Raw genomic sequence first — 112,419 nt, forward strand, 5'->3', positions numbered from 1 at the left:
AACTCCCCGGTTCCTTCCTGCAGAACATTGATTTGTAAGTCAATGGTGGCAGCATTCATCCACTGGGTAATCCCATGAAAAGTTGAAAATAGCTTTATATAGTCCTTGTGTGCCTCTCCCTAAGAGGGAGCATTTCATCCTTGACCTATTTCTGCTTGCTGCACAATAGACCTAATGAGTAATGATGACTTTAGAAAGGGCAGTACAAAAAAAAAGAAAAAAAGACTGAAGGCTTTAAGATGAGAATCTAGAAAAACATCAAGCCATGTCTGCCAAATTAAAAAAAAATGGTGATATTTGAAATAGGAACAGATTGTTGCTTAAAACCTATTATTTAAAGTTCTGCTGCAAATTGCATTTGAGTTGTTATCATTTTGATTAGAATCCAATTCTCTACGTTCAACAACTCCTCTTCCATTCTTGCTTCTGAGGCTTCAGCTCTTTCAAGGCTAAAATGATTTGATACCTTTTCATCTCTCCTGTATAGAATAGCTGTTTTTTTAAGGGAGGGGATCTTATGATCAGAGCAGCATGCATATCACCATACAAGGACTGTGTGTATTTGTGTGTAAGAGACTGATACAAATAATACGTTTCATTCCTCTTTGCATGGACTGGGGTGGTCTTTCTGCCCTTTATTCTTGCAGTTGTGAAATTTGCAGGTCTGAACGTAGTAGAGTGGTTCTTCAATAAGAGGTAGTCTTCAATTTACAATAGTTCATTTAATGACCATTGAAACTTACAGCAGTACTGAGAAAAGTGACTTATGACCATTTTTGCACCCTTATGACCATTGCAGCATCAACATGGCCATGTGATCAAAATTCAGACCCTTGGCAACAGATTCATATTTATGACCGTTGCAGTGTCCTGAGGTCATGTGATATTTTGTGAGCTTCTAACAAGCAAAATCAATGGGGAAGCCAGATTTGTTTAACAACCATGTTACTAACTTAACAACTGCAAGAAATATCATAAAATGGGGGGAAAAAATCATTTAACCGTCTCACTTAGCAAGAGAAATTTGGGGTTGAATTGGGGTCACAAGTCGAGGACTATCTGTATTCTGTATGACATACAACCACTGCACTGAAAAGCAAGTGAATAAATGCTAATGTCAAGAACTTGCCCCAATAATCTGAATTCAAGATAGGGATGATTCCAATTCCACAACCTAGCATTCCTTCTGGCTCAGATCCACAGTCCCATATTATCTTTCTGAAAATCCTTCCTAAATTCTCTGTGTGGGGACATATTCTATATTTTTGTTTCTTTTCTTGCTTTTTTTTAAATTGTCACTTTTAAATGCTGCATAAATGTGGTTTATCTGTATGTGTCTATTGATGGTTGATTTGCTCAAAGGCCATGCTCAAATGCCTAGGATTCCATCAATAGACACAAACAGATAAGGCACATTTATGTAGCATTTACATAAATGTAAACCCTATACTCACTAGACTGATGGTGTTACAGTGTAGTTGGATAATGAAATGTCCGCTAGCAAGGAACCAAACTCAGCACCAAGAACCCCACATTTCAACCACAAGCTACAGACATTTTCTTTTTTTGGAAGAATCTTGCAAGGAACACAACTGCTTTAATTAGTCCTACTGAGTTACTAGTTAACTAAATCTTCCTTCCACCTTTTCTTTCTCACGCATGCACATGGTTAACTAAACAGACTCTTTCTCCACTGTTTCCTTGTATGATTGATTGCTTATTGTACTCTATGACTATCATTAAGTCTTGTACCTTATGATTCTCGACTCCTGATGAATGTATCTTTTTTATGTATACTGAGAGTATTTACACCAAGACAAATTCCTTGTGCGTCCAATCACACTTGGCCAATAAAAGTATTCTATTTGTCCCTGAGTTGAATCAATTGTCCATAGGTATATATATATCTGTAGTCCTCCCTGAATCTTCTCATTTCATCCTTCTACTGGGTCATATCTACCTGTTCCAGATCATTTTTATTTCTAATGGTTTTCCCTTTAGTAGGAAGTGACAGTGAAGATCATTCAGTTTTGTTCTGGCATCAGGAAGGGCTTCAGAATGAAGTGTGGTCTTCCAGCTTCATGTCTTCTACTGCATTCACAGTGGGGTCCAAGAATATTTTTCGAAATAAAGATCATAAGTAGCTAAACACCAACATTTTGTTTTGAAATGGTTGTAGCTACTTATATTTCTACAATTAAAATTTACAATAAAATAATAAATATTGTAGGACTGGAATACATAGCTGTTTGGGGAGAGTGTGGAGAGTCTCCCTAATTTGAAATAAGATTTTTCTAGAAAATAAAAAAAAATATGTTTAAGACAGTAGTGGGATTTAAAAAATGTTTACTACCGGTTTTGTGGGCATGGCTTGGTGGGTGTGACTGAGGAAGGATAAAATCTCTAGTCAGAGGTAGAATTTGCCAGTTCTCAAAATTTCCGCTACCGGTTCTCCAGAACTGTTCAGAACCTGCTGAATATCACCTCTGATTTGGTGGATCTCTTAGCAGTTTTTGATATTGTTGACTTGGTATTATTGTCAATGGGTTGGAGATAATTATACTCCCACTTGAAAGGAATAACATTGAGTGCCTATTCTTTGGCAGTTATAATTTGATGAGCCCAATGCTTTTTTATAATTATATGAAGTTGCCAGCCAAGTAAAGAGTTTTGCAGAAATAGCATCAACATGCCAGTGACACCCAGCTCAACTACTCATAACAATTGATTCGGGATAGGTTCTAGATATTCTGATGGATGGATGAGGAATGTGATGAAAGATTGGAAAGGTGAGTAGTGATTGGATAATTGAATAATTGAGACAATCATAGCATCTCCAACAGGCCGACATTCTCCAATCTCCATATGGCCTTCCTTTTTTAAGGTGCAGATAAGATGGGCTTGGGATGGTGTCAAAAGTAGTCTTTGCCACTGCCACTGATATATTTGGTTTCAAGTACAGCATATCCAGTTGATCAAGCCCACCTCTCAGGCCTTTCCAAGACTTTCCTTTTCCTACCCTTGAGATTTAACATTTGTTAAAATCTTCTAGTAGTCTGGTGTGCACGGACATTATGCTGCTAAATCCTGAAGACATTGCTGAAGTTGAAAGCCAGAGCAACCCAAAACTCACAAACTGCAATGGTCAGACTCTTCTCTTTGAAGCCTGAAGAGGAAAGAAACAAGAATAAAATAAATGTAGCTGATAAAATTTATTAAAAGGAAGATAAAAGTTATAACACAAGAAATCTAGCAAGAGCTCTACTTTTAAAGGAGAAATCCCTGCAGGCAACTTTAGAACAAAAGAAGTCTTGTCCATTTCCTCCTAATCTTTCTGTGTGAAGGACTGACTGTGTGCCTTTTTTGGGAAGGAGTAGTTTATATCTTTTTCTGTGTATCTATCAGTCTTTAAATCAGTGTGAGAAATGATTCTCATAGCAGCCCAACCAGAACCACAGAACTTTCAAGACACAATGTTTTTCTCTGGGGTTTGAGACATTTTTCCCCCATTTCACGCAACACTACCCTTTAAATTTGTCTCTATTCAGCTTAGCAGTTGGTATTCAGCATTAGTCCCTTTCATCTATTCTGTGAATTAGCTCACGAGAACATCCTGTAATACATATGCAAACTCTCTGGGGTACTTGTTGCTCTGAGATATGTTACTTTTTATATTATTCTACTTTATATATATTTATGTGTCTTTTAATTTATTTGTTTATGTGCCTGTTATTTGCCCATAAAACTACAGGAATTATTGGTGTTTCAAAGATATATATCTCATACATACTTAAGAGCTTTTGGTCCATCTTAAATAGAATGGAAATCATCTTGCAAGTTATAAAAACAATATAACGAAAAAATAGGCTTAAAAGCTATGTATTTATGAGCTGTTCTCTTTGTCTGTCTCTTCACCCAACATGCCTACCCACACACAGATGCAATAGGAATAACAGTAACTTAAAAACAAGATTAATCTTCTTTTCAGGATCAAGCAGAGAAAACCCACATGATAGTTTCTTTGTGTGATAAATGTATTGTAGCAATAGCTCAGAAAATGCACCAAATGTGAGCAAATAAATTGCTTTCGATCTAAAGTTTCCTGGCATTAACTATAGTTCAATCAAAAATCCCTTTTGTTTTTAAAAAAGGGGGGGAAAGTCTCCATTTGACATTAATTTGTGATGAGTTGTGAAGAACTGAAGTCTTTCAAAGTACTAAAGCCAATGACTTCTTATTAGCAAGAAAGAATAAGTTGGCAAATACTGTGTTATCTTACTGTTGAAATTCTGATGCCAATTAGAGTAAGTAATTGTAGGCAAAAAAAACACACCAATTGTCTGACATTCTCAGGCAGCTCCATATGTTCATAAGTACATATATCTCATAATGGAACACATCCTCATTAACTTTAATTCATAGACAGAGAGACAATTAGCTCAATGCCATGTACTCTATGGTGTGCCTCTTGAACAGTTGATTTCCATAATCTGTGTGCTCAGCATGATTTGCATAGCATTTGTTAGGTTGCTGCAGACTGCGATAATATAGCACTCAATAAATACTACTGGCTTTTTTCTGGTTTAGTTTATATGGAAAAACATTTTGACAGATTATAGTAGAAATGCAATCACCGCATATAACAAAATATTCCATGTGTACAGTGGAACTCTAATACTGTTACAAAACCTAACAAATGTGTTTCATGAACTCTTAATCTATTTAAACTAGGGACATAGACTATAAAGTTGCATTATTGTCTTAGAATATGCAAAAAGGTTACATTTTAAAGTCACCAGGAGACAGTAAAATCGACTCCCCAATAAGGATGCTCAACTGGAAAAATGTCCCTTATATTTTTGGTGCAAATAGCAATAAGATATCATCATTTTTTAATTCAACACACTAAAAGAGCATAAGAAACCCTTTGGGCATTTTTTTCTGAATGTAGACAACCTTGTATATGACAAGTAGGTTAATTGAAATGAAAGAAAATGTGACCTTCTGTTAGAACTGTTCCTAAGGGTTTGGAGTATAATGTTATTATTATTAGAGTGCTCTGAAACATTACAGAGGAAAGCCTAGTGATTGAGTTAAACTTAGTTCTTAACCACAGAAACATAACATGATGTAAATTGGACATGACTAAAATTTGCTGCAAGAAATCATTCCTTGAAAATACTTGTAATTCTTGTAAATATTTTTGAAGTCCATATTAAATCAACATTGAGGTTCCCACTGAAGAAAATGGAAAAGATTCTGTCCTTTGCTGTGAGTGATCAAATCACACAAAATGCATCAATTTGCTTGAACTGTTACCAAATTCCCCAGACATGCTTTTATATTACAGGCTGATTTCACAGCCATTTTATGGTGTAGAAACAAGGATGGCTATGCAATACTTCCAAAATCATCAAAACTACTTTTTAAGTTCCACCCAAGGCAAATGAGGAATGCCATCAAAGATTGATGGATTTATTTAGCACAGGGCACATCATCAAAGAGACCAAGCTTAATGGAAAATAGTTCTGAAGGGTGAACCAACAGCTGTCTAGTTAATTATTATTATTTCATTGAATTGTAAAGATACAGATGATAGCAACAGTCCTATGCCCTAGAAAATTAACTCCTGCTTTTTCTCCTCATTACAATAAAATAAATGTGTCTTGCTTTAACTTCAAGAACTAGCAGTTGTTCCCAAAGGACTAATTGAGATTATGCAGCTAAAACTCTCCAAATGAAATTAACTGGAAACACCATGTACTTATTTTTTCCCCACGATAGCCCCATATTAAACTTGTGTTGGAGTGAACTTCTTTTGCTGTATGTTCTGCTGAAAAATTTCCATGGTGGCACTGAAGGTTTGTGGCACTTTATATTATATGAATATATTTGCAGATGCATCAGAACAGATTTTAGAGAGAGAGATGAAACACTTCAATAAAGTCTAGTCTAGTTTTCCAAAGTATCTTCCAAATATTTCAAACTACATCTCCTGTTCTTGCCCAGTCAGGATGTCCAGTGCTTTTAATTCATTTAGCCCAAACTTCTTCCTTTCTCTTTCTAGCTTTCTATTTCAAAACAGTGGTCTTTTGTTTTTCTTTTACATCTAAATATAGGTGGAATTAAGTATGAGCATCTTTTCCAGTCATCTTCTACAGCCTTACCTTATTTAGTTCAGCAAAATTCAGCCTTGCAGTATCAATAAAAAGAATTGTCAGCATACTGATATGCTGTATTATGTGGTTGTTTAATCTTTTGATTTGCCTGGGCTGTGAAGAGGAATTGTCTTGGGCTCCATATCAAATATACAACATAGTTAATGTATTTGAATCCCATAATGTTAAAAAGTTTACAATCTCGTCGGACCACATTATTACCTGACTAGGGATGCATGCACACCTACTGCATCGGTTTTCTTTTGCACTCTTCTGTATTTTGTAGTGGGTGAGTGTTCTGTTATTGGAAGACTGCAGGAAAAGAATGTGTAAATCATAGTCTGGGAAAGAGATAAGACTAGAGTCTTGAGGACTAGGATTATTGTTCGAGATTGCCAGGCTAGCAATCTAGCAACTCATAAGAGTTTCTCAGAACTTCATGACTTACGAAGACAGGTTGCCTGATTCTTCAGCTTCAGAGATTCAATGATTTTGTAAATTCTGGTATCTTTTCAGATAAGGTTTTTGCTGCAGCAATATCCTACATCGGGGTCGCCAACTTTTTGGACCTTAGGAACCACCACCAAACTCATAATTTAAAATCCCATGGACCACTAATATGACGGTGGCTTGCTGACGTTGGTGGGAAAGTCGGTTCCATATTCCAGAGCTGTAGTAGTCACAGGACCACCCTGGTACACCGGCCTGCCATGGACTGGAGGAGCTGCTCCAGGATGACCAAAGGGCCAGTGCTGTGACTACTGCAGCTCTGGAATAGGGACCAACGTTCCCACCTGTTAAGTTTGGGAAAAGAGAGGCTGAACCAGAGCATGAGTGCAACAATACTTTATTATAACAATAAAGGGCTGACCGTGCTTGCCACGCCTGGAACTGGCTCGCAGCAATCAGCAACTGGTTGGACCCCGCAGCCTGCTTTTATAGCTGGCTGCTGGGGAGAACCAACCAATGAGGAAAGGGGGAAGAACGCCCACACAAAGTGAATGGACCTGAGTGAGAACTCCTAGAGTTCTCAGGACATAACACCCTTCCCCCAGATGCGAACATGCATAGTCTTTGAGGTAGGCAGGAGGTTTATGCTGGCGCCCGAACAGCGTAGCTCTGGAACGTGCGTCTGTCCATCCGGGTCTGCCTGGGAAGGCAGGGTCGGCAAAGTGTCACCAGTGTGCCCCTCGGTTCGGGCCTGCCCGGGCTCGTAGGGTTGATCACTGGGGATGTGCTCCGTGACTGGATTGGGCTGGTCAACTGTCTGGGCGCCGCTGTCTGTGTTCGGGCTTTGGGACCGGCTGTAGGTGTGAACTGATCGCCGGGCGTGATGTGGATGTGAGGCTGAGGATGAAGGCTCCCCTCGTCTTGTGCCTCTGGGTCCCTGCTGGCAATGGTGCTGAGGCGTCTACGCAGTTGGTCTATGTGCCTTCTCCAGACGCGGCCATCCTCCAGTCTGACCCGATACGACCGCGGCCCGGTGATAGCTACGATCTCGCCCGGGATCCACAGGGGTCTCCAGCGAAGTTCCTCGCGAAAACTGGCTCCTGTAAGATAAAATGTCTAACCCCGATGTGGAAGCGAGCGGAGAGTCAGGGCAGTATTGTGGGTGTAGTCTGTCCAATACAGTCCTCAGACGCCTGCCCATCAGGAGCTCAGCTGGGGACTTATTGGTGACTGAACAAGGAGTTGAGTGCTGGCTCATCAGGAATCGCGCGAGTTTGTGGTGCCAGTCATCCTTGTTGAACCTTGCCAGGGCTTCTTTAGTGGTCCTGATGGCCCTTTCAGCCAATCCGTTACTGGCAGGATGAAATGGGGCTGTGAAAATGTGGCGGATACCCAGGTTGGCAGCGAAACGGCTGAACTCAGTCGATGCGAACTGTGGGCCATTGTCGGAGACAATGGAGTCGGGTAGCCCGTGCGTTACGAACAGGCGTGTTAACACGTTGGTGATTGCTAGCGTGGTGGTCGTGGATAGCTGTGCTACGTCAATCCATTTGGAATAGGCGTCCACGACCACTAGGAACATCTTCCCATGCAGAGGGCCGGCCAGGTCGATGTGAATTCTGGACCAAGGAGCGCTGGCGCTTCCCATCTAGTAGGGGTGGCAATGGGGGAGCAGGACGGGATTCCTGGCAAATGCTGCAGGAACTTACCCAATTGACAATGTCCTCGTCGAGACCCGGCCACCACACGTAGCTGCGTGCTAATGCCTTCATTCTCACGATGCCAGGATGTCCTCGTGCAACGCTTCCAGAACTCGGGTACGCAGTGAGGCCGGGATGACCACTCGAGTGCCCCATAGTAGACAGCCCTGCAAACTGGACAACTCCTGCATGCGAGTCTTAAAAGGTGTGAATTTGTTATCAACATTGCCACCGGCCACCCCCTCCTCACCCAGTCGAGCGTTTGGTCTGCCTTGGTTTTAGCAGCAATGTCCAGGGCAGTGATGGGTAGGTCCAAGTGGGTGATCTCAAAATAGCGTGGACAGGAGCAGGGTCTTCAGCCGGGCCGGCAAGGGGCAGCGACTGAGTGCGTCAGCGTGGGACAGTGTTTTACCCGGGCGGTGTATAAGTCTGTAAGAGTAGGCTGCCAGGAAGAGAGTCCACCTTGTCATCCTAGGGAGAGGACTTGAGGGGTCTGCTTGTCCCCGGCTAGTAGGCCCAGGAGGGGTTTGTGGTCCGTGACCAGCTCAAAAATGGCCAAAGAGGAATTCGTGAAATTTTTCACGGCTGCAACAGCTGCTAGGGCTTCCTTATCGATCTGGCTGTAATTGCGCTCCGTTGCAGAGAGCGTCCTGAGAAAAAGGCGATGGGAGCCTCGGCGCCATTGGGAAGCCTGTGACTTAGTACCGCCCAATTCCAAAAGGGGAGGCGTCTGCTGCCAGCACTAAAGGGAGGTTAGGTCGAATTGAATAAGTACCGCCTCTGACGTGAGTAGTGATTTGACGGCGTGAAAAGCATGGTCTTCTTTGTGCCCCCAGTGCCACGGTGACTTTTTATCCAGTAATCTGTGTAGGGGTTCAGCTACTGATGCTTTATGGGGCAAAAAGGATGCGAAAGTTCAATAGGCCCAAGAACGCCTGTAGTTCAGTTTTGGAGGTTGGAGTGGGTGCTCGTGGATTGCCTTAACCTTGGACTCCAGGGGTGAATGCCAGAGGCGTCAATTTTATAACCCAGAAAGTCCACCTGTCTAGTGGCAATGGCACATTTTTCTTTTTTTCAACTTGAGGCCATGCTGTCTGAACCTCTCTAACACAGCTCGAACTCTCTGGAAGAGTTGGGGTCTGTCCTGGCCGAGACTAAGATGTCGTCGAAGTAGGGTACTACACCAGGGAGGCCCTGCAAAATCCGTCCATGAGGGATTGAAAAATACCAGGGGCAACACTTACGCCAAATTGGAGATGCTTGCATCAGAAGGCACCCCTGTGAGTGACAATTGTCTGGAGTTCCGCTGTTTGGTTATCTACAGGGAACTGCTGATATGCTTGAGACATGTCCAATTTAGCAAAAATGCTGCCTGGTTCGAATGTGTGTAATAAGTGCTGAATGACGGGCACAGGATAAGCGCTAACTTGTAGAAATTTATTGATTGTCGCCTTGTAGTCCGAGCAAATTCTCAGGCTACCGTCTTTTTGAGGGTGTGACAATGGGCGCCTCCCATTTGGCGAAATCTGTTGGTTCAATGACCCTTGTTTTAAGAGTTTATCCAATTCCACATCTAGTTTTGGCCGAATAGCAAATGGGACCCTACGCGGTTTTAGCCTGATTGGGACTGCTTGGGGTCAACTGAGAATGAGATGGGGTACCGTTAATACATTCCCAGCTCTTCGCTGAATACATCTGAGTAATCAGCTAATAAGGAGTCAGTGTCTGAGGTTGAGACAGCATGGACTCCTGTTAGCCCTAGGCCGAGATGGGGAAACCAATCGAGCCCCAATAAGGTGGGTAGATTGCCGTTAACTACCACTAGAGGTAGGTGACCTTTAAAAGCTTTAAAACTGACAAGAAACTTGCCTCTGCCGATTACAGGAATGGTCTTCCCTGGTAGTCCTTCAGGCCAAACTGGCATCTCTGGAGCCGGCTAGTGGATAGGCTTGGTTGGAGCCTCTTGAGGGTGTTCCACGAGATAATTGAGAGTGCTGACCCTGTGTCAACCTCCATGCGGCACGGTTTACCTTCTAGGAGACGGAGAGAGAAATTTTACTAACAGTGTGGCAAGTGTGCTTGGCAAGGTGGTGCGTGCGACAGTTCAATACTTGCCACTGTGGTCCCGGAGTGCGAGGGGTGTCTTTGTGCTGCGCTTTGGGGGCTTGGCAGACTCTCGCGATGTGTTCCTTTATGGCAGTTATTGCAGGTGGCTCCTTTAAACTTGCAGGTGGCCCTCTGATGAGATCCCCACAGGCTAGGCACAGGGTGATGTGCTTGGGTGGACCGATGTTTTCTTGTCTGGCTCCTACCTGCGGCCGCCTGTCGTTGGAGAGGCGGTGGACTTCGTTTTCATCACTGATGGTTTCCTCTGCTACCACCTCCTCGGAGTGGACTGGAAGTGATGTCAGCTTGGCACTTGGACCCTGGATTTCGGTGGCTGAGTTTGTTGCCAGCTCAGCTGCCAAGGCCTCCTCGACTGCTTGTGCGAGGTTGAGGTCTTTTGGCGAGAAGGCGCTTTGCAGGTGGAGGTCCTTGACCCCGCAGACTAATTGATCGAGGAGCATGTCCTCCAGGTAGGTTCCAAACCCACAATGCAGTGCTGCTGTTCTGAGAGCGTGCCATATATTGATTGATGGTCTCCTTGCTCGATTGCTTCCTCATACGGAAGGTGAATCTCCTGGCAATCTGTGAGGGCGTGGGGAATAGTGGTTAGTGAGAATTTCAAGTAACTCAGACCACGGAACGCTTTTTCAACTCACGAGGAGCCACGAGTGCCGTGGCAGTATCGTAGACGGTGGCTCCACAGTAGATTAGGAAATACGATTTTTTCCGATGCTCTCCCGCATCCGCCAGGCCAACTGCATCGATATAATGATTAAAGCAGTTCTTATATGATTCCCACTTCTCCTCGTCTGGTTTGAACGCCAGGAAGACTGGATTGGAACTCATGGTGCTGGGACCGGTTGAACAACCTGTGGAAAAAATCTCTCTGGGGCAGCAGACAATGTTTTAGTGCCCGTGGTGGGCAAGTGATTTCAGCTCAGGAGAGGCTGTTTGCAATCCTCTCTTTCTCTCTGGGTTAACCACGTTTGGCTGTTAGCCGTTGATGGCATTTGGATTCGCGCCTGTGTGGGCGTCAGTGACTGGCTACAGCGCTGTGCTGTACCTTTTAGGTTTGAAATTCAAATGACAACCGTTTGAATTTCGCGCCTGATACTGAGCGGCTGCGGCTCGCAGCGCTTCACTTTCCCTGTAGCTGGGCTAACAAGCGGCTACAGACGCTTCTAACTTTCGATTCTGACCGCTTTCTCTGTCAGCGGATCAGCGCGTTTGCTCTTTTTGTTTGCTCTTTTTGTTTGCTGACCGCTCTCTCTGGCTGCGGATCAGCGTTTCTCTATCGCCGGCCGATCGCTCTCTCTGGGCTGCGGATCGGCAGCTAGTGACTCAGCGGTTGCATGGTGCTTCTGGTAGCCATCCCATCCTCGCCGCCAGTGTTAAGTTTGGGAAAAGAGAGGCTGAACCAGAGCATGAGTGCAACAATACTTTATTATAACAATAAAGGGCTGACCGTGCTTGCCACGCCTGGAACTGGCTCGCAGCAATCAGCAACTGGTTGGACCCCGCAGCCTGCTTTTATAGCTGGCTGCTGGGGAGAACCAACCAATGAGGAAAGGGGGAAGAACGCCCACACAAAGTGAATGGACCTGAGTGAGAACTCCTAGAGTTCTCAGGACATAACACCACCAACATCAGCAAGCCACCTGGGGCAGATTTCCCTCCCTCAACATTGGTCTTATCCAGCTCCAGCTCTACTCAAGGTAAGGTTTGTGCTCAGCTGAAGGGTGGGGGCTAGCGGATAGGTGGGCCATGTGGGTGGTGCAGCCTTGTGTTCCTGTGTAGCCTGGATTAATTGCTTGGGGGGGAATGCTTGGGGGGATGACATTTCTCTGTGGACCACCAAAATTTTCTCATGGACCACCAGTGATCCCCGGCCCACTGGTTGATGACCACTGCCTACATTATTCATGGATTTTATTGGCATTCTAAGTTTATAGGTAGTTTATTTGATTTTTCTCAAATCTTTTTCTTGAAGAAAAGAACCCATTAAAGAATATTGAATTGAATATTTGAGCATCATATTCTGACTGATAATAACTAGTTATTCTGAGCAGATAATATCACATCAATTAATTTTAAGGAAACCTACAATGTTAAAATCACTGATATAATCACTGATATAATTAATCAATATAATCAATAATGATATGGCTGATATAGGAATCAAACTAACTGTTCTTTCTTTGGAATTTGGCTACTTTTTATAGTTTTACATAAGTCCTGGTTCACATGAGGAGGAAATACGCCTGTAATAAAAAATATATATACTACTTTATACTGCTTCATTGCTGAGTGCTATACTGTCTTGGTAACAATGCCAATGTCTACAGCTACCCTTATGGTATCAGACAAGTTAAAAGAAATTGAGGGATTCTTTGTTTATTTATCTTTCCATTAAGCATTACCTACTAATGGGAAAACCAACTATTAATTGCTTTCATTATAGAGTGGAGTGGGGCTTAGTCAGGGGTGGGATTCTACCAGTTCGCACCTATTCGCTAGAACCGGTTGTTAACATTCTAAGCAGTTCGGAGTACCACTTGTTAGAAGAAATCACTGGCCTAATCCTGTAAGGAAGGCAGGAAGGAAACATTCTGGTGTTGCTTACAGAAACTGCCTCTCCGTTAACCCTTATTACATTCTTGGCAGGACTAGACTTCCTGTCTCAGGAACTTCTCTGGAGTTTTTTTCCCTCCTTTGCTGGTACTTTGCTTGTGTGGAGTGACCATTCAAAGTTACAATGGCACTGAAAAAAGTGACATGACCATTTTTCACACTTACGATTGTTGCAGCATCCTCACAGTCATGAGAGACCAGGCGAGGAGATGCGTGCTTCGATGTGAGTGATGTTGAGTTGGCCATGCCCAGCCAATAACATGCCCACCAAGCCACGTCCACTCAGTCACATGACCACCAAGCCATGCCCACCAACTAAGCCACACCCACAGAACCAGTTGTTAAAAAATTTGAATCCCACCCCTGGGCTTAGTGAGTACAAGACAAACTGTGATTCCTTAGGTCATCATTTCAGAGATATTTCCTTACCAGATTTCTCAAACTTCAACAGTGGCAGAGCTTCTAAAGTACTTGAAAAGTACATTAATTGACAAAATTCTTAAATGTTCAGGGAGATCATCAGAGATGTCCCTGCCTTGAAAGTAGGCATGTTATCAAACTTCAGATTCATTTAGTGACCATTCAAAATTACAATGGCACTGAAAAATGTGACTTATGACCATTTCTCATAGTTACAAACTTTGAAGCATCCCTGTGATCATGTAATCAAAATTCAGATGCTTGGCAACTGCTTCGTATTTATTATTATCATGTGATTATCTTTTGCAACTTTCTGACAAGCAAAGTCAATGGGGAAGCCAGATTCACTTAACAATCAGGTTACTAACTTATCAACTGCAGTGATTCAGTTAACAACTGAAACAAGAAAGGTTGTAAAATGGGGTAAAACTCAATAAATGTCTCATTTAGCAATAGAAATTTTGGGCTCAATCGTCATAAGTTGAGGACTACCTATTTATCTAAGTTAGTGTGGTATGGCAAAAAGCCAAGGGTTACACACATCCAAGTTGCAAAGAAACGAGAAGGATTGGGATTGCCTGAGTTGAAGTTGTATTTTGCAGCCTGCTATTTGGTTTGAATGAAAGGTACTTCTGACAAATAAAAAAATCTAGAACTAACAGGGCATGATCTGAAATTTGGGTGATATGGTTTTCTATGATGTGAGGTTAATGTAGTTTTTAAAAACCATCATTTTAGAAGTGCCATATTGAAAACATCAAGTTGATATCAATACAGATTGTGCCTGAAAATGGTTTTATGAATCTTAGTACAAGAAGCATTTTATAGGAAACAAACAGCCAACAAAAAGAGAGAATCTATTGGGAGATGTTAGAAAAGAAATATGGGGCATGTAAGCTTAAACTAAGAAAGCAACTGAAGAAGGATTTAGTTTTCAGGGTTTTACATGCACAACATTAAAAGAAAGATTTAATTTAACGATATTTAATCATGATAGAAAATTTGGAACCAAGTAGCAGAAGATAGAATTTAAAGTTCAATTATGTGCAGATGCTGAACCTGTAAAATATAAAATATATAAACTGTTGCTGAAATTTGAAACACTGAGATAAGTTTGCCTGCAGCTCGCGTGCCAGTACAAACCTATGGCATGTGTGCCATAGATTCGCCATCACGGGTCTAAGGACTTCGATAATAACATATTGTTGGAACAGTGGGAAAACACTGCTGAAATTTACCCACATTATAATTTAAAATAATTTTTTATAAACTTATGTACCATTAAGTATATGACTCCAGGAAAATATTCTAGACTGTTACTAAGGTAGTTCAAATTTATGCTGGAAGTGTAGACAAATTAAGAGTTATTTAACCATGCTTGGAGGACTTGTAAAAAAACATAGTTGAAATACATGCAGTAAAAAGAATTTAAAAGACTCAACTGAGATTGAATATTTTAAGTTGCATATTAGAAACTAAATCCTTTTTGACAAGATTTTGAAATATCCTAGAGGTGAAGATAATTGAACAAGCAGAGGTGGCAAAATTAGTTTGCTCAGAGAAAAATCAATGAGTGTATTTATTAGTGACTGGAAAAGCCTATGAACTTTTTGCTGAAAAAAATTGTACTGGTCATTTGTGGATTTGATGGTTAGATAAGGGGAAGAAGGAAATTATAACTCAACATTAGAGTTAGAGAAAGTAAACTGTTGGAAAAATTATCCTTCTGGGTTCAGTTCCAAGTGGGGAAAAAGACACTGGAAACATGAAGGCTGTTTGGAAAGATGTTTTAATGGTGGACAGGATCACATGCCCTGTATGAAGAAAGAAGAAAAAAGGGCTGAGATGCTGAGAGACCGGGATTCTACCAGTTCGTACCTATTCACTAGAACCGGTTGTTAACATTCTAAGCAGTTCGGAGAACCGGTTGTTAGAAGAAATTACTGGCCTAATCCGTAATCTGTAAGGAAGGCAGGAAGGAAACATTCTGGTGTTCCTTACAGAAACTGCCTCTCCGTTAACCCTTATTACATCCTTGGCAGGACTAGACTTCCTGTCTCAGAAACTTCTCGGGAGTTTTTCCCCACTCCTTTGCTGGTACTTTGCTTGTGTGGAGTGACCATTCAAAGTTACAATGGCACTGAAAAAAGTGACTTATGACCGTTTTTCACATTTACGACTGTTGCAGCATCCCCACAGTTATGAGAGGCCAGGCGAGAAGATGCGTGCCTCAATGTGAGTGTTATTGAGTTGGCCATGCCCAGGCAGTAACATGACCACCAAGCCATTTCCACCCAGTCACATGACCACCAAGCCATACCCTCCAACTAAGCCATGCCCGTAGAACTGGTTGTTAAAAAATTGAATCCCACCCGTTAGAGACCCTTAGTTTTATAACCTCTGTTAGTTCCCACCTTAGTGTTTCCTGTTCCTGTGAAAGAAATGCATTCCATTGGCTGTCAGATTCCCAGGGGCGGGGGTCTTAACTAAGTTTGTAGGCTTTGTCTGGACCACATGTCTTCACCTGAGTGCTGGCTGATGTGATCTTCCCAGGTCAGGTGGTGAGATGGGTAGAGGCCTTTATTATGTAGAATACTCTGGCCTAGGCCTTAATGGCCCATTAGCAAAGGGGGGGGGGCTGAGTTTCTGGCTCTCTGAGGTGAGTTTCTGCTTCTGAGTTTCTACTCCTTTTAGGGGAAATATTCTGCCTTTTTAATATTTCCTAGGACATTTTTCTAGGAGAGGGGTGGGTTCTAACTTCCTACAAAACTATAAATGTACTTATAATCACTGTTAAGACTGAAAGCCACTTCTTTATTACTTTTTCTTTTTCTTTTACTTTGTATCTTTTTCACTTTCTGCTTACTTTTCTCTATTCTTTTTGTCTTCAATTCAAAAGCAATTCAACTGATTTTATTTTGTTCAAAACTTCTTCAATAAAATTAATAATAGTAGTAAAGTAACAAAGTCTTTATGTCAACCTGAAAAAAATGCTGCTATTTAATGAGCATCAAAATAGTTTGCCGCTTGTACAAAGTTTGAAGCACTTCTAAATCAGTTGAAAAATCTACAGCTGTTTTAGGAACTCTTTGGAGGGGGGGGATTGTATTGGGACAATGGTTGTTGATATTTATTTACTATTCCTTTTGTACAGAATATATTTATTGTCTTCTTTTGCTGCAGGACTATTAACGTTTTGGAGGGGGGACGCCTTTGAGTCAATGTTGAGTCCTGGCAACTGCCTGGACAAATTTCTTAGTAAAATTTCACAAGTGTTGCCATTGCCTGCTTCTTCCTAGGGCTCAGAGAGACTGGTCTTTGGCCTAAGACAGGACTAGAACTCATGGTCTCCGCTTTCTGGTCTGGTTTCTAGGACTAGAACTGGTCCTCTGCTTTCTGGCCTGGTATCTTGACCACTAAATCAAACTGGGTTTCCTTCCTAATAAGATTACTCTAATAATAACTGTGATCTTCTGTCATAAATATGGATGACTGCAGCTGTTTAAGTCCTACTGAGTCCTGTTCTGAAGTATTATTTATATAGTACAGTGGTAAGAACATTTACTCAAAATAAAATCTCCCAGTAGATATCAATAGGACTTAATTTTGGATGAGTGTGTAAAGTATTGCAACCTGCCAATCACAAGCGGATAATCATCTCTTTCTGAAGCCTACAGAATCCCAAAAGTCCCATTTACTTCTCTCAGTTGGCCAGTTTTTAGTCTGCAGTTGGTTGTTAGGAGTTAACATGTTCTTTTCTTGCTGGTAATCACATTGGGGAAAACAATCTGGAACAGGACAGATAGGAAAATGTAGAGCAATTCTTATTCTCTTGCCAGCAACCATGTCCAATTCAGTATTTCACTGAATCAGTCAGAACACTAAAAATAAACCATCAGGATCAAAAGGACATGAAATGTGGAAGAAAAATAATAATAGAGGACTGATAGGAAGGAAAAAAAAATTCCAGAAGAAAAGTAACTGAAGCTACTTCCATTTAGATATACCATATCTGAGATGCAACAATCCAATGATCACTAGATGACAGCAAAGAGGCATTTTCTAAAACTGTCTGCTGCCACCAACTGGTTGTTTTCTCTTGCAATAAAGATACGGTTTGCCTATAATAAAAGACCAGTGGAAAGCAGTGTGGTTTGAGGATAAACAATTCCCACTCCATGTAGAGACAGTGCAAAGGAACTTCTGTATGACAAATTCAAGACCAGGAGGAAATCTTAGGGCATTTGTACTAGGATTTGTGTGAAGACACAAATCCTCTCTGCCAACAATCTTGTGGGAATATAAGCTTTTGTTTGTGAACATAACAAGAAAGACTGCATTGAAAAGAAGCAATTTCCACAGAGAATTAGAAAGAGAAGTAGGATAACCCTCTTTTATGTGCATATCTGTAACTAAAGAAGCCTACATAACACCACTTGAAATTCCATACATATGTTTACTTGTGGTTCATATACTTAAGGGTTTTGCCATTCCACCCAACAAAGTTATTTTAAAAATCTTTTACATTCTCAAATTGTTCATTTGAACTTCTCTGCCCACACTCCCATGTCAAGTGTGATCCCTAAGATAAAAAGAGAATATTTTGAGAATTTAGTGGCTGAAAAATGTTTAGTTTTCAAATGTACAAAGCCCTCCCCCCTGGACGTTAGGAACAGGAGTCAGATCCCATTATCTATGTGGAGGCAGTAATAGAAATATATTCTATAGGAAAGGAATTGCTTCATTGGACTGTTTATTTGTTTCAATTTGGATGCCACCAACTTTAATAAATTCTTTTTTTTTCTCCAAAAGTTTTTTATTTTTTAAATGTTCACGTGAGCAACATGTTTCCAGGTTATAACACTTGTACATAATCATATTTTCACTTCCATTAATCTTATATAATATTAACTCATATCATTATCCACTTCACTCATCTTTCAATAAATTTGCATTTCATATTTCAGTTCATTAATTCAATATCAATATCATTTCATCCATACATAAGCTTTCAAATCTTTATCCCCTATTATTTCCATTTTCAGCTTACCACCTATTCTATTTTACATTGCATATCATTATTATCCTTAGTTTTCTCTAAGCCAATATATAATAAACGATCTAAGAAAAGTAAAAATATACAACTTTAATAAATTCTGAGTGTTTCCTACAATAAAATCACACAAAAACAGCAAAGTGCAGAACATTAACAAAAAAACCCAAGAACCAAATAACTACAAAACATGTAGTTATTGTGTAGTATTATTGTGTAGTTATTACACAATATTACTAAAGATGGTTTGATGGTAAAAGGTACGTGTGAACGGCATTCATTACCAAACCTGAGACACTCTCTATCCATGTTTAAACAGTAAGAACACAACAAGCAGAATTGACCCTGAGTGGTAACAGAGGGAAGAGTCAGTCAGAGACTGTAGCCCAATAAATCAAATTGTTCATATTCATTGATAGCATTGGTGACATGCTGACCTAATAATAGGAAGGAATAAATTATAAGAAGGTCACCCAGATGGGTTTATCAAAAACATTCCAAAGTCATGATGTAATTTACATTGTTTCTGCTTCTGTCTTGTTTTTGCAATGGAGTAGGTCAAGGTATATAAGTTGTGGATCTATGTTTGCTCAGGGTTGCCCAGCAAGATGCCATTGTTTTGCTTGGACCTCAGCGTACATTGCTTTATTGTTTGCATGCTAATGAATTTATTTTGCACCTTCAAAGTGATTTAATTGCTTCAGATGAGCCAATTTTTCACCACAACAATGGTAATTCAATCACAAAGCAAACATAAGCCATCACCAACAGGGGCATACTATCCATCCTACTTGAGGGGCTTTCATTGTCATCAGACTGGGAACCATATAGATCTAATGGTGGGTGGAGGAGCTTCATTTACAAGGCAGTTGCTGCTACAGAAAAGTTACACTTCCTGATTCCTGAAATATAACTGTGCTTAATTAAGAGGAATCAAGTCTACAGTACTCACTCTGCTGGATTGTAATAGCTGGGTAGACACTGTGGGAGACAGCAGTCCCTCAAATATCATGTAAAGCTCTACAGGCCATAACTAATACCTTGAATCACACCTGGAAGCACATCACCAACAGGTGCGGCAAAAACAAGATTTAATGTATGGCCACAGCCGTGGTGGGAATAATTTTTTTTCACAATCAGTTCTGTGGGCGTGGCTTGTGGGCGTGGCAGGGGAAGGATACTGTAAAATCTCCAGTCAGAGGTGGCATTTGCCGGTTCTCCGAACTACTCAAAATTTCTGCTACCGGTTCTCCAGAACTGGTCAGAACCTGCTGAATACCACCTCCGAGCTACAGACAACGTTGGCCCAGGGATGACTTGGGTCAGATCCATAGTTGCTGTGCGGGTCACAAACTCCTGAACTACTCTAGGCTCTATGTCACCTATATTATTTGTTTGTTTGTTTGTTTAACTGCCAACGCTCTGTGTGTTTTATAATAAAATTTAATCCTCCCTTTATTTTTCCATTTAGAATTCTTTCTATTTAGAATTTCTTTGTTTCTGCTATGATGGGAAATGCAACAGTAGCAAAAGGCATCAATAGGATCAATTGATTTAAATTACTGGACTAGCTCTTACTAGTCACAAATACCTCGTTATTCTTGATTATTGTACAAGTAGTACACTAACTGTGAGAACTACTTTGGAGAGGCATAAGTGGGCTGTCAGATGTTATCTCTGCAATTGATAACCCAATTCCAATGCAAAAATAATCTGAGATTGATTTAGAATTAGGTAATTGGCATAATTACTGGGATTTGCCCTCAGTGCCCTTTGCACTCTGGAAGGATATGGCAGTCAGCAGAGATTGCTGAGAAATCTAGAAGAACAATGGTAGTCATGATCTCTCTATCCAACTCCTGAAAGAGGTCATGCAAGAGAATAAGCAGCATGTTTTTCATTTCATACTGGGTCTAGATATTAGATATAGACTACCCAGAGTCTAGATAATCATTATTTTCCAAGGTCCTCTGTAATTGTAGCCCCATCATTTTCTTAACAACTTTTTTCCAAAAAGAGGAGATTGAAATCAAACAAGGCATATCCCATTACATTGGAATCCCGGCCTGATCTATGTCTGCAATGGAACGGAAAGACCCTTAGATCTTTCAAAACTGCTAAAATCTTTCCTTCTTACGTCCTTGGACACTTTCCATAGCCAAGTATGATAGAAGTTTAATCCATATCTACAGTTACAGAAAATGATGCCCACTTTCTTGAGATCAACAGGATCAAAAACTAGATGTCACTTTTATCAACTCCGAAAATTCCAATCAGCCAAACATGGCCATCCAACATAAAATGAATTTTAGCAATTTCATCCATGAAATATATGATCACATAATAACAATTTGCATTAATCCATGAGATACAAGTGTAAGGGTTGTGTATTTATATAAATTAAATTACCACTAGATTTTATAAATTTAATTTCTTTATGTACTTTTTCAGGACACAAAAATTAAAATGATTTAAATATTCCAGTTGTTTTAGTTGCCAAGATCAGTAGTTAAGCAGGTTATCTATTAAAATATACATTACACATTTAATAAATAGATCTTCTTCTGTACTTCCTCTTTTGCTACTTCAGGAGTCAAGGGAGATACAAAGTTCTGGTTCTTGTACTTCTGACAGTACAATCATTGTTAGTTGATGCTGATGTAGTGTGTCTTTGATGTTGTCTTGCCATCTTCTACTGGGTTTGCCTGTGACCTTCTCCTCTTTTTGTACATGTCCTGTATGGTATAGAATCCCAAATAAATAGATCAAAGCCAATATTTTGTTTTAAAGTGTATTTCAATGTGAGTTTAATAAGTGCACTTATTTTAACATATGCAACTTTATTTAATAAAAAATGAAACTTTTCAGAACAAAAGCAATTCTTTATATATTTATTTTTATTTATTAAATTTATGTGGGACCCATCTCGTCCAGAGTCAATAATAGAGTCAATATTGAAGAGTTTGAATTTCATGATTTGGAATGTATGTTTATTATGAATTAAATTCAAACAAAATATTAAATTTTGGATGTCTGCATAGCTATTGCAGAACTGCTAATAACTGACTATAATTGAGCCCAGAATTATGGTCATAATCTGTGGCAATTGTTAAGCAGGTGACTATCTGATTGTTAAGTGGCTAACACACTCAATTTTACGACTTTTTTTTTTTTTTTTGCAGTGGATTCATTATACCTAATGGGCATTTTTTTTTGCCAGAAACTGAAAACAAATGCTGGAGACCAGCAAAAACTGCCAAAAATTGCAATTGCATGACTGCAAGACACTGCAAAAGGTGGTAAACATGAGCCGGTTGCCAAACACCTACAATGGAGTTACATAACCCATGTGCCATCATTGAAACTTCAAAATCAGGTTCTAAGTACTTTGGGGAGGGTCCATCACACAGGAGTAGTAGCTGTAGTTTTGAGGAAAGAAATGGATCTCCCACCCTGAACCTAAAGCACACACACTTCAAAGAAGCAACAGGACATTTAAGAGTCATAGAATTGTTGAGTATAAAGTTTGAAGAGAGAGCCTTCTTTCCCTGACAGTCATAATGCATTTGATCAATCGTGTGGGAAATTTAGAGTGTAGCTAACAATGAGATTTAATTATCCAAAGAAAGCGTGGGATCAAGAGCTGATTTCTCAGGAGAATCCATCTTCACACTATCAATGTTTGTAATACTTTAGGAAAAGCAGGTTGACTATGAATCAATGAGCTATCTTATAATTCTCAGCAGAGAAATATACATATTTCCACTCTTTTTATGTTGCCTTCATTGATTTAAAATCACCTTTTGATTCTCTCCCTAGAGAAAGACACTGGTGGAAGTTGTTTCATTTATTCATCCATATTTTGGATGTTACTTTAAGTTTTGATGCAGCACAAAACTGCTTATGAGTTACATATTTACAAAGATAAATATGCGTTACAGAGAAAATGGCTACATGACCAGCAAGACCAAATGTGTCTTGTTAAATTTATTCTACTTTAGTTAAATAGTGACCATTGAACTCACATAGATACCGACTGTAGCCCTGTTACTCATCTTTTCTGAAGTGACATACCTACCCGTGTTTTCTTGCAAATAAGACCAGGTCTTATATTAATTTTTACTCCAAAAGTCACATTGGGGCTTATTTTCAGGTAAGGTCTTATTTTGGGGGAAATACGGTTCTTCTCTAAAACTCTTTAAAGCCAAATCCATTTCTTAGCTATTGTGGCTCTCAAGTATGTGCATAGTGTATAATAATAAATATTATTATATTATTTAGTCCAGACTATTCTCCAGCGCTACATTTAAAAACTGGAATGATCCTGCTGAAATTCAAAGTCCTCAAATGCCAGCTCTATTTCTGGCTCAAACTTTACTTTTCTAGCAATTTCTGGATTACATTGATCCTCCTTATCAACTTTTTCTCTTTCTTGAAAGTCAAAATTGTGAATGATTAATGACATTTATGTCTTACTTGACAGGTTTATTTGTATGTGTGTGTGTCCACACTCATTCAGTAATTTAGTGTTTACTATGTTGGTATTTTATTTATAAAGTGGTTTTATAATCTAATCAATTTTAAGTATTTAGATTTTTAATATTCTACTATTTGTGTTCATAGAGTTTAGTAGATTGTCTTTTTATTTACCATGACAGACATTTTAGAAAATGTAAATAAATTTCAACTTAAACCTTGCAGCTTTTTACAAAAACCGTGTACGATTCTTGCCAATGATAATAAAAACAACACTGCTAATGTTTGCAGTATTGATTTCAAGTAATGATATTGTTGCAATCAGACATTCTATGCTTTGATCAAGAAAAATATAAAATCCAAGAAAAAGTCTGAAGGCTATTTTTGGATTTTATATTTTTCTTGTATATTTCAGTAGAAATATAGACTCACTCTCTATCTGCAGTTACCATGTCATGAGTCCATCTTCTTTGGTTGCATGATATTATTTTCTCATTCATGGTCCAAGAATGAAACAGCTTAAAATGATCACTAAGTACTACGTATAGTTAAGTCATATACCCTCACCTGAACCTACACAGGCTTTAAGAAATATTATATTTGCAATGCTTTGTCACTCATTCTGTTGGAGATGAGATCAGATTACCTGTTGTGAAATGTGACCAGAAGTGTGTTTTGAGATAGCTGAGTCATAGCCAGCCTATCAACAACATTAGTCCCTCAATGCTTGCCCTATTAGCACCTTATTTCCAGAGTTTCTTTTAGTTTTGCCATTTGCCTTATTTTTGAAACTATCTCAGTTAAAGCTGCCAGCAAGGTTCAGAACCGGGGAAACCTGCACTATTTTATCCAGGGAAAGTAGATAGGCATATTTGCATAATTTAAAATATGTTAAGTAAAATAACTAGATATCCACATTTATATTCAAGGAAGATTTATTCAGGGGTAGGATTCAAAAATTTTAACAACCGGTTCTGTGGGCGTGGCTTAGCTGGTGGGCATGGCTTGGTGGTCATGTGACTGGGTGGACATGGCTTGGTGGTCATGTTATTGGCTGGGCGTGGCCAACTCAATATCACTCACATTGAGGCATGCATCTTCTCGCCTGGCCTCTCGTGACTATGGGGATGCTGCAACAGTCGTAAGTGTGAAAAATGGTCATAAGCCACTTTTTTCAGTGCCATTGTAACTTTGAATGGTCACTCCACACAAGCAAAGTACCAGCAAAGGAGGGGAAAAAAAAACTCCAGAGAAGTTCCTGAGACAGAAAGTCTAGTCCTGCCAAGGATGTAATAAGGGTTAACGGAGAGGCAGTTTCTGTAAGCAACACCTGCCTTCCCTACAGGATTAGGCCAGTAATTTCTTCTAACAACCGGTTCTCTGAACTGCTTAGAATGTTAACAACTGGTTCTAGCGAATAGGTGCGAACTGGTAGAATCCCATCCCTGGATTTATTTATTTATTTATTACATTGAGGGTCCAGAAAACAATTATGAATTTTAAGGAAACTTCTATTCCTAATTTGTCTGTATTTTTCAGTTTGCCACTTTCCTTCCTGTCCTTTTGAAGTCAGAGACATACTGACCAGCAATCAGTCAATTTTGATTCTCTTCCTATATAACAGTGGTTCTTCAAAATATCACTTTACATTCTTAAAAGCAGCGGTGGGATTCATTTTTTTTTACTACTGGTTCTGTGGGTATGGCTTGGTGGGTGTGGCAGGGGAAGGATACTGTAAAAACTCCAGTCAGAGGTGGTATTTGCCAGTTCTCCGAACTACTCAAAATTTCCGCTACCGGTTCTCCAGAACTGGTCAGAACCTGCTGAATACCACCTCTGCTTAGAAGTGATTGAGGACCCCAAACAGGTTTGCCTTCTGGAACAGCTTTTCCTCAGAAGTTGTGGAAGTATCATCACTTGAGACTTTCAAGAAGAGATTGGACTGCCATTTGTCAGAAATGGTGTAGGGTCTCCCGCTTGGGTGGGGGATTGGACTAGATGACCTATAAGGTCCCTTCCAACTCTGATTATCTGTTATCTGTTATCGTTTTGATTTATCGGAGTTATATCTATCAATATGTACTGTATAAGAAACTGAAATTGAGGAATTGTAAAATATTTATTGACTTTGCAGATGATCTGAAAGACCATAATTTCAGAACTGCTACTCTAGAAGTCCTGTCTAATTAAATAATTATGGTAGCATCTGTCTCTCTCCTTTCTGGCTCTACTTCTGCTCAACTGTCTACCTGTATGTCTCTTTATTCCATATTATTCCATATTTTGACCTGGAGATTTTGAAATGGAATGCAAGCAGAGAGACAGACAAATCAGCCTAGAGAAGTGCCAGAAAAGTCCTAGTCAGATCCATGACATTTGTACTACAATATTCCATTGGTGGATATTTTCTCTGCTAACAAATGAATTGCTGAGATCAACTAATTCCTTAGATCTTAGGAAAAAGAGAACATGAAAGGTACAAAAAACAAGCCTAGGAGGAAAAGTAGGCTAAAGAAGCAACAGGACAAGAAAAGCAAAATATATTTAATAACAAACGGAAGGGGTATGAATTTGAAGACGGAAAAGGGAAATCTGACCCAGAAAATAATCCAGATAACTGCAGAAGGAAGAAGCATTTAGAATTTCAATATACTTTCAGTCTTGGATATAGTTCTCTAGCATGGGAAGGCAAACTTGGATGGATGACAAAAAGTAATTCTTTGGGGGGCAAGAAAGAAGCCAGGCGACAATATTCACACAATATTGTCTCCAGTTGAAACCTTTCCTCACTCCAGTTGAAATCTTTCCTCACTACAGATCTGCTATTACAGAGGAGAAGTCAGGCAGATGATAAGTTGTTCTGAGGTCTCTTTCCTCAACAAACCAGAGCCATGATCACTAAATGCCTATGGGAAGGACTTCTGAAGGCAGACAAAGTAAAGGAGAGCAAACCACCAAAGATTCACTTATCTGCTCAACTGGATCTTTCCATCCTCGCTTTTAGGCTCCTTCTCCTAGTTGGATGGATCCTTGTAGGGAAGGAAAGTCTGCCAAGAGCACCTTGAGTCATAATTAGTCCCATAGAGCCATTGATATCAATTCTAGAAATAGTTGTAACTCTCTTCTTTTATAAATTAAAGAAATGTTAAAGAAATAAAGTGATCATCTGCTTGATTGTTTTTAGCAGACCCCACAGACACCTTCATATAGGGATTGCTCGCGGCTCGGCGGCCAATGGCAGCGCTTTGAATCTCCCGCGATTGGCTAGGCCAATCGCGGTAGATTCCCAGCATGCCAATCACAGCCGCTGAATTAACCAATCCGGTTGCGGTCCGTTTACTTGGAAACAAGAATTGTGCTATATTAGCATACTCCAAACCCTGACACCTGATTGGTCCGCAGGGACCGCAACCGGATTGGTTGACTCAGCTGCTGTGATTGGCACGCTGAGAATCTACCACGATTGGCCTAGCCAATCGCGGGAGATTCAAAGCACTGCCATTGGCCGCCGAGCCGCGAGCAATCCCTATATGAAGGGTTGCCAGTTTCCTTGTACTGAACTGAACATAAATAAAGAGCTGAAAGTTACTATGGTCTCACGTCTCTCTGGGAACCGATCCACCCCGATCTAACAAGAATGATTATAAATATAGCTAGCAGCCCTAAACTCTCTTTTTTTCACTTGCACTGAAAGCATAATCACTGGACAGCATGACCAGCAAGTGTGCCAACACTGGGCAGCAGTATCATTCCAAATTCCACTCCCCCATTCTTTCACTCTTATGAATGGTCTTCATGCTTCTCTGCTTACACCCCACCCACCCCCAACATAATACACACTTACTGACCTCCATTTGTTGCATTTATTCTTCTATGTTTCATTTAATGAGTGTGCATTTATTGCAGGTGTAAACCTAACTAATATCAAGTGCAAAAACAAGGGCTTATAACTGGGTTCCTAGATATTACTGCTGTGTTGCTTTGAACCAGGATCACAGGAAGGGACAAACTTGCTCTAATTTTGTTTACAGGAATTAACAGCAGTGGATAATGTTAATGACATGGTATTCCTGAAATGCTTCCTGCATTTTTGTGGTGGTATAAAGGCCTCTGCAATCCATTGTGTGCTCATAACTTACCCGAGGCAGGCAGTAAACCTTCAGGAAAGCACAGCCTGTTGTATTTTGTTGCTGAATGCTGTACTGCTGGTTATAAATAAACATGTTCCTAATAATAGTTTATCTGTTTCGTCATGATCTGACTCACTCATGTTGCTCAGGATTCAAATTAAGGAATTGCAGTGTAGTAAGTAAAGAAAAAAAAGATTTAGCACAGTAGAATAAAGCAACTGCATGGAATATTGTGAACTGCATTTCTCTCCTCTGCCCCATTTTAAATGCGTTTGCTGTTTTGTATATAACCTGCTTCAGAATCTCGCAATGTTAATCTGTATCTGACAGGAAAGAACATGATTAATGTTCTCTGCCTCATTACAAATTACACTGACATCAAGCCACATTTCAGTATCAAAAACAATCATTAATGTTTTTTTGTTGGTCAGGAACAGTGCAGGGAAACAGAAAATCTCTGGAGCAGCTTAAAAATTGTGTTTTAATATGATGCATTCAGCAACAATAGCTTCTGGCAAACCTTGTTTCCTTCAGTGAATATCTGAAGTCTGTATAGTAAAGGAAAAGCACCATGCAAATATATTTGAACTGTTAACAACGTAAAGAAAGCCAGAGAAACTGCAAAATCATAGAACCTATGTTCTAAATTTGTTGTTGTTGTTAGTTGTAAAGTTATGTCCGACCCATGGCGACCTCATGGACAATGTTCCTTCAGGCCTTCCTGTCTTCTACCATCTTCTGGAGTCCATTTATGCTCACATCTACTGCTTCAGTGACTCCATCCAGCCACCTCATTCTCTATCGTCCTCTTCTTCCATTGCCCATTTTAATTAAGCTGATGAAACTGAAGTCCAAAACATTTAGAGAGCTTCAGATTGTCTTAATCTGATTTAATGAAACAACCAGAAAATTGAATTATTTCTATTCGAGAGCCAATTTGGTGTAGTGGCTCAGGCACCAAGCTAGAAACTATGAATTCTCGTATCATCATGAAGCCAAGTGGCTATCAGTCTTTCCCTCTTAGCCCTAGAAAGGAGGAAATGGCAAATCACTTCTGAAAAACCTTGAAAAGAAAACTGCAGGGATTAATCCAGGCAATCACCAGGACAGTGGTGGTATTCAGCAGGTTCTGACCAGTTCTGGAGAAATGGTAGCAGAAATTTTGAATAGTTTGGAGAACTGGCAAATACCACCTCTGACTAGAGATTTTACAGTATCCTTCCCCTGCCACGCCCACCAAGCCATGCCCACAGAAGCGGTAGTAAAAATATTTGAATCCCACCACTGCACTAGGGGTTAACATTGACTCAAAAGACATAAAAAAGAGAAAACAAGAGAAGAAAATGGAAGGGTAGGGAGGGGAAATGAAAGGAGGGGAGGGGAGGAAAGAAAAAGAAAAGGAAAAGAACGAAAGAAAATAAGGAAAGGAAAAGAAAGGAAAGGAAAGCTTCCTTTTGGCTATTAGGCTCAGATTAAATAAAAATATATCATTCACTAATGTTGTGACGTAAATATGAAACAATAGTCATGCAAGAACGGTAATTCCAATATTTGATTATTCTTAGCATACTAAATCGATGGGAAATTGCTGGTGGGCTGTCAGCCTTTTACTCACTGACCTTTTGTATATGCATAGCTCTTCATTATGAATCAAAGCAAAACAGATGGAAGTAATTATCAATAATATCAAGAAGCCTCATGATAAATCCAGCTCTGAACATTGCATGAAAAACAATGCCAAAATGAATTGTGTTCTTTTTGGAGTTTTTGGAATTTCATGAACAGATGGAAAGACAAAAGGAAATCATTGTGCACTATGTTGACTGCTTATTAAATTTAAGCTAATGGTCTAGTGATACAGAAATGCAAGCATAAACACAGACACATACACCAGCACCATCACTCAACATTATTACCGTTTTTTTCAGATGTGAAAGTAACACTCATTATGTGAAGGCTCTGAATAATTATAACAGTTAGAAAAAACAGTATTTTGTCAAAAGTGTATTTGTCTTCTTCCAACATATCTGAGGATCAACTTAGATGTTGCAATACATGTATGTATTCAAAGTGTATATGTTTAAACATCTCAGGAGTCTAAGCCTCTCTACCTCGTTGTGAAATATACTTCATTGCTTTGATTGAGAGGATGAAAGGTTTACCTTTTATTTCACAACTGCTACTGACATTTAAGAACCATCACGCCAAATCAAAGATACCTTTAAATAATGTCATATTACATCTAGTTTCCATATTGATTCTCAGTTCCTAAGACAGCATGCTGTTTGAGATTGAACAGAGTTGTAGTCTTATTGAACAGAGTTGTAGTCTTATTGAGCGAGCATCAAAGTAGCAAAAAATCCTCTCTGAGTTCATTCAGAGTGTAAGAAGTAATACCAGGGGTATCAAACTCAAGGCCCGGGAACCAGATCCCGCCTGCGGGGTGCTTTGATCTTCTTGAGGTATTCCCTGTTAGAAGAATGACTGCACTCAGGGAAACATAGTGAGAGTGGTGATGAATAACACACAACCAGCACACAGATACACTGAATAGTAAAATGTAAGTTTTACTTCCTGTAAACGGGTAAACAAAGTCCAACAAACAGTCCAAATCATGCACGATTAAAGCAGTTAGTATTCAAAATAGTTCAGGGATAATCCAAAATCGAAGTCTTTTTCTTTAGCAGTATCATAAACAAAGTTCAATAAACGGAGTTTGCGAATAGTTGCAAGACTCACAGCAATTCAAGCAGAATGACAATCAGACAAAAGGCAAAAGGAAATGCAAAAAAGAACAAACCAGGTTTCTGGCTCCATCTTATGGCCATTGGAGGAACCTCAGCCAATCACAATTACAACATTCTCTTAAAGATACAACAGTATTAAATGACTATCCTGGTTTATATATTGCCAGCCCAACTATTAGATGACTAACATTCCTAACAGATCTGGCCCACAGGTCTGTCCTGGAAACAGTGAAGGACTGGCTCATGGTGTCTCTGCCAGCAAAAATGGAGCTCGGGAGGGCCGCATGTGGCATCCCAAGCTCCGTTTTTGCTGGCAAAGGGTTGCAGGAGGCCGTTGCAGCTCGGGAGCCTGTTTTCACTGGCAGACTGCTTGGGCCACCACAGGACCCCCCCCAACACAAGTGATTGCCCATCCTGGTCATGCCCACCTGACCCCACAAGGTCAAACATAATCCTGATGCACCCCTCAATGAAATTGAGTTTGACACCTATGCAATATATGTATTCTGAAGTTATGTCTGACTTTTCTTTCTTATCCAGGATCTATTTTACAGCTAGATGAGAAGCAGATGCTTAGTTTTTTAAATTTGAAACACTTAGTTTTTAAATTTGAAACACTTGGTTTTTAAATTTGGCCTTTCCACTACAAGACTGTGTTCAGGCTCAATTCAAACAAAGTTTAAGTGTAGCAAAAGAAACCCGCTTTATACCTATAGCAGGGGTCTGCAACCTTAACCACTAAAAGAGCCATTTGGATCTGTTTCCCACAGAAAACTCTGGGAGCTGATAATTAACAACTGGTGTGACTGGGTGGGCGTGGCCAAGGTGACTCAAGGTCACTCACTCCCACCCAGTCACCTCCTGCTCTGGAATATGGAGTGAGTCTCCATCCCCTGCCATCACCCTTACCCGCTTAGGCCGGGGTAGGAGTGATGGAGGGGAGGGGAGGAGCCAGCCAGTGGTGGGATCAGCCAACAGGGAGCCACAGCAGGGGGCCAAAAGAGTCACATGTAGCTCCAGAGCTGCAGATTGGCAACCGCTGACCTATAGGGAAGAGAGGAATGGCGTGACAGGATATGTATCATGACATCATTTGCTCATAATCTCATTGTAGCTTAGACCTGATGTCTAGGAAGGTAATGTGCTGCATTTTAAATGAGCTTATAATTTGAAGCCAAACTTGTGTAGAATTCTTAAAAAAAAACAACGGATTGGAAAATTTATCAGAAAGCAATTACAAAGTATGGAATGGTGCTCTTATAAACATAGTGTTACTTGTGGGCTTGCTACAACTCATTTGAAGCTCTCAGCATCTCCCCACAGTCTTGACTGAGTACAAATAGTAGTATCCCATGTAGCAAACAGCATATGGCATGCAAATATAATTAGTATATCACAAACGATGCAGTTGGCAGCACTGTGTGTGGTTCCTTCCAACATCGCTCTCTGTCATGTTTTCCACTCTAATGGATAGGAGAAAATTGTAAGAACATTAGATAAAGAATATAACATGACTTTGTTTTCTCACTGAAGAAGCTGTGTTATTATCTGCATACCCCTAGATTAAAATGCTCCTTTTCTATTATTCCATGGAATGATTACATCACACATTTCTGTTCTTCAATTTGATTTAATCTATTTTACCACTATATACACACAATATTGTGAAAACCACAATATTTTAAAGGATGCTCAGTTTTGTGTCTGAGTATGAAAATCTTTGTCAGGAAACACAACACTCTTTTTAAAGTCTCATTTTTAGTTGACAAATTTCAGGGAGCAATTCAAGTATCCCATAGTAATGGAGCTAGAGGAAAATTATACAAATAAATCATTTTTTGAAGCTCTATTTATACATAGGAACATCTATCTTTTGGAAAACAGAACCTGTGAATTCCTAATACAGACAGGAATGTAAGAATGCAACTTCACATATTCTAGCATAAATCCAAAGAGACAGTCAGGTCATGTCTTCTGTCTCTTTTACAGTTTCAGGATGCTATTTCCTAATGGAGTGATACAATGCAGGAACAACAAATCAAAACTTTTTCACAGACAATTCCCTTACATCTTATTCTGGACCTATCTTGTTCCCAAAATTGCAGTGTTACTTCATGCACTGTACTCAGAGTTATTTTAAGTGGAAGGATTATGACAGGATTAAGAAGAGTTAAATTTCCTTTACGAAGCAGAGCTTCTCTGAAAATGCTATTTGCATAATAATTTGAATTTCCATTTGCAATACCACAATCAATCTTACTTTTAGTTCTTTCCTCCTTTTAAGTTTTTAATTTTTTGAATGGGGTTTTTCTTTCTCTAAACAGTTTCAGATAATTTGCTAGATTCAGAATGTTCAGTGGAATTCCTAGTTCTATGCTAACTTGATTTAAGAATCAATTCAGGATATAAATATGAGCTGATTCTTGCTACTTAGATATATTTTCTATTTATACAGAACATACTGAAGACATATTATTCATAATTTGAGAAAATACTTAGCTCTGAAACCCTTAATTTTCTAATATAAAATTCGTCTTGTCCTTATACTCCCCCCACCAATGTTGATTAAATAAATGTTTTATAGTGTTTATCTAAAGAAATACCTTAACAGCTTATACAGTCCAAGTTGGGGATTCAAGGATAAAACACTTAGATCACAATGTTCAAGGCTAGAAAAGATAACCATGGAAACATGTTTAGCTCTTGATCTGCTGCATATACAGATCTGTTAATTGGGAGGCTCAAATACTGGTAATACTTATTAACTATGCCAGGTATATAACTTCTATTGTTATTCTTAATCTGAGATATATATTAGTATATGTAACCTGTGGAAAGAAAGATGGACATGCAATGATTCTGCATTAGCGAGAATATTAAATTCAGTAATTTTGATGACTCAATAAACATCATAATTTATTGTCTATAATTGATTGGCACAAAATCATACTTATTATTTACTGTTCCCTATTTTTTGATAAACATACAAAGAACATATTGAAGAATATATTAAATATAATCATGAATACTATTACTCTTAAGAAAGGAAGGGCTCATGAAAGCAAAAGTGCCCAGGGGTCACAATATTCAAAATGTGGCCCTACCCAAGCATGTGCTATAAAATGGAGAGCTCCAGGCTTAATTTTTTCAGTTCATTCATTATTGTGCTGCACTTGATTAGTGACATTCTTAATACCATTAATTTGGGATATATCTCTGATTCATGATTTTAATGGAATGGAATGTAGGAATGACCTTGAGAAAGGGGAAGAGATAATAGACAAGAGAGAGAAAGGAGCCAGCAGTTGCTTAAGGAAGAAATTTTGAAGGACCCACCTTAATTGATCAAGCTGTAAAAAAAAGTTGGTGGTTTGTACTTTTGAGACCTGCAAGATTCAGTAAATGTAGATCTATCTTATAATAAAGTAGAATTACTTCATCTGATTGTGTTTCCTGTCTGGTTTATCTGGGGGGGGGGGGGGCTGACAGTTAATGAGGAAAGCAACTACCAGTAATATGATATATGAAAGGCATCGAGCAGCTGGGAAAAGAATTATAAATCTCTGGATAGCAATTGTTGCTATTCCCAGCATCTTTAGATGCAAAATAATAACCGTTTTTATTCTTCTATGGTCACTTAAGTTAGCATTGGCGTTTGTTTGGATAGAAAATAGAGAAGTACATTTTGTTCTACTTGGAAATGAAACTTCTCCTAGAATCTAAAAAAAGATTGCACAGAGTAGTCAAATTTTAATTGGCATTCCAGCCGATGCAGTCCAAAAATGGAGGTGGTGGGTGTGGAGAAGAATATTAAATTAATATTAGCAAAGAATAAATAATTGATGTTATTCATATCAACTAATAAGTAAGTATAAATACCCAGTCAATGGAATAATCAATAGCAAGTGTGAAATTTATTTAACATTCTTATACATAACCTCTTGAACACAGAAATATGCCTTCTCTCTCATTATGCATCAATGTACATTTAATAAGTGAAGTAGTTATCTCGACTCCCTGACAGAAAATTATCTGTAAATCTTTGGTTTCTCACCATGGCAAAACAGATTATTTCAGCTAGAGTACTAGGAAGGGTTGAAAAGCTAGCCTACTTTTTTCCCCTCATCTTGACTTTTCCAACTTGTTAAATTGAAGTGCTGTTCACCCATCCTTAGGCTGCCAGAAGACCATGCTGGCATGAAATTTGCTTTTATTGCCTTTATTCTATGAAACCTGCTAGGATGATAATAATGGAGGAGAAGGAGGAGAAGCAGAAAGAAAGGGAGAAGGAAAAGAAGAAGGGATTTCCATGGACAGAAATCCCAAAGAAACATTTTTCCCTCCCTCCGCCCACAAGAAATATTTTATGAACTAAATACACAAAATAAACAATAAAATTGCAAAGAAACAAAAGAAAGTTGAAACAAAACCAAAAAACATATATTGCATATAGTCAAAAACACACATACATGCATAAAAGTTGCAATAAATAGAATAATTCATTTTGATCATCCATTGTCTCCTTCTCATGCCCATCTCTCACACACTACCAAGATGCTTTCTAATTTGTAATGCACCCCTGTACATCCTCTCTGACCCACAATACGCCTCTTGACCGCTCCATTTACTTTTTCTGATTCGTGATATACCATTTGTGATTCATTACACACTGCTCAGCATCATTCTGGGCTGGTCTCTTTTACTCAGTCCTAGGAAGTAGTAGTCCATGGCAAATCACTTCTGAAATCTTTCCAAGTAAATTTCAGAGACTTGTCCAGGAAATCTAGAAGTCAAGATTAATACACAAATACTCACACAAAAGCCTCCTAAGAATGTTGGAAAGTTTTGGGGGAGAATATTAGTATTAAAAACATTTGGAGACAGTGATTTGTCAAAACCAGCATTAGTCTGACACTGTCAAAATATATTTTGGAAGTTTTTAAAGGGCGTTTACTTCTCTTTTGAAGTCTTTTGACTTTTAATAGTTTGAACATATGCATAATGAATGAGAATATTGTAATCCTATATAATAATGGAGTCCCCAATATTATAGATTGCTTGTTTGATTAGTACATAAGCACGGGTTTAATAGGAAATTGGAATCAATGCATGTTTCTGATTGTTTCACGCAGTTCTGATTTTACGTTTAAAGTGGTACACTAATGAAGTGTCAGAATTTTAAGGAATCATATTTTACCCTGCATTAGACATATAAATTAATAAACTTTCAGTTCTTGCTTTATCTCATACTTCACTTCTTTGCACATGTTTAGTTCTCTAAAGGATTATTTAATCACTACTGATATTCTCCAGTAAGGGAGAAAAAGAAAGTTTCAGCTGAAAAAAACCCCAAAACATTCCTTTTTAATATATTTAAATACTAGATTTAATCTGATTATAATTTGATTCTCAAAGCAAGGGACAAAGGATGCAAGAACAAAAGGCCTATATTTTTGTGATACAGACAGAAGTAATTAAACATGATATTCCAAATTCTTTGTAACATGAACAAAACCCAGTTCATTCATTTGAACTGCAAGTTAATTATATAGTTTTTCAGCACATAGTATATGCTGGCTAGTTTTCAAAAGGAATATTAGTAACAAATAATATAAGGGAGAAATACATATATTGACCTATTTTTTTTCTTCTTTAAAATTACTGTGAGAAAGCTTTTACTCAAACTGACAATATGACATTGCATAGCCAAATAAAGTTACTATTTATACTTCGAGAAAAGGCAACAGAAAACCCCACAGTTTTGCATTCTGCTGGGATGCACATCAACACCTCCAATCATTTCTACCCATTGAGTTCAGATGAGGAAGGTTTTTAAAGTAAACAATCCTTACTAAACTTAATAATAAATAATTCAACCACTAGTTGTATATGCATCTAACCAGAATTAAATCCCACTGAATTCAGTGTTCCCAAGAATATATAGCTAATTATACACTTGACTCAACAGAAACACACACACACACATACAAATACACATAGATAATTTAAATCTCAATAGCAAACTGTTTTATAATTCAAGAACTACTTCTTGGTGAAACATGGTTAAAGTATAATAATTAAAACTATATAAAAACTCCTGTTGGGTATTTTGTCATAGTTGAGGTTTAGTTTTTGCCACCTCCATTTTCAGATGAAGCTCATAAATTCTGAGCTATAGGAATTTTACCTGTAGGCTACAAACATCTTTGTGCAACCAAGAATCACATAAAGCCCTCTTATGAAGAATTTGTGGATGCATTTTCCCTTTGTCTCTACCCCTTGCAGTGTGGAATAACCACAGTGGAAATATTGGGCTAAAAAACTAGACAACCTCATATGACTCAAATCCTAAATAATAGAGAAGGGAGACCCCAAAAATGCCATCTTGAAATAACAAATTCAAACACTATTATCACAACAAGGAAAAATTGGAATAACTGTAAAACACCCCAATGGATAGATAAGAATAATTCACAAGCAAGCTGAGAAGCAAAAAGAAGATATACAGTATAGGAAATAAACAGTATAGGAAACAAAATAGAAATTAATAACAAAGGAGGAGTCTACTCTAAAGGATAACTAAAACCTATAGAGGTGGAATAAAAAAGGCTGAAATTCAGAAATAAGTTTGATTTGAAGCTTTCAAAATATATGTAGTAAGGAAATTTGGAGAGAATGTCAAAAGTACAATATTGCAGTAAATCACTGTTAATTTACTGTGCAGATAAGTAGTAACAGAAAGTAAGGAGAAAGCAAAATGACTTAATATATATTCTTTATGGGACCGAAAGCTATTCTTAATATTTCTGAGGAAAAGATATTAACAGACCTCAAGGATGATAAATGAAAAATAACCTTAAGTCAAAATGTCAAATCTGTAGGGACAAGTGAATCAGATGCCAGCTGTAGGAGAAGTGGTGGAACTTTTTTTTTGGAAACACTAGTGATAATAATGAAAAACTGGACAACAGCAAGAAAATCCCAACGTTCAAAAAGAAGAAGAAAGAAGATGCAGGAGAATACAGAACAGTTAATTTGACGTTTGTACTCTGCAAGGTTCTAAAACAGATTGTCAAGTAACAGATTTGTTTCTGCTTAGAAAAAGATGTTACCAGGAGGGACCAAAGATTTGTCAAAAACAAGGTATACACACACACACACACACATATTAACACACATAAATAAAAATATTTACCTCTGCCGTATAGGATATGTGTGTGTGTGTGTGTGTATGAAAACCAATCTTTATTTTCAATGTGTGATTGGATTTGATAAATTACACATATATATTAGCAATGTTTGGCAGCAATTATGGTGTATGAAGGAGGCAGGAATTTAACCCCAGAACTAATGTCTCTGTCTCTCCCACCTCTGAATACAAATTGACTTGTAAGGGGAACTGCTGTTGATGATAAGCACAGAATCCAGTAGACACGAGGAATTCAAACATTTCTCCTTTGCATAATCCTGCTCTAATTCTGTCAGCCCTTCTATGTTTTTTCAAAATGCAACTTCTATAATAAATGTGTTCATAGATCCTCACTTTTCCTTGAGAGAAACCTGAGTTGATATGTTGCAGAATGTAGTGGAGATGGTGCAGTCATAGGCATACTAAGTACTCATTGTTTACTTTCTACCTGTTATATATGAGTAATGCAGGACTATGGCATCATAACCACAGCACCAGCAGACGTGCTACCTGCTTTCTTTGCAATGGGTACTCAACAATGTCTTTAACTATCAGATAACTTAATCAGATTGGATGTTACTTCTAGTATCACACTAAATATTCTTAGTATACAGATAATCCTCAATTTACGATCACAATTGGGCCTAAAATTTATGTTGTGAAAAAATTTATTAAGTGAATTTGTTCCATTTTATGACCTTTTTGCCACATTTGTTAAGTGAATCACTTAACAAATTAGTAACATGGTTGTTAAATGAATCTGGGTTCTCCATTGACTTTGCTTGTCAGGTCACAAAATGACTCCTGAACTGCAATCGTCATCAATATGAGTCAGTTGTCAAGCATCTGAATGTAAATCACGTGATCTTTGGGATGCTGCAATGGTCATAAGTGTGAAAAATGGCCATAAGTGGTCATTAAAATGGTCACTGAGGATGACATTTAATTTCATTGTACAAAGCGGAATGACAATAAACTAAACTTTTTTGGTGCTGTTGTAACTTTGAACGGTCACTAAAGGAACTGTTGTAAGTTGAGGACTACCTGTATTTCAGGGAGATGATTGCATTTTCAAACAACTCTTGCAGCTGACTTTAGTTTATACACTTTAGACCAGTGGTTCCCAAAGTGGGCAGTACCGTCCCCTGGGGGGCAGTAGGATGCCTCAGGGGGGTGCTAAGAGGCAGGGGGGCCAGCCATGCCCACAAATTAGGCCACACCCACAGAACCAGTTATTAAGAAATTTGAATCCCACCCCTGGTGGGGGTCACTGAGGACAAGTTTGTCGCACCAAGGGAGCGGTGGACTGAAAAAGTTTGGGAACCACTGCTGTAGACTATTCACCACAGCTCTACCCTTGGTTTGTAATGTTGAGGCTGATCATATTTCCTGGAGCTTAATGTAAAATTCAACTGCTAATCTTTCTTCTAAGCAAACCATGATCCCTGTGGGAAATTATATCTTGTAAAAAAGTAAAGATTTTGTAAGCTCCCTTTCTAATATTGGAATTTAATGACCTCACCTTTTATAAAGAACATTAGAATGCATGATACTAGAATGAAATCGAAAGGCAATTAGTCCAAATGTTACAGAATTATTTTATTTTTAATTGCTTCTCTTCCGATTATGCACATCTTGTAGCTTGCTCCTTTTTCTTTTTCTGTCTTTATTTCTCACTATCTGTTTTACTTGCTGGAAATGAATTTGGAAGAAGTGTGGAGATATTGTATTTTAATAATAATAAAACATTTCAACCACGTTTAGTATGGAAATGAATATGAAAGAAGTGTGGGAATATTGTATTTCAATCATAATAAAACATTTCAACCAAGCTTAATATTAAAACTACTTGCATAATTTGAATCCAGCAATTGTAGGGGTTTGCTTAAAAACTTCTCAAATGAGTAACTGACTCATGAAAAAAAAACACCATAGCACTTTTAATCCCAAAGTTGAATTTAAACCTACTATAATTATATTTTATGAGTGTGTCGTCTAACAGCAGAGAAATGTAACTCATCTTGAAACTTGTTATCAAAATTAGGAAACTTATCCCTGGAAGTTTAATAGGAAGTCCAGAATCTGTAGTTTTTTTTACAAATGAAATTTTGAATTCAAAATAAAATTCAAAACCCCAGTTCATTTTCGCAGGGTCATAATCTGGAAGGACAAACAGGCAAATTGATTAGTTTATCTGAAAAGTTTGCAGGGTTTCTTACAGACATCTAAGCCAGCAGCCCTTACTGATATAAAAGATGCTTTTTTTTTTCTTCCAAGAGGCAACTGGACTTTCTGGTTTTTCTTTGAAGCCGTTTGGCTTCTCATCCAATAATTTTCTTCAGCTTCTTCAGAGCTGAAGGAGCTCTGCATGACTTGAGAACCTCCACAGATTTTCTGATACAAAGCTCGCAAATAGCATGTTAAATTCCAGCACGTCCTCCTGGTCAGAGCAAATCACAGTTACCTGTTTGATTTTCCTCTCTGTCCTCAGCATTAAAAAGAAAACATCCACACACACAAACAAACACACACCCCGCTCTATTTGCATTATCCAGGATTTGGTCTTCGCTCGAGCCTTCATCCCCAAAGATTTTAGATCCTCCCTTTTCTCCTCCTCCCGGGGGAGGTCACGGATGTTTGGGAAAATATGTAGGTCAGTGGAGCATTTCCTGCACTTGTGCAAAAACAAGAGAAGCGGGAAGGCACCGTCGGGAGGGAGCCCTCCTTCAGCCGCCAACCCTCGGCAACTTTCTCTCTTGGCGCTCAAGGAAGCGAAGCCTACTTTATTTATTGATTTGGTTGGTTGGTTCCCGGGCCGTGGGAGGCGATCCGACGGCGCTTTTTATGCCCGCGGTGACCCATTTCGTCGCTTGCCTCTCGCCCCGCGGCTCTCGCTTGTCTCCGGCTAGAGATTCCGGCTGATTTTTCTCCCAAGCTGCGGCAGCGAGCACCGGGGAACCCTCCCGCTCCAGCCTCCCCCGCCCTACTACATTAAGAGCCCCGCGCTTCCCATTCCCGCTGGAAGCAGGCAAGGCCACGCGAGCGAGCAGGCGCGCGAGGCCCCCCGATGATCTGAGGGGAGTCGGGAGGCGCCAAACTGCGCCCAGCCGTCCTTCCTCCCTCCCGGCTAAGGGTGGGAGCGCCTGAGACGCTGCTGGGAGAATGTCCCCTTCGGGTCGCCGGGACAGCAAGTTTCAAGGCAAAACGGCGCTGCTGGAATCGGTGCGCCTGCAACTTAATGCTCTCCGAGAAGCCTGCGTTACCGGCAGCAGCAGCAGCAGCAGCAGCAGCAGCAGCGGGCGCCACCGCCATCCCCCGGTGTCCAGCGTCCTCCTCGGGAGGCTCGCGGCCGTTTGCGCGTCTCTCCCGAGCTTCTCTTTCCGTCCCTCACGGGACTGCGCTGCCAGCGCTGGGAGGAAGCCGGAGCCCGGCATGCGGCGTCCCCTCACACCATGAGAAACAGCGGGCGCAGAAATAGCCGCGGCGACAGCTCCACCAACAAGCCCGGGTTCAAAAAAGCGCCGGAGCCCCATTTCCCCGACGCATTGGCGTGCGTCAGGGAGCATTTACCCGGCCTTTGGCAGGAGGGAAAGAGCCGCAGAAGCTCAGGGGACAGTGGTCGAATCAAACTCGAGAGAGGCGAGGGGGACAGTCCGCGCAGCCTGGTCGCCACCGCGGACAGCAGCAGCAGCAGTAGCGGCGGCGTTGGCGTTTGGCGCCTCCTGGACACACGCGCCCACCTCTCCTCCCGGCACGGGCACCCCAGGTAAGCCGCGCAGGCGGCGCTTGGCACAGTGACACAGATAAACAGCCGCCCGGGACCTTTGGTCCACCTTTTCCGATCATAAACATAAGGGGGCGCTTTTGCCACCGGAGGCGCGGGACGCCGACCCGCCTTCCCATCGCATCTCCCCTGAAGAGTGGACCAAGAATTGTTTTAGTTTGGAGATTGCCTTTGTCTGTTAGCTCAGAAATAATAGGATGCTGATAGCCACATCCTGGAGGATGCCTAAGGAAGGACAGTATTGTTGACTCATTTGACCAGGGTGGTATAAGGTCATCTGCCTTGAGCAAAGGGTTGGACTAGGAGAGCTCTTGAGGACGCTCCTAGCCCTGTGATTCTGTGTTCTATTTGTATGTGCAAAACTCCAACCAACAAGTGTGGAGATTGAAAATTAACTGAATTGCTCATTTAAGTTAGTTACTCTTTATTTCATAGCTTTTCTTTCCATGCTGTTCTTTAATGCAAGGCTAATGCTAGTTTTGGATTACACATTACAATTTAAATATAACTCTTTTAAAAGATGATATTCTGGTGGTAAAAAAAGCTAGCATCTATGGCTATAAGGCTTAATGTGCTTAATATGCTCCTGGGCTTTCATAAAGATCTCCGTATTTTTTTGGTTTGACAAATCCAGTAGTTGCCAATAGTTATCTAGTGTTTCTGATGCATTATATCCACCACAGCAGCTATGTAACACAGACCAATACTCTTGTTGTTCTTGTTGTTTTGTTGTTGTTATGAATTTGGGTCAGAGATAAAGTGGGAATGAAGAGCTTCCTTTTTCAGCCTTCATGACCACTAATGTTCTGAAGGCAAATTCAGTCAAATAGGAACAATATACTACTTGAAAGCTATGGCTGATTCAGGAGTGCCATTAAGGCCAAGTTTCCTTCCTTTTCATAGTAACCAATAAGGACAGGTGTTTTTAAAAGGCTAATAAAAGTAGATATTTTTTAATTACAGCAAGATATTCCAAGTAGTAACTGTTAAAAAGGAATAAATGTATTAGTGACATTATCAATAATGTTTATCAGAATTAAAGTAGTAGCATAGATTTGAAAAATTGATATATACTCATGGTTGAATTGTTGAATCTTTATCTTTAAGCCTGAATTTGTTTTGGATAACATTTCTGAAAGAAAAATGCCCATACATACCCGGCTAAATCCAGTATTTTGTGAATAAACTTTAGCTTGGACTGACCTACCTTTGCTCTTCTCTTTCCCTGCATATGTCAAATCCTTTCTAAAGCTCTCCCAGGGCTTTGGAGCATATTTGGCACACTTTTATAGTAGAAACTGTTTCAGTTGCAGACATGTGTTGTTGTTCCAACAGAAATTGGAACAACCAACTATTATTTGGATCTATATGTCAGTCTCTTGAACTATGACATTAGATAATAGGTAGTGCTTCTGATTCATTGCATCTCTTTCTAAGAAAAAGATTTTGTAAACTTACTGTTCAAAGATACATTTAAGCATTTCTTCTTTTGATAGTTACCATAGATTCTCTGACAATGTTGTGAATAACATGAAGGTGAGCTACCAATATTCTCTTATAATCATCAGGTTGGAAAAGAATGTGGAGATCATCTAGTCCAACCTCCTGGCCAGCTCAGGAATCCTCATACCATACTGGGCAAACGGCCTAGTCTTTTCTTGAAAATCTCCAGTGATAAGAGCACCCACCATTTCAGGAGGCAGCCTGTTCCATTACTTAAGAGTTGTCACAGTTAGGAAACTCTGGTATCTTGAACTTGATTCAAGTTTGGATTTTTCACTATAAAGCTTCCCTCTATTGGTTTTTGTCTTTACCTTCAGATGTCAGAAACTAAATCGATTGTCTCCTCCCTGAGATACCCTTTCACCTATCAGAAGTGTGCTATCGTGTCTCTCCTTGTCATTCTCTTCTTTAAACTAACATACCAAGTTCCTTTACTTGCTGTTCATAGGATTTGACATCAGACACCTTACTGTCTTTGTTTGCCTTCTCTGCGCTGTATGCTCAGCATCTTTTTGTATAGTGATGGCATCCTTTTAATTTATTTCGGAGGTTTTCCATTAATAGGTTCAAGATCTAATACTGAATAAGCAAAGGGCATGTAAAATGGTATCAGATCATTATTTGCTGTTCAGACTGGATGAGATACTTTGATGGCTAGAGAATTCTGGGAATTGAAGTCCACACAACTTAAAGTTGCCAAATTGAAAAACACTGATTTAAATAGTGTTGCTTTCTTTGAGGGAATAGCATGTTCTTCTTGCTGTGTGCTGTGTTTTTTAATTTATGTTAAGAGATATTAAAATTATATTTCCCAATGTAAAAACCTCTAGTTTTCTTTAAGTTCAAGTCTCATAACTTCTGAGTTGGCCTATGTATTTGTTTATGAAAAATTAAGTTTCACAAATGGCTCAAATAATATGTATTTACATGATATAAATAATACATTGATGGCATTTAAGGTAAATTACCTTTATAAGAAAGAAAATATTGCATATTATAATTCTGTGCAATATATCACACATATTGAAATATTTGCAATATAATATTTATTTTGAAAAGTCTTATATTATGTAGTGCATCTAAAGCAGGGGTGTCAAGCTCAAGGCCCAGGGGCCAGATCCGGCCAATGGGGTGCTTAGATCTGGCCTATGCAACCACCCTGGAAACAGTGAAGGACAGGCCTATGGTGCTTCTGCCAGCAAAAACAGAGCTGTTGCAGGAGGTCATTGCAGCCGAAAATGGAGTTCAAGAGCCCGTTTCTATTGGCAAAGCACTTGGGCCACCACCCATGCCCCTGACATGAGTGATGTCAAACTGGCCACGCCCACCCTGGCCCCCTGAGGTCAAACACAACCCTGATGTGGCCCTCAATGAAATCGAGTTTGACACCCCTGATCTAAAGTCAGTTTGCAAAGTGCAATTGCTTAATCTGTAACTCTTGATCACTTTTCCAAATTATAATCCATGAAATTTAATGAATCAATTTACTTTTGACTAGACCTGCATAGATTTGCACTGTAAAACCTCTAACCCTATTACTAGTAGCTTCACTGAATTCACTGGTACTTACTTCTCAAATGATAGAAATAGATTTTACAGGAAATATTTTATTTCAGTAGCATGCAGTATAAGTTTTTATATTTGGAATCTTTTATATTTGGAATAGGTGGTATGATAGCTCAGTGATTAAAAATGCTGAGTCTGGGTTTGAGATCTGAGTGCTGTGTAACGGCAAGATCCCATTCTTGTCTCAACTCCTGCCCACTTAGCAATTTGAAAGCATGCAAATGTGAACAGACAAATAGATACCACTTTGGTGGGAAGATAACAGTGTGTTCTGTGCACCTTGGTGTATAGTCATGTTGGCTACATGATCATGGAAATGTCTTGCTGGCTCACTTAACTAAGAAACCATCCCCTAGAGTTGGAAACAATTAGATAGAGGAAACATTTACCTTTACATATATTTGGAGTACAGGACAATAATAATAAAATCAAAGAAAACATTTCTACCAAATATTTAGAGTTTAGAAAATTTTGAAATCAAAGCTAAATGGTGGAAACATCATTAAAGCAATTAATACCTGATCAGTCTCTATTATTCAATATACATCAGGAATGGATCCAAATGAAACTTAGTAATATGGATTGGAAGAGGAGAAAACTAATGAAAATGCACCTTGCTTTGTAACCAAAAAGTGATATTGATCATCTCTATTTGCCTAGAGCTTATAGAATCAAACTGTGGAGGAAGAGAAGAATAGTTTGAATTTAAAAAGCCAAAAACTCTTATTGAGGAAGTTAATCAAGGAAGGCTCTTGAAAACTTTAAAGCTGAAGGCTGAACGTAGAAAAGAGACAACTGAAAACCAATGTGTTAATTGGAAGAACAAGCCAATGTTTAGTCAATACTTGAAATAGAAAGAAAAGCCAATAAAAACCCAACATGGAGTATTTTAAGATGACAAGTGTTAAAAGAAGCAAATTGAAGGTTTTATTATAATGGCTGAAGAAAAAGCTTTGGTAATTGATTGCAAAGGTGAAAAATCAAACTATGACACAACAGCAAATGTTGCCTTTGTAGTAAAATAGATGAAAGCAATTGATTCTTTGATTATTAGTTACAGTAAAATTTCACAAGCTGATTACAAGCATCATCATGACAGAACTGCCAGAATTATTCACTGGAAACTTTGCCAGTGATTTGGATTTGAAGGTAGGAAAAACTAATTAGACCATCAGGTTGAAAAAGGTTTTGGAAAATGAGCAGGTTAGTACCTTATGGGCCTTTAAGATTCAAACAGAACTGGCATCTTGTGCAAAACATGCCTGATATAAGAGTCATTGAAAACCAAGTCTGGTTAATTGTTGTTGCTCTATTGGGTGATACTAGGATTGAGGAAAAAAACTGGAAAAAAGTTCAAAATAATGGAACTTGCAGATTGAAGCTGAATATTTATGAAAATATAGTCCCATTGTATAGCAATTGAGATTGGAGCCCTCAAAGCAATATTTAAAAAATTTCCTCAATATCTGGAAATATTGAATTTATCACACCTGAACATCCTAATTTTACAAAAAATCTATCCTGCTTGGACCTGTCTATATTCTTAGATGCTACCTCAATAATTTTTAGGTTTGGATTTGGATTATTAAGTTTCTACCAGTTCTAATTGTGAATTTAACTGTACATTACAGTTTTTGTTGAAAAGTTGAAAAGAGGAAAGTATGGGTAGAATATGTGGCAATACCAGGAAATAGTAGAATAGAATAGAAATAATTGAACAAGATCATAAAATGTCAAGATCTGAAAATCACAATTGAAAGAGTATGGCATAAACCAGATGTGGTGGTCCCAGTGGTTATCAACACATTGGGTGCCATAACAAAAAATATTGAATAGTACTTAGAAAATATGCACATTGACAATGTGTGTGCGTGTGTGTGTGTGTGTGTGTGAATTACAAATGGGCACACTTTAATTCTGCACATATATGTTGATACATTATGATATCTGACTTTCTTGGCAAGAACTTGATGTGTATGAAGGCCAACAGCAATTAAAAAACTAGCAGCTGTGATTTCACAATTTTGTTTATGTAATAGTAAATCAACACCGATCAATTACAAAATACAGCTTTACTTAGAACATATTACATCTTGTGGTAATACCTTTAATACCATCAAACAACAATATTTGTTTATTGCAGATTTTTGAGAAGGTGTCAATAGGTGAATAAAATGCCAAACCCAAGATAAATATCTCACTGACTGTGCAATAAACCACAATCATAGTAATAACTGCACAGTCTGACTACAAGCAATACAATGACAATGAGCAACAATGGTGCTTTGGAATTGTTGGGGGCAATGTGCTGACTCTGTAACTGCTTAGAGACGGCTGTAAAGCACTATAAAGCAGTATATAAGTCTAAGTGCTATTGCTATTTGCTTGGACTTCCAGTCCATTTCCAGACTGACCAGTTCAAAAAGCTCTTCCCATATTTAAACTTTTTGAATTTACAAACTGAGTTTATATGACCCCTGGATTAGGGGGAGTCATGGAATAATCCTTCAGTATCCTCCTTACAGTGTTGATCTGCAAGGAGACTCTGGGGCAGTGCTCCAAAGTAGCTGGGTGAGTTGACCATTCATTTTGTTGTTGAAAAAGCAGCCATTTTGGAATTTACTTTTTAAATGGACAGTAGGTCATGGCTTTCACTACTCAAGTACTTTAATTATTATCTTTACTTAGATAAAAGAGATTCTTTTCAGTCATAGCCTGTTACTCCTTTTGAAGACCTGCACTATTTGGGGACATTGTTATTATTGAATGAAGAGGAAGAGGATTGCTGGAGGTGAGCTAAAATAAAGAACTGTGGAGTATTTTCAATGTTGATGGGAAAATGTAAAGATTTAAAAAGTTATGGTTTTGTTTTGCTGTTTTCATTAATTTGCCACCTCTATTTGAGATTGTAAATTATAACTTGCAGTTTAGTATTGTTTGTTGTAGCTGGCTGAAATCTTCCAATTTTAATGGATTCTGATTGGCCAAGAGATACTAGATGATCTAGAAAAAAGATTTATTCTTTGACCACAATAGAGAGCAAAAGAACAGAAGAAGATGAAGCAACATCAAAGACATCTAAGCCAAACAGATATTGCAAAAAATATTTTGGAGGAGTATTTAAAAACAACAGTTCACTTTATAAATCAATTATATTCCAAAGATGTCATGAAAGAGGATCAAGACAAGCAAATTACTCAAGTGATTGAAAGAAGATGAGTAATCCAGGGATGCAACCAAGTGCAGAATATTATCAAACCACTACTGCAGAAATACCGTGTTTCTCATATAATAAGGCCGGGTCTTATTCTTTTTTGAGCCCTGAAAAAATGGCTAGGCCGTCTTTTCGGGGGGTGACTTAATTCCCCCCCCTTGCATCTTCGGGCGGGCGGGCTGCGACGGCTTGGATGTTGACCTCAGCATTGGTGGGGCACTTTGTATCGGGGTCAACGCAGGCAGCACCATATCCGGTTGTGCAACAAAAGTACTTCCTAACGGCAAGCCCCCCCACCGTTTCCCCCCATTTTGCATGTTTTAATATAGGCCTTAATTTGGGAGGAGGGGCTTAATTTCATTTCATGCCTATAAAACATGCTGGGACTTCCTCTTGGGGGAGGCTGTATTGTTGGAGAAACACAGTAGTTAACAATATAAAGGACTTAACTGTAATTTTGGAATACAAATCTGAAACAAATAGTGCCCACTTTGAAGATGGTTTAATTACAAATCCCCCTGTGCATTTGAAAAATGCATTTGCCTGTAAACAAGAACTGTTGGAATACAAAAACAGACAAAATAACAGAAAATGAAATACTCTGGGAATTTATAATTAAAAGAAACAACTGCCACGTAACACCCAAAACAATTGTCAATAAGAAAGACAAAAATTTCTGAACAGAGGACATGGCAATACCTGGAGATGCAGAATAGAAGAGAAAGTATTGGGGAAAAAATATCACAAAATACAAAAAGCTGCATATAAAAATATAACAACTCTGGCAAAATAAAGCAAAGATAGTACCAATAGTAATAGGTGCCTTGTAGAGTGTGCTTCAAATAATTTAACAACCGGTTCTCTGCCCGGTTACTGGGTGGGTGTGGCCATGGTGGGCATGGCCTCGTTGGCCTCCTGCACCAACCTGGGAGTGAAAATGGGCCGCGGATGATGTTTTTGCTCTCCCGAGGCTCCGGAGACTCTGGGAGACCCGTTTTTCACCCTTCTTGGGCTCTGGGGATTTTCTTTGAGCCTCTGGGAGGTTGTTTTTGCCCTCCCTGGGGTTTGGAGGCTCTCTGGAGACCAGAAAGCGGGCCCGTTCCCAGTCTTCTGGAACTTCCAGGAGGCCTGTTTTTCTCTCTCGCTGGGTCCGGAGGTTTTCCTCAAGCCTCCAGGAGATTGATTTCACTCTCCCCAGGCTCCAGAGACTCTCCAGCATTCCAGAATTTCCGGGAGGCCTGTTTTTCACCATCCCCGGGCCTCCGCACCAACCCTGCACTTACTTGCGATCCAAAACAGGCCACGTGGGGATTCCTGGGAGGGGCGGGGTGGGCAGGGCCAGCCAGGGGTGGGAATTGCCAGTTCACCGAACTGGCTATAAAATGAACAACCGGTTTACTTGAACCTGTGCGAACCGGCAGCAGCCCACCCTGGTACCTTGGGTGCAATCATCTGCAACACCATTTAAACATCATTGGCATTGATAAAATTACCATCAGTCAATTGCAAGTGATAGCTTTACTTGGCACAGCCTACATACTGTAATGAAAATTTTACCAGGACTCAATAGGTGGATAAAAATGCCACATCTAGTCTAAACATCTGGCTCACTGTGTACAAAATGTACACTTACCATTTAATATTTCTGTAATGTTAAAGGCCTGGAAGGTTTTCTTATTTCAAGTTTTTCAAGTTTTCATCTGCATTTAAATCAGTCTAACAACTCAGCACTAGAATATTCATTTGTCAATTTCAAAGGAAATTACCTTTATTTCATTTTTAGGGACAAAGTAGCTTGAATGTTTTTTCTCTGTAAATCAATTCAAGTTCTGTATAGATATTTTTTATTTATTTATTTTTCTAATCAGAGAAAGCATGCCGGGTTGCAATGAATCAAAATATTGATCCTGAAGCATAGAAGAACCAATATAAAAAGTTTTTGAAGACCCACCTACACATCTACATTCTGCATGATTGCATATTATTAATGGAACACACAAGAATTATATTATTTTTTATAACTAATATATTATTTGTTATCACTCTTTAAGCTTATAGATTAATATTTTTCAAATAGACTCTTAGAGCCAACCTAAAAAGGATAACATTGAGGTGAAGCAGCTCAGATTATTTCAATCATTTTTCAGAAGCTGACTGTTTCTTTATTCCATTTGCAATATTAATGTCAGCTTCTAGATAGATTTTATTTAAAGTAGGCACTTCTGTAGATCAATCATTGTATCTCAGTTCACCCACAGGATTGCTATTATGGAAAAAAATAAGAGACGGAAACTCCAATAAGATGTTTCAAGCTCCTGAAGGAAAGTTGGGATATTAATCTAATTCTGTAAATGATGAAACATCTACCCAACATCTTCGTATTTTACTTATTAGCTCATACATACATTAATGGGAATCATGTGTTTAGGCAGAGATGGATTTAGGAAAGACCTGGAACATTAGTACAAACTCCAAAGTTGCAATTGTCTCATATATCTGATATTTCACATACATGCAGTTTTTTAAAATTTGAAAGTAACTTTTTCATTTTATTCTTATTTTACTTATTTTCTTATTTTTCTTTTTATTATAAAATAAAAAAAAATTTTAACTTTAAAAATAAGTTTTATTTTTAACTTTTTAACTAGCTCCATGATTCACCTCTGTATACAAGTAGTCCTTGAGTTACGACCACAATTGAGTCCAAAATTTATGTTGCTAAGTGGGACATTTTTTAAATGAGTTTTGCCCCATTTTATGACTTTTCTTGCCACAGTTGTTAAGTTAGTAACAAGGTTGTTAAGCGAACCTGGCTTCCCCATTGACTTTGCTTGCAAATGATAATAACATGACTCCGGGATACTGCAACTGTCATAAAATATGAGTCAGTTTCCAAACATCTGAATTATGATCATGTGACCACAGGGATGCTGGTCGTAAATGTGGAAAATGGTCATAAGTCTCTTTTTTCAGTGACTGTAACTTTGAACAGTCATTAAACAAACTGTTGTAAGTCAAGGGCTACTTATACTTGGTTTCAAAACAGAAGGGAATTTTTTCGGAAGCTGTGTGCATGTCCAGTGTGAGAGATTTAATAGCAACGATGTAAACATTATTTATTTGTTTTAACAAATAACATTTCTTGTGTACTCAAAGTGTTTGACCCATTAATAACTTAGGACAAATTAATTAGTGTCCTTTGCAGATTAATCTGCTTTAGCTGATCTCAATGGAAAAATATCTCGATGGAAATAAGGGTTTCTTTCATTGTTATTAAAGAGCTATACAAATACTGTTGTATGTTCAGAAGGCTTCTTTTCATTATCTTAAAACACAGAAAAGTAACATGATAAGGTTCAGATAGGAAATGGCAACTGCGAATCTTTATAGGTCTGAAATTCTGGAATTTCAGGAATAAAGAAGAGAAACACACCCATGTCTATACAGATGATCACTGTTAATAATTATTACTCAGGAAAAAATTGGTAATCCTAGAAGACAGGTGAAGTTTATGGGATCATTTTAATAAACATTTAACAAAAACCAATTGTGTGGACACTAATTGCACTTTCATAAGCTACTTCAGCTAACATACAACATAATGAGAAAGAATATTCATGTATGTCCAGTCTCTATTTGTGTGTTGATTTTCCTTTTTAAATGAGAAAGAAAAGCTGTTGTTCAAAACAGGAAATAGAGAGAAGTAATTTCACATGATTGTTTTCAATGATAAGGTACATTATTAAAGATGTTTACTTACTTCAGAGAACCTTCCACAATGGGTAGATTATGACTCTCTTAGTATTCATGCAATTGGTATGATTCCTAAAATCCACCCCTTTGGGATCCACATTGTAATGGTGTGCTTATACGAAGAGCTATATAATGAGCAACCAGTACAAAACAACAGCTATTATGCTAGGAACGTGGATGCTGCCTTGTACACAGTGAGATTATTGATCCATCTAACTCACTTATACTTACACTGTTGTGAAGCAACTTCCTAGTCAACATTTCTTTTCTATCCTACTTCAAGATAAACTGCCTCGAGACTATGCCCCTTTGACTCTAAAACATTTTACATTCAAATATGTGCTGTATCAGTCAACTATAATTTTTCCACCCATTTATATCTCATGTAATACAAGTTACTTAAAATCAGTAATACACATAATGGCTGTTGAATTTTATCTTGGTACTCACTTTGAGATAGAACTGAAAATGCCAGAACGTTGCCTGTGGACTAGTCCTTGATGGAAAAAGGTACACAACTTGGTGTTTTAGGCCTTTGTGATTTTAGTCTTAACTGATCACACTGCCTTATTTCTGTCTCCTACACAGGTAGTCCTCAACTTACAACTGTAATTGACCTCAGAATTGCAGTCATAAGTCATGCCAGTCATTAAGTGGGCCATCATATGACCAACCCCATTTTATGTTCCTTTTTTTGCAGCAATTGTTAAATGAACATGGCAGTTTTAAAGCAAATCCATTCTCCACAATTGGTGTTTTTTTTTTTTTTGCCAGAAATCAGAAATAAATGCTGGTTTTCCAGCAAAAAAAGATTGTAAATTGTGGTTACGTGAACACAGGATTCTTCCATTCTTCCAATGGTTGTAAATGTGGTCTGAATGCTAAAAATGCAATCATATGACTTTGGGTGCGTGTGTGGCTGTTAGTACTTTGAATCTGGGTTGAAAGTACCTTTTGGGGTCATGTCAGGGTGCCTGTGGTGGCCCACGTGCTCTGCCAGCAAAAACAGGTTCCCGAGCTCCGTTTTTGGCTGCAACGGCCTCCTGCAACCCTCTGTCAGCAAAAACAGTGGTCCTCCTGAGCTCCATTTTTGCCGGCAGAATGCAAATGCACCGCAAGCCAGTCCTTCTCTGTTTCATGGGACCTCCAGGCTGAAAAATGTACAGTAAGAAAAAAAAAAAAGTGATTTGCAGTGAAAAAAAGTTTGAAAAAGAATGAGACAAATGAGATTTCCTTGTTTGATCACCAGCTTTGTGTCAAAAGATTGTAATTCTAACGTTTCTTATCAGTCCACCTGAATGGTATTAATTAGTCATACTTTTAATATTTCAAATCAGCTTCTGATTCTAGTTTCAGAGAAATTCTATGGAAGAAATTGTTGCTACCACTGTCAACATAAAACTTATTTTATCTAACCATTTTTTTTTACAATAATATCAGCCGGGAGTTAGATGCAGTGGAAAGATCATTAATTGATTTTTTTTCTTTAGTCCCACTACTTTTTAATTTTTATATAAATTCAGTGATTTCATATCTTAATGTGGGTTCATCCATTGGCCAAGAGACATGTTCCAATCTTTCTTGATGTTGATGATACAGTCATCGTCTTTACTCAGTCATAGGGCTGAGAAGAGTCTTAAAAGAACTCGCACACTACTGTGAAAACTAGATACTGTTAGCTAATTAATTACAAAAAAACGAAAAGCTATAACCCTTTCTAGGAAAGTAAAAGATTATAATTAGTCAATCAGTGATCATAAAATATATAACCAGACTTTTAATATTTAGACCTAACCTTTCATGCATCTGGGAGATGAGAAGCACATTGTTATTTATCTCAAGTGGAGTCAAAGAGTTATTCTCTCGTATTTATTTAGGATAGATACTATGAGATCCTTTATTTGAAAAGTCTCTGCCCCTGTAACTCTCCAGCAATTGACTTAGACCAGGGCTGTCAAACTCGCAGCCCACGGGCCATATGTGTAACATGCTGGCCACAGCCACACCCGGTTTAGCAAAGAGAAAAAGTTGTGATACATCATGTGACGATGCTGTGACGACTCAAGTTTGACACCTCTGACTTAGAATAACTTTATTATTACTTTAATTGTACACTGATCAGGATATATTAAAATATGCAGTTGCATACAGCTCTCAAAGGGTCACCACCTCCAATATACACTACATAAATATGACAAAATAAATAAATACAAAATTATGCATATACCTACATACCCTCATATACTATATGACTCAGAGGAACAACACAGTCTAGTTCAGGGGTGTGAAACTCACGTTGCCACAGTGCCGTCACCTGACGTTATTGTGACTTTTTCCCTCTTCATTAAACCAGGCATGGTAGTGACCAATACATGACACACCTGGCCCGTTGTTGTGGTTCTCCGGCAGCAAGTGCAGACGGCTGAAGTCTCGGAGAGCGAAGACTCAGATGAGGGGCCTGTGTGTGATGCAGGTATGGGTGCCAGGACCATCAGGGAGTGGAATGCTGCCTTTGGAGATTGTGGAGGCTGGCAGCAGTGATGAAGAGGTCCCCAAGGAGTCTGTACCCAGTGCGTGTGCGTGCAGGGCTGCTCAAAAGAAAAAGCAGCTGCAGCAGCACGGGCGACTCAGGAGAAAGGCTGCAAGGTATGGCCCCTCCCTTAAGAGATAAAAGCTAGCTGAGAAATCTGAGTTCTTTGCAGGAAGCAAAGAAGTTTTTGCACTCAAGCCTTTTGGACGTTGAAAGTAAATTGGTTGGTGTTTGGAGACTCTTTGTGTTTGAAAAATTTCTTAGTAACGTTATCTAGTATTCTTGGCAGACTTGCACAACCTTGGCAAGGTTTGTTTTTATCAGAGATAATTAGTTTGAAACAGTCATTTAACCATGAAGGAACGGAATTCGGAATAATTAAAAGTTTTTGCTGTTACCTCTGTTTCATGTTTGTTTCCTTGGAGGGGTTTGGATCAGAACACCTGTGGGCCATGTGTTTGACAGCCCTGGTCTAGTTCATCTAACCTAAATGTAGTCTAACCTACAATCATTCCTCGCACTTACAACTGTCATAGCATCCCCACAGTCACATGATCAAAATACAAGTGTTTGGCAACCAACAATTATTTTTGATGGTTGCAGCATCATGGATCATGTGTTCACCATTTGAAACCTTCCCAGCCAGCTTCTAACAAGCAAAAATCAGGGGAGAAGCCACCTGCATGATTCACTTAACAACTGCAGTGATTTCTTAAAAACCGTGGCAAAAAAGGACATAAAATCAGGTGTAACTCACTTAACAATTGCCTTGCTTAGCAATGGAAATTCTGGGCCCAATGTTGGCCATAAGTCCAGAGCTACCTGTATTGAATTACTTTTCAAAATACGCTGGCAAATAATTTAGATTTTGTGGACCAGTGCGAAGGACCTTTGGCTATACTTTGAGAAATCCTTTATTAGATTAATGTTATGCATTCAATAGCTAGATTTTGTGTTGCAGCTACAAAAAATTAATCTCAGTATTTGACACATGAGAACCTCTGCCAAATCCAGGGTTCCAGTTAGACTGTTAAATGTTCCGTTTTGTTCCTTCTGTAATATAATATATATATACTTTTATTTTGTTACATTTTATTACATTTGTTTTATTATATTTTATGGACTTTTTAAAATAAACCATTTGTAATAAGCAACTCTGCAACAGTTTTAATTATAGGTCACAGCCGGGTGACATGTTTTGAATATTTCATGGACCTCACACTTCTCTTTTGATTATTTCCTATATATTTTATTTGTTCTATTGTTCACTGTACTATAATTTTCTGCCACTTTGACTGGTCAATTGTAAGCAATAAAACAAAATATTAATTACTTAGCAATTACTATTGCAAACTAAATAGTCTTTTGTTTAGAACATTGGAAGCTTTTTGAAGAAGATGAGTTCATTTTTTAAAAAGTGTAATACAGTAACTACAACTTCAGTCATTGTATTGTTGTCATGGTAATACATTGGTCAAAGCTGAAGTGGGAAAATATCCTTACTGTGCTATGCTTTCTGGAAGCAAGATATGAAGAAAAATACATAATTATTATTTGACTTCTGTAAAAAAAAGGTTTTCCTGTTTATCAGTGATTTCAGTCAGTGAACACACAGTTTTTTGTTTAGGAAGAGAGATTTTTGCCTACAATCTTTGTCCACCCTGGACGGAATTGATTGCTGCTGCTGCCTAAGCAATTCAGAAATCTAGATTATGGGAAGGTGTTGCTTGGTGTATATGTGATTAATTTGTAATATTTCTAATTGTGATCTTTTAAGTATTGGTGATTTTTCTGGTGATTTGAAAAAATATTTTCAAATAATATTTCCTGTCAAATGATTATTGCTGAATACAGGCTATCAGAAGCAGGATATTAGATGAGAGACAAAATTATTCCGACTCCATTATCTTCCTGGGAGACCAGAAAAAAGGCCAGTGTGCAACAATCCTGCAGTGACACCCATTGCGTTAATTGTTTTTTTTTTAAATAAAGTTTTATTTGGGTTTTCACACATACAAAATACAAGTAAAACATCTTTTTTGAAAATAGCATGGTCCTGGGTTGAACTTCTTTATACAGATACAAAACTCAATTTCATGCTCCTTTTTGTGTTCTATTCCATATCTTATACTATTCTACATTTTCTATATAGTTTTTCCCCTCTTTTAATTTTCTCAATTTTATTTTGATTATCTCATCTCAATTCAAATCATTATATCTATACTTTTGTCTGTTCTGTTTCAATTTCATATTATCTTTTCTCATTAAACAAATTTTCTCCTGTAGTTACTAATTGGAGTATGACACCTTTATATCTTTTAATTACATCCATTCAACTCTTACTTAAACTTCAATATGTACCTTAAGGTTATGACCTTCAATATAATACATAATACATAACTTCCAATCGAATTCTGCTTGGTACATTCTTATAATATACACTATATTCTTTTAAAAAAAGATTATAAATATATGTAATTATAAACCCTCATTCCATTCCAATTCAGTTCTATCATTAATAATCATTAAAATCTTAACATCTTTAACACTTCTTTTCAATTAAATATCATACTTCTTTAAAGACACATATAATCTCCATAATTAATTTTTCCCTTATTTTTCTTCACATATGTTTTGTAAATCATTAAATATTCATTTTGTTACATTTATTTATTGACAAGCATTCCACTGAATTACGATAGCTATTTTATCAAAAATTTTAATCATACATTGTTTCATATTTTCTAAAATTATTTTTTGTTTCTAATATAACAACACTATCTTATGTACCTTTGCAGAATCCCTTTTTCCATTACATTTTCACCCATTATCTCTAAATAGGCCCTGTTTCTCTATATTTTGTTTCTGTCCTTTATAACTTCTTTTCCTTTCTTTCTTCCCTCTCATCTTCTCCCTCCCCTTTTAACCCCCTTGTCACTCTACTTCTAATTCTCTCTTCTGCATTTCCCTCTTCCGTTGCTTTCTGATTTTATACTTATTTTTCACTTTATTTTTGGGGGGAGTTGTTTATCCCAATCTTAAACTTTCCATTCTCTTTTCCCCCTTTCCTTTTTTCCCCCACCTAAGATTACTTGTTCATTGAAGATGGCTTCTTCTTTATCGCAATCTTCTTGTTCTGCAGGCATTTCTTGTTGTTTCTCATAATTCCAAATCTCCATTTCTAAAAACTGAAATACAAAGCCAAAAGAACCTCTCCCTTCTTGTGCATCTTCTTTGTACTTTTAAAGTTCCATTTTCAGTTCTTCTAAAAGTGGAGCCATTTTAAACAGTTTTAAACAACCACCAAATTGATTTTAGTCATTCAAATACAATAACCAAAAATCCAGAAATCATCAAGTAATCCAAATAGTCCCAAGTTATTTCTTCTTATTTCTTTTTCCACTTTCTCTTCCTGAGGTTTTTGTTGCAATATTTCAGTTAAAATGTATCTTTTGGAAATCTTGTTGAGATTTTGCTGTAAGTTCTTTTCCTCCCTTCCAGATCCTGCCCTTCTCCTCCATGCTGCATCGAGAGCCCAGGGTGGGTTGACTCCTTCCTATGATGTCATTTAGCTGAGTCTGTACTAAGATATAAAAGCCAGCCCCTGGAAGAGACCCCAAGATTATTGTAGCGGCGGAATTCACTGCAGATGCCTCTCTCAATTCTGCAAAATTTGCATCTAGGGCCATGGAATCTTCAGTTGCAGCAAGAAGACTGTTATGGTTCAGAAATTGGCAGGCGGAGTCACGCCATAAATGGAAGCTGATTTCAGTTCCATTCGTGGGCGATAAGCTTTTTGGCGATGCTCTGGAATCTTCTCTCATTGAAACCAGAGATAAACGTAAAATTCTCTCTTCCTCTGGGAAGAGAGCCAACTATCGCGCAGCTCCTTATACTGGTAAACAGCCCTTTCGGGGGGGGGTTGTTCCTGCCGTCGCTCTAAGTAATCCCTCGTTCTCCCCACCCATTGGAGGTCGCCTAGCCTTCTTTGGCTCCAAATGGGAGGAGTCAACGGCGGATGCCTGTGTGCTCAGCACTATTAGGTCAGGATTACAATTGGATTTCCTAATGCACCCCTCCCCCAAAAAATTGATCTGTCCTGTCTCTTGGGACATTTCAAGGCAAGACCTCATGAATCAGGCCATTCAACTACTTCTTGAAATCCGAGCTATTCAAACCTGTTCCCCCCTCTCAGTGGGGACGTGGGCTTTATTCTCGCCTTTCATTGTTCCCAAAGCCTCAGGGGAGGGTAGCGAACCATCCTGGATCTAAAATTTCTCAACCAATTTGTAAAATACAGGCTATTTAAAATGCAGACTCTGCATTCTATTTTAGAGAGCGTTCGGGAGGGCGATCTCCTCTCTTCCACTGATCTCATGGAGGCTTACCTCCACATCCCCATTTGGCCTCATCATCACTAGTTTTTCCATTTCTGTTATCAGAATACCCATTACCAGTATTGAGCACTTCCCTTCGGCCTCTCATCGGCTTCAAGGGTCTTCACGAAGGTTCTGGCAGCATTGATGGGATCTCTGCTTTCTGTTCCAGTGAGGATCCAATGCTAATTGGACAACATTTTGATTCTGTCCTCCTTCATCCATACAGCCCATCGGGATCTACAAATTACCCTGTCATATCTCCAGAGCCACAGATTTTTCCAGTCCTGTCCACTCCCATGGTTCCTGCTTCCCTACCAACGAGCAAGAACCAGCCACTCATCCATCAAGGTCCCGCTCCCTCCACAAATCCGGAGATCTCTCAATTAGTGGTGTTCCCCGTTAATCTGGAAGGGACTCCTTCGGGGTCCCAGACAGGCTAGTGATAACCACCGATGCCAGCCTCCTGGGTTGGGGTTCCCATATGCAGGGCCAGATAGCTCAGGACCTTGGTCCAGGTCAGAGCAGGCCCTTCCCATAAATTGGCTAGAGCTCAGAGCCATTTTTCTAGCTCTCAAGCATTTCAGGCACTCAGTGACCGGCTCTCATGTTCTAGTCCTTATGGACAACATGGCCCATGGCTCATGTCAACTGGCGGGGGGGACGAGGTCCAGAGCCCTCATGGGAGAGGCTCTACAGTTGGGGTTATGGGCAGAGCAATACCTGTTGTCGATCTCGGCGGACCACTTCTCCGGGATCAACAATTCCCAGGCCGACTGGCTCAGCAGGAGCCTAGTCAACCAGGCAGAATGGTCTATTTCTCCTTCTCTATTCAGGGACCTTTCCCTCAGATTCGGAACGCCGGAGGTGGATCTTCTCCACTCCTCAAATTGCCCAGGTCACCAGATTCTTCACCAGGTTTCCTGGTGAAGGAGGGGACCAATCCCCTTCAGTGCGGATGTCCCAAAAGTCTCCTCTATGCCTTTCCCCCGCTCCCATCATTCGGGCAGTAATTCAGAAGATGTTGGAGGAACGAGCAGAGCTCCTCCTCCTGGCATCCTATTGGCCAAGGACACCATGGTTTGCGGACCTGATCCACCTGTCGGTGTCTTCTCCTTGGAGGATCGCAGCCCATCTAATCTCCCTTCATCAGGGGATTCTGCTCCATCCAGGCCCCAGTGACTGACCATGTGGCACTTGCGTGGCAGCGGCTAGAGGTGGCTGATCTTCTTGAAAGGGTCATCATCACTATCCTGGCATCTTGCAAACCTCCCACAAAGTGCATCTCTGATGCCACCTGGAAGGCCCTTCCCGATGGTGCCTTAGGGAGGGTTTCTCTCTCCCGCTTCAGCCCAGTTGGCAGAGGTTCTTAGATTCCTTCAGCATGATCTGGAGAAAGGTTTGGCCCCCAACACCTTACGTTGCTCGTTCCTTTTTGGTCATAAGGGAATAATGCTTTGATTGCTTGGGCATGCCATTTTTTTTAATATTGTTGATACTCCTATGAACATCTCTAGACCTGCAGCTGATTCATTTTTGACAAAGTGGAATGAAAGTAGCTGGGATGGTATACCATTTATAGTACATATATAGCATGCCAAATTTTAGTTCGATGCATTCAGGAGATTCATTACAGTAAGGTTTTGAAATATTCCTCTAGTACCTCTTTTAATATAGAAATAGCAGTATAGCATTGTCTTAGTATTGAGCAAAGAATCCAAATTTTGCTGCCATGGTGCAGAAAGTGGTCCTCTCCAATTTAAAAATAAAAATGTTTAAAAACAAATCTCTTTCCTTTTTCAGACTGTACAGTCTTTGCATTCTGTGTAGTTTGGTCTATATCTAAAATCTGTCTAAACGTTTTATTTTTATCATTTTATAATCTCTGTATCTCTTCATAAAACTCTTATAATTTAAGAAATATGTTTAAAAGCACTTTATCCTTAGAGAAGCATTTTGAAGTTTTTTTCACATACCTGAAAAGATATTCTATAGAATAAAGCAAGTCTGTTCTTTCTCATTCCAGAGTAAAACACACAGATCAAGAAGTCTTGCTGATTACAAACTGGAGGTGGTTGTTGATTACCTTTTACCATGATGTTTTCTAAAATTCCCAATTTAATCTATAGCCCTGGGGTTTATGGCTATTTCCTACTCAAGTTATAATTTGCTCTGACCCTAGTTAACCTTTTCAGTGTCAATTAGATGTTACCATCTTATTGCTATGTGGGAAACATGTATTTCTGAACTATTAGATCATGCCTGGAAATGATAAACCATATTGTTACAGCTTATGTGGTATGCAAGACATCTTTTATTCAAAATGTATCAGAAGAATTAACATTGCATGTCTTGTCAAATATTCTGTTGTAGATTAACCTGTATAATATTTTCGTCATGGCTGGCTTTGATTTTAATATTTCTATCTGATCTCATATTGTAATATATTGTATCTATCCCTATTGCTGCAGTTTCTGTATTTATTACATCTCTTCTCTTTTGTTTGTTTCTAACCTTTTTTAGGTGAACACTGGATTTCATTTAAAATAATTTAGTTTTAGATTTATTGATTTTTAATAATGTGGCTTGCCACCAAATTGTGATGTCTGGATTCTGGATGGACAGAGCAGTTTAACTCGATCAATTGTATTTTATTAAGTTACCCAATGTCTTTGGGTCAGTGTTTCTAAATCATTATTTCTCTGGCTACGTCTGCCAGAAAAGATGTAGTAGGAATGTATTAGTGAAAAACACTTTCCATGGAAGTTCTTTGGTGTGAAATATTTATTTATTTGTTTGTTTGTTCATTTATTTTTCATTTTTCTAAACTGTCCGTCTCAAATAAGAATAAATTACTGCAGCAAAAAAAGGAGGTGCAACTGAATAACCACATTGCAGATCAATAAGTCTTGTCCCAACTGTGGTCATAACTTGAAGGCTACCTGTAATTTATGAAAATTAAAGAGGAAAATGTATGTATTGGATATAGCATGTTCTTGAATGTCCATGTTCTGCAATACATGTGAAATTAGGTTCTTGGTTCTTTGTCCGTATGCTTGTTTATCAAACATCTCAAATCATAGATTATATATGTTCCTATATATTCGTATATATTCCTATAGCTATTTGGAAATGAATATAATGAGTAAGAAATTTGGTAGATGAAATGTATCTACCTTCTGAATACTAGATACTTTAAATTCTGAGCTTTCATCAAGCTTTATACCCATTTCTTAACCTTTTCACAAGCTGTTACTCTTGTTTTTGTGTTAGTGTAAAAGCTAAACCTGCACCATGTGTTAATGAAAGCCTTTATATCATCTAAGACAATCTTCATAGTCTCTTCATTGCTGCAATGAACTCAGGAAGTGTTGACTGCAAAACAGCCATTACAATTGCATCAGAAGAACAGTGTTGCCCAACTGACCTACTTTTTCTCTTGTGTTCAGAAGGTTGTTTGGCATTGCTAGATGGGGATAGGCATACTTTGAGGTGTACTGATGAATATCTTTATTCATATCAGTTTATAATATTTGCTACTCTCTTTTCGGTAAAAGCTTAAGTAGAAGATAAGAAAACTATTCCATTTTCCACAAAACTGACTTCACAGCTTTATTTATATTTTAATTATTTGTAAGAGAATATAGAATTCTCTAATTCTCTTAAAATATAGAATTTTTGCATCTGCAACTAACAAATATATACAGTATTATTAAAAATAAAGTTACAGAAGTAGATGTCCTTGAGAAAAGCAGCAGGCTATACAAAATTGGAAATTAAAAAAAACATATAAAGTAATATTAAACAGGCAAGTCTTTTCTGAACTAGAGATCTAATATTTGAACCAGACAACAAAGACCCAAATTTGGAAATTTACTACACTTGATTTTAATCAAAAGGCTAGTTAATTACTCCTTTCTTCTAAGAGTTCCCAATGCCATTGGCAAAAGGATAACAAACAGGATTTTTATCAGAATATCTGTTTGTTTGTCCAGGTGATATATTGGTATCACTGACTGTGAAAGTACTACATTATAAATTGCTTTATATACTGCTAGCTAATATTCAGAGAATAATAATTGCCACTTAATATTTAAAAAACTGTAGTACCTAAACTTTCAGTGGGAAATATAAACATGGTTGTTTTGTTTAGTTAAGTAATTTTTCTTTGCCACATGAACAAAGTCTTGGGAATGTAAGAAGTAATACAGAAACATTTGTTCCATGTGGACTGCAGTCTACTACATGGCAAGGGCTGGGATAAACAAGTTGTTAAACCAAGCACTTGGGAAACAAACGTGTTACTAAAATACACAGTGGCTGAAATTAATTATAACAGATGATGCAGAAATAAGTTGATATATATTTAATGCTAGCTTAGATAGAAAGAAATATAAACTATATTTGGCTTGGATTGTTACAAATACAGGTAGTCCTTGATTTATGACCACAGTTGAGCCCAAAATTCATGTTGCTAAGTGAGACAGTTGTTAAATGAATTTTGCCCCATTTTAAGGCCTTTCTTGCCACATCTGTTAAGTGAATCACCGCAATTATTAAGTTGTAACACAGCTGTTAAGTAAATTTGGCTTCCCAGTGGCTTTACTTCTCAGACGGTCAAAAAACATCATCCTAGGACACTGCAACCGTAAATATGAGTCAGTTGCCAAGCATCCAGATTTTAACCACATTACCATGGGGATGCTGCAATAGTTGTAAGTGTGAAAAACAGCCATAAGTCACTTTTAAGTCGAGGACTATCTATAGGTATATATATTGGATTGTTGGGATGGCAATAGTGAAATCATTTTGTGAATCTCTGATGGCATATTTAGCTTGGATGTAACCGAGAGCCCAGGAAAATTTTGAAGCTGACTTGAGGCATTATGAATGAGTGCTTTGGGTTTTTTTTGCATTGTTGACAAATCCCCAATTTCCATTTATGAATATCTAAATTGTTAATTATTAGATATTGTAAGATCTTATGTATTTGCTTGTTTTCATCTATTTGAAAACAGCATAGTATCCCAATAAACAGTTATACCTGTGTTAATGTTTTTTGTGGTGTCTTAATTGTATAGGAGAGCCAGTTTGGTATAGAGATTGAGGGCACTTGGATGGAAAATGGAAGAGCATGAATTCTGGTCTCACCTTAAACTTGAAGCCAAATGCGTAATTTAAGGCCAGTAACTCTCTGATTTGTAGGAAGAAGGCAATGGCAAATCACTTCCAAAATGAGGCCATAAACATTATAGGGACTTGCATCTTATGTTGAATATGCAGGAGCTGATTCCTCCCCCAGGTCTCATACTGCACGTTGTCACTTCTGTAATGCTATTTTGCAAGTAGCTTTTGTATTGGTACTTTGGGAAAAAGTTGCATTCTATATGCATCAAGATATTTCTGGATCATTCTTCCATAACCATGGATGGATGGATGGATGGATGGATGGAAATTATTGTTCAGAAAAGGTTGTAATGTGACTGAAATAAGAAAGCCAGAGTGCTGATTGATGATTCCTAGAGCTACTGACTTAAATATAGTGTAACAATAAATTAAGTTATGGCACATTGATTTTGTTTGAAACATAAGTATAAAAGAAATCTAATGAAATTACATATTAAAATTATTTTTAATTCTATCAACAGAAAACGCTGTTCAGACAATCTGATGGATGAGGATGAGAAAGACAGGGCAAAGAGGTAAATAGCCAGGTTTTTTGGGAAATATATTTATAAGTTTAACATAGTTTTTATTTTATTTTAGAAGAAAAACAGCAAGAAGAGAAGAAAACTGGTAATACTAAAAAGTAGTAGAATTGCCATAATTGTTTTGTTTTGTGCCATTCTTTTTTGCATTTTTGCCTTGAACATGGGAATGTGAGAAATGCGGGATTCTTTCCTTCATATATATTAGTTTTAGGAATTTGAATTTACAACACTAGGGTATACTTATAGCCAAAACAATTTTGTTCTCTTAGCTCTTTGTTGTCTTTCAGTTTGTTTCATTCTAATGTAAAGAATTAATTTTCTTAAGAACAGATTGCAGTAGTAAATAAACACGAGTGATTCCATGTCGTGTGTCTACTAACAATTTCATTCTGTTCATAGGGCTTCACGTAATAAGTCTGAAAAGAAGAGACGTGACCAGTTCAATGTTCTCATTAAGGAGCTCAGCTCAATGCTTCCAGGAAATACATGTAAAATGGACAAAACTACAGTTCTTGAAAAAGTCATTGGCTTTCTCCAGAAACATAATGGTAATTCTTGTGTTATCTTTAAAATTAACAATTATTCCATTGAGTTGTCTTAATATTCATTGCTTTGTAATTAAGTCAAATGCAAAGCATTTATTTCATCAGGTTGTTATTTAGCTGAAAGGAACAATTTTCCTTTCAAATCATTTTGGGATCTTTCAGTTTCTAACTGCTCTGCTTTGAAACACTTTGTTAACATCAGCGTATCTAAAACTTAAGATGGGTCAAATTTTAAACATTTTACAATAGTTCTATTATTTAAATTGTTTAAGAAACATATTTTAATAAGCCCCAGTTTAGCCAATTTGCCAGAAATTAAGAATTTAAACAGATATGGATGTGGTAATTTTGAAAGAGTCATAGCTGGTCTCATGAAATGACTGCCTTAATTGTTACTGAAAATAACAGAACCATTATTTCCTAGAAGACATTTTGGAAAGATAGATTTGAAATTGGAAGTCCACAACATCAAACACTCTTTGAATTCACTATTTTTCCCTCTAGCTTCCAATTCTATAAGGCAACTTGGTGACATCATTCCACATTTAAATATTTCTCAACTTACAACTATAACTTTCATTGCAACATCTGTTGCTAAATGATGCCATTATAAATCACACCCGATTTTACTACCTTTTTTGCCATGGTCATTAAATGGACCTCATGGTTGTTAAATCAAATCCAGTTTCTGTATTGACTTTGCTTGTCAGAAGACCCTCTGGGAAGTGGGCAAATGGCAGTCATGTGATGATACATGTAGGTTGGTTACCAGATACCAAATTTTGATGACAAGACCTCAAGGGTGTGTGTAACAGCATCATGAGTGCAAAGACCAGTTGTAAGTCACATTTTTAGTGCTGTCAAACAATTGTTAAATGAAATGGTTGTAACTTGACAATTATTTGTACATTTAATCAGCATGCCATCTCAACACACATACTTTAGTAGTAATAGTTGGTTATTTTATGTGTTATGTGCTTATAAACACAGTACAAACATAGGAAAAGTTTCTACTCTTGTGTACCTTTGCTTATAAATCAAAACTTTTAGCTATAATAATATGCTGTTTTATGTATGTCTAGAACAAAGTTATCTATAGTCTGATTCTATTTATTAGACTTTTTTGAGCGGATATAAATTAATTGTAGATCCTTAACATAAACTTAAAATTTATACCACTATTTCTCAAATAAGCCAAACAAAGCAACTAACACAAAGCACACAAAGGAAAGAGCAGGCAAAATGCACTCATAATGTACACTGTTTTTAAAAAAGATTCCGAAAATACCTTTGGCACTTGGTGGAGGCCAGAAACATTAATGAAAATAGCAGTGACAGTGGGAGTGGAAGTTTATAGCCCCATATAGTAATCTCCCAGTTAGTTAAACTAATTATACTTAATTAATGAAAATATCAGGATGTGTAGGGAATCTGATAAGTGCAAAACATGCTGTGTGTAGTCATCATCTTGGAAATAGATGGCTTTCATATAAAGCCAAAATATGAATTATTAATTATAATTATTTTACATTTACAGTAATTACATTCCAGGGATCCTTTAAAATGAAAGGAGACAATATATTTTTAAAAACAAATAATATGTAAATGGAAGTATTTCTTCCATTTCTTTGGAAAGGTACAGCTGTAGATAGATAGATAGATAGATAGATAGATAGATAGATAGATAGATAGATAGATAGATAGATAGATAGATAGATAGTAGATAGGTAGATCGATCATTCTTTGGGAGATATAGTTCTTTGGGAGATATAGCTTTTCCATGTGTCTTTTAAAATATGTGTACTTAGCTATGTTATATATTTAATGTGTATAAAGATACCCAGTACACAACAATTATAACAGGATCAAGATAAAATAATCAAAATGAAATAATTGAAATGCAAAGCAATATCCTAAAATATTACCCATGTGTTGCAGGGCTAATATTCAATTCATCCAGAATTGAATTTAAGAAAGTTTTTGTCACTATAACAAACTTTAAGCATGAAAGGGTTATGAAATAGAACAAAGATTACTCTGTGTGATTTCCTCCTTTAAGGGCAAGTAAAGAAAGAAGGAGACTTTGTATGTTAAAAGTTAAACTTGTATATTGTGGAAACTAAGGGCCATTTTAAAGAGAAGATACATTTTGCAAATTAATCATTCTGCAATCAAACTAAAAATCCTTATCTTTGTATATCCCTTATAGAAATCAAGATAAACTTGTTTAAAAAAATCTTATAGCAGTTGTGCTGTGACCTAGTCATTAGTAGATTTATAATAAGATATTTTAATTTGTTTAGAATTTTCAGTGCAGACAGAACTTTGTGATATTCAACAGGAATGGAAGCCCTCTTTTCTCAGCAATGAAGAATTCACTCAACTGATGTTGGAGGTAAAAACTGCAATTTTTACAAAACTGGTTTTCTAAATAAAATGTCCCTTCAACTCCCAGAGTTATCAGTGGCTTATGAATTGATCAGCATATCTGGAATATTTCCAGTTTTGGAATATTTAATTGAAGAAATCTGATGGTATTTTATAAGATGGATATTTCAATCTATAACTATAGTTATTGATGGGTCTCTGTAAAAGAAAAATAACTAAAAAGCCATTATCTATGCATGCCAAGTAATTATATAAAATGATCGCCAAGAAGAGAAAACAAAATATAAACTACACGTAGTCCTTGGGTTTTGATGGCAACCGGGAAGGAAATTTCTGCCACAATGCACTCATAATTCATGACCATATTGGCTATTTATAGGATACCTATATGTTATATAAACCTTTTGGAACAAGTAGGAATAAATAAATGCTCTAAAGCACTCACATTTTAGCTTGAAGGAGTAGGCTGTTTATAATCCAGGTTTGCATATAAATTGTGTACAGCAGGGGTGTCCAACCTTTCACCTTCCCTGGGCCACATTAGAAGATGAAAATTTGGTTTGGGCCGCACATAAAATAAAATAACACTAACGATACCTGATCATCCAAAAAACCATAGAAAAGATAGTTCACATATTAAATTTATTTGGAAATGAAGTTAGTGAGATGTTTTTATTATTAATTATTTATTAAACATTATTTGTTTTTTATCACAGTTTTTTATCACAGTTTTTTTATCACAGTTTATTTGCCGGCCAAATTTTGCAGGGGGAGCTCGCCTGCCTCACGCCTACCTCTCCTGCAAATGGCCCGGCTGGATGAGGCAGGACTGGAAGGCAGAAGCAGCAGCAGCAGCGGTGGGGGCAGAAGCCTTCCCCCGCCACCGCTGCTGCTTCTGCCGCTGCCGCCGCTGCCACTGCCGCTGCTTCTGCCCTTGCCGCCGCTTCTGCCCCCGCCACCGCTGCTGCTTCTGCCCCCGCCGCTTCTGCCGCCGCCGCCGCTTCTTCCCCGCCACCGCTGCTGCCGCCCTGCGGGGGCAGCGGCAGCAGGGGCAGAAGCAGCAGTGGTGGCGGGGAAGAAGCGGCGGGCAGAAGCGGTGGCAGGGGCAGAAGCGGCGCGGGCAGAAGCAGCAGCGGTGGTGGGGAAAGAAGTGGCAGCGGGGCGGCAGTGACGGTGGGGGCAGAAGCGGTGGCGGGGCTGAAGCGGCAGCGGGGGCAGAAGCAGTGGCGGTGGAAGAAGTGGCAGCAGCGGGGGCAGAAGCGGCAGCAGGGGCAGAAGCGGCGGCAGCGGCGGGGAAGAAGCGGCGGGGGTGGCAGTGACGGTGGGGGCAGAAGCAGCAGCGGTGGCAGGGAAAGAAGCGGGGGCAGGGGCGGCAGCAACGGCGAGGGCTGAAGCGGTGGTGGGGGCAGAAGCGGCGGCGGGGGCAGAAGCGGCAGCGGTGGCGGGGAAAGAAGTGGCGGCAGGGGCAGAAGCAGCGGGGGCAGCGGTGGCGGGGGAAGAAGCGGGGGCAGCAGCGACAGCGGGGGCAGAAGCGGCGGCGGGGGCAGAAGCGGCGGCGGTGCCGGCGGCGGCAACAGCAGGAGGTGGCGCTCTGACGGCGCCCGCCTTTTCTCTTGCTGCTTGGCCTGGCGCTCGCCTCACCCCGCGTCACGCCTGCCTCTCCTCGTCCTCACTGGCTCTGGCACGAAGGTTGAGGTGGGCACTGGGCTGCATTATGAGGCGACCTGGGCCGCATGCGGCCCGTGGGCCGCGGGTTGGACAAGCCTGGTGTACAGGCTGCATATAGTTTGCATGTATTTTTGATAATTTCATAAACTCTGCCCAAAATCTCTGCTTCTTCATAGTTTCTGGAATTCACATATCGGATTTCTATGCCATATACAGAGTCTTTTGTAACTTCTTGGTTGCATCTCTCAATAGCAACACAAGCATAATTTTTCTACCTCCTTTAAGAGAATGAACATACTTTTTCCCCATAGGCACTGGATGGGTTTATTATAGCAGTCACCACTGATGGAAGCATCATGTATGTTTCTGATAGCATCACACCTCTTCTTGGACATTTGCCGGTGAGTGGTTCAAATACATTCATTTTGTATCTTACTTACCCTGCTCTAACACTCTCAAAGGTACTCTTTAAAAAGCCATAAATACTCATCATCATGAAATTTACATTAACCAATTTAAAAAAAACTAGTAAATGAAATCTTGGACAGAAATTTGCTCTTTATCCGTGCAGTGTCATGATTCATGTAAAAGAGATGGAACTTGCATCAGAATGTCGTAATTCTGATTAAATATCTTTGCTGTCCTCTTGTGGTTATGTAGAATTTTGCAACCCAAATTTGGAAGCCCTTGAAAAGAGGCGACATTATGCAACTGTTGTTAGAAAGGAATGTGACAGCTGAGGGTTTGTATGCAAAGATTTGGAAAAACTGAACATTCTATACTAAGAGTTAAAAATGTGATGAAGAAGAGAAGCTGAGATCAGAAATTCTGACAATTAAATTACTGAAGGCACAGACTATTCCAAGTAGATGAGAAACCGGAAAACCAATATGATTACACAGGAAATCGAGAGATAAGACTTAAAAGAGTATAAAATAAAAAATAAGGCAAGGATAAATACAGTAGAGTTGCCCGGACTTGTTAAGCTTGTCTCAGGAAAGCTAAAGTCCAACATGACAGAAAAATCCTGAGGTAACCTAACAAAAACATAATTTCTTTGACTTTGATTCAGTGAAAAACAAAGGAAGACTTGGTGTGCCAATGTATCAAATAAGTTATATAAATTATCTCTTGGCTGTGCCTTCTCCCATTACTTTTCTATACAGGAAAAGTAAAAGTAAGAAGGAACTTACAGCCCAGAATAAGTAAGGAGATGCTACTTCAAAGTTTCCATGCACACATGAATTATATCCCAGAGTGATAATGAAGTTTTCTGGAGTTGTTAAGGAGTTTTGGAGAACAGGTGAGATGTGAGAAGATTGGATACAGGCAAATGTATAAGAGATGGACTTGGAAGTATGCTGTCAATATTAACCAGATTCAGAACAGTTTCATCATTCCTGAAATTTAGGGAGACAATCACCTTGATCATGAAATCAAATTATACTGCCTATATATAGGATAAAATAATAGGCATACAAGCAGATTTGATGTAAAAATTAAAATTTTAATACTTTCAAAATGATTGCAAAGAATGGGATGCCTATTTTCTATCTTTCATTTTAATACAGTTTTGTCATTTTACAGTCTGAAGTCATGGATCAAAATTTGTTAAAATTCCTCCCTGAACAAGAACATTCAGATATTTATAAAATATTATCATCTCACATGCTTCTAATGGATACTATTTCATCGGATTATCTAAAATGTGAGTGATTAAAAAAGTTTGTAAATAACTTTTTGAGTTATGCGATCAATGCATAGTTAAAAAGGACAGTAGATGAAGGAGTACAATTTTAATTTTCAAGTTAAAGATATCTGTAGGCAATATTCACCTGTACAGTTTAACACAATTATTATACCTTAAAATGGAATTGATCTCAATAAATTAATTGTATGAAATCTTAGTGAAGAAAAATTATTACTGTCATCAGAAATTAGATATGTTCATATAACTAAAATACTTTCATATGATTACATATTGAATTAAATATTAAATACTTAATGATTACATATTGAATTCCTTTAATAGGACTGTTGATAGAGTCTCAAAATTTATGTTTCTTTAGTACAAATGATTTTTTAAACAAAACATTATAAGAAAAAGATTATATGGGAAATAGATAAAGGTTTCACAATAACAAGTGTAGATTTTAAAATTTATCTTTTTTACTTTTGAAAATAAGACATTGTAAAGAAAAAGGAAATGCCATTTACATTCCATTGCTTTTCAATTTCTTTAAGTCTATGTGATTTATTTTATAGAATGGTACTGAATAATGGGAAAATGTTAATCTCAATCCTTGATTTAAATATGCATGAGAAATATCTATTTATAATTCTGAACAACCTAGATTCATGCAAAGCTTCATCAAAATGTTGAGATATGAATCTTGTGCATCGCTGAATTCATTGGGGGTTTTCCTTTTGTGTAATTATATAACTCTCAAGAAACTATATAATTAACAAATAATGATTATTTAACTAATGCCTTGTAGTATTTTATGTAAACTTTAGGTAATGAAGATTTAGAATTTTACTGCCATCTTCTGCGAGGAAGTCTGAATCCAAAGGATTTTCCAACATATGAATACATAAAATTTGTAGGGAATTTTCTATCTTACAATCATGGTAAGAACTTTTCAGTTCTATAGGAAGAAATTATGACCACATTTTCATGGGGAAATATAATTCTAAAAATAAACTATTTTAAAATGTTTAAAAATACTTAAAAGTTATTAAAAAAGAAGACTTGCTGATATTCAGTGCTTGGATTAAAATGTTTCAAAGCTCAGCATTAACATTACTGGCACAACAAGGAATATTTTATAAAATGCAATTAGCATTTCATAGTTCAGACTGAAATTCCTAGTTTTGCTAAGGAAGCAAAAATATTGAGCTTTATAGGAATTAATTCTAAATGCATATGGTTATGACTGGAACTCACACTTCAGATCAAAACAGATAGTCCATTGGCCACATGATCTTCTTTAATCTAACAGTATTTTCTATATGCTGTCCATATGTTGTTCCTTAAGGACATATTTCTTTCATCTTCTTCAGACATCTAACATTCTTTTAGCCATAATATTTTAAATGCAGGAAAAATGAGCAATTCCTCATAATAACACATTAATTTATCTTGTTTGGGGGAGCACTTTTGTTGTGTTTAGTTTTTTGAATCTGTCATATTTATATAATTTAATCAGCAGATCAGTAAAAACTCATTCTTCTACAGCAACAAAAGTAAGCATTCACAGCAAAGTCTAGCCATCATATTTATCTTTTATACAAAGTTTTTCTTTTCTTTCATTATTTTTCTTCTCAGAAATCATGTGTTCTCTGTCTTCTGATCTAGAATGCACAATTAACCATTTTAAAATTACTGGCATCTTTCTATAAGAAATCTTTATCTTCCATTCCCACTTTATGAGAAAAGTACATTTCTCCATGCTACAACTTTTCTCCTTTCTTTACATCAATGTTATATTGCCCAATAAACATACAGTAATTGAAAAACCCCAAGTAACAGGACCTCAGGTATAATACTTCTCGTTGAATTGCTTTCATGTAATTATTGTTTATCTTCCATTCATTTATTTATTAAAAATGCACCAAAGGTATAGTAGTGACAGGATGTATCTGATTTCAAATAGCCAGGTTGGATAAGTGGTCAATACTAGGACTGGAAATCATTAATATCAGGGCGGTAGGCAAGATTGGCAAGTTAAAAAAACATCCCAGAATAAGGCAAACACTTCTGTACTGTTCTTGAGAAAACAAGATGTACATGTCATTATGCTGAATATCAGAAGTCAAGTTCAACTTGAGAGAAATTTTATCTTTAAGATGTTAAAAATATCAATGTAATTGGCACCAACAGGTTGATTTATTGACATTTTTATTGATTTTTGTTTATTCTTTACACAAAAATTATAATCTTTATCTAATTACGTTGTATTAGTATTAATTGATAAAATAGTGGCTTACTAATTTTAAATTGGTAAGAGAATGGCTTGCTCATTTTAAAAGCTGTGCTTGGACATTTCAAAATATCTTGGACAAGAACTATGATGAGGTTGCTATCCAAGTATGCACTGATGATAATATAGCTCTCCTGTTTATGACTAATTACTCATCATGATAGAAGTCTATAAATATGTCCTTCCTAGAGAATATATTAAAAGGCAAGACATAGGCATTTTTGAGTTACATATCTCCTGAAACATTCCAGTTAGTCCTCAAAACTTAAAATGTGTTGCAAGTTGAAATAAAACTTTGTCATTGGTAAGTTAGTGAATGCTGAACTTTATGGATTACATATGAAATAAATGACACCTCCCAACCAAAACAGGGAGTTTAGAAATGACCCAAACAGGCTCATCTCATAGTGTTTTGGAATAGCTGTTGTAATGACGAGGCAGTCGAGGTGTTTGATCATGATCAACTGAATCATGATGAACTTTATTGGAGTCTAGTCTTACATTTATACACATTTTTAGTAATCCTCTAACATTGGTTAACTTTAGTTTCTGCTCAGCTTTCGTTACTGTTTAGCATAGTAATTAACACAACTAATTATCTCTAGTTAAAGTCTAACATATGTTTACTTCTTCTCTAATCCTTCTTTGCATTAATGATTTTGTTTGCCTGAGTTGTATTTGCTTGATAAACATTCATTACCTGAGGTTTGCCATCAGATAGGAACATTCCTGCAATTACAACTCTACATATCCTCGTTTTTTATTTTAAATGGAGGATTCAAAGATTTATGAATGTATCTCAATTGTAGAGGATTAAGAGAGAGGAAAGCAGTACAAAACAATGCAAATAAATTTAGAATACATTGAATAAAACAACAGGTTACAATTAATACAATAATAATAATTATAGCATAAAAGAAAAACTGTCTGAGCCGAGACCAATCAGGGAGCTAATTGGTTAGCCACTCAAAAGGTGAATACTGAGCATGGATATTATTTTGAATGTATGATTGTAAATTGGCAAGCTCATCCTCAATAGTTTTATTCAAAGAATGAAAAATTCTGAGGATGAACATTGGTAGCATATTTATCAAAAACGAATCACATAATAGGATCCTTAAGCTGCTAACCAGCGCATATTGATCCTGTATTAGATTGATCAGAGGCATTAAAAATAGGAAAATTGTCAGGATACATATCAGGAGCTATATTAAGTCCATACAAAGAAAAATTAAAGGTACCTGACAACCAATAGTAGTTAGAACAATAACTATAATTCCCCTGCTTTTTTAATATGTGCTGGGCAGCATCATAATCAGACCAGTGATGAAGCCAAGTGTGTTTAGCGTGACAACAGAAACACAGACCCCTTGTAAATTGACTAACTTTCAAGTAACGCCAATGGACAGAATTCAATTGCATAGTGGGTTTAGAAAGTAGCCAGGAGTGTGAAATAGATTGTAGTTGTGAGACAATAAATGTAGAAGACATGATCAAGTTAGGGGTAAAAGAAATTTGACCAAATGCCATTGGGGGCTCATAGTATAAAGTAATATTTGTGCCATGGGTCATAAACATATATTGTGCATGACGAACCCACAAATTAGGGTTAAGATGAACCACAGAAGTGTCATTTTGAGCAGAAACACCATTAACCATAAACAAGAAAATACAAAATAAAATTGTAACAGAATTAGCAGTAATAATAGCAAAAACAGCAGCAACAAGATTTTCAGGAGTCTGAGGTAATGAGGCCTGTTGCAGTTGTTGTTGAGCTTGATATGTAGTAGATTTAACCTGGCCCCAAGTGATGGGTTGCGGGTGCTTCAACCTTGGAAGCTGGACTTCTGTGTTCAGATGAAGATTGAAATCTGGAATCAGGTTGTGAAGGCCCTGATGCCATGCCATGATATGGATGAACACAGCACGCTGGAACTCACACTGCTTGTCCAGTAGAAGGATCTTCCATGGCAGCGTAACCACAACCCCAGGTGATCAGCGATGTAGGGCCTTTCCAGGTTGGATCTGGAGCTTGGCGCTACTTTACCAAAGGCCTTGCTAAAGATTCAGTAGTTCGAAAATGCAAATTAACAGGTGAATCTGCAAGAGAATCTAAAAAGGTTAAATAATTCCAAGTATATAATGCTACAGCAAGGAGATTTTGAATCTTTCGCAGATGGTAAGGGCCAGACTCAGTTTGTAATTGTATCTGAAGCAATGCCTTAAAAGTACGATGAGCTCGCTCAACTATAGCTTGACCCTGAGAGTTGTAAGGAATTCCGTGCACTAAAGTAATATTCCATTTCTGACAAAAGGTTTGAAATTCCTTACTAATATAAGCTAGGCCATTATCAGTTTTCAACTGAGAAGGCCGACCCATTACAGCAAAAGAGGATAGGCAATGAGAAATAACATCTGAAGTACATTCATGTTTTAAAGGAGTAACCCAAAGGAAATGTGAATGAGTGTCAATAGACGTGTGAAGATAACAGTATGGCTTAAAGGTTGAAAATTGAGTTACATCCATTTGCCAAATTTGATTAGCTTGAGTTCCTTGTGGGTTGACACCCACTGGAAAGGGAACTGCCAGTTTCTGACAAGCTGGACAAGCACGGACAATATCCCGGGCTTGAGATAATGAAATTTTAAATTGCTTTGCAAACGATTTAGCATTTTGATGAAAATAGGAATGGCTATCAACAGGATCAACAAACAAAGACGCAATATCCTTTAAGGATTCATCTGCCTTCTGATTTCCTTCAGTCAAGGCATTAGTAAAGGGAGTATGACTCTGAATGTGTTCTACATACAAGGAATACAAGCGAGTTTCCAAACTATTCTTTAAAGATAAAAACAAGGATAACAAATTCTTATCCAAAGAGAGAGCACAATAAGGAAAGAGAAGAGATTGCATAGTTAAATACACATATTGAGTATCAACAATCAAGTTAATAGGTTGGTCATTGAACAACTGTAAAGCTAAAATAACAGCAGCCAGCTCAGCATGTTGGGCTGAAGTCTGCGTGGCAGTAAATTTAGAATACCATTGTTGTTGAATCTGCCAGACGACCACACCCCTTGTTGGTGAGCCATCAGTAAAAACTTGTAAGAGCTTTAGAAATAGGATTTTGCACAAAAATGGAAGAAAAGGCCAGATTTAAAGTAGTAGTAACCACTATTCTAGGATCCTTGGGTAAAGAATATAATAAGTTTCCCACATATTGAGAAAAGGCTATCTGATATGATTCTGAAATCATCATCAAATGCTCATGTTCAACTTTTGTACGAGTGAAAGCTATACTAATGAGATCCTCGTCCTGTAAGATGTGAGGCTTATTTACGACCTTTAATAATCAAATCCTCTAATGCTGACTTGATAAGGATAAATGTTTCTAGGCGGAGTAGCAGACAAATTAATTCATTCATGAATGTTGACTGCTTGTGGAGAGACATTAGAATAAAGACATCCTGTGGGTAAGGGTGCAGTAGGAAGAATAGCTAAACAAAGTCCTATTGTTAAGGATGTTATCCTGTCCACATATTGATGCTTAAACTTATTCAATATTTCTTGAAGACATGTTCTTTGAAGATCAGTTAATACAACTAGATCTCCTGGTGCTTGTGCCCCCTTCAAAGACAGAAATAAAGGCAACATATCACCAGTTGTAATGTAGAAGAATGAGCACGCCCAATTAATAATGCCAAGTAATTTTTGCCATTGTACTAAGGTATATGATTTCTGGACTTGTAATTCAGGAAGAATTGGAATGGAGCAATTATGCAACATTCTATGTCCTAAGTAGGTATAAGGTTCTACCTTTTGAATTTTGTCTGAGGCTATATACAATCCCTGTTGTGCCACAATATCCATTAACTCCTTTAACAATTTAGATTCATCAAAATCTGGGGCTGCTATCAATATATCATCCATATAATGATAGACTAAATAGGAAGGAAACTTATTCCTAAAGGGTTGAAGAGCATTATCCACAAAATATTGACAAAGTGTAGGGGAATTAAGCATTCCCTGAGGCAACACTCACCAATGATATCGTTTTGTGGGCATGCTATTATTAAAAACTTCTCTTAAATCATGAAGGAAATGCCATTTCCCATTTTTCTTTTTTATAACAAAAACAGGAGTATTCCAAAGACTAGTAGAAAGTTCTATATGACCAGCAGCCAATTGTTCTTGAACCAATTGTTGTAAAGCAGCAAGTTTTTCCCTTGATAATGGTCATTGTTCCACCCAAACCTGCTTAGAACAGAACCATTTAAGAGGAAGAGCCATCATCAAGAATCAAATGAGCATTAAGAAGAGAAAGGATATCATGGCTCCAAATATTAGTATGAATATCTAGAATGTATGGTTGTAGGAAAAGACTTACCAGCAGATGTTGTAACATTAATTTCTTGAACATTCTGCCAAGCCGCTGTAGAACCTCCTATTCCCCACAATGAAGAAACTGTCGTTTTTGCCACTGTATTGGCCAATGTAAAGAGATGACAGTAACATCTGCTCCAGTATCCAATAACCCTTGGAATGGTTGTTTATTTAGGAAGAGAGAAGTTCAGCTGATGAAATAAGCCTACAGATAAAAAAGTTGATCCAAATCCTGCATCCACACGATTACCTATACCAGGATATGGATTTTCATATAGAAGAAGAAACAATTGAACAACAGAAGAATTACAAGGAAGAACTTGAGGAAGATTCACCCAAATCTGAATCATGAGAATACCAGTGTAATCTGAATCTATTACACCAGGCACAACAAAACAGCTCTTTTTGTGTGCAGAAGAACGAGGCAAAATTATGCCAACTAATCCTGAAGGAAGAAAACCTTTAAATTGAGATGGAACTATTTTAACTTCTAAAAGAAATTTAAATTCAATTTCCTCTTGAGTGATTAAATTGATCCCAGCGCTACTGGCTGTGGCTAGGGAGGAGTGAGATAGACTGCTGAAGAAGTCAAGTAATATTTGCTTCCCATCTTCAGGAATCATTGTATAACCACTCTGATAAGGCAGACCCTCCCATTCTGCTACTTGCAGTCCAAGCTGTGGCCCCTGACCAGGATGATATTGTACTGGACAAACAGACACTAATTCTGCAAGTTCTGTTCCTAGACAGAGGCATCTTTTTCACAAGCCTCAACCATTTTCTGAAAAGAAGACTGAACAATAGAGTCAGGAGGCTTTTGCCCTGTATCTGCAGAAGCTGAGAGAATTGAAGACATATATTCAGGTGAAAAAGGGGGACAAATGACAACATTAGTATAAGGTGAAGGTGGAGGTGTTAAAAGAGAAAGTTCATTGTGACCAAATTTTTTAATTGCATATCTACATAAATGCCACACCTGCAAAACTTCTATTTCTGCTCTAGGTTCAGTGTGCAATGTATTCCCTATACGTTCCCAATCAGTTAATTTTAAAGACCCCTCTTTTGGATACCATAAGCACTGAGCTGCAATCTCCTGGACCAGCCTTAAGAGATTTTTGTCTGGTACCTGAGTATTATTTTTCTTCAACAAATAGCCTAATTCATCTACATGCTTCCTTTGTTCCCCAGAAAGCGAAGACCCCATACTTACAGAAACCAAAAGGTTGAGAAACCACAATGGGTTGAAGGTGCACCAAATCCTTGCCGGATGAAGTAAGAGGGTCCCTGTTCAGGCGCCACTTGTTGTAATGACGAGGCAGTCGAGGTGTTTGATCATGATCAACTGAATCATGATGAACTTTATTGGAGCCTAGTCTTACATTTATACACATTTTTAGTAATCCTCTAACATTAGTTAACTTTAGTTTCTGCTCAGCTTTTGTTACTGTTTAGCATAGTAATTAACACAACTAATTATCTCTAGTTAAAGTCTAACATATATTTACTTCCTCTCTCTAATCCTTCTTTGCATTAGTGATTTTGTTTGCCTGAGTTGTACTTGCTTGATAAACATTCATTACCTGAGGTTTGCCATCCGATAGGAACATTCCTGCAATTACAACTCTACAATAGCAAATAAGCCCCTTCCCAATTACACTATTATTCTGACTCAGCTGACTTATTTTCACATCTGAATCTCACCTTTCCTGTCCACATTAGAAAACATGGAGCATTTACTACCTTACCACATGGCCTTGATTTCCAGAAAAGTACATTCAGCCAGAAAAAGTACATTCAGATATAACGATGTGGGATTTTTCCATATTAGTACATTTTATATGTATAAAAGAGTTAGCTGAAGCACATTTGCCAGAAAGGCATAACGCTTTGCCTTCTAATTTTCTTACCCAGTGCCTCTATCTGACTGTCACAGCTCTGAAGATGCTGTTCCTAGGGGTTACGGAACACCACAAGGAAAACAAATCTGCTTTGTTGCTACTGTTCGGCTGGCCACCCCTCAGTTCTTAAAGGCAAGTCTGTCTTAGACTCTTACCAATAATAGCGGTCCTACTGATATCTAGGATTGTGCATGCCTTGGAAATGATTGAGAAGAAATACTCCAGAGAATTTTAAATGAGAGAATTAGCTCAGCACATCTTCCTTTCATTAAAGCAGCCTGAAAGATGTGACAACATTTTGAAAATTATGTTAATGTTACTGGCTAGGAATTCTAGAAGTTGTAGTACCAGCCTCCCTACAGAAAACCTAATCAGGGAAAGGTGATATATATACTCCTGAATGGAAATACGTATAAATATGGAAAGTGTTAACATAAATCAAGTTATTATCTGCAGATACTATTTCCAATCAAATTGTGAACATTGTTTGGATTTTTCTGTTGGAGATTAGTTTCTTCTTATATATGTCACTGCAACTAATTAAGTCTTTTGTCCAATATTTATTTTTGCATGTATAGGCAAAAACAGAAATTAGTTTTGACTATGATCAAGTCTGCAAAAAAAATGTGTTAGGTTTTTTTAATGCAAAACTTTAATTAGGCCAAAGCACAGGATCTAATTATTAAGGAATAAGACTCCTATTGGATAATATTTTTTATTTGGTTGTAATGTACAGTAAGACATTTTTCATGCATTCAGACAACTCTTTTAATTTTAGCTAAGTTCAGTTGTATTCCATAAAAGAAAAGGGATTGTGTCCACACTTATCTTCTAATGTACAGTGTCTGTTAAGTTGTTGGGGGAGGGGATGTAAGTGCTTCTGTTAAGCATATCTGGCATGTTGTAAACAATATGCAAACCTAGACTATTTTCCACTTCACAATGGAATTTCCTCTTTTGTTCTTCTTGAGTCTTTATTGCCAGCAATATCTAACATATAACAATGACCCATAACATTTAGTCTTCTTTTCAAAAACCATAAAGCTCTCCCCAAATAAAAATATATTTCATCAATTAAAACTAATAAACCATATAGAGTAACCATTTAACAGAATTTAATTCTAATATAGGAAATGTGCATAGTTGAAGAATCTTTAGAGGAATTCACTTCAAGACACAGTTTGGAATGGAAATTTTTATTTCTGGATCACAGGTAAGTATAAACAGTGCCCTCTTCCCCAGATTATTGTTGTTGACATGAATTAAGTTTTATAAAATAGTGCTTTGTTTGTTCTATAAATAATTGTATAATGGCATACATTATTAAAATCATCACTAAGTAAAACTTTTGTTAGTCAACATTAATTTTTGTAAGTTTTGGAAGTATATGATATATATTGAATTAGCTATTTGTATGTGTTGATATAAGTGGAATATATATTGTAAGAAAATAGAAAATAAATCAATAGAATAGAATACTTTATTGGCCAAGTGTGATTGGACACACAAGGAATTTGTCTTGGTGTAAATATTCTCAGTATCCATAAAAGAAAAGATACATTCATTAATAATCAAGAATCATAATGTACAACACTTAATTATAGTCATAGGGTACAATCAGCAATCAAATCATACTAGGAAACAGTCAATATAAATTGTAAGGATACAAGCGACAAAGTTACTGTCCTACAATCACAAGTGGGAGGGGATGGATGATAAGGAGTGATGAGAAGGTTAACAGTAATAGTAGTGCAGACTTTGTAATAGTTGAACAGTGTTGAGGGAATTATTTGTTTAGCAGAGTGATGGTTTTCGGGAAAAAACTGTTCTTGTGTCTAGTTGTTCTGGTGTGCAGTGCTCTATAGCATTGTTTTGAGGGAAGGAGTTGAATCAGTTTATGTCCGGGATGTGAGGGGTCTGTAAATATTTTCACAGCCCTCTTTTTGACTCATGCAGTATACAAGTCCTCGATTGAAGGCAGGTTGGTAGTAATTGTTTTTTCTGCAGTCCTAATTATCCACTGAAATCTGTGTCTGTCCTGTTGGGTTGCAGAATCAAATCAGATAGTTATAGAGGTGTAGATGATAGAGTCAATAATTCCTCTGTAGAACTGTATCAGAAGCTCCTTGGGCAGTTTGAGCTTTGTGAGTTGGTGCAGAAAGAACATTCTTTGTTGTGCTTTTTTGATGAGGTTTTTGATGTTAGGTGTCCATTTTAGGTCATATGATATAGTAGAACCTAGAAATTTGGGAGGTCTCTACTATTGATACTGTGTTTAGTATTGTAAGAGGTAGTAGTATGGGAGGGTTTCTTCTTCCACCATTTCTACAGTTTTGAGTGTGTTCAGTTCCAGATTGTTCCAGTTACACCACGAGACAAGTTGTATAACCTCCTGTTTGTATGCAGATTCATTGTTGTCTTGAATGAGACCAATCACTGTTGTGTCATCAGCAAACTTCAGTATTTTAACAGATGGATCATTTGAGATGCAGTCATTGGTATATAGGGAGAAGAGAAGTGGAGAAAGCACACAGCCTTGGAGGCCCCCTGTGCTGATTGTACAGGTATCAGATGTGATTCTGCCTAGCTTCACCTGCTGCTTCCTGTCTGTTAGGAAGCTTATCATCCACTTACAAATGTGTTCAGATACCGCTAGTTGGTTTAATTTACTTAGAAGAGTGTCTGGAATGATGGTATTGAATGCTGAACTGAAGTCTACAAAGAGGACCCTTGCATAGGTATTTGGAGATTCAAGGTGTTGTAGGATGTAATGCAGAGCCATGTTAACAGCATCATCTGTTGATCTATTTGTTCAGTATGCAAACTGCATGGGATCTAACAGCGGATCCATGATGGTTTTCAGATGGGACAGCACAAGCCTTTCAAAGATTTTCATAACTACAGATGTTAGAGCAACTGGTCTGTAGTCATTCAGTTCCTTGATGGAGGGCTTCTTTGGCACTGGGATGATGGTAGAGCATTTGAAGCAGGAAGGAACATAGCACATCTCTAGTGATTTATTGAAGATTCGGGTGAAGATGGAGGCCAATTGGTCATCACAGATTTTAAGCAAGAAGGAGTTATCTTGTCTGGCCCTGGTGCTTTTCCTGGCTTTTGTCTGTGTAATAGATCTTGCGCTTCGTTTTCTGTGATCAGAAAGTTGCATTGGACTTTTAGTCAGACAATATACAGAATATAGATATATACTGTATTCCTAAAGTTTATGCAAAAACTAGAATAAAAAAAAATTAAAAATAATACAATGCTGTATTCGTAAGGGTATATTTTCTTAAATAAACAAAGAAATCACATTGAATTGAATTCTTCAAGGTAACATAATTAGGAGAAACACCAGACCAAGTATTTGCCAGTTAAGCTTACTCATATAAATAGCCTATCTTTCAAAGGCTGCTCTTTAAAATTGGGCACCCTCCCAAAATTTTATTCTTTCATTTATTTGAACATTTATAAGGTTGCCAACTGGGTAGGCAGAAAATGAAGCAAATATTTGCCAGAGGAAGCCAGATTGTAAAAAAATAAGCCCCCACTTTAATTTTGATTAATTGTAACTTTCAGTTTTGACCCAGGTAGATAAATACTGCATAGTTTTCATAATGGAACTATTATTAATTTATATGTATCCTGTTTCTAATGAGTTATGTCTGTCCTTTAGAATATAGTTGTCTAAAAATTCTATATGAGATTGTTACCTACATACTTAATGTTTGGTTGTTAAATCAATAACCAAAACCAAAAAAAAAACCCTACCACACATCTCCTTGTCTTTGAATTTGTGATATCAAATTATATAGACAGGGTATATGATATTCTTCTTTACCCTTAATTAGAAAGGGTCTTCCTTTAAAAAACTTTAAGACGTGGCTGCCAGATTTTAGTAATATTTCCGTAATGTATTTCAGTAGTGTTGCCTAAAACTATTTACATTATCTTTTTTCATTGTATTTTTCTTTTTAAAATTCAACCTGGAATTTAGTTGTTTTTGTTTGAGACCAGTCTTGTAGCTTGTATTGCTCCCAGTCACAAATTACTTAACTTTTTTCAACTGATTTTGCTTTTAATTCCTCTGCTTTGTTTCCTTAAAAAAGATTTGGTAAGATTTGTGCAAGATATTCGTATATATTCTTCCTGTTTTCTGGTAGTATATAGCAGTAACATACCTGTCCCTTTGTGTCAGTTGTGTTTCTCTATGTTGACATTTTCTCTGTTGGACCATAGAACTCAAATGCTGTTCTTCCTGTTTGTAACACTCAAACAAAATTATTTCTCTTAATACAGAGCCCCACCAATTATAGGATATTTGCCTTTTGAAGTGCTGGGAACCTCTGGCTATGATTACTATCATATAGATGACCTACAGCTCTTGGCAAGATGCCATGAACACTGTGAGTATTGCGTTCCTCTGAGCATGAGAATCCAAGGAGGCAGCTGAGGGCACTGTTTGTGTTATATTAAAAATGAAAATCAGGTGGTGAGCTGATATCAATGTAAGCCTGTATTCTGTGAAACTTTACAGAACATTTACAAAATTATGCAAATACTAAATATCTCTAATTTAGAATTTAAGGAATATTGTTGAAAAAGTAATTACGGTATTTAAGACAAGTTATTGAGATAAAGTGAGTTAATTTTGGCTACACTTTATTCTTCATTTTACTAAATCTCTGAAGTGATAGGCATAAAATAGTACAGTCATAGCACTTAGCAATTACTAATTAACAAAACCTCAAATGTGGAAAAGCTAATTTATAAAAATGAATGTGGTTCATTCCTTGTAATTTTAATCCTAAATTTGTAAGTCAGGCTTAAGCCAATTGATCTATACTACCAGTTTAAAATCTTTCAATTTGATAGATCAGATTTGTGTTTCATTCTCTGCTAGAAAGGAAACTCAAGGCCCAATTCCTTCTCAGTTAATAAATCACAGATATCAGCATACAAGCAGTTTTCATTTTACTGCTGCTACATTAGCAAATCAAAAGGAAATATAAAATAATAGTACAATAATAACAAATAATAAAATTACAATGTAGCAATAAAACTCAGCTAATCTTAAAGAGTACAATTGAAGAAATTGTTCGCACATTTTGCACACTAATGCAATTAAATTATAGTATATGTTATATAGGATTCTTATTCAATAGGGGCATATGCTGGAGATAGAAATCCATAAGCACATCATACTTAAAATGTTCATATCAGTTTGAAAATCCATATAATATTTTCCACGGCACATAGTTATGAATTTCATGTAATCAAATGAATTTATGTACTTTAAATTTTTAGATATTATGCATTATTTCACTTTTAGCAAGAGACTCTTGTATCCTTAGGGAAATTTGAAAGTGCTGGCAAATTCATAAATCTCCCAGAATAATTTTTAACTAACATATTTGAAATGTTTTTGAAATTTTCTTTCTATCCACAAATAGTGATGCAATTTGGCAAAGGGAAATCTTGCTGCTATCGATTTCTGACCAAAGGACAGCAATGGATCTGGCTACAAACGCATTACTATATCACCTACCACCAATGGAACTCAAAACCGGAATTCATTGTGTGCACTCATATAGTACTGAGGTATGGAATATCAATTTATGTGCTATCAGGAGAGACCTTATTTTACCAGAAGAGTTTGAAGATCTAGCTTAAGAGCCATTCAGTATACAATAATGGCTCTCTCTCTCTAAATCATGGGTGTCAAACTCGCCACGTCATGTTGCTATCACATGACATTTCCCAATGTTTTTCTCATTCGCGGAGCTGGGATGGGTGTTGCCTGTGAGTGACTCATCAGGCCACCAGTTTCATATCCCTGCTCTAAATGATATGGAAAACTGCAATCAATACTTTGAGCTTTCAGGAATTGTAAATAAACTTAATAATTAACTTTAATATTAAAGTTATTCATTATAATATTTATATTACTTTACTTAATAATTGTAAAGTATATTGTAAATAACTTTAATAAGACATTTGGTTTCTATGATAGTGGTAGAAATGAAAGAGTTAAAAGTGGTACAGTGAGTACTTCTTAAATCGATGAAATACTTTAGAAAGTTCTGAGAGTAGGCAGAAAATTGACAATTAGGAATCTAACAAATTGTGTCTTTTCAGTGTCCTGGTAAGATAGCTAGATGAGGATAATCTTGTTGATTGCATTGAGTGTTGTGTGACATTGGAAATAACATCTGGTTTGGCTCAAAATAGGGAATAAAAATAGGAATTCTAATGTTTATTATGAACTGAGAATAGTGGCATGCTAACTAGATTCCAAAGAAAATCTCAAAGTTAAATCTTACTGTATACTGTCTGTTACGAAAGTAGAGCAGCTTGGTAGGTTATATAATACATTTTGGAGCAGCCTGCTGTAGAAATATGGCCAGTGACAGCAGAAAGCAACCCATGCCATCAAATTTTATGTATTAGTTATATGTACTTATGAAACTTGTACTTATGTATCTAAAGAACCAGTAATGATCCCCAAAGCTATGTTCTTTGTCTGAAGCCTAGCTTTATGGAGGTATATGCTATGATTAGAGACAATATTTTATTTTTATTTTACATACATGGAAGAATGTATTGTAGATATAAAATATAATCCATTATACATGTTTGAATTAGATAAACTTCATATTTTAATTACATAATACATTAAGGTTTGATGTAGTAAATAATTAATTACATGCATTAGAGTTGAAAATGATAGAATGGATATAATTCTCCACGGAAAATTATAATGTTCAATCAGTTATGCAGATGTTCGAGTGGAAAGGCAGCAAAATCTGACTTTAGAAGATGTACCTACGGATATCATCTCTTCAGTATTAAAGGTATAACAGAATGCCTACACTTTTCCTTTTTTTCATCAATAGTTATAAAGTTTTGACTGAATTAATCTGAATTTACACACACACACACACACACACACACACACACACACACACACATCTTTTCTCCAATGTTTTGGCTCAAATGTTTTTGATTTTAACTCTCAAATTTTAGGTAGTTTTTGTATTATATTGGGTGGTGCGATGAATCACTGATTAAGATGCTAAGCTTGTTGGCTGGAAAGTCTTTGAATGATGGGGTGAGCACCTGTTTTTGCCTAGCTCCTGTCCATCTAGCAATTAGAAAGCTTGCAAATGTGTGTAGATAAATAGGTACCACTTTGGTGGGGAAGGAACAGTGCTTCACAACATCATGCTGGCCATAGGACTGGAGAAACGTCTTCTGACAGTACTAGCTCATGACCTCCAAAAGGAGATAAGTGCCTCTGCCTATACTTGACAACAACTAATGGAGTTAAATACCCAGGGACAACTTTCCTTTCCTGTATTACCTTATTTAGAGAAAACTCAGAGCAATGAATGAAGTTATGTTTTGAATTATGTTTGCAGCTAGAGTGCCACATAATTTAGTTACTATACGGGTGGGGGTACTGTTGTGGAAGACAGTGGGAAGGAAGTGGAGAAGAAGGTTGGTGGATGTGACAAAATCTTAACTCTAAACTTACTCCATGTTTTGGGTAGGAAATGCTTTAAAGCAAAGAGACCCTTCCTTAATTGGTCTGTCTAGGAATTTACGTTTTCAATATTATATTTTTATTCCTGAGAACTGCAAAAATGCTTTTCTGAAATTCATGTGGTTCTTTCATCATGGGTTTGCCAACCACTTGGGGCATGTCTACAGTAACTTGCAGTGACCTATGTGTATTTTGATACATACCTGTTGTGTATCACCTTTTCATTTTGAAGAAGCATGTTGGCATGCTTGAAATGCAAAGGGAGGATAGATTCTCGGGTGATTCTTGTTCTTGTTCTGGAGCTCTATATGCACTTCTGAAATGCTACAGAAGTGTTGTGTTCAAAAGAGTGCGTGGCTAATACTTTCTTCCCTGGCACACTCTTTCAAGATTTTTCTGTCTACATTTGTACTTTGCGTGATAAATACTTTTGCTTTATTTTGAAGGACAATGTCCCAGATTTGAATCCTCAACAGCATTTTAAATCACTTGAATTAGACACAGCGGTTCTCAACAGCCAGATATTTTCTATGTCTTCTCAAGGTTTACAAAAATCTTTGCCTTCATCCTTGCCTGAAATAGCATGTAAGTTATGGTTTTTCTCAAAATATTAATTTGGAGTGAAGAACTGAAATGTATTATTTGGCCCAGTATAGGAGAAATTATAAAGATGATAATATAATTTGTATAAAAGAAAATTGAAAGATTAAATTAATATACTATAATACAATGCATAACATGAGGATTTTCTTTTATTATTTTATATATCATTGACTACCACTGACCATCATAGCGTCACATCAAATCTCCTGGTAATAATCATTTGGCCCTTATGATTAGATTGCCTGTCTATTGCCTATATTTAGCTACATTGCTTCCATAAAGCTATTTACTAAGTTGGATTGAGGTGAGGTTTGAACCAAGTCAACAGTACAGATTAAAATATTTGGATGAAGAGTATCTCAGAATGTTTTTCAATAATGCTAACATATTTGTATTATAAAGTTACGATAGTATAGTGGTAGAAAAATGAATAGTCATACCATGTAAAACATTTGTTTCAAATATTTTAAGTTGAACATTATTATAAAAGTTTGGACTACAATTTTTTAAAGATAATTTTATCTTACTCCAAAAGAAAGCTAAATGAAAATATTCCAAACACATAAGAAGATAATCTATTGTAACCAAACATATGATAATAAACACTCAGCCCCTACCTGTGATATTGTTACAACTGTCTTTCTTTCTGATTCCTATCTTCTGTAACAATTGGTCAAAATTCAAATCCACCTTTGCTTTCACAATTACTTAGAATCTTTCACATAAATAAACTCAAAAGTTGCAAATAAATAAAGCAAAAGAATGAATGAGGCTTCAAGCTAGTTCTTAGAGATTTACAAAGGAACAGGCCTTTAAGAAGTACTATTTTAAAGTACTTGTTATTTTAAAAAGGCCATGCAAGTTGCCAGATCATTAAAGTAATAGGTATATGGAAGTTGCACACATTGCAGACAAAGATTTTAAAAATGGCCCTGTCTATTAAATTCAGGCAATGAGGTGAGATGGATGGAAAATAAATCTAATAGATAATAAATTTATAAATAAATAAATAATAAATATTGGCCATGTAAGTCATCTAGAATTACTTGCTTGGGTTGCACAGTTATAGAAATTGAATGAATTAATGAAGTTATATTAATAACAATAACACTTAGACTTATATACCACTCCATGGTGCTTTACAGTACAGTACAGTACAGTACAGTACAGTACAGTACAGTACAGTACAGAGTGATTTACAGATGTCAACATATTGCCCCAAACAGTCTGGGTTCTCATTTTACCAACCTCAGAAAGATGGAAGGCTGAGTCAACTTAAACCAGTCAGGATTGAATTGTTGACCATAGGCAGAGTTAGCTTGCAATACTACATTCTAACACATTGCCACCACACCGCACATTCAGTTCTGTTCAGTTCTTTTGTGAATTTATGTCTTCTCACCCAGCAGTAAACAAGAAGAAACCGAGCACATCCTTATTCTCAGTTCAGCATTAAACCATAAATGTATTTTTAAAAGCAAATGGCAAGGACTGCCTGTGATAATTTCAGGCAGGATCAAGGATGGGAGAATGGAGTTAGGGATATCTCTGACTCAATCAGATTGCTTGAGCAATGTGGCCTATTTGCTGTATAGCTGGCTATGTAGGGGATGCGGGTGTGTGTAAAAACATTAAATATTGTCATTTAATAATGATTTTACTATAAATATATCTTGCAGCTACAATAACAAAGCCTATCCCAGAGTCTTCCTCACTGCAAAGATCACAGCAGAACTTACCAAAATCAAGGTCTAACCTACCTGGTACAGCTCAAGTAAGACTTAACAATAAATGTATACATTTCTGTTGACATTTTAAGATATATTTTTAGAGTTTACATATGAAGACAAATCTGCTCCAAACAAGGAGGAAAAATAAAGTTTATGTAAACATTTTATTTTTAATTGAATTTGCAAGATTGTGTAATAACAGTTTTCATCACATTGGCAAGAAGTATTTCTCTGAGTGTGTCCTGCCCTTTAAACCAACTCATTTTGCTACACCTAGGAGTTTTCTTTTCCATTGGTTTCCCCAGTGCTAAATGGATAGAAACATCTGGACATCAAGAACTCTGTTGCTAGTGTTGGCGCCATCCAATGGAACACAAAGTGAACAATTACAAAAATGTATAAACGCTGTAACAATGATAAAAGCACTTGGACCCTTTTTTAATTCTTAATGTATAACAAAGTCCAAATTGTATTACATTTTACAATTTTATTTCATGGGAGGTGGGGAGGTAATTTAGTTGGCTGATCCAAGTTGTAAAAAGAACACAGAACCTAGTTCTACTTTCAAGAAAAAGGAACAAAGCTTACTTGTCCATATTTCAGTATTAAATATTATTTTTCAAAGAAGGAAGGTTCTCCTACCTGAGAAAAATCATGCAAAAGCTGAAATGTATCTACAGTTAAGACATTTTACAATAAATAATAAAAGCGGGATAAAAATAGCTAAATATATTACATAACAAGATGCAGATAGTCCTCAATTTATGGGTGCGATAGAGACCCAGAATTTTCATTGCTAAGAAAGGCTCTTAAGCAAATTGCTGCAGTTAAGTCGATCATATGATTATTAAATGAATCCACCTTCCTCCATTGACTTTGCTTGTCAGAAGCTGGCTGGGAAAATCACAAATGCAAATCCCATCACCCCGGGACATTGCAACTATTGTAAATGCATGCTAGTTGCCAAGTCCCTGAATTTTGATCACATCACCATAGGGATGCTGCAGTTGTTGTAAGTGTAAGGACCAGTTGTAAATCATTTTTTTCAGTGCCATTGTAACTTCAAACGGTCACTAAATGAATGAATGAATGAAGGCGAATATACGTGTCTGAGGATAATGTTATAGGATCCAGTCTGGGTCATTCACCAGGACAAGAGTTTTTGTCTCCCGAGCGTCCAAGAAGTTTCCTGAAGATGATCTCCAGCATGAGCCCAAAAGCTCAGAAAACAAAACCTGTGCTCCCAATGAACGATTGAATCCTGCAACAAAATGAATGGTTGTAAGTTGAGCACTACCTGAATTTCTAGGGGAAATCTCTTAAGAAACCAAGGTGTATTAAAAATGTCTTAAAGATTATTGGTGAATTATGAGTAAAGCCTATATATTAAAATATATTGCTTCCCTGATACTGGTAATCCTCATCTTTAAGCTGTCTTTTGTTTTACAGACTAGCAATGGTTGTAAATGCAAGGATTCATCACAATGCTACTTTTTCATCACTGTTATAAATATGAATGTTTGCTGTACAAAACTATCTATCTGTGCTGTGCATATGAGTTATCTAGGAAAGTTACCCCAGCAGTCTCAAAATGAAATTACTATTAAGTGTGTGTGTGTATACACTGCTCAAAAAAATAAAGGGAACACAAAAATAAGACATCCTAGACCTGAATGAATGAAACATTCTTATTAAATACATTGTTCATTATGTAGTTGAATGTGCTGACAACAAAATCACACAAAAATTATCAATGGAAATCAAATTTAGCAACCCATGGAGGTCTGGATTTGGAGTTACACTCAAAATTAAAGTGGAAAAAAACACTACAGGCTGATCCAACTTTGATGTAATGTCCTTAAAACAAGTCAAAATGAGGCTCAGTAGTGTGTGTGGCCTCCACCTGCCTGTATGACCTCCCTACAATGCCTGGGCATGCTCCTGATGAGGTGGCGGATGGTCTCCTGAGGGATCTCCTCCCACACTTGGACTAAAGCATCCCCCAACTCCTGGACAGTATGTGGTACAACGTGGCGTTGGTGGATGGAGCGAGACATGATGTCCCAGATGTGCACAATTGGATTCAGGTCTGGGGAATGGGCGGGCCAGTCCATAGCATCAATGCCACTGCTGACACACTCCAGCCACATGAGGTCTAGCATTGTCTTGCATTAGGAGGAACTGAGGGCCAACCGCACCAGCATATGGTCTCACAAGGGGTCTGAGGATCTCATCTCGGTACCTAATGGCAGTCAGGCTACCTCTGGCGAACACATGGAGGGCTGTGCGGCCCCCTAAAGAAATGCCACCCCACACCATTACTGACCCACTGCCAAACCGGTCACGCTGGAGGATGTTGCAGGCAGCAGAACGTTCTCCACTGCGTCTCCAGACCCTGTCACGTCTGTCACATGTGGTCGGTGTGAACCTGCTTTCATCTGTGAAGAGCACAGGACGCCAGTGGTGAATTTGCCAATCTTGTTGTTCTCCGGCAAATGCCAAACGTCCTGCACGGTGTTGGGCTGTCAGCACAACCCCCACTGGTGGACGTCGGGCCCTCATACCACCCTCATGGAGCCTGTTTCTGATCGTTTGAGCAGCCACAGGCACATTTGTGGCCCACTGGAGGTCATTTTGCAGAGCTCTGGCAGTGCTCCTCCTGTCCCTCCTTGCACAAAGGCAGAGGTAGCGGTCCTGATGCCTCCTACGGCCGCTTCCACATCTCCTGATGGACTGGCCTGTCTCCTGGTAGCGCCTCCATGCTTTGGATACTACGCTGACAGACACAGCAAACCTTCTTGCCACAGCTCACATTGATGTGCCATCCTGGATGAGCTGCACTACCTGAGCCACTTGTGTGGGCTGTAGACTCCGTCTCATGCTACCACTAGAGTGAAAGCACCACCAGCATTCAAAAGTGACCAAACCATCAGCCAGAAAGCATAGGAACTGAAGTGGTCTGTGGTCACCACCTGCAGAACCGCTCCTTTATTGGGGATGTCTTGCTAACTGCCTATGCTTTCCACCTGTTGTCTATTCCGTTTGCATAACAGCATGTGAAATTGATTGTCAATCAGTGTTGCTACCTAAGTGGACAGTTTGATTTCACAGAAGTGTGATTGACTTGGAGTTACATTGTGTTGTTTAAGTGTTCCCTTTATTTTTTTTAAGCAGTGCATATATATAGAGATAGAGATATAGATATAGATATATAGATATATAGATGTTGTGCCTCCGAGGTTTGAACCAGGTCAGTCAGCAGATGTAGGCTCGAGTGAGGAGGAAGATCTGGCATTGAGATTCGAGCCTGCATTGCTGAGCGATGTTGAGAGGAGTCTGGGGGAAGAGGAGGAGTTGAATCTGAGAGATGAGCCTAATTTATTAGAAGTTTCAGAGACGTCTTCCTCTTCTGGAACTCCCTCCCTGATTGCACCTCAGGTGTTAACTGTTAATCAGGAAAGTGTGTCAGAGGCTTCAAGCGGTGATGAAACTGCTGGATGCTGGCTGGATGCCAGAACTAGGAGAAGATTGAGACGTCAATCTCAATTAGAAAAGAGACGTCCAGCAAAGGATTAATTAATGAGACTGACATTCTCTCTCTCAGAGGATATAAGGGAGTGTATGAGTTCGTAATCTTTGCTGGAAACAAAGTGGATTTTGCCTTGGAAAGAAGTGCGTCTGATTACAGCGTTGTGATTTACGAACTATACAGAATTGCCAGACATTTCTAGGAGGATTGCCAAAGGACTGTGATAACAGAGCAATTGAATCTTCTGTCTCTGGTTTTGTTTGCGTAAAGTATTTGAACTCTGTAACTTGAGATTCTCACCTGTGGATACAGGTGCGACAGAACATATAGATATAGATATAGATAGTATTCAGCTTTGTTTGGGTATTTTCCCACGTCATTATAGCTGTGCTTTTAAAGTTGTAGCAACATTTCAGCAGAATCTCATCTGCCATCATCAGGCTTCTGTATTGTGTTCGTCTGTGAGTCAGACTTTTACAGTTGTTTCAGTTTTAAATTTGGGGCTAGCCTACTGCTGTGCCAGAATGGTTTTTTCTTCATCCTGATTGGTTGGGAGTCTTGGTCTGTGTTTATTGGTCTTGGAGTTTGCTGTGTTCTGCTTGATTGGTGTTTCTAATATCTTCTGTCTGTTTTGTGGCTTTTTTGTGTCTTGATTGGCTGGCAACATTGTGTTCCTGTATTGGAGTGCAGCTTGGCTCCGAGTAAATGGACGGCTATCATTTGTTAGGAAGCTAGGTTTCATCTGGGTGCCTGGTTGGGTTTGTTTGAGCTGGAGGTATCAGGAGGATCTGTTTGTGCCCAGGTGTTTGCCTGGCTAGTGGTGTGGAGATTTTTTTGTTTGTGAGTGCAGGCTTCCAAATAATTGACAGTCTGGTGGAATCATCTCTTCTATTCATGCTTTCAGGTCTTTTTTCAATCTCTATGGCTTCTCTGATAATTCTGTGGCTGGGGTTTTCTATAGTGGCTAGGGTTTTGGTGCCATTGAAGTTGATGCTATGACCTGTGGCTTTCATGTGTTGGACTAGTGAGGAAGTGTGTTCCAGCTTTTTTACTACATTTTTGTGTTCATCCAGGCGGGTACTTATTCTTCTATTGGTCTGTCCAATGTATATGGCCGGGCATGATGCACAGGGGACTTCGTATATGCCTTGGTTTTCCAGGTCAATTTTATCTTTGGGGTTTCTAAGGATGGCTGCTATTTTTCTGTCTGTTTTGAAGGCAGTCTTGATGTGATGCCTGTGTAGTATCTTACTGGTTTTGTCTGTAGTACCTCTTATGTAGGGCAGGACAGCTGTTCCATAGGTCTGTTCATCTTCTAGGTCTCCATTATGTCTCAGTGTGTTTTTGTGGATCAAGCCAGTGATTTTGCTTTTGTGGAAGCCATTGGCTGTCAGTACTTTAGTCAGGGTGCATAGTTCAGTCTTTATGTGTGTCTTGTCTGCCAGGTGTTTGGTTCTAGCAATTAGTGTTTTAGCCATGGAGTTTATCTGTGCTGGGTGGTGGTGGGATTGGGCTTTGAGGTAGCGGTTGGTGTGTGTTTTCTTCTGGTATATGGTGTGTCCTAGTGTGCGATATGTTTTTTTGTAGATTAGTACATCTAGGAATGGTAGTTTGTTTGTTTCTGTTTCCATGGTGAACTTGATTTTGGGGTGTGTGCTGTTTAGGTGTGTTAGGAAATTGTTTAGGTTTTCTTTTCCATGGGGCCAAATCACAAATGTGTCATCGATGTATCTTAACCATAGTTTGAGTTTATGGGTGGCATTAGCCAGGGCTCTGGATTCAAATTCTTCCATGAACAGGTTTGCAATAACAGGTGACAGTGGTGATCCCATAGGGGCTCCTTCAGTTTGCTTGTATCTTTGTCCTTTGTATATGAAATATGTGTTGGTTAAGCAGTGTTCTGTTAGTTCCATGAGGTGTTTAGCTGGTTGGTATTTATTTTTGATGATTTCAAGAGTTTCTTTTATGGGGACTTGAGTGAATAGTGAAACCACGTCGAAACTTAGAAGCAGATCTTCTTGTTCCACGTGTAGATCTTTGATCATTTCCAAGAAGTAGTATGAGTTTTGTACATGTGAAGCTGCTGTTTCAGCATGGGGGTGTAGCTGTTTTGCTAAGTGTTTAGCTAGGTTTTGTAGTGGTGCTCCTCTGGAGCTGACTATGGGTCTGAGAGGTATGCCTTCTTTGTGTATTTTTGGGAGACCGTATAGTTTGGGGCATCTGGAAGATTTTTCTCTTGGGATGATTGTCTGTTGGATCTCTTTGCTCAGGTGGCTGGTTATAATTTTCTTCTTGGTTAATTTTTCCAGATATGTGGTTGGGTCCGTGTTTATGGGTTTGTATCTGGAGTCTTGGGGTTGGCCTGTCAATTTTGTCAATGAGCTGTAAGTGATAATCATCTCAATTATGACAAATCATGGCTTGAATATCTTGCTTTGCATGTAATGCGTCTATCTCATATATTAAGTTTACCTTTTAAGTTGCATTTCTGAAATAAATGAACTTTTGCACAATATTCTAATTTTTTGAGCTTTACCTGTATATGCAGGTATGTATGTATGTATGTATGTATGTATGTATGTATGTATGTATAGATATCTGCCTACATACATACATACATACATATATATATATAAACACACATATATACAACAATACATGAGCACATAATAGATACAGACTTAAGGTAAACTGTACCAAACTCAATTGCAGGAAATATGACTTCAGCAACAGAGTGGCCAATGCCTGGAATACACTACCTGACCCAATGGTTTCTTCCCCCAACCCCCCAGTCAGTCTACTGTTAACCTCACCCCATTCCTAAGAAGTCTGTAAGGGGCACCAATGTGCCTATTGTCCCTGTCTTAATGTACCCTTTTTATTCGTATCCATTTTTTGTATTAATAATCATGTTTATTCTTTTATCTGTTATCTAATACATATTTGACAAAATAAATAAATAAATACAAATAAAATGAAGTGCTATGTGAGGGTCAGCTTGAGGGCTCTAATATAGCTAGTTCTCAATTACAGCAATTTGTTTAGTGACCGTTCAAAGTTACAACAGCAGTGACAAAAGTGTTTTATGACTGTTTTTCATATTTATGACCGGTGCGGCATCCTCTTGGTCACATGATCGAAATTCAGCCGCTCAGCAACTGGTTCAGATTTTTGACGGCTGCAGTGTCCCAGGGTTATGTGATCATCTTTTGAGACTTTCTGACAAGCAAAGACAATGGGGAAATCAGCTTAACAACCATGTCATTAACCTAATGAGTGCAGTGATCCACTTAACAATTGTGGCCAGAAAGATCATAAAATGGGGCAAAATTCACTTAATAAATGTCTCACTTAGCAACAGAAATTTTGGAATCAATTGTGGTCATACGTTGTGTACACTGAAAGCCCCTAATATGTTAACATAAATGTGTCTAGCAGCCAAAAGTACCGGATATTAGTAGCACTGCAACATGCTGTACCACACATCAATTTATCAAATTTAGAAAAAAAAAACCCTCTAAAACAGACCAAACTCTCCGTGCCAAAAATAGCAAGTTGAATGGCACTGACAACAGTAATCTCAATGTAGATCAGTTTTTCGTAACCTCGACAGCTCTAATATAGGTGGACTTCATTCTGGGGAATTCTGGGAGTTGGAATCCACTCATCTTAAAGCTGCCAAGATTGAAATACTGATGTTCATCCAGGAGTGCTAAAATGCCATGCCTGCTCTGTCCTGTCCACGTAACAGCTGCATTCTCTACCCCAGCTGTAACTAGGCAAAACTATGGAGAGAAGTCGGGCTCCAAAAACTGTTAATGCAGGGTTGAGCCCACAGAACACTCTGTCCAGTTGAGCTTGATAAACCCAGGCCCACTTTATTCTCCCATGCTGGCCAATTCCTTCCCACGAGGTACTGTAAGTCCCTGAAAAATGACCAGAAGGGGATGCATGTTTGAGATCCACAGCTTTCATGATATTGACCAAACCTAGTAAAAAGAGACTCAGAAATCTTTATTTCTGCCCAGTTTACTATGTTCCAAACCATCAAGAACCAACTTGAGCAGCGGACTCGTATATTGCAAGCCAACATTCAGTGGCAGCAGGAAGAGCTACAGAAAATCCAAAAACAGCTTTGCATGGTACAAGATTCTGGTATACAGGTAAGCAGAATACTCAAAAGTAATGTATTATTTAAACAAATTATTTTACCAGAAAGTTGCAGTTACTGAAGTGAAAAATATGCAGAATACAATATTTATCATGAGATTATTTGATGGATGACACATACACAAACACACATACACACATATATTCACATGTATATATACACACTGTTATATATATATATATATATATATATATATATATATATATATATATATATATATATATATATATATATATATATATATATATAATTTCAGGAAGAAACATTTACTAATAAATTTCTAATAAATCCTATATATTTAATTCTTTCTTGAATATACTGTTACATTGATTCCTACAGTATTCTAATATTTGATCTTAAGAGTTTTGCATGCATAGTTGCTCACAAAGGATCTTTATCCCAGGTCAATCTACAGTAACTTCATTCTTTCCTGTTTTCTATAGCTTTGCTTTGTTAGAGATTTGCAGTTTCTTAATTATTAATTATTCATCTTATCTGTTTTAGAATAAATAGAAAATAATTCATAATAAAATACAATACATTTGAATTTAAACTTGAACTTGATTTAGAATAAGAGATTTCATATGTTCTCAAGAAAAAACCCTTTGTTCTAGCCTCAGATGTGTGATAATGCAATTTGCCATGCAATTCTAGTATTTAATTTGATAATATTAAGAAAACTGCTGCTAAATACTAGATTGGGTGTGCTGTTTATTTATTTAAGAAAATTTATATGTAAGCTCCTCCCCACCCCCAAGTCATACTTTCGATGCGTACTCTCAGTGAGTCTAGGAGGCTTAGAAGGCTAAAACCCCAACAAAAAAACCAATACACCCTCATGACAACAATCAAATGCCACTTGATGTTAATAATCAAACTATCAATCACCACTTGATAGGCTCGATATCACTTTGGAGGTCTCAGGGTTGTTGGAAGGACCATGTCTTCAGGGCTTTGCAAAAAGTGTCATAATGGTGGACAATCTTATCTTTTAGTGATGATATTTCACAGGAATATCCACCATGGAAAAGGCCCTTCTTGGTTCCGCTTCTTAGGAGAAGGGGCTGTCTGGTGGTCTGGTGGCTCAGGTAGCAAATTGGCAGCCAATGCAGGAAAGCTGACACCTGTACAAATCTTAGATAATTTTTTCCATTATAAAGGGACATTTAAACTATACAGAAATGGGGTTTTCCTATTGTCCTTGTTTGTATCGGCAAACCTCCAGTAGGTCTAGATTTTCTTCTTTGTCTTTACTTCTAGAACTTAGCAGCAACATGGAACTATGCAGGGAAATAAAGTTCTCTCGTGTTGTGTGGAAAATAGTGATATTTTTGTGTTACTTCCAGATTATAACATTAGACTTGTAAGAGATCCACAAAGTGTAATGACTTCTTTGAGAAAGAATGGCACTTTAGGTGGCAATGCCAACTAACCATGGCTGATCTGAAAAGAACTAAGCAGGATCTGTTTGGCTAGTATTTGGAAAAGAAACCACCCATTACTGTGTACAAAAAGTTGGTATGGGAAAAAGCAGTGGCAAATTTCTTCCACTTGGGTTTACCTATGAGAAAGAACTTGATTTTATGAAAATATTCATGTTTTGGTATTATCTTTGCACTGTGAAATAAACCCAATACTTATTTTTGGTTGCTTCTGTTACACTTGATTTTGCTAAATTCCAGGGCAGTGAACAGATGCCCAGACAGTTGGTTCTTTTGGATCCAGAGACAATGAGGACTCCAATAAATACAGAGATCTTAACCTTTATTATTAGCACAGGCAAACAGATTTTAATGCATAATATAAAAAGCATGCATACCAAGCAAGATGATACCCAAATCTTTTATAAGCTGTCAGGAGCATCTTCTAAATAATGACAGTAGACACACCCCACGAGCAACCAGTTTCCGCAGCCCCCATTGCTGTGTTCAGAAGCTCCCAACAAACAACAACAACCCTGGGGTATTTATCAAAACTTGGTACCATGACTTCTGCTGCGGTCATGAGACCTGATCTTGACTCAGAGACACATGACTCTGGGATGGGAATTCAAAGTCTGAGATTCCCATAGTTTTGCAGCTATGAGAAGATTCCATTCTTCCCCCTTTCTCTTTTATTCAGCAATCAAATGAAAAACAGGCTCAGAATAAGCTCTAGGCTTCCAGGCTTTTCTCAGTATGAAGGGGAAATCAAATTATGTCCCTTAACTCCTCAAAATAACAAAAGTTTTTGGCAGAGTCACTGCACCTTATTATTTAAACTGTTCTAGGATAAGAAATCTGTGAGTACCTCAGAAGAGATTCAAGAGAGTTGTAATTCTTCTGGCAATTTAACCTCTCCCTTGAGCAATACTTCAGTGCTCTCACCATCTTTGGCTATAGCACCATCTCCTGCTATTTCACAGGATAGCAGCCTCCAGCACAGCCTTACAGATATGGGCCATGATCGACAACTAAGGTAAAATAATTGCAATAAGTGTGTGGCTTTCTTTTTTTTTTTTAAGACAAATATCCATCTTTATTTGCAGTAGTATAGTTACAGATTTTATTAGAGGTTTAGATTATTACTGTAACAGACATAATAGACTTACATGCATAACCTATCCTGCTATTTCATTTCATGGTAAGCAATGCTATGCAGAGCATAGAAAAGGTATTCATTTTTATAAAAGTGATGCTACAGGTAAAAATCATAAATATGTAGAAAGTTATATTCTTTCAGCAGGAAGATTTTTAAAAAAATAAAAACTAAAAAGAACTAATATTTAGAAGGAAAAAAGAAGAAAGGAGCAAAGACAAAAATGCAAAAGATGTGAATTTTAAAAATCTCCTGAATTATTATATGTAATTGAGTCCAAAATTTTCTGGCTTTCTACATGTCTACCAAGCATGTAAAATGTATTTCCTTTTTGATTACATTTCCAACATAAGTTTAAGAAAACGTTATATATTCTATATATATTTCTGGTGACATATACCAAAGTTATATCAGGAAATTATATATATTGAAACATATACAAAGAAATTCATTAATACATTTTTTATTTTTGATCTATAAGCTGACATTAGCAATTCATCTAATTTTTATATGCAAAATATATTATTTTATATTCCTTTAAACTCATTTTAGAGTGCTCTCTAATAAATAATTCAGATATACATAGACATGCATTTTTTAAAAAAATAACTGTATGATATAGAAACAGAAAAAATATCTGCCAAAAATATGTGAGTTGTATTTTAGTTGCTTCACAGTACACAATAAAAGTTGCTTCACAATGCACAACAGCAAAACAAATGTGCATATAGACATATATACACGCATACCTAGAGAAAGTACTAGCATCAGCTTTCTAAGCAACTTTACAACCCTTGCAAAAGTCACAGCTTTCTTGATCTAAGAGAGCTGCTTCATGTGAGTTGCAGAGTACTGTACAGATAGTCCTCACTTAACAACTGGCTGCTTAGGGATTGTCCAAAGTTATGATAGACCTATCTAGAATTACTTATAACCCTATTTCAAAGTTCTGACAGTTGCATCCTGCCTGCAATCATGTGATTGCATTTTGGTTGCTTGGTAATCGCCTTCTATTTATGGATGCCTGCAGTATCCCACAGTTGTGTGACCATGATTTTTGGCATTTTTTTGCTGGTATCCAGAGTTTACTTTCAGTTTCTGACAAAAAAACATGCATTGCGAAAAATGGGTTTGCCTAATGACTACTGCAAAAAAGGTCATAAATTAATCACACAATTTTGAACTCCATTATGGTTGTAAGTTGAGCACTTTCTGTAATAGAATTATTCACAATGCTCTGTTTCACATGACTGCATAATGTTCAGATATTAACCTACTGACTTTCTAACATGCAAATCCAAGATTCATTTCTTCTTTCCTTCCTTCCTTCCTTCCTTCCCTCCCTCCCTCCCTCCCTCCCTCTGTTCAATTTATTTGTTCTGGCATTAAATATGTTCTTTAATTTCTGGTTGTCTAGACTGCTACTTAGTCAACCTGTTCAGCCAATGGTGCCTGGATCCTGTCATGCAAGGGTGACAGATGTTGATGCAGCTGGACACAGCGAAAAGTATGTCTCCTGAAACTGTTGGTGGGGAAGTTTCAAAATGTATGAGAGAAACAGCATTCACCATTAAATCATGAAACTACATCTAATTTAGTGATGCCACATAGACAAAGCAATCAGTAGTTATGGAACAACAGTTTTAGTCCTTATGCAGTCCCTGCTATACATTAAACATACAAGTGGTTCTTGTTATCCATGGTTCTGTGTATGTGTGTTCTCTGTGGCTAAAAAGACACCAGACCTCTGAATCCAAAGGGAAGATTTTAATGGGTCTGCAATTTTGGAGTAAGGATTTTGTTTTTCTACGCTTCTGCAAAATGGTGATAGGTTTTTCCTTATGCTTAAAAAATATTTTTCTTGTCTTGATAACAGTGCTTGCTCACTGGACTAACTCCCATAAATAATAAGATAGCTATTTGTATAGTTCACATCCTCCTTACCCCACTTCCCATTTTAAACTTTTAAAAACCAATTGTCCAGGTAGATTAATTTTTGTCCTATTTGAGTCATGTAGTAGTATCTTTTTGTGTGTGTAAATTGGCTCCGTGATTGTTGATACTTAGATATGGCCTTAATTTGTGATATATAAAAATATATATGCTGCCATAATAGAACTATACAAGTAGTAATTTTTTCATGTCTTTTACTCAGTATTGACTTGTAGCAAGTACCTGGACAAATCTCTGCAATTTTCTTGTCAACATTTCCAGAAGTGGTTTGTCATTACCCTCTTCTTCCTAGGATTGAGAAAGAGTGCCTAGCCCATAGGATTTCATGCCTAAGGGAGGACCAAAATTCACAGTCTCCTGGTTTCTACAGCTATGGTCCACCTCATGGTCTTTGTCACATGATGAATGGATCTGGGAAGGCAGGGCTGAGATGAAGTCATGCTTTAGCAATTTTTTTTTTAAGTTGAGGTTTATGTTTGGGCAGAATAATATATCCAGGCAAGATGTAAATTCTAACAGAACAAAATGAAGATCGTTAAAGATTAGATTCATAATGATGAGGCACATGGCCCAGGAAAGCTTCAAGTAAAGCTGCTACAGAGTCATCCAGTGCAAATATTGCTTAGCAACAGGCTTATCAATTTCAGTCACCAACAGACCTGCAGTTCCAGTTAGGAACTGAAACCTTTGTACAGCTTGCATATAGCAGTTATGTCTGTAACAATACCTGAACAGCATATGACACTGTCACAACCAGAGGTTTATGTAGAAAACATGTGCTTCATAGGATGGATTATCCAGGATATAGTAATATCTATGATAACCTTCTGGAGAAAATAGCTGTCTCCTACTGGTACATCCACAACAACTCTTCTTTAGTCTTTTGAAGATATTTTTCCTTAATTTTCTTTGTATTGCCCCAATCCTCAATTTCTAATTTAAATACTATTCCAGTTTCCAACTCTTCTACCTCTGAAGGGAAGAACCAGTTGTCATCTCATTAGCACCAAAACAAAAGTATCATAATGTTAAATCAGTTTCTGACTTTACAACATTGCCGTCATTCCTGCTTAGCTTCTGTCATGCTGGGAGACCTGCCAAAAGGATTTTAGATACACAGATTCTTCATAAAGGGTAGAAATGGATAGGGTTAGTTGTTTAATGCTTCATATTTTTATCTGTTGCTCCTGACAGATAATCAATAAAATTTAGATTTTGCCGTACAGAGTTTTTAACTGAAAATCACAAGACTGTTTCTTTTCATAGGTATTTTCAAAAAATACAATCTTGCCAAGGTTTGGAAGCACAAACTTCCAGCAACGGTACACCAGTGGTGCTTATGAGACAATCAGGATTGCACCCAGGATTCTCTGGAGTATCACCATCTCAACCCTCATGTTTGCAATCTATGCATCAACATCTTCCACAGCAATGCTACCTTCAGGTGGGTTGGAACAAATATACTTTAATGTAAATCTGATTTGAATGTCCTTTTAGCTGCAGGGGCAACAGAAAACTCTTTTAAGAAAAAATAATAATGTTTCTTCATTGTTCTTTATACAGCAGTGAAGGGGAAGCAACTTTTTGAGTTGCTAAAATTGAGCCTGGCCATTAGCAATAGCGTTTCGGCTTATATACTGCTTCACCGTGCTTTACAGTCTTCTCTAAGCAGTTTACAGAGTCAGCATATTGCCCCTAACAATCTGGGTTCTCATCTTACCAACCTCAAAAGGATGGGAGGCTGAATCAACCTTGAGCCTGGTGAGATATAATCAGCAGTCAGCAGAATTAGCTTGCAATACTGCATTCTAACCACTGGGCCACCAAAGCTCTAGTTACTGATTAGTTACTGACTTAATTACTGACATCAGATTAGTTTCTGACAACATCTGCCAGTACACAGTTATTTTGGGGGCATGTTGCTACTGTATAGGAAGTCCTCAACTTACAACAGTTCATTTAGTGACTGCTCAATGTTACAACAGCACCGAAAAAAGGGATTTATGATTGTTTTTCACACTTATGACCATTGCAGCATTCCCATGGTCACATGATCAAAATTCATGTGGCAACTTGACTCATGTATGACAGTTGCCATGTGCCAGGGTCACATGAATCCCTTTTGTGACCTTCTGACAAGCAAAGTCAATACAAAAGCCATTAACATTCACTTAATCGTATTACTAACTTAACTGCACTTAACAACTATGGGAAGAAAGGTTATAAAATGGGGCAAAAATCACTTCATAAATGTTTCACTTAGCAATATAAATTTTGGGCTCAATTGTGATGTAAGTAGAACTACTTGTCTATGCAGGAAAAGCATCCTATCTTTTACAAATAATTCCTATAGCAGACTTATTGCATATACCAATTCTTGAGTTATATTATATATCTATTTTATACCATATGTTGAACCCCAAGTTTTATTTATATTCATTGTTGTTTGATTTGACATTATGCCTGACTGCATTTAGGACCTTTCTTGACCTACTGTATATCTTTTTTTAGTATGATACAATTGGAGTTTTTTTTATTGCATCAACACAATCTCATTTAAATTAGTCTTTTATATTAATCTTTAACCCAGTGGTTCCCTAACTTTTTCAGTCCACCGCCCCCTTGGTGCTACAAACTCCTCCTCGGTGCCCCCCACCCAGGGGTTCAAATTTCTGTGGGCGTGACCTAATTTGAGGGCGTGGCTTGCTGGTCACGTGACTGGCTGATGTGGCTTGCTGGCTGGGCATGGCTTGCTGGTCACATGACCTGGTAGGTGTGGTTTGGTGGTCATGTGACTCAGTGGGCGTGGCCAGATAATTGGCAAACCAAATACAAGTGGTCCTCACTTAATGGCTGGTTGTTTAGCAAGTGTTCTAATTTATGACTGGCCTCCCCAGAGCTACTTGACCTGTTTTTGGAGTTTTGACAGCTATGCACACACACACACACACACACACACACACTCCCTTCTAACCCTGCTGGAGGAGGTCATTACACTACAATTGGCAAAGCATCTCTGATTAGATTCTAGTAGTGAATAGAATCTAATCAGAGATGCTTTGCTGATTCTTGTTGATTTGTTTTATTTGTATTTCTTTATTTTTATGTCGCTGAACTGCATTGACATGTGTGTCCCTTCTTGTGCACAGGCTAGAAGCTTTTGTGATTCTTTGCAGGAAAAATTACTGACCTCTGGCTTTGCTCTACTTTTCAAACGTGCTGCCACTGCCATGTTCTAGGTGCTGGCCCCGCAGGTCCATCCCACTGAGCCCGCTGCACCGGAGGGACCTGTCCAAGCAAATCTGAGTGAAGCGGTGCACCAAGTCAATGGGGTAAGCCTGAGAGAGGGAAAGAGAGAGAGAGAAAAGAAAGAGAGAGAGAGAGAGAGAGAGAGAGAGAAGAAAAGAAAGAGAAAGGGGGAAGAACGACAAAGAGACAAAGAAAGGGGGGATGGAAGGAAGGGACAGAAAGAAAGAAATAAAGAAGGAGGGAGGAGACAGATAATGAGATATCTATTCTAGTCGAATCACCTGCTCCAGCAGGGTTAGAAGGGAGTGTGTGTGTTCTTGTAATTTAGCAGTACATTTTGGTTTTGCCTTCTTCAGAATTGGCACTGTAATACATTGGGGAAAAGTAATTTTTTAGGGTGGAGATCTGGTTCAATGGATCCTGTTTAAAGCCTCAACGAAGTGTGAGATTTTCCTGATAGTCTTGACCATGTTTCATCCATGAAACCTTTAATAGAAGCCAAAGATGTTTCAATGTGGAAAAGGGCCTCAATCTAAACTAGGCCTCATTTCAGTCTGATGTATCAGGTTTCTCTCTCTCTCTTTCTCTCTCTTTCTCTCCCACCCTGATTGGCTTTGCTCTACTTTCCCGATATGCCTGCAGGGCCGACGGATGGATAGATAGAGAGAGAGAGAGAGACAGATAGGTAGGTAGGTAGATGGATATATTGGTAGGTAGGTAGGCAGGCAGGCAGAACTTTTGGTTGGATGTATGGATAGATAGGTAGGCAGGTAGGTAAGTAGATAGATACATTGGTAGATAAGTAGGTAGGTAGGTAGATATATTGGTAGGTAGATAGGTAGGAAGGCAGGCAGGCAGGCAGGAAGACAGACAGAGACCTTTTGGATGGATGTATGGATAGATATGTAGGTAGGTAGGTACGTAGGCAGAAAGATCTATATTGGTAGGTAGGCAGATAGGTAGACAGAAAGGCAGGCAGGCAGGCAGGCAGGCAGGCAGACCTTTTGGATGAATGGACAGACAGACAGGATGTGACAGCGGCGGCACTTTGGGAAAGTAGAGCAAAGCCAAAGTGACTTTCCCAATGTGCTGCCGCCGCTGCATTCGACACCATTGAGCCTCTTGCCCCGCTCTGGTGCAACAGTAAATGGGATGAGCCTGCAGTGCCGGTGCCTCGAATGCCCCCCTGCCGCCTCTTAGCGCCCCCCTTCAGCAGCCACTTCCGAGTAGAGCCCGTCCCACCTCCTGTAATCCCCAGCATTGCTTCGCACAAACTTCTAGCCTTGGTCCACCAAGCAAAACCTCCCGACACTCAACTCCACCAAGAATGCTCAACATGCCGAAAGGCCCGCCCTACATAATTCCTGCGACACAACTACAAGGCGGCACATGCGCTTTTACCTCGCTTTCTTGGGAAGACCTTCCTTGCAGCTGGCTTGACCCGGCCCATGTGGAGACCTGTCACGGTTCAGTGTAGGCAAGACTTCTGGGATGGGAAGGGTGAATCCTGCCTGCAGCTGCACTGCGCTGATCTCCTGTGCCTGCAAAAAACCTACAGCTGCCGCATGTTTTTTTCAGTGTGGCTGGACTCCAGCACTCCCCCTTGCCTCTTAGCGCCCCCCTGAGGCATCCCACATACCCCCAGGGAGCGGTACCACCCACTTTGGGAACCACTGGTTTAACCTATGTCCATCTATAATGTATTCCAATTGCTATATTGTGATGTTTGCATTCAGAAATACCCTTTCTTTGTTCAACATACTACTACAGGTGCTTATTCTATTGTAATCAAAATATTTCTTATCTTCAGATGAAATAAGAGACGTGTAGAAAAATTCCTAGCCAATGCCTGTACTATGATATTCATAATGACTGCCAGCCAAAATCCTCTATATATTGCAGTAACTTTGAATAATATTAACACTTTCTAAAATTTAAGTATTGTTTCACCAAAATGTTAACCAATGGTTCAGATAATTCCACATCTATATACAGTTTAAATGATAAAGGAACTCAAGCAAAGTTTTCTTATCAAACAAAAATGAACAGAGAGCAAAAATCTAAGTTTGTCAAGAATAATCCATACGCTTACTATTTATATTCTCTAATACCATCTTTCTATTAAATCTATCTAATTTTGTAATTTATCATACAAGAAGGATCCTTTGGATTTATTTATTTTTCTAAAACAGCACTACTATGTCTACAAAAATGTTACATAATCCAAAGGACATCTGCAAAGGCATTTTGAGCAAAACTATTAAAAAAGTAATTCATGAACTCCCTTATTCTATATTTCTATGCATATAGCTTTTTGTTATGTTTATAGGAGGTATAGTAGTTGTTTTCCATTCTTATTGATTGATGCAAGGATTAAAAAAACCTCTTAAGTAACTTATTCTAATTACAGTTTTTCTTTTATGTTAATATGTATTTTATTTTCTGAATTCTTGCTCTTTAAACACTGTCTCCTTTATATTTAAAGATTTCAATTGATTTAAAATAGTTTCAATTAAAATTTTGAAGTACATTTACTTACAGTATTCTACTAATAGTTCAACATTTTAGCATGAGAGCAAAAAGAAAAGCATTCTCTGTTAGACATAGTTCAAATTAGTGGTAGTATTCGACTGGTTCTGCCCGATTCTGCCCAGTTCTGGAGAGCTGGTAGTGGCGATGAGCAGTGGAGATTAAAGCTATCTAATTTTGTAATTTATCATACAAGAAGGATCCTTTGGATTTATTTATTTTTCTAAAACAGCACTACTATGTCTCTTCACTGTTCTGTGTTTGGCCCACCCGCCCGCCTAGGCTCCCGTACTCACTTTTATGGCCAGAATTCAAAGTGCAGCTGCTTTGCGCGGCACAAAACAGCGCCGCGCGGCAGCTGCTGCAGTGACCACCGTTGTGCAGGCTTGCAGGAGGCGTGCGCGTGCACGCAAAGTGTGCATGCACGCAAAGCGCACCAAGCCATGCCCACCGAACCGGTGGTAACTTTAGTTGAATACCACCACTAGTTCAAATGTTTCTAAACGTAGGAGGAAGCTAACTGTAAATTAGTTTCAATACTGTATGTGTAGCTATAGAAAAATTTGGTCATGTTTTATGTACATCATGCAAGCATCAATATGTTTGTTTATTTTTCATATTTTTTTAACCACCCACCTCCCTTAGTTTGTTATCTGGAACAAACTGTTTTAATGTGATTATTGTGCAGGAAAATGGGAAGCGTACATGAGGTCATTATTTCTAAATTTGACTTTAGCACATTGTCTTTGTCAAGTGCACTTCCTTTTGTTTTATGCATCATAATAACTTCCTTGTTCCTTTTGTTTTTTCCTTTTGCTACGTGGGAACTCCCAGAATGATGACTTGACTTTGTTTTTGATATTATAGCCAGTAAGCTGGTACTTAAGTCATTTTTTTCATGGTGAGCTTAAAGTAGAAGGTGATATGAACCCACTTTATCAATAATAAAGTTTATTAATAGATACTATCAATCACTGGGCATAAAACACGTTTAGTTTTTATAGCAAGTTTGAAGTGTTTAATATGAGATATAGGTAATAAGGCCTGAGAACTCAGTTGGACTGATTTTCCAAATGTGTATACACTTGAAAAGGCAATTAAACTGAAATATTGATGCCAAACAAGATTGTCGTAAAAAGATTAGAGCTGTTACAAAATATAGTAGAAAAATACGTCTGATACAAAATAGAATTTAAGAGAGATTCCTTGATGACATTGGTTAACAAAAGTCATATTCCCTGTTTACTTTCAAAGCCATCGATTAAATCAAAGAATTCCAGTTTAATTAAGCCTTTGGTCTATAATCGTATCAAATCTGGACCATGATTAATATAGTCTAATAGGTAAAAATCACATATTTTGCAATAAAAACTGAATTCATTATTTTTGACTTATTGAACCATTTTAACTGCATTACATTTTGTTTCTTATATGTAGGTACAGCCAGCAAGCTCTTTGCACAGGGAACAAGCAGATTCTCTGCCTGCGACTCCCTACTCTCTACAAGAAGAGGGTATCGAGTACCACCACATGCCAATGAAGCACCAACCTGCTGCCAGACGTACCATGAGTTTATCTGAAAATTTAAACGTGCCACATCGGCAGTAGATTCTGTCTTCTCTGTCAATGCACACTTAACTTTATTAGTGGGAGGGGAATGTTTGTGTTATAAAGAATACTAGGACCTTGGTGAAATAGTGCAATAAAATGGAAAGGGAACATTTTGCAGGTATTTGCACTATTTTGTGGTTATGCTATGAAATAATAAGACTGTGATGTTTTGGATTCCATTTACAAAGAGTGTTTCACAGTTATGTGGGAGCATGAATGTAACACCTGTTTGCAAAGACTGTGTCTTTTCCTAGGAAAGATGTAACTAATTTAAGGTTTTTCATACTGTTGCTACACATATTCTGAAAACCTTGATAGATGGAGTCTAAAATGCTGCACAGCAATAATGACCACTAATACTTATATGTACCAGTACCTGGTGTGCTAACTGGTACATTTTTCCTTGAAAACTCAGTTGAATAGTTTGATCAGAAAGTGTTCTGACCTCTCTACAAAAATCAAGAAGTGGGAGAAACACTTGGCTTTCATTGTTTAATTTAAAATGAAAACCATTGGTTAGAAAAATATATTCAGATTTTATTTTTTATTATGGCTAATTGTTTATTGTTTTGCACAACTGCACAATGAGCATAACTTGGCACTTTGAATTAGGAAAATTCCTGTTTCAGCAGCCAAATAAGCAGTGAGATACCGTAGATCATGCTGTCATTTCTTTAGAACAATCAACACATCTTTAGTCTGTACCCTTTGGACTCATAAATTGCAAGTATTAAGTTATTGTCACCCCACCCAATGTTTCTACTGTCAAGAAATTACAATTGACAGCTTCCTTTTCATTTAGTATAGTATAAACAGTTAACCTAAGCACAATCATGCAGCTATTTATTCCAACATAAAATCACGCTGTCCAAACTCTTTATATTTTTTTCTCATAATGGAAGTGTTTCTTCGCTAGTCACAGAATAAACATCTGAAGATTATGCACTGTGTCACAGCCCGTTAAGTGGAAAAATGCTGCAACATATCTAGTTCATGATTATATTTAAAGTGGAATTTTCCTTAAAGCGTTGCACTTTGTATGCTTTACATTAATGTTTCTAAGAGATATTTTATGTCATTATAGAATAAGTAGTGTAAAAAATGTTGTTGTTAAAAAAACCAAAACCCCAATCAATTTATATATGAAATAAAAGTATATGAGAATATGTGGAGATTATTATATGTATGGAAGATGAACTGCTCTTAGTTTTTTTGTAATAATTTTTATTAGAGTTTGCAAATACAAAGACTAATACAAACTGAGAAAAAATATAAAAATTAAAGAAGAGAAATAAAAAGGGATAGAAAAAAGAAAATTAAAAAGGAACAAAAAACAAAAATATATGAAAGATGACTCCCCCTTCCTCCAGATAGTATAAATAACTTCAGTAACTTAACTTCAGTAAAAAAAGTATCCTTTCCATATCTCATCCCTTAGCAATAATCAAATTATAAAAGCCCATCATTCATTTCTAATCAGCAAAAGTCTATTAAAAGTTACCAGAAATAATAACATTTCTATTTTAATTTTAATGAAGCTACTTTATATTCCAATTTATCACTTTATCTAAGATGAATGTTTTTTAGAATCCTTGTTTTTAAACTTTTTTTTATGGGTGAGAATTTAGATATAGCAAGACAACTTCACAGTTATAGGTTTAATACACCTGTCTACAGTATGCTCTTGGTAAAACATATGCTCTGATCAGAGACATAAGACTGCCAAACTAGCCTGTGATTTGTTGTAACTTGGCCATTGCCTATGGCTTTCATCCCTTCTGACTCTCTTTTCTCAATCCTGTCTCTTGAAAGCAGCATTCACAGTATTGTATTCAGCAAGGTGAATAAGTTAACTATTCAGTGTGTAGTACAACATATACAGTATGTAGTGAATGCAGGTGCTCATTTACCAAATAGTAACTTATTAAGGCATCTAGGAACTATTCCTCTTTAGCTTCCTCGCATACAAGAGAATTATCCTACACTTCTGCTGTCTACAGATAACCCAGTTAGACCTATTCAATGCCATTTAAATGTCTGATATTTAAAGGCCGATAGGATAACACAGGTTGTCCTTAATTAACAACAATTTATTCAACAACCATTCAAAGTTGCAGTGGTACTGAATGAGTGATACTTATAACTAGTCTTCCTGTGATTGTGATCTGAGCACTTGGCTTGCACTTATGCTAGTTGCAGCATTCCCCAGTCACATGAGCAATAATCTCTCCAGAACAAAGAAGATGTAATTGAGATTATCCATGTGGCTCTGGGCAGCAGCTTCTCATGAGCAGACTGTGGAAACTGCTGCTTTTAAACATCTATACCTGGTATGGCTTACAATTGGGACTATATTAAGCTCATACTCATAAAACAGCCTTTATGGATATTAAGTTAACCCAAGCCTTATATCTTAATCATGTTTTTGATTTTTGTTTGGGGTGGTTTTTTTTGCATATAAAGACTGTTCAGCAAAGTTTTACTATATTCATTGCGAGTTTCCACCTCCTTAAAAAACCATGGTGTGAATTTGATTTTAAGTTTTAGAAATATATTATATTTGGAGGAAAAACGAACTTAGTAGATGGATTTTGAAAGTTGGTAACAGATTAAGGGGTAGAAGGATTTGTAATTATAATTTTGAATTATTTAGAATATATTTTCTCAATGAAAAATGGATTGCTTTAATTTTTTTAAATGATAAGGAGAACTTGAAGGCTGGACACTAGAACCAGAGGATAAAGAACAAAAATATCATTAGGCCATTTTTTAATAGAATGAATCAAATGATTAAAAAATTGTCAGAGCTTATTCTAATGAAGTTGTAAAACCAAATGAAGTTGTAAAATTTATTTGAAGAGGATTTAAATGTAATACAAGTGGATCAGATAGATGACTCATTCTTTAAAGATGAGCAGGTATTAAACCAGGAATCTGATCTGGATGTTTTTTTAATCTGAATAAACAAAAGAGGTTTGCTAAGATTTGGAAGGAATTTTTTTAAGTGACAAAGGATAATTTTATTTATTGATATAAATCTGTTAAAATTTTGAAGGATTTTTGCTTTGAAACACAGATGAGCAGCAGACTACCTCTGAGACTTAAAAAAAAAGGTTTAAAGAATAATTCTAAAAATTAGAAAAGATGTACATGGTAGACTTTTTCAACCATGGTTAAAAGAAGAAAATAAATTATATTTGATTGCCCTGATTGGACATTAGCTGGCAAAGATGGAGTTATGTACTATTTGGACCTTATTTTCCTTATCTAAGAGATGAGACATGGGGAGAAGAGAGATTCTGTTTTATATAGAAGTAGTGTTAAGTTATTAAAATTATTTTTACCTGCTGAAGGGGAAAGTTATTTCTTTTTTCTTTTTCTTTCCCTTTCTCCTTTTTTAAATTACACCCACCTTTCCTTTTATATTTTTCTGTTTGTATTTTTGTAGTTTGTATTGACTTCTATTCTCTTCATGTATAATTCTTAATAAAATTATTTGAAAAAGAATCTTAGGTCCAATAATCTGTAATCAATAAAATTATTTTGAAACTGTTTTTTCCCCTGCCTGAACTAACTACTTCTCTTCATGTTCACTTTACACCCACTTTATCAACTGGATTTATCTTCTTCCTATGTAACAAGTCAGAGTAGATTACGGTAACACAGTGGTTCTCAATCTGCAGACCCCTGGATGGGGCACAATGTCATAATGGCCACAAAGGCTTGAAAAAATGTTATGATTTAAATTAGTGATTCCCAAAGTGTCCCCTGGGGGGCAGTGGGATGCCTTAGGGGGATGCTAAGAGGCAAGGGGGCCAGCAAGTGGGTGCTAAGAGGCGGCAGGGGGCATTCGAGGCGCCGACCCTACAGGTTCACTCATTGACTGTAGCACCGCTCCAGAGCCGGCACCTCCAATGCGGAAGCGGTGGCATGTTACATGCCGCCACGGCCGTGTTCGACATGCTGCCCTCCTGCCGCCTCTTAGCGCCCCTCTGCTGGTCCCCTTGGGGATGCTAAGAGGCAGCAGGGGGGCGTTCGAGGTGCTGGCTCTGCAGATTCACACACTGACTGTAGTAACGCTTTGGAACCAGTGCCTCCAATGCGGAAGCGGTGGCACGTTATGTGCCACCGCAGCTGCATTTGATGCACCACCCCCTGCCACCTCTTAGCGTCCCCAAGGGGGCTGGCAGAGGGGTGCTAAGAGGCGGTAGGGGGGCATTCAAGGTGCTGGTTGGCCCTGCAGGTTCACCCATTGAGGCGCCGGCTCCAGAGTGGTGCTATAATCAATGGGTGAACCTGCAGGGTCGGTGCCTCGAACGCCCCCCTGCCGCCTCTTAGCATCCCCAAGGGGGCCAGCAGAGGGGTGGTAAGAGGCAGCAGGGGGTGGCGTGTTGAACACAGCCGCGGCAGCACAATGTGCCACCGCTTCCGCATTGGAGGCGCTGGCTCCGGAGCGATGCTAGTCAATGGGTGAACCCCCCCCCCCGCTTCCTCTTAGTGCCTCTCTTCCAGCCCCCTTGGGGACGCTAAGAGGCGGCAGGGGAGCGTTCAAGCTGCCGGC

The 112,419-nt window shown here is 37.9% G+C and overlaps 1 protein-coding gene across 1 annotated transcript; it reads left to right on the top strand.

The window, feature by feature from the left end:
- Nucleotides 1–39,477: 39,477 nt before the first annotated feature.
- On the top strand, nt 39,478–107,968 carry NPAS2 (neuronal PAS domain protein 2). Its single transcript, XM_026707555.2, has 21 exons — nt 39,478–39,964; nt 40,193–40,259; nt 40,314–40,826; nt 63,435–63,488; nt 63,897–64,045; nt 66,346–66,437; nt 68,410–68,499; nt 69,686–69,806; nt 70,616–70,729; nt 78,377–78,495; nt 79,494–79,576; nt 82,660–82,766; nt 83,814–83,961; nt 85,133–85,214; nt 86,353–86,491; nt 88,189–88,283; nt 95,797–95,931; nt 98,209–98,396; nt 99,934–100,023; nt 101,736–101,913; nt 107,685–107,968. Exons 1-21 carry the CDS (start codon nt 39,478–39,480, stop codon nt 107,853–107,855), a joined length of 3,222 nt encoding a protein of 1,073 aa, XP_026563340.2. The 3' UTR covers nt 107,856–107,968.
- Nucleotides 107,969–112,419: the final 4,451 nt, after the last annotated feature.

Source organism: Pseudonaja textilis, chromosome 8, assembly GCF_049901715.1.
Source record: "Pseudonaja textilis isolate UNSWEBS1 chromosome 8, rPseTex1.2, whole genome shotgun sequence".
In the NCBI taxonomy this organism is placed as follows: Eukaryota; Metazoa; Chordata; class Lepidosauria; order Squamata; family Elapidae; genus Pseudonaja; species Pseudonaja textilis.

Coding starts and splice junctions, on each gene's coding strand:
- NPAS2 (XM_026707555.2), top strand. CDS start 39,478: ATGTTAAATTCCAGCACGTCCTCCTGGTCAGAGCAAATCACAGTTACC. Junction 63,489..63,896: donor GAGAAAGACAGGGCAAAGAG/GTAAATAGCCAG, acceptor TTCTGTTCATAG/GGCTTCACGTAATAAGTCTG. Junction 82,767..83,813: donor GGCAAGATGCCATGAACACT/GTGAGTATTGCG, acceptor ATCCACAAATAG/TGATGCAATTTGGCAAAGGG.